This window comes from Gilbertella persicaria, assembly GCF_025201335.1.
Source record: "Gilbertella persicaria strain CBS 190.32 chromosome Unknown B0P05scaffold_56, whole genome shotgun sequence".
Classification (NCBI taxonomy): domain Eukaryota; kingdom Fungi; phylum Mucoromycota; class Mucoromycetes; order Mucorales; family Choanephoraceae; genus Gilbertella; species Gilbertella persicaria.
The window spans coordinates 1-102,788 of record NW_026252017.1 but is presented as its reverse complement, the minus strand read 5'-3'; the positions used below and the strand labels follow the sequence as shown (position 1 = coordinate 102,788).

At 36.2% G+C, this 102,788-nt stretch overlaps 48 protein-coding genes across 48 annotated transcripts; 25 read left to right on the top strand and 23 right to left on the bottom strand.

The window, feature by feature from the left end:
• Positions 1 to 6,090: 6,090 nt before the first annotated feature.
• B0P05DRAFT_560082 (uncharacterized protein) lies at positions 6,091 to 7,366 on the top strand. Its single transcript, XM_051580337.1, has 2 exons — positions 6,091 to 7,010; positions 7,058 to 7,366. Exons 1-2 carry the CDS (start codon positions 6,142 to 6,144, stop codon positions 7,314 to 7,316), a joined length of 1,128 nt encoding a protein of 375 aa, XP_051430570.1. The 5' UTR covers positions 6,091 to 6,141; the 3' UTR covers positions 7,317 to 7,366.
• On the bottom strand, positions 7,367 to 8,505 carry B0P05DRAFT_560079 (uncharacterized protein). The gene is made up of 4 exons (XM_051580336.1): positions 8,217 to 8,505; positions 8,079 to 8,172; positions 7,987 to 8,018; positions 7,367 to 7,934 (listed from the first exon to the last, which is right to left on the bottom strand). The coding sequence occupies exons 1-4, from the start codon at positions 8,479 to 8,481 to the stop codon at positions 7,399 to 7,401; spliced, it is 927 nt and encodes a 308-aa protein (XP_051430569.1). The 5' UTR covers positions 8,482 to 8,505; the 3' UTR covers positions 7,367 to 7,398.
• Position 8,506: 1 nt separating this feature from the next.
• On the bottom strand, positions 8,507 to 11,912 carry B0P05DRAFT_606130 (rab-GTPase-TBC domain-containing protein). The gene is made up of 4 exons (XM_051583355.1): positions 11,619 to 11,912; positions 10,962 to 11,570; positions 10,868 to 10,902; positions 8,507 to 10,812 (listed from the first exon to the last, which is right to left on the bottom strand). Exons 1-4 carry the CDS (start codon positions 11,877 to 11,879, stop codon positions 8,709 to 8,711), a joined length of 3,009 nt encoding a protein of 1,002 aa, XP_051430568.1. The 5' UTR covers positions 11,880 to 11,912; the 3' UTR covers positions 8,507 to 8,708.
• Positions 11,913 to 11,922: 10 nt separating this feature from the next.
• Positions 11,923 to 13,536, bottom strand: B0P05DRAFT_560072 (velvet factor-domain-containing protein). Its single transcript, XM_051580335.1, has 6 exons — positions 13,382 to 13,536; positions 13,166 to 13,292; positions 12,992 to 13,113; positions 12,719 to 12,923; positions 12,576 to 12,667; positions 11,923 to 12,531 (listed from the first exon to the last, which is right to left on the bottom strand). The coding sequence occupies exons 1-6, from the start codon at positions 13,449 to 13,451 to the stop codon at positions 12,173 to 12,175; spliced, it is 975 nt and encodes a 324-aa protein (XP_051430567.1). The 5' UTR covers positions 13,452 to 13,536; the 3' UTR covers positions 11,923 to 12,172.
• A 1,921-nt stretch (positions 13,537 to 15,457) lies between these two features.
• B0P05DRAFT_560058 (uncharacterized protein) lies at positions 15,458 to 18,223 on the bottom strand. Its single transcript, XM_051580334.1, has 9 exons — positions 18,024 to 18,223; positions 17,884 to 17,965; positions 17,488 to 17,836; positions 17,180 to 17,444; positions 16,987 to 17,133; positions 16,840 to 16,938; positions 16,466 to 16,795; positions 16,278 to 16,415; positions 15,458 to 16,228 (listed from the first exon to the last, which is right to left on the bottom strand). Exons 1-9 carry the CDS (start codon positions 18,120 to 18,122, stop codon positions 15,584 to 15,586), a joined length of 2,154 nt encoding a protein of 717 aa, XP_051430566.1. The 5' UTR covers positions 18,123 to 18,223; the 3' UTR covers positions 15,458 to 15,583.
• Positions 18,224 to 18,883: 660 nt separating this feature from the next.
• B0P05DRAFT_560056 (uncharacterized protein) lies at positions 18,884 to 19,278 on the bottom strand. The gene has a single exon (XM_051580333.1). It carries the CDS (start codon positions 19,167 to 19,169, stop codon positions 19,002 to 19,004), a length of 168 nt encoding a protein of 55 aa, XP_051430565.1. The 5' UTR covers positions 19,170 to 19,278; the 3' UTR covers positions 18,884 to 19,001.
• A 775-nt stretch (positions 19,279 to 20,053) lies between these two features.
• Positions 20,054 to 20,884, bottom strand: B0P05DRAFT_581646 (uncharacterized protein; the record flags this gene model as incomplete). Its single annotated transcript, XM_051582121.1, has 2 exons — positions 20,054 to 20,505; positions 20,554 to 20,884. 2 exons carry the CDS (start codon positions 20,882 to 20,884, stop codon positions 20,054 to 20,056), a joined length of 783 nt encoding a protein of 260 aa, XP_051430564.1.
• Positions 20,885 to 21,339: 455 nt separating this feature from the next.
• Positions 21,340 to 22,715, bottom strand: B0P05DRAFT_478989 (uncharacterized protein; the record flags this gene model as incomplete). Its single annotated transcript, XM_051575044.1, has 3 exons — positions 21,340 to 22,018; positions 22,063 to 22,131; positions 22,180 to 22,715. 3 exons carry the CDS (start codon positions 22,713 to 22,715, stop codon positions 21,340 to 21,342), a joined length of 1,284 nt encoding a protein of 427 aa, XP_051430563.1.
• Positions 22,716 to 23,103: 388 nt separating this feature from the next.
• On the bottom strand, positions 23,104 to 25,138 carry B0P05DRAFT_560050 (PIN domain-like protein). Its single transcript, XM_051580332.1, has 4 exons — positions 24,859 to 25,138; positions 24,693 to 24,812; positions 24,525 to 24,648; positions 23,104 to 24,471 (listed from the first exon to the last, which is right to left on the bottom strand). The coding sequence occupies exons 1-4, from the start codon at positions 25,017 to 25,019 to the stop codon at positions 23,473 to 23,475; spliced, it is 1,404 nt and encodes a 467-aa protein (XP_051430562.1). The 5' UTR covers positions 25,020 to 25,138; the 3' UTR covers positions 23,104 to 23,472.
• Positions 25,139 to 25,792: 654 nt separating this feature from the next.
• B0P05DRAFT_560031 (Sodium/hydrogen exchanger family-domain-containing protein) lies at positions 25,793 to 28,638 on the top strand. The gene is made up of 7 exons (XM_051580331.1): positions 25,793 to 25,934; positions 25,977 to 26,302; positions 26,350 to 26,453; positions 26,498 to 26,846; positions 26,890 to 27,136; positions 27,178 to 28,447; positions 28,496 to 28,638. Exons 2-6 carry the CDS (start codon positions 26,009 to 26,011, stop codon positions 28,278 to 28,280), a joined length of 2,097 nt encoding a protein of 698 aa, XP_051430561.1. The 5' UTR covers positions 25,793 to 25,934; positions 25,977 to 26,008; the 3' UTR covers positions 28,281 to 28,447; positions 28,496 to 28,638.
• Positions 28,639 to 28,799: 161 nt separating this feature from the next.
• Positions 28,800 to 29,614, top strand: B0P05DRAFT_591322 (uncharacterized protein; the record flags this gene model as incomplete). Its single annotated transcript, XM_051582898.1, has 3 exons — positions 28,800 to 29,435; positions 29,483 to 29,536; positions 29,585 to 29,614. The coding sequence occupies 3 exons, from the start codon at positions 28,800 to 28,802 to the stop codon at positions 29,612 to 29,614; spliced, it is 720 nt and encodes a 239-aa protein (XP_051430560.1).
• A 201-nt stretch (positions 29,615 to 29,815) lies between these two features.
• B0P05DRAFT_479074 (nuclear transcription factor Y subunit B-3) lies at positions 29,816 to 30,225 on the bottom strand (the record flags this gene model as incomplete). The annotated part of the gene is made up of 3 exons (XM_051575050.1): positions 29,816 to 29,955; positions 29,999 to 30,111; positions 30,155 to 30,225. 3 exons carry the CDS (start codon positions 30,223 to 30,225, stop codon positions 29,816 to 29,818), a joined length of 324 nt encoding a protein of 107 aa, XP_051430559.1.
• Positions 30,226 to 30,290: 65 nt separating this feature from the next.
• Positions 30,291 to 31,101, top strand: B0P05DRAFT_560021 (uncharacterized protein). Its single transcript, XM_051580330.1, has 3 exons — positions 30,291 to 30,493; positions 30,537 to 30,631; positions 30,678 to 31,101. Exons 1-3 carry the CDS (start codon positions 30,298 to 30,300, stop codon positions 30,792 to 30,794), a joined length of 408 nt encoding a protein of 135 aa, XP_051430558.1. The 5' UTR covers positions 30,291 to 30,297; the 3' UTR covers positions 30,795 to 31,101.
• Positions 31,102 to 31,539: 438 nt separating this feature from the next.
• Positions 31,540 to 32,707, top strand: B0P05DRAFT_591319 (transcription factor IIA, alpha/beta subunit; the record flags this gene model as incomplete). The annotated part of the gene is made up of 4 exons (XM_051582897.1): positions 31,540 to 31,557; positions 31,606 to 31,707; positions 31,755 to 32,225; positions 32,273 to 32,707. 4 exons carry the CDS (start codon positions 31,540 to 31,542, stop codon positions 32,705 to 32,707), a joined length of 1,026 nt encoding a protein of 341 aa, XP_051430557.1.
• A 36-nt stretch (positions 32,708 to 32,743) lies between these two features.
• Positions 32,744 to 33,912, bottom strand: B0P05DRAFT_591318 (uncharacterized protein; the record flags this gene model as incomplete). Its single annotated transcript, XM_051582896.1, has 5 exons — positions 32,744 to 32,784; positions 32,836 to 33,617; positions 33,653 to 33,714; positions 33,756 to 33,816; positions 33,869 to 33,912. The coding sequence occupies 5 exons, from the start codon at positions 33,910 to 33,912 to the stop codon at positions 32,744 to 32,746; spliced, it is 990 nt and encodes a 329-aa protein (XP_051430556.1).
• A 1,161-nt stretch (positions 33,913 to 35,073) lies between these two features.
• On the top strand, positions 35,074 to 35,598 carry B0P05DRAFT_581639 (acyl-CoA N-acyltransferase; the record flags this gene model as incomplete). The annotated part of the gene is made up of 2 exons (XM_051582120.1): positions 35,074 to 35,198; positions 35,244 to 35,598. The coding sequence occupies 2 exons, from the start codon at positions 35,074 to 35,076 to the stop codon at positions 35,596 to 35,598; spliced, it is 480 nt and encodes a 159-aa protein (XP_051430555.1).
• A 2,257-nt stretch (positions 35,599 to 37,855) lies between these two features.
• B0P05DRAFT_478996 (armadillo-type protein) lies at positions 37,856 to 40,694 on the top strand (the record flags this gene model as incomplete). Its single annotated transcript, XM_051575045.1, has 12 exons — positions 37,856 to 38,061; positions 38,103 to 38,506; positions 38,556 to 38,621; positions 38,668 to 38,836; positions 38,890 to 39,104; positions 39,148 to 39,281; positions 39,330 to 39,396; positions 39,444 to 39,837; positions 39,964 to 40,094; positions 40,171 to 40,310; positions 40,355 to 40,475; positions 40,522 to 40,694. 12 exons carry the CDS (start codon positions 37,856 to 37,858, stop codon positions 40,692 to 40,694), a joined length of 2,220 nt encoding a protein of 739 aa, XP_051430554.1.
• Positions 40,695 to 40,713: 19 nt separating this feature from the next.
• On the top strand, positions 40,714 to 42,300 carry B0P05DRAFT_559995 (RAI1 like PD-XK nuclease-domain-containing protein). The gene is made up of 6 exons (XM_051580329.1): positions 40,714 to 40,934; positions 40,988 to 41,134; positions 41,179 to 41,265; positions 41,308 to 41,575; positions 41,617 to 41,867; positions 41,919 to 42,300. The coding sequence occupies exons 1-6, from the start codon at positions 40,746 to 40,748 to the stop codon at positions 42,141 to 42,143; spliced, it is 1,167 nt and encodes a 388-aa protein (XP_051430553.1). The 5' UTR covers positions 40,714 to 40,745; the 3' UTR covers positions 42,144 to 42,300.
• A 92-nt stretch (positions 42,301 to 42,392) lies between these two features.
• B0P05DRAFT_559992 (uncharacterized protein) lies at positions 42,393 to 43,964 on the top strand. The gene is made up of 4 exons (XM_051580328.1): positions 42,393 to 42,673; positions 42,744 to 42,779; positions 42,832 to 43,395; positions 43,450 to 43,964. Exons 1-4 carry the CDS (start codon positions 42,461 to 42,463, stop codon positions 43,666 to 43,668), a joined length of 1,032 nt encoding a protein of 343 aa, XP_051430552.1. The 5' UTR covers positions 42,393 to 42,460; the 3' UTR covers positions 43,669 to 43,964.
• Positions 43,965 to 44,558: 594 nt separating this feature from the next.
• Positions 44,559 to 45,739, top strand: B0P05DRAFT_559985 (ribosomal protein S5 domain 2-type protein). Its single transcript, XM_051580327.1, has one exon. The coding sequence runs from the start codon at positions 44,659 to 44,661 to the stop codon at positions 45,655 to 45,657; it is 999 nt and encodes a 332-aa protein (XP_051430551.1). The 5' UTR covers positions 44,559 to 44,658; the 3' UTR covers positions 45,658 to 45,739.
• A 94-nt stretch (positions 45,740 to 45,833) lies between these two features.
• Positions 45,834 to 46,103, top strand: B0P05DRAFT_479049 (uncharacterized protein; the record flags this gene model as incomplete). The annotated part of the gene is made up of 1 exon (XM_051575048.1): positions 45,834 to 46,103. The coding sequence occupies one exon, from the start codon at positions 45,834 to 45,836 to the stop codon at positions 46,101 to 46,103; it is 270 nt and encodes an 89-aa protein (XP_051430550.1).
• Positions 46,096 to 48,032, bottom strand: B0P05DRAFT_575202 (T-complex protein 11-domain-containing protein; the record flags this gene model as incomplete). The annotated part of the gene is made up of 3 exons (XM_051581633.1): positions 46,096 to 46,724; positions 46,777 to 46,966; positions 47,013 to 48,032. The coding sequence occupies 3 exons, from the start codon at positions 48,030 to 48,032 to the stop codon at positions 46,096 to 46,098; spliced, it is 1,839 nt and encodes a 612-aa protein (XP_051430549.1).
• Positions 48,033 to 48,950: 918 nt separating this feature from the next.
• On the bottom strand, positions 48,951 to 49,511 carry B0P05DRAFT_591311 (uncharacterized protein; the record flags this gene model as incomplete). The annotated part of the gene is made up of 2 exons (XM_051582895.1): positions 48,951 to 49,331; positions 49,380 to 49,511. The coding sequence occupies 2 exons, from the start codon at positions 49,509 to 49,511 to the stop codon at positions 48,951 to 48,953; spliced, it is 513 nt and encodes a 170-aa protein (XP_051430548.1).
• A 683-nt stretch (positions 49,512 to 50,194) lies between these two features.
• On the top strand, positions 50,195 to 51,634 carry B0P05DRAFT_575200 (major facilitator superfamily domain-containing protein; the record flags this gene model as incomplete). Its single annotated transcript, XM_051581632.1, has 1 exon — positions 50,195 to 51,634. One exon carries the CDS (start codon positions 50,195 to 50,197, stop codon positions 51,632 to 51,634), a length of 1,440 nt encoding a protein of 479 aa, XP_051430547.1.
• Positions 51,635 to 51,796: 162 nt separating this feature from the next.
• Positions 51,797 to 53,463, top strand: B0P05DRAFT_479050 (uncharacterized protein; the record flags this gene model as incomplete). The annotated part of the gene is made up of 2 exons (XM_051575049.1): positions 51,797 to 53,186; positions 53,234 to 53,463. 2 exons carry the CDS (start codon positions 51,797 to 51,799, stop codon positions 53,461 to 53,463), a joined length of 1,620 nt encoding a protein of 539 aa, XP_051430546.1.
• Position 53,464: 1 nt separating this feature from the next.
• Positions 53,465 to 55,147, bottom strand: B0P05DRAFT_479002 (uncharacterized protein; the record flags this gene model as incomplete). Its single annotated transcript, XM_051575047.1, has 1 exon — positions 53,465 to 55,147. The coding sequence occupies one exon, from the start codon at positions 55,145 to 55,147 to the stop codon at positions 53,465 to 53,467; it is 1,683 nt and encodes a 560-aa protein (XP_051430545.1).
• A 2,119-nt stretch (positions 55,148 to 57,266) lies between these two features.
• Positions 57,267 to 58,310, bottom strand: B0P05DRAFT_517661 (uncharacterized protein; the record flags this gene model as incomplete). Its single annotated transcript, XM_051575715.1, has 3 exons — positions 58,012 to 58,310; positions 57,827 to 57,943; positions 57,267 to 57,766 (listed from the first exon to the last, which is right to left on the bottom strand). The coding sequence occupies exons 1-3, from the start codon at positions 58,025 to 58,027 to the stop codon at positions 57,267 to 57,269; spliced, it is 633 nt and encodes a 210-aa protein (XP_051430544.1). The 5' UTR covers positions 58,028 to 58,310.
• A 211-nt stretch (positions 58,311 to 58,521) lies between these two features.
• B0P05DRAFT_559973 (uncharacterized protein) lies at positions 58,522 to 60,090 on the top strand. Its single transcript, XM_051580326.1, has 5 exons — positions 58,522 to 58,831; positions 58,887 to 58,908; positions 58,981 to 59,251; positions 59,294 to 59,521; positions 59,609 to 60,090. Exons 1-5 carry the CDS (start codon positions 58,701 to 58,703, stop codon positions 60,001 to 60,003), a joined length of 1,047 nt encoding a protein of 348 aa, XP_051430543.1. The 5' UTR covers positions 58,522 to 58,700; the 3' UTR covers positions 60,004 to 60,090.
• A 210-nt stretch (positions 60,091 to 60,300) lies between these two features.
• On the bottom strand, positions 60,301 to 60,585 carry B0P05DRAFT_458403 (uncharacterized protein; the record flags this gene model as incomplete). Its single annotated transcript, XM_051573972.1, has 1 exon — positions 60,301 to 60,585. A coding segment is annotated over one exon (285 nt), but the record flags the coding sequence as incomplete, so codon positions are not given.
• A 627-nt stretch (positions 60,586 to 61,212) lies between these two features.
• B0P05DRAFT_559965 (WD40-repeat-containing domain protein) lies at positions 61,213 to 63,381 on the top strand. Its single transcript, XM_051580325.1, has 6 exons — positions 61,213 to 61,753; positions 61,792 to 61,812; positions 61,860 to 61,939; positions 62,002 to 62,125; positions 62,179 to 63,155; positions 63,200 to 63,381. The coding sequence occupies exons 1-6, from the start codon at positions 61,264 to 61,266 to the stop codon at positions 63,329 to 63,331; spliced, it is 1,824 nt and encodes a 607-aa protein (XP_051430541.1). The 5' UTR covers positions 61,213 to 61,263; the 3' UTR covers positions 63,332 to 63,381.
• Positions 63,382 to 63,613: 232 nt separating this feature from the next.
• Positions 63,614 to 64,950, top strand: B0P05DRAFT_641118 (uncharacterized protein). The gene is made up of 2 exons (XM_051583760.1): positions 63,614 to 64,056; positions 64,092 to 64,950. The coding sequence occupies exons 1-2, from the start codon at positions 63,663 to 63,665 to the stop codon at positions 64,532 to 64,534; spliced, it is 837 nt and encodes a 278-aa protein (XP_051430540.1). The 5' UTR covers positions 63,614 to 63,662; the 3' UTR covers positions 64,535 to 64,950.
• Positions 64,951 to 67,421: 2,471 nt separating this feature from the next.
• Positions 67,422 to 68,097, top strand: B0P05DRAFT_478998 (HotDog domain-containing protein; the record flags this gene model as incomplete). The annotated part of the gene is made up of 3 exons (XM_051575046.1): positions 67,422 to 67,607; positions 67,654 to 67,821; positions 67,873 to 68,097. The coding sequence occupies 3 exons, from the start codon at positions 67,422 to 67,424 to the stop codon at positions 68,095 to 68,097; spliced, it is 579 nt and encodes a 192-aa protein (XP_051430539.1).
• An 867-nt stretch (positions 68,098 to 68,964) lies between these two features.
• B0P05DRAFT_559960 (glycosyl transferase family group 2-domain-containing protein) lies at positions 68,965 to 71,051 on the top strand. The gene is made up of 3 exons (XM_051580324.1): positions 68,965 to 69,425; positions 69,482 to 70,893; positions 70,951 to 71,051. Exons 1-2 carry the CDS (start codon positions 68,983 to 68,985, stop codon positions 70,725 to 70,727), a joined length of 1,689 nt encoding a protein of 562 aa, XP_051430538.1. The 5' UTR covers positions 68,965 to 68,982; the 3' UTR covers positions 70,728 to 70,893; positions 70,951 to 71,051.
• Positions 71,052 to 74,093: 3,042 nt separating this feature from the next.
• B0P05DRAFT_591300 (uncharacterized protein) lies at positions 74,094 to 75,643 on the bottom strand (the record flags this gene model as incomplete). The annotated part of the gene is made up of 2 exons (XM_051582894.1): positions 74,094 to 74,755; positions 75,634 to 75,643. The coding sequence occupies 2 exons, from the start codon at positions 75,641 to 75,643 to the stop codon at positions 74,094 to 74,096; spliced, it is 672 nt and encodes a 223-aa protein (XP_051430537.1).
• Positions 75,644 to 75,846: 203 nt separating this feature from the next.
• B0P05DRAFT_559954 (uncharacterized protein) lies at positions 75,847 to 76,353 on the top strand. The gene has a single exon (XM_051580323.1). The coding sequence runs from the start codon at positions 75,917 to 75,919 to the stop codon at positions 76,295 to 76,297; it is 381 nt and encodes a 126-aa protein (XP_051430536.1). The 5' UTR covers positions 75,847 to 75,916; the 3' UTR covers positions 76,298 to 76,353.
• Positions 76,310 to 77,465, top strand: B0P05DRAFT_581631 (uncharacterized protein; the record flags this gene model as incomplete). The annotated part of the gene is made up of 5 exons (XM_051582119.1): positions 76,310 to 76,342; positions 76,367 to 76,753; positions 76,859 to 77,151; positions 77,206 to 77,308; positions 77,418 to 77,465. The coding sequence occupies 5 exons, from the start codon at positions 76,310 to 76,312 to the stop codon at positions 77,463 to 77,465; spliced, it is 864 nt and encodes a 287-aa protein (XP_051430535.1).
• Positions 77,466 to 78,060: 595 nt separating this feature from the next.
• B0P05DRAFT_575191 (uncharacterized protein) lies at positions 78,061 to 79,632 on the top strand (the record flags this gene model as incomplete). The annotated part of the gene is made up of 1 exon (XM_051581631.1): positions 78,061 to 79,632. The coding sequence occupies one exon, from the start codon at positions 78,061 to 78,063 to the stop codon at positions 79,630 to 79,632; it is 1,572 nt and encodes a 523-aa protein (XP_051430534.1).
• Positions 79,633 to 81,035: 1,403 nt separating this feature from the next.
• Positions 81,036 to 83,164, top strand: B0P05DRAFT_600058 (uncharacterized protein). Its single transcript, XM_051583218.1, has 3 exons — positions 81,036 to 81,557; positions 81,615 to 81,749; positions 81,810 to 83,164. Exons 1-3 carry the CDS (start codon positions 81,137 to 81,139, stop codon positions 83,009 to 83,011), a joined length of 1,758 nt encoding a protein of 585 aa, XP_051430533.1. The 5' UTR covers positions 81,036 to 81,136; the 3' UTR covers positions 83,012 to 83,164.
• A 798-nt stretch (positions 83,165 to 83,962) lies between these two features.
• Positions 83,963 to 85,393, top strand: B0P05DRAFT_283509 (protein-tyrosine phosphatase-like protein). The gene is made up of 7 exons (XM_051573438.1): positions 83,963 to 84,132; positions 84,187 to 84,271; positions 84,321 to 84,365; positions 84,413 to 84,737; positions 84,800 to 85,012; positions 85,068 to 85,157; positions 85,205 to 85,393. The coding sequence occupies exons 1-7, from the start codon at positions 84,054 to 84,056 to the stop codon at positions 85,382 to 85,384; spliced, it is 1,017 nt and encodes a 338-aa protein (XP_051430532.1). The 5' UTR covers positions 83,963 to 84,053; the 3' UTR covers positions 85,385 to 85,393.
• A 9-nt stretch (positions 85,394 to 85,402) lies between these two features.
• Positions 85,403 to 88,532, bottom strand: B0P05DRAFT_591296 (vacuolar protein sorting-associated protein 35; the record flags this gene model as incomplete). Its single annotated transcript, XM_051582893.1, has 6 exons — positions 85,403 to 85,651; positions 85,703 to 86,395; positions 86,439 to 87,861; positions 87,914 to 88,220; positions 88,275 to 88,371; positions 88,425 to 88,532. 6 exons carry the CDS (start codon positions 88,530 to 88,532, stop codon positions 85,403 to 85,405), a joined length of 2,877 nt encoding a protein of 958 aa, XP_051430531.1.
• Positions 88,533 to 88,588: 56 nt separating this feature from the next.
• B0P05DRAFT_559928 (uncharacterized protein) lies at positions 88,589 to 89,921 on the bottom strand. Its single transcript, XM_051580322.1, has 4 exons — positions 89,839 to 89,921; positions 89,506 to 89,764; positions 89,083 to 89,460; positions 88,589 to 89,040 (listed from the first exon to the last, which is right to left on the bottom strand). Exons 1-4 carry the CDS (start codon positions 89,862 to 89,864, stop codon positions 88,651 to 88,653), a joined length of 1,053 nt encoding a protein of 350 aa, XP_051430530.1. The 5' UTR covers positions 89,865 to 89,921; the 3' UTR covers positions 88,589 to 88,650.
• A 2,715-nt stretch (positions 89,922 to 92,636) lies between these two features.
• B0P05DRAFT_581625 (RmlC-like cupin domain-containing protein) lies at positions 92,637 to 93,490 on the bottom strand (the record flags this gene model as incomplete). The annotated part of the gene is made up of 4 exons (XM_051582118.1): positions 92,637 to 92,806; positions 92,861 to 93,081; positions 93,133 to 93,173; positions 93,224 to 93,490. 4 exons carry the CDS (start codon positions 93,488 to 93,490, stop codon positions 92,637 to 92,639), a joined length of 699 nt encoding a protein of 232 aa, XP_051430529.1.
• Positions 93,491 to 93,868: 378 nt separating this feature from the next.
• Positions 93,869 to 96,096, bottom strand: B0P05DRAFT_591294 (uncharacterized protein; the record flags this gene model as incomplete). The annotated part of the gene is made up of 10 exons (XM_051582892.1): positions 93,869 to 93,988; positions 94,031 to 94,210; positions 94,259 to 94,401; positions 94,580 to 94,592; positions 94,638 to 94,924; positions 94,972 to 95,517; positions 95,568 to 95,651; positions 95,712 to 95,779; positions 95,824 to 95,932; positions 96,003 to 96,096. 10 exons carry the CDS (start codon positions 96,094 to 96,096, stop codon positions 93,869 to 93,871), a joined length of 1,644 nt encoding a protein of 547 aa, XP_051430528.1.
• A 787-nt stretch (positions 96,097 to 96,883) lies between these two features.
• Positions 96,884 to 97,168, bottom strand: B0P05DRAFT_459236 (uncharacterized protein; the record flags this gene model as incomplete). Its single annotated transcript, XM_051573984.1, has 1 exon — positions 96,884 to 97,168. A coding segment is annotated over one exon (285 nt), but the record flags the coding sequence as incomplete, so codon positions are not given.
• Positions 97,169 to 97,460: 292 nt separating this feature from the next.
• On the top strand, positions 97,461 to 99,102 carry B0P05DRAFT_559891 (uncharacterized protein; the record flags this gene model as incomplete). Its single annotated transcript, XM_051580321.1, has 2 exons — positions 97,461 to 98,057; positions 98,110 to 99,102. The coding sequence occupies 2 exons, from the start codon at positions 97,461 to 97,463 to the stop codon at positions 99,070 to 99,072; spliced, it is 1,560 nt and encodes a 519-aa protein (XP_051430526.1). The 3' UTR covers positions 99,073 to 99,102.
• A 254-nt stretch (positions 99,103 to 99,356) lies between these two features.
• On the top strand, positions 99,357 to 100,471 carry B0P05DRAFT_559890 (domain found in IF2B/IF5-domain-containing protein). The gene is made up of 4 exons (XM_051580320.1): positions 99,357 to 99,426; positions 99,489 to 99,603; positions 99,645 to 99,724; positions 99,769 to 100,471. Exons 1-4 carry the CDS (start codon positions 99,376 to 99,378, stop codon positions 100,435 to 100,437), a joined length of 915 nt encoding a protein of 304 aa, XP_051430525.1. The 5' UTR covers positions 99,357 to 99,375; the 3' UTR covers positions 100,438 to 100,471.
• B0P05DRAFT_591291 (uncharacterized protein) lies at positions 100,463 to 101,049 on the bottom strand (the record flags this gene model as incomplete). Its single annotated transcript, XM_051582891.1, has 3 exons — positions 100,463 to 100,786; positions 100,838 to 100,928; positions 100,979 to 101,049. 3 exons carry the CDS (start codon positions 101,047 to 101,049, stop codon positions 100,463 to 100,465), a joined length of 486 nt encoding a protein of 161 aa, XP_051430524.1.
• A 238-nt stretch (positions 101,050 to 101,287) lies between these two features.
• B0P05DRAFT_591290 (tRNA intron endonuclease) lies at positions 101,288 to 102,231 on the bottom strand (the record flags this gene model as incomplete). The annotated part of the gene is made up of 3 exons (XM_051582890.1): positions 101,288 to 101,544; positions 101,587 to 101,725; positions 101,776 to 102,231. The coding sequence occupies 3 exons, from the start codon at positions 102,229 to 102,231 to the stop codon at positions 101,288 to 101,290; spliced, it is 852 nt and encodes a 283-aa protein (XP_051430523.1).
• Positions 102,232 to 102,788: the final 557 nt, after the last annotated feature.

Genomic DNA, 102,788 nt, shown 5'->3' with positions numbered 1-102,788 from the left:
ACGTTGAAGTAAATATACACTTACTTTTTAATGCAATTGTCGAGCAAATGAGCAACATATAAAGATTTTTATTGAGAGAGTACAACATTTTTAAATATTCTATTTGATAGTTTCTTATTAGTCCTATAGTAAATAGGTCAGTCTGTAAAGATCTGTGCTTTAGAATCACTCCCCATTTCAATCATTTCTTGCTATGTCAAATAAAGAGCTTGACTAAATCGAACTACTTATGAGATGGATTCAAATCAATGTATTTGCCTAAATAAAAGCTATGAAACAGTGCTATCCCACGTACAATTACCTTGTATTTATAACCTTAACCCGCTTTTGATATTTGCAGCGATTTAGAGGTACTTAACTTACACAACCGAGGATCTTACATTTTTTCTGGGAGTTAGAAAACAATCCTTCCTGAGTTTTTTTTTTTTTTTCAACTCTATACGACCATACAAATCGTTCAATCAACATGAAAATATGTTTACTGTATATTACACTTTATTGAAAAAAATCGTGTGGAAAAAAATAAAATATTAAATAAGAAAAAATTAAATTCTAAAAGTTAAGCAGAGAATAAGATACATAAGTAATATTTACATTAGATTATAAGAAAGAGCAGAGAATAGAAGGGATATATTAGCTAGCTATGTAAGATACTTATACGGATACGAGAAGGTAGTTAAATACCTCCCCTAGAGTTATGCATCATGCTAGACTAGGAAACATTAATGTGTCTGTATCAATAGGCATAATGCTATTGGTATGGTTGTGCAAAGTCATCCATCAAGAATCAAGTTTGGCCAGCTCTTGTTTTGAGGAATAACAAAGAATAATAATCAAGGATTAGATTGTTAGTTTGTTTTTCTTTGTGTCATGCTATCTTCCCATTGTATTCACACTACTATACAATATGACCAACCAATATCAAGCTGTGATTGATGCCGAAAGCTGTATCACCAAGTACTGATTTTTTTCTACTTACATTATCTTGAAATAAACATCTCAACAGATTACACACAAGAAACTGAGTGCGTTTAAGTATCATCTCGGCATATTAAAGGACTCTTGGATTATGATACCTTTGTTGTTGAGCTCGAATGATAAAAGGACTGGGCTAATTTTTATTTCGGGTCAGTATATAACAAAATCATCCATAGATACTTTTGAATGGATAATAACTAAACTGGCTACTAAATACTAAGGTGTAAGCGATGGAAGATTTTGACCAAATCTTCACACAAAGAGAGAGAATTTTTTCTAGCGACGGAGGAAAAATACTGTATTACAATAAAACCTTTTTACATCTGCTTAATGCAGCTAAGCAAAATGTTGTCAGTCATCAGTACGATAGTTAAGTAAAAAAGAAAAAGAAAAAAAAACCTTCTTTAGCAGCTATTTTTAATATACAAATGAGCAAATCATACGGTTTTCATGTGTTTGATACTATCCGAGTATTGGATAACGTCTCTAGAGTACAATGGCTATGATAAACTTCAGTCATCGTTTGCGTCTAACAGGATCTATTGCTTGACTTACAAACAATTCATGACAAGCCTTGGATAGCTTCTAACCCTAAGACTTTGTATTTAACTTTAGTTACTCTGATTTGAACATCCCATGACCTGAAATCGAAATTAGATAAGAGTGTAGTGGTTTTACTCGAAAGGTATTCAAAAGTTTGCAACATTCTCCAGCTTCATTTAATTGATTCTATCCAATTAGCAGATTACTTGTTGGGTTCTATGAGCTCCTCTTATGATCTTTTTCTCTTCAGTGTATTTGAAGCCGCCTTTCAACAACTTCACAATATCCAAGATTTTTTTTTTTTTTGCGACTGTCTTCATTTATTTAAACAAAAAGGTATATTCTCTTCAATAAGAATTAAGAAAGTAAAGTTCTTTACTTATCCATGATTCAAGTGCATAATCTAATGGCGAAGATGATTGAAAATATTTTTTTAGTTCAAAGAATACTATTTCATTAATATTATTATGTTTGGACTCAGGAAAACCCCCGCATTGCATTATGCATCCTCAGAATCAAAGACTACTATAAGAATGGCCCTCGAATGTTTGGTGTTCTCTGAATGAATAATCGGATGCTGAGACAGCGTAAAGAGTACAAAAATACTCAAATTGCCTTACCAAGTACTGAAAATAACGCAGTTTGATTGTAAAGATAATCTATTTGCTAAAAAAAAATGGAGGGACAGAGGGAAAAGCTATAGAGGTAAACATTATCGGGACTGTTGTTAGTTACGAGAGGTATAGAATTAAAAGCATATAAAAGGATTGTTGTGGAATCTATTGGGATTGATTGAAGAGAAGGACAAGCTTGTGTTTGTTAGAATTAGCACAGGATAATTGCAATGAGCCTATATCCGCTACTAAAATACGCTTATTTCAAAAGAAACGATAGACGGGTAGTGGACAGACATAAAATGAACAATGAATCGAAATTCACGGAAGGAAAACATGTCAACAGGTAAAAGATAGACCTGAAAATGTGTTGACTTGCAGCATATAAGTTGATTTTTTACAGAAGGTATTTTGCTCCCAACTGCTTCAATTGAACAGAAAAGAATTGCAGTATAACTAGATTATGTTCCTTAGTAGACCAAAAAATAGCAAGGATTAGCACAGATGAACAAGTATAGACAAGGATCACAAAATATGCATTGATTTATTTAGATAAATTTTAGCAAAATCTAATCAAGCAAGCGGTAGTTAAAACCCTATCTGTAAAACAACTCTCAGTCGTCGACAATGTCTTTACTTCTCAAATGACAACTCCATTAATTCGAGCTCCTTTTTGAATGCCCTTGATCATCAGTTCTTCCACCAGATTCCCTTGCAACAGAGTGATTGTGTCAACCATAGCAACTGCAGTGCATATAGCAACCATAGCAACCACACATCACAGGGCCAGCGATTGCATTTTTCTTCCATCGCTTACGCTGTAGCGCTAAATCTACAGAAAAGGTAGCTAGAGCGATAGAGAAAACCATGGAAAGGTTTGTACACCTCAGACCTTCATGATTAGTGTAATGGACTTGCAAAAAAAAAAAAAAAAGTGTTTCCAAAATTAATAGAAATGTTAACAGGTATGCCGAAATTACATGTATGCCATTTGCGTACTCAAAAAAATATTTTTTGAAAAAAAATAGAAACTGCTTTTTTAAACCGAAAAATTAGAGAAATTTAATTTTCTGTTTTAAATTTTTTTTCAAAAAAAAGCTAATTTTTCAATTTTTCTGTTTTAAGATAAAGAACGAATCTGCCAGGCAGCAGTCTCTTCTCTAAACTAAAACAGTGAGATTATTATCTGGTATACTCGTTTATTTATTTAAAACAGAAAAATTGAAAAATTAGCTTTTTTTTGAAAAAAAATTTAAAACAGAAAATTAAATTTCTCTAATTTTTCGGTTTAAAAAAGCAGTTTCTATTTTTTTTCAAAAAATATTTTTTTGAGTACGCAAATGGCATACATGTAATTTCGGCATACCTGTTAACATTTCTATTAATTTTGGAAACACTTTTTTTTTTTTTTTTGCAAGTCCATTACACTAATCATGAAGGTCTGAGGTGTACAAACCTTTCCATGGTTTTCTCTATCGCTCTAGCTACCTTTTCTGTAGATTTAGCGCTACAGCGTAAGCGATGGAAGAAAAATGCAATCGCTGGCCCTGTGATGTGTGGTTGCTATGGTTGCTATATGCACTGCAGTTGCTATGGTTGACACAATCACTCTGTTGCAAGGGAATCTGGTGGAAGAACTGATGATCAAGGGCATTCAAAAAGGAGCTCGAATTAATGGAGTTGTCATTTGAGAAGTAAAGACATTGTCGACGACTGAGAGTTGTTTTACAGATAGGGTTTTAACTACCGCTTGCTTGATTAGATTTTGCTAAAATTTATCTAAATAAATCAATGCATATTTTGTGATCCTTGTCTATACTTGTTCATCTGTGCTAATCCTTGCTATTTTTTGGTCTACTAAGGAACATAATCTAGTTATACTGCAATTCTTTTCTGTTCAATTGAAGCAGTTGGGAGCAAAATACCTTCTGTAAAAAATCAACTTATATGCTGCAAGTCAACACATTTTCAGGTCTATCTTTTACCTGTTGACATGTTTTCCTTCCGTGAATTTCGATTCATTGTTCATTTTATGTCTGTCCACTACCCGTCTATCGTTTCTTTTGAAATAAGCGTATTTTAGTAGCGGATATAGGCTCATTGCAATTATCCTGTGCTAATTCTAACAAACACAAGCTTGTCCTTCTCTTCAATCAATCCCAATAGATTCCACAACAATCCTTTTATATGCTTTTAATTCTATACCTCTCGTAACTAACAACAGTCCCGATAATGTTTACCTCTATAGCTTTTCCCTCTGTCCCTCCATTTTTTTTTAGCAAATAGATTATCTTTACAATCAAACTGCGTTATTTTCAGTACTTGGTAAGGCAATTTGAGTATTTTTGTACTCTTTACGCTGTCTCAGCATCCGATTATTCATTCAGAGAACACCAAACATTCGAGGGCCATTCTTATAGTAGTCTTTGATTCTGAGGATGCATAATGCAATGCGGGGGTTTTCCTGAGTCCAAACATAATAATATTAATGAAATAGTATTCTTTGAACTAAAAAAATATTTTCAATCATCTTCGCCATTAGATTATGCACTTGAATCATGGATAAGTAAAGAACTTTACTTTCTTAATTCTTATTGAAGAGAATATACCTTTTTGTTTAAATAAATGAAGACAGTCGCAAAAAAAAAAAAAAATCTTGGATATTGTGAAGTTGTTGAAAGGCGGCTTCAAATACACTGAAGAGAAAAAGATCATAAGAGGAGCTCATAGAACCCAACAAGTAATCTGCTAATTGGATAGAATCAATTAAATGAAGCTGGAGAATGTTGCAAACTTTTGAATACCTTTCGAGTAAAACCACTACACTCTTCTCTAATTTCGATTTGCAACAAGCACGAACGTAGAGAAAGTCATAGAAGCTAAGTTTCAAAAGTTAATAGACTATCAGCTCCTTTCTCTGACCTTTTGTGATAGTAGTCTTTTGAATTCTTTTCTGATGCATAAGTAATCATTTAACCAAATAAAAATGCCACAGTAAGTTCAAAAGTCTCCAAGCTAAAATATACGTATCTCTTAATGGCATTGTTTTTAGTATCTGTTTTAGTTAGGTTTTCTATTCCTTACAGATGAAACTTCGCCTCAAGCAATGTAGGACGATAAACATAGAATTCCAAGCGCTTGATCAGTCTGATTTAGCTGTCTAAACCATCTAGTTGAGTGACTGAGTTAGAATCAAGGCTGCATAAATCAAAATGACCAAACGTTTTGTAGATCTATTCTTTTTCGATTAAAAGCATGCGTTGAAATAAGAACCAATACTAAAAGGAAGAAGAAAGTGTACAAGCCTATATATATATATATATAAGAAAGACGCTGAGGCAGTAAACAAACAGCTTTCATGCGGTATCATGTAATTTTACACATAAATATGTACAAACACCCTTTCTCTGATCTCAATCTTATTTTGAAACAGAACAAGGGCATAAGCCCTCCCTTAAACAAATGGTTTGAAGCCCTTTTAAGTATCTGCAAGAAAAGAACTCGGTTCATGAACAAGTCCGCAGTTAAAACAATTAGACGCTCCATTTCCAACCAATCATTAAAGTGTGACAAAGATGAAATTCAATTTGATCAGATTATTCTACGCCGCATCGTTAGAAAAAAAAAACGTCAAATATTTTTTATCTGTTGAATTTAGCCGGCTAAATTCAGTGCGTGTAACTTTTAAATGTTTACCCAGCTCCCCCCCCCGTCCTATGGCATTGCTATGGAAGCAATGTCTAGAATACCTCAATATGACCATTGGAATAAGTGCATGGCTTAAATCCAACTTGGCCTATGCTGTTCCTTATTGGATAAACTTATACCTGACATGTGTTCGGGTAAATCAATTGATGCGAAATAATCAATCAATTTTGATCCGCCACACACTGTCTCAGCCAAGTTTTTTTTTTCTATATAAGAATCGAAATCATAGCTCATTCCTTTTTCTTTTTTTCTTTTCTCTTTTACTATACCCTCTTTTTTTTGTATATACATATCTATTATGAGCATTTCACCTTATGAATTTGAAAACCATCATCTCATTAGAAAAGAACGCCTTCCATCTATCAAACGCATTTTTGATTCAATTCAAGACTCGGTGCCCAGCCAAGCACCATCTCCTCCCGATTTGCTACATGATTCTGATGAAGATGATGGCGATTCACTCTGTACTCCTTCTGTATCATCTTCTCCTCATGCATATCATGATCCATGTAATCGCAAAAAGACAATACCTTACAAATCACCTTCTGTAGCCTATGATACAACGCGTCAAGCTTTTGATAATAGTGTCGTCTTTCAATTAAACCTTGTTCCCTCCCATGCACATGCTAATGTTTCAAATATGACAAATCAAGGCAAACTTATTGAGGAGACATGTGACTTTAAATGTACTTCACACATTGTATGCGGTCAATCAATACTCTCGGCGCTACGCAGAAGAGTGGCACATGCTCGTAGCCATCTGCATCAAACACAACCTCGGCTTAGTCATAAACGTACTCGCTACGGTAGTATGGTTCAAATACCTAAACCAAAATATCGCCGTATCGATACTGATAGTGAAGAAAACGATGTGATGAGTAATGATTCCATAACTTCAGATCTGGAACACAAGTTTCGGACTGTTGAAAATCAGTATCATAATCCTCATTCCATGGATCAGATCAGCACTAAACATGAGCCTACTAAGCGCACAAAGAATCCAGCACCCACAGGTCGTCCTACAAGGGTCAAAGGTCCTTGTCAAGCATGCCAAGAAGCTTCTGATGGTTGTATGCGTAAAGCATTCAATTGGCCATTCTCTACAAACCAAACATTTAGTGATAAGGGAAAACCATTTGTTTATCTTTGCAACAAATGTGGTCTTCGGTAAGCACCTTTGTTTGTTATCTATTTTTACTGATGACCTTTATTAGTTATAACAAAAGTAATGGTTGTGTTTGCCGACATTGTCGTTGGGTATTTTGTAAAGAAGAAAAGAGAAAAGCATTACAACATATTGAAGCCATGCGTCGTTCCCGCCCTGATGGTCGAGTCGATCCTAATGAAAATATCGAGAACTTTGTCTGTAGTCCCAAATATTGGACTTGTGGAAAGCCATGGAAAGTTGGATGGGTCTTGAATAGTTTAAATGAAGATGACGATGAAGACGCTCTCTTTTCTTTTACATCTTAACCACACTTGTAAATTGTGTTTCATCTTGTATATAATAAATTCTTTTTTATCACATCATGTCGTCTTTGTGATATCAGTTTTTTTATTTCTTTGTAATCACTACCTGAATATGATGGCCCTGTACATTTTTTAAAATAAGGCGATAGTTTTCATGCTCATCTTGCTCTTGATTAATATCAGCTTGCCCATGCATCATTAGCGTCTGAATGCCTTCAGGATACATACGACAAGAGCATAAAATTTCGATTTGATTATCATCACCTGTGGTTTCCAAATCAAGGCTATACTTTTTGGCATCATGGTCAAACTCTTCTCCGAGAAATACGATTTTCCCCATCAGTTTGGTGGTGGTAGGTGGAAACCCATGCTGAGTGAGGTAATTTCGGACTTTACCAGCACACAGTGCACTCTGGATAAGCATCTTTTTGATAAACGACCAGGGCAAGGAACCGGCTAAATCCACTTGATTTACATAGGTGATACTAATGTTCCCGTCATCTTCTTGACATATTTTCCAGCCAGAAATATAAAGTTCGCCTCGAACTGAGCCAGAAGTATCCGGAATGGCTTCATCTTTGACAGAGGTAATGGAACAATACACCTGGGAGGGTGTCACATCTGTATCAAACAAAACATAAGCCATTTATTTATTTATCTATTTTTTTTTTACCTCGTATTGAAGTTGCTGCAAAATCGCGAGGACTAGAAATGAAATCAGAACATACTTTATATTCATTTCCTTTTTTTTTTTTTTTTTTTTACCTGATAGGCCATGGAGCTTTAAGTTTTACCCAAAACAAGGATTCATAGCGTGTATAATACTCTTTTATTTCTGACCGATCATATTTATCGTCCCCTAATGTTTTGTCAATGATTTCATTTTCTTTTAGTTGTACTTACATATCTTTCGGCACCCGGGCAACGTAGCCACAGTAGCAACTGTCAAAGGAGTACAACCAGGCGGCAAATCTGATAAGACAGTATCGCCACGCACCAAAAGAGGCGTATTCGTATTCTTTTGTTGCGTGTACAGCTTGACGTTTTCTTGTTCTTGATTTAAATCCCAGTCATCCAGAGAAGACGTCAGTTTCTTCAAATAGGCTAATTTCTCTCTTGTCTGTTTAGCGTGTTTGTTCTCAGAAGGAATGATAGATGTAATCGACATATGTTTATTTATTTTTTATAGAAAAGAAAGAAAAAGACAATAATAAATATATAAAAACATACGATAAAAAGTAATGCACACATACACATGACTTTAGTGTGTGCGTATAGATATATAGCCATAAAATAGTTAATAATGATAATAATAATAGTAACAATAATAGTAATAATAATAATAAAAAAATAGACTCATTGTATAGGGTATGAATACATTGAAAAAGTATATATTTAGCTTCTTGGTTCTTCAATAATTTCTGGGACTGACCCATTGCCCAAAACATTCAAGAATCTAGAATACATACTGGCTCTTTTTTGTTGATAACTTGAAGTTGAAGTCGTTGATCGAAGGCTTTCGATGGATTCTCTAGACTCTAAAAAGGTAGGCGATTGAGGGCCTATGCTGACATTGCTACTAGTATTTGTCATGACGGTAAATGAAGAGCTTCGTTTGGAATAGAGAGCAGAGTTGGGCCGTTTGTTCTGCTGCAACGAGCCACGCGGGGTCGCTAAACTGTTTGTATTTGCTAATGATGTTTCGCATTCAACAAGTTTGACTTTAGTTTCTGCCAACAACTTTTCAAGTTCTCGGCAACGTAAATCGCTTTCCATGTATTTCTTTTGATAGTGATCATCGTCTGAGAGTAGCTGGACAGTGTGTCTTCGACTCATAGGTGGTGCTTCAAGTCGAGAACCGAACAAGGTTTGATGAGCAGCAAACACTTCTTCTGTAAAAGAACCTCGAGGCATCAAGTATTCACGGCGTTGATCTTCTAACTCTTGTACTCGATTCTGGAGCTGTTGGCGTTCGTCATCTAAAGCTGTCTTTTCAAGTTGTAGATCAGAGCATGTCTTTTTGGTAGCCAATGATGCTTGGGTCAATGCTTCGTTCTCTTTTATCAAACTATCTCTTTCTTGCATTAATTTTTCTTTATCAATTTGAAGTGATTCAATGGTTGTTTGGAGTTTCATGATCTTTTCGAGAAGTGCTGCTTGTCCCTCGGTTGTTGTCTTGAGCGTCTTGTTGAGCCGTTCATGCTTTTCACATAAATCTTGATATTTCTGGCCCATTTCAAAATTAGCCAGCTTGATAGCCACCAGTTCAGATGTCACCTCGTCCATACCACCATGATGAGCGGCGGCCGTCTTGAGGACCTCGTTTCGCTCTCTTTGTTGCTGTGTAGAATCATGAAAGACTTGTCTTGCATCTTCAGAAACTGGTTTTGATGTTGTCAATGCACCAGCAATCAATGATCCAAAATCACCACTCAACTTTAATGATTCAACAAAGTCAACAAATTCAGCCTCTTTTTGCAACATCTGAATCTTCTTTTCTTCACCAGGCTTAATGATACTATCTAAAGATTCAACAGGGCTTGGCTGTCCTTCGCCTGAGGCCATAGGGTTATATTTTTTCCAGAGTTGTTTTTCTAAAAGACGGTTCTTTTGGGTCAGTTGATCACGTTCTTTGATCAAGTCCATCTCTCTCATTTGTGTTGTCATCAAATCTTCTGATATTTGACAGTTTTCCTTTTGTAACTGAGATAATGCTTTGACAAGATCTTCAATCTGTTCATGTAAAAGTGGGATGGTGCGGTCTTGAGGAATCTCAGTTTGGCTTGAAGTTAAAGAGGAAGGTGGTGTAAGCTCTTGAGGGACTTCTTCCTGACTTGTGGTCAAAGAAGAAGGTGGGGTGATTGAATCTTTAGTGACAAGCTCCGTGTTTGCTCCCCATGAAAACCAAGAATCACGCTTATTGTTGGAGGGTCGTTTAGGCGTTGTAGGGGAAGAAGGCGATTTGTTCAAAAGCCCCCAACCACCAAAACGAATAGCTAGTGCTTGTTGCGTGCGTGTCTTCTCTTGTTCCATTTCACGATAATAAGACTCAGATATACTGTCCATTTTTTGCTTTGTGATAACAGAACTCAAGGCCATGGCATCATGAATGACAGCCTCAGGATCAGAGTTGTATGCAACTTGATAGAGTTTACGAGAGCTGAGATACATCATCAATTGTTCAAATTCAGTGATCTCAATCAAGGCATCTTCGTTCTTTTGCATAATAGCAATCGCTACTCTTGTGATAGTCTCAACAGCACCTTCTGCAAACACTAAATCGTAAATACGTAGTACAAGCGAAATAGGAAAGGAGTAGGCGAACAATGTCAAATACCACTGAGATGCATACATGGCTGTGTGAATTTGATGTTGTTGCAAATGAGCGTCCAAACGAGGACAAAGCTGAGCAAGCAAAATGCCAAATTGGTGCAGGCGAAGATGTAAACCTTCCATATTTAGTGTAAACATGGTTCTCATGTCGTATGTCTCCATGAGTCTATAGAGACAATAAGTACATTGACAACATGAGCATGTAACACACAAACACTCACCTGACAAATACACAAAAAGCTTGTTGTTCAGGCATCTAACTCTGTTTAGTACACATAATAAACCTAATGCATTATTTTTTTTTTTTTTGTTTACCGTCATCAATAAAGGTCCCACTAAAAATGCAAGGCCTTGACAATAGCCAACATGAGCATCATAAAGACTATAAGCTTTTAAAAGACGGCCCATGGCTAACTGGCCTTCGCCACCATCGTCTTTAAACATATCTAATTGAGGGAAAGTGCGAGACAAATCACGCTGAATCACTCTTTCATAAGAAGATGTTTCGCTTTCTTCAGATAAGCGATGATAAAGGCTTTCTAAATTAAGAGAGCTCGATTGAGCCATAGCCTGCCAGATCACACCTCGAATACGATGAGGAATACCTCCATTCTGAAGTTTAGCAGCCAACAAATGAGGAAATTTAGCTACTGCAGTAGGAAAATCCTTGACGACTTGCTGCCAAAAATCCCATTCATCGTCGTTTTGAATGGTGTTTTCTTTCAGGGGTACTTTAGCTAACATAGCCTGAATGGTTTCTTCATAATCTTCTCTTACAGGAGAAAATGTGGCATCACTGACTAAGTTACGAATGGTGGTAAAATCAGCTTGAAGTCGGTTTGATTCAATCGAAACTGATTTTGGATCGGCGTTTAGAAGGGCGTTCTGTCTTTCCAAATGGGCCAACATGTATTCTTCGGAGTCCTAGCTTACAATTAATATCTAATTAAAACAATAAAAGGATATTTTTACTTGTGCAGGCAATTTTGCATTTTCTTGTTCTAATCGTTTTAATACGTGAGTATCTCGTTCAATTGGATTGCTTAACGTGAGTTTTTCGGGATGCTTTCTGCGTTCTGCCAGAGTGGTGCTTTTTTCTTTTTGAGATGAGGTAGTCAAGTGGTTCAGGTTGGCAGCAAACAATATTTCGTCTACAGAAATAGGCCTGTCTTGTTCTTGAAGTGTCTTTAGTCTATCAAGTACTTCAGGTGCTAAAGGAGCAACTGTTGTCATTTTAAAGTAAACAAAGAAAGGATAAAAAAAAGGAAAAAAGAAAGGTACAGCAATTTATTATCCTTGTGTACGACTTTCTCGCTGTCTGCATGTGTAACAAGCCTATGCCAATACTTTCTTGTTTTCTTGCTGCACAAGTAGCCTAAATAGGTAAAAGCCATAAGATGCAAGAAGGCTTTTTTTTTGAAAAAAGAACAACTTCTTTATACATTTACAAAAAAGGTAATAGCTAAGAAGATGTATTTTTTTTTCTCGGGTTATATACAAAACGAAAATAAAAAAGGAAGAATGTATCAAGGTGGCGATAGAAAAGTAGAGATATGGATACGTCTATAGGTGGGTTTACTGGAAGATCCTTGTTCTTGTTGTTGTTGTTGTTGTTCTTGTTGTTGTTGTTGTTGCTCTTCTTCCTCATTGTTATTCGTAGAAGGAGGTGCATGATTGCTGTCAATAGTACGATTGCTATTGTTAGGCGTAGTTTTAGACGAAGATGGTGTATTATCATAATCAGTATCCTTCAAGGTGCGATGGTGATCAACTAAGGTATTGTTGTTGTAAGAAGTTCGATCAACTACTCGACGTATCCTCCTACCTTTTCTTATCGAGATTTTTATGCTTTGTTGTGAAAAGCATTGTGAAAGTGGAGTAGAGTCTGGAAATAAAAAGGTAAGTATTGAAAAACAAGTTAGTTCTTACCTGTCATTCCTGGAAAATTTTTGGCTGAATAAACAGTAAATGGATCAGAGAAGACTGAATCAGATATTTGTGTGCTCATGGTGAGTGGGTCACTATAAGAAGAGATATAAGTGAACAGAGAAGAGTCAATAAATGCTATTTACCCAGCCGAAAGGTTAATAAACATAAACTTCAAACTGAATCGACCTTCGACTCGTACAGAAAGATCTTGAAATATAAAAAAGATACCTGGCTGATTATGATGGTCTGTTAGCTGGTAAGCATTGGAGACAACAGCACCCATAAGCGAACGAGTAGGCGCTGGATCTTGAAAAGATAGTAATGTCCCTGTTGTCGGTATTGGCTTTTCTGGAAAATGGAATGACGATGCAACTATGATTTAATAAAAATATTTCGGTTTCAAGATGATTTCATACCAAATGTACCATTCGGTGAGGTTGTTGAAGAAGGATTATAGACATGCCCGCGTTGTTCTTTTCCATCTTCAGAGTAAAGATCGCATTGAACGACGAATAAAGAGATATTACAATCATCATCGCTATACAAAATAAGATTTTTTTTAAAAAAAATAACGCTTGGTTGATATTTACTTTGCATTTTGTAATGTACCATCTGGTTTTTCAATAAACAATTGTAAAACAGGTGGAGGATCTATAGGTCTTCTATCTTTCTCTCCAAATCCACAACATCTGGCCCTAATTGGATGTTGAATTACAACTATCAAAAGAAAAAAAAATAACAAAGAAAAAAAAAAGAGGGCTTTATTTAATTCTTGTTCTATTTTTATATATGTATATTTTTCTTACTTAATTTATATTTTTTGCTTTTTTGACTTGGACGACCTAATCCAAGTGGTGGTGGAATTAAAACAGACATCAGCTTCTATATTTGATTATCTTTTTTCTTTTTATTACTAAAAGGGGGAAAATAAAGAAGAAAGTAATAAAAAAAAAAAAAAAAAGAAAGAAAAAAGAGAGAGAAAAAAGAAGAAAAAAAATATTCTTTTTTACTCTAGAATAAATAGTGGATTGGAAAAGAAAAGCGAAGAATGGATCATAATAACTTTTTTGTATGTATGTATTTTCCACTGAAATTGGTAAAATGTATTTCAAACTCAATAAGTGAATCATTCGCTTATTTTCTATAGTAGAATTGTATAGAAACTTTGATTAAAATAGCTTAATATTATAGAGTCTAAACTAGTTGATCATGGATCGAACAAGGTTTCTGTTTTAGGAAAAAAAAGTCTTGCTTGTAGTTTGCTCAAATGAAAACTGTCACTGTAAGCCACTTCTTTTTATTATCGATCGTTTTTTTTTCTCTTCACGCTACACACAAATAAGCATCAAACATAGATTTCTCTATTCTTTGGTAGTATACTATCCGATTTAAGCGATGTATTTGCTCACGATACTAATTAATGATAAAATAAAGGATTGGCTCTAATCAATCAGTCGTTAAACTTTTTATAATTTCTTTTTTCTGGTGACACAAAACCTTAAGAGGAGGCACCCATCATTTCAAAGTCAAATAACTTTATCCTTGTTTAAATAGTCTTTAGTAAGAAAAGATAAGCATGATTCACACCCCACTTGTAAGCGGCCTAGTTCATCTAAAGGCCTCTTTTTTTTTTGTTATTGATGTGTTTATCAATAACTTGATTTGTTTTTAAAAAGCACAAGCATATTCACTATTGTTCCGTCAATAGCTCATCTTTAGGGAGAAAGGGGGTGTTTCCGATCAATTTAGTCGCAGCGTCGATAAAAGAAGTATTCAAAACACAACAATCTCTTCGTCTTCATAACGCATTTCTCATAGCATATTGCTCCATTAATCTTGACACTACATTTCTCAAAACCAGCGGAATGTTGACTATTTAAAAAAAAAATCGATCCCCCTTTTTTTTTTTTTTTTTTTTTTTTTATCACAGCCCATGCTTGCATAACGCAAGTACTCTATTCGCCGAGTCTGTGGAAAAAAAGTAGAACTACAATGAATAAGCTGAAAAAACGTTTCCCTATTTAATCAACGTTTTCACGTTTGGTAGCCGGTCATCCTTGTTAGCGTATAATTGCATTACTATCATTATCACTACTTGCTTGACTGTCCAAAAAAAAAAGAAAAGAAAAGAGTAACAAGCATAAGTTTATAATATGTTTCGATAACCTCCATCGTCATCACAAGCAATTATATTCGATAGGTTTACAAACACAGAATATCTATAAAATCCAAGAGAGCCAACATCATTCGTTTTCGTCTGTTGAAATCACAGATGAACCTTGTTATTGTTAACAAAATAATGAAACCAATAGACGGAGTCAAAAAAAAAAAAAAAAAAAAAAAAACTAAGCACATATGTCTTGAATCAAACTCTAATTGCCCTATAATGATTCGTTTTCCATCCATATCATGGGGTGATTTGACACAAAGTATGAGTATCTGAAACAATTTGTGTTAATTACTTGTCACACTCGTCTTTTGTAAGGAAAATAAGCTAGGGTCAAGCGAACATAGTCCTGTCAACAAATACCATGCACAATCAAAAAAGCTATTAAAGAAAAAGGAAGCTCAAATCTCAATATTCACTTTCCATAAAGAGAAGAAGAAATCATTGCTCTTGTATCAAACAACGTATTGTTTACATAGTTAAAAAGAAAACGAATTTTTTTTTGGAAGTGTATAGCATCAATGATATAACCCGTGTAACCTTGTCCAGAAAGTTGGATAAAATATTGTTCCAGTGTGTAATAAACACAACTTCAAAATCAGCTTCAAAATCAGCTCCAAACTAAAAGAACTACAGGGCCATAAGGGTTGATTAAATAATGTATTTTTTGATGTACTCACTTACCTTCAAGAAGGCTTCCCTTTTTTGTATTACTGAGCAATCTGGAAAAAGCTTGGATCAAAATATTTACTCAATGCTAACTTGATAAAAGTAGAAAGCCTGGTTTGCTACAAGGATCTTATTTTTAGGCATTAAACTTTATTTTTACAATGTTATTAATTTAAAGCTTATTCTCCAAACTTCTGGTTTCCTTCAAGCTTTGAATGCTTGCAACAACTTGTTCCAAGGGGACAGTTTGGCCCTTGACCTTAGTACCAACATCATCTCTGTTACGGACATTGACGGAACGAGTGTTTTGTTCAACTTCACCAACGACAAAGATAAAGTTGTATTGAGCAAGTTCGGCATTTCTGATCTTCTTATTGAGTGTGTTGTCACCTAAATCAGCATCAGCATGAACGCCAAGCTTGACCAATTGATCGACGATTTCTTGAGCATATTCATTGAAGGCAGCAGCAACAGGAACCACTTGAACTTGACGAGGAGACAACCAGAAAGGAAACTTACCAGCAAAGTGTTCAATCACAATACCCATCATACGTTCAACAGAACCAAGAATGGCACGGTGAATAATGACAGGACGAGCCATAGCATTTTCAGTACCGCTACCATCAGTACGGTATTCCAACTTGAAACGTTCGGGCAATTGGAAATCAAGTTGGATAGTAGCACATTGATGCTTACGACGAAGAGCATCAGAAATAACAATATCAATCTTGGGACCATAGAAAGCACCATCTCCAGGATCGACTTCCCAAGTGGTACCCTTTTGAGCAGTGAAACGATCCAAAGAATCAGCCAACATCTATAAAAATAGAGAATGAATACCTTGATACAAATAATGCTGTTCTTACCTTTTCAGCCTTGTTCCAAACTTCAAGTTCACCAATGTAGTTTTCAGGTCGGGTAGAAAGCTTCAAGTGGAAATCAAAACCAAAGATACCATAGACCTTATCCAAGAAATCGAAACAACCAGCCATTTCTTGTTCAATCTACACTTTGCTTAATCAACGTATTCCTTCATGTATCTATTAATCCTTACTTGATCAATACGACAGAAAATATGAGCATCATCTTGTTGGAAACGACGGACACGAGTCAAACCAGAAAGAGCACCAGAGAATTCGTTACGGTGAAGCACACCGAAATCGGCAAAACGAACAGGAAGATCACGGTAACTTCTTTCCTTGTGACCAAACATCAAACAGTGACCAGGACAGTTCATGGGCTTCAAAGCAAATTCTTCCTTATCAACTTCAAGACAGAACATGTTTTCCTTGTATTTTTGGGCGTGACCAGATTGGTTCCAGAGCTTCAAGTTGAACATGTTGGGAGTAATGACTTCAGTGAAACCTCTCACTTGGTATTCATCCTATTGGATAGTCAATCCATTGACTTCTAGTTTGTATACTATACCTTGATCAAAGCCATAAGGGCATTGTAAACACGAGCACCGTGAGGAAGCATGAAAGCAGAACCGGGAGATAATTCGTGGAAGAAGAAGAGTTCTTGTTCCTGCATGACATGTTATTGCATGTTCGTATAACATATATACTTGCTTACCTTGCCGATCTTACGATGGTCACGCTTAGCAGCTTCTTCAATGAATTTCTTGTATTCAGTCATCAACTTCTTGTCGGGGAAAGAGATACCGTAGATACGTTGAAGAGAGTCATTCTTTGCATCACCCAAGAAATAAGAAGCAGAGTTCTATCATTCTCTGTCAGCTTCGTTTGTAATTTCTATCAACATATACCTTGGTAACAGTGAAAGCCTTAACACGACCAGTGTGAGGAACATGAGGACCTCTACACAAATCGATCAAAGGGCCACAACGATAGACAGTGGTAGAAGTACCATCGGGAATCTTGTCATTAATGATGTGAACCTTGTAAGGATTGTGCTTGAACATTTCCAGAATGTCTTCCTTTGAAATGACAAGACGCTCAAATTGTTGCTTTTCCTTTGCAACTTTGCTGACCAATTCTTCAAGGCTGGGGTAATCTTGTTGGCTCACAACACTGTCATTCGTCAGTACATGTATTATAGATGAATCAATATTACCGTTCTTGCAAACCCATTTCATAATAGAAACCACCTTCCTTCAATGGAGGACCAATACACAAGTTACAACCGTAATGGCGTTCACAAGCTTCACCCAACATGTGGGCAGAAGAGTGCCAAAAGACCATCTTACCTTCCTCATTTTCAAAATCAAGTAATTCCAATTTACAAGACTTTTCAAGAGGACGACCCAAATCCCAAAGCTCACCATCGACCTTAGAGATAATGGTACGTTCAGCAAGAGATTTGGCAATGCCAGCAGCAATTGACATGGGAGTAGTTTCCCATGAAGTGCCTTCCTTGGTAGTACCATCAGGCAAAGTAATAGTGATAGGTTCACGAGGCTTGCCTAATAAAATCTAAATATTCATGCAAGAAAAAAAATCGTGTATTTACTAGCAATTTCGGCATCGGCAGCAGCCTTTAATCTATCAAACATGTCGATACGGTGTTGAAGGTATTCAGGAGCAGGAGTCATCTAAATAAGGTATCAATAATCATACATTTTCCAAATATCGCTCAAGAAAAAAAAATACCTCAAGAGGATAAGTGCTGGCATTAACATCCTTATTCTTGTTCTTGGGAGCCTTGGGCTTCTTTTCAACCTTGGGTTGAGTCTCTGCAGGAGCTGACATTGTCGTGTTTAAAGAAGAAGAGAAAAAAAAGTGGAGTATCAAAAAAATTGTTTTTAATAGAAAAATGTTTTAATAAGCCACAACTATCCAATGGACATAATTAAGGTTTTAGTGATCGTAAGTGAATAAACATAATCAGTTCGCTTCCCCTTCTTTTTTTTGTTTTTTATTTAGTGAGTAATATGGAGTCATTATGAGAGCACTTATGTTGATTAAATGGGATCATGACTGTTATGAATTGACATGCTGCGGCCTTGTTTGACACATCCTTGCCTATAAATTACATGAGCATATGATGTATGAGTCATGTCTTGTACCTGTCATTCCAAGAAATCTTAACAAGGGGAGTCACCATATGCCTGCATGAATAAATAGACCTTGTTGAATAAATACATGCTCGAGTTATTGTCTTTTACTTAGAAATCAAAACTATTACGTTGTTTCACCTCATGTTGATCCTAGAATCCTTACATTAGGTATCTACTGAAAAGTTGAGAGCTAAAAGACTGATACCTGTTGATATGAGTTGCCCATTTAGAATTAGAGTTCTTTTGCATAATGAAGGAAATGTAATATCCTATTTGTATTCAAAGATAAGCATAAAATGGTCTCTCTTTCTCTTTCTTTGTTCAACGTCATACAATTGACAAGTTCTTTTAATGAATTGATCAACTTTTTTTGTGTTACAATTTCTTCAACTCTCTTCTTGAAAATTCCATATTGAATTTTTTTTTTCTTCTTTCCGCTAACCGTCTTATCATCTTGTTTAAAAGACGCTTTTATTTACCAAAGTAATAGAAAAAAAAACTCGTTGGTGCTTTAAGAACACGCAAATCGAACAGCCATTAGACGCAAAACTGTCTAGAGGTATATGCATGTTTATGTGTCTTTATTTATTAGAATTCCGAACATTTTCTTAAAATTCATTTTGAGGATCAAAATGAAATCTTTGAATTTTTCGAACACAAAACCGTCTAAGAGTGTGCAAAAACAAAAAGCTATTAAAAAGTTGTGATAACAAGAGTTGTAGATATTGACAAGGCTCATCGAATGGTGTAGAGAAAACGGTATTGTTACGGTCCGGATATTGTAAAATTTTTGAAAACCAACTATTTCAGTTTTTGAATCCTAGCGTCCATTTTTTATAAGGCTTTTGCAAATCCAACACTTTCAGCATATTTTACAACCTCAGACAAGCCTTTCGTACTAGAATATACTGTACTTCCAATGGCTCTATCGCTCACAAATTGCAATTTTGTGAAAACCGAAAAAATTGTCGAGGTATAGTAAGCACTTTTTTACAAAAACATGACATTTTCAAAATTCGTCATGTTTTTGCATAAAAATACTCTAGAATGCGTAATTTAATAGGGGGAACTCAAAAGAAGTAAATCTGAGGCAATTTTGGGGCTAAAGAATTCGCTTTACTTGAGGCTTTTTTCGCTGTATAATTCAAAATAAACACAGCGTGATTGTACTGGGTGCTGAGAATCTAAATTGTGCAATTTTTTATCTGGATCTAATAATACAGTTTAGATCCGACCGACTCTCAGGTACGGGTCTGAAGCATTTTACGCAGACAAATAAAGCAATTGATGGCTTATCCTTCAATCTACACAAACAAACAAGAGTTCAAGCATAAAGCGTATTGCTCTATTAATTTGCTCAGATAACATTCAAGTACTTTATCCCATGGGAACTGGATAACGAGTAAGTTGATCAGACAAATGCATCTTCTTTCTATCTGTGGTTCGTTTGAAAATATCACACTTTATAAAGTATTCAAAACTCAACGCCATTTACACCTCTCTCTCTCTTTTTGTTTTTTAAGATTTGTTTATTTACATAGTAATGGGCATAATGCAATTCTTTTGTCTATTGCAAAGCTATGAGAAGCATTGAAAGTTCGGATGTCTATACGATCATGAAAATTATAAAGAACTGCGCTTTTCTTCAAATTCGGCCAAATATCTTTCAGCATCAAGAGCGGCCATACAACCAGAGCCAGCAGATGTGATGGCTTGACGATAAATCTTATCCTGCACATCACCACAGGCGAAAAGAGCTTCCACATTGGTCAATGAAGAGCCGGGAACTGTCTTAATATAACCTTCGCTATCGAGATCCACTCGATCCTTGACCAAACTGGTGGCAGGAACGTGACCAATAGCATAAAACAGACCGGAAGCTTCAATCTTACCTGTCTCACCAGTGACATTGTTTTTGGTGGCAACAGCAGTCAATAAGTTGCCATCACCGATGGCTTCAGTGGGAGAGGTGTTGAAGTGGACCTTGACCTTGGGGTGGTTCAAGAGACGTTTGGCCATGACCTTGGAAGCTCTCAATTCGTCACGACGCACAAGGACATGAACAATAGAACCATCTAAAAATTCAAGTTTAGTTCAACGCAACATCAATTTTGAGTACTTACACTTGGTGAGATAGATAGCTTCTTCAGCAGCAGAATCACCACCACCAATCACTACCAAAGGCTTGTTTCTAAAGATGGGAACAGCACCATCACACACAGCACAGGCAGAGATACCGTTTTGCCAGTACTTTTCTTCACCAGGCAAGTTCATACGCTTGGCAGAAGCACCGGTGGCAATGATGACAGCATCAGCAGTATCGGTAGGTTCTTCTTGATCTTCATAGCCTTCACGCCAGATCTTGAAAGGTCGAGAAGAAGTATCGAGCTTAGTAATGGTTTCAGTTTCGATAGTAGTACCACAGTTGATGGATTGAGCACGCATTAAGTCCATCAACTCACCACCCAAGACACCCTTAGGGAAACCAGGGAAATTTTCAACATCAGTTGTTGTGGTAAGTTGACCTCCGGGAGCGAAACCGTTGGCCATCATACCTTCAAACATGATAGGGTTCAAGTTGGCACGAGCAAGATAAATAGCAGCAGTGTGGCCTTGAAAGAGTTAGATACGTTTGCTATTCACTGAAAACTTACCGGCAGGACCAGAACCAATAATAGCAACTTGACGGTGTTGAGGGCCATGCTAAAGATAGAAGAAGAAAAGTGTCTACGAGTGAAAGAAAGACGTGAAAAGAAGAAACGAGAAGAAAACATTTAATAGCTAATTTAAAAAAAAAGAGATTATAAAGTAACAGGAGTACTAAATTCGTGACTGGGCTTACTAATGCTCATTGCAGACCAATCAAAGTATACGGATGACAAAGCAATCAAGTAGCCAATAAAATTTTATTACATGATAATACAGTCGTCTTGAGAGCCATTCTTCTTTTTTGATTTCTGTTCGACACCTTTCCCTTGTAGACGTTGGATAGCTCGCTTATCACCATGCTCAGCTGCTTTTTTGTACCATTCCATGGCTTCATTGGGGTTCTTGGGTACACCAATACCGACTTCGGTAAAATAACCCACAGCGTATTCAGCTTTAGGCAGTTCCTTCTCAGCAGCACGCTTAGCCCACAAATAAGCATCTTCATCCGACTGAGGTAGCACTTGAGGAGATCCCACAAGGTACCAAGCTGTCAATGCAAAACAGGCTTCTCGGTGACCTTGCTGAGCTGCTATTGTATAAAAGTGGATTGACATGGCTGGGTCAGGATTACATTCTAATTTGCCGTATTCATAACATTCACCTAAACGAAAAGCAGAAGGCGCATACCCAAGTTCAGCAGCTTGAGCATATAACGAGACGGCATAAGAAAGATCGACAAACACAACATTAGGAATACCTCTCTCATGCAGTAAGGCGAGTTCGTGAATAGCATGTGGGTATTCGGGAGTAGCTGCTTCTGCCGATCGTTTCAGCCATTTGACACCGTCTCTGGGGTTTTTTGAGATGCCTAATTCGCCATTAACTTCAGCCACTCCGAGTCTATACATGGAACCGGGATGATTTAAAGTAGCAGCTTTTCTATATATAGCATGAATCATCTATTGGACAAATAAATAAATTACCTATAGAACTGAACTGCTTTAGCATAATCTCTTCTACAACCTAGACCATCTTCATAACATTTAGCAGCACTAAAAATAAATAATGAGTCATATGCATGGCGAAAGCACAGTACGTACCGATAAGCAGCATCAGCATGATGATGTTTTGTTGCTTGTACAAATAACGGAAACGCTTTATCAAATTCGTTTTTGCCTTTTTTGCTTAATAGACCAGAAGCATACAAATTACCTAGATAGTACTGTGATTCAGCATGGCCACGAGCAGCCAATTGTTTCAGTAGTTTCTCTGCCTCTGCCAAGTATTCCCAACGAGTGGTATCATCGTCTTGAATTGGCTTAGCAGCTTCCACCATAAAAATAGCAAAATCACATTGAATATCAGGACTATTTGTCTTTTTTGCGTTCTCTCTGTACATGTTGATGGTCTGATTATACGATAATAATGAAGCTTTTGCGCCGGGTTTCAAATGAGAATGGTCTAATAATTGGTCACTGTTCAAAGATAAGTTGGTGACTGAACTGGTTCGAGTACCAGGTGGTGTCTTGGAAGTTTCGTGAGGCAAAGGACTCGACTGTCTACTGATAGGCAATGAAGGTGCAGAGCTGTTTGTTGCAGAATATTGAAAGTGAGGACGAGGAGTCAGATTGTTCATACTTAAATTGTTACTTAAATTGTAGTTGGTGGGATTCGTGTTGTAATGAGTAGGTACAGGTGAAGGAACGCCTTCCAAATGCTTTGGCGGTAGTGGTGGAGTTGCTCCAGTCTTGTTATATTGTACTTGTGCTTGAGACATATACAATTGATTTCTATGTATTAAAAAAAAAAAAAAAAGTGAATGGAAATACATTTAACCATCCTGTCTTACCTCACTGAATGAATGAAGAAAAAAAGAAAGAAGAAGAAAAAAGAGAGAGAGAGATAAAATGCTATTAAACCAAGTTTAGTAGGGGTGAAGAAGGGGTGAAAGGGGAAGAGGAGGAGAATAAAAGAGGAGAAATAATATGAACAAAATAAGGGTGCTACAACGAGATTGATTTCTAGTGCCTTGTTTGGTTTACCCAAAAATAGTTGCAGATTTATTTTTGTTAGCGAATAAACGCGTTTGAGATGATGATTATTTTTTTTTTCTGTCTATTGTGTTTGTATTTACATTTTATTTACATTCATGTTGAGCGAATAGACTATGGCATGTATTTACGACGAGGATGTTGATTTGAGGATTGAGTGCGGCGTGAGGCTACTTCAGTAACCCAATCATCAACAGCTGCCATGAAATCAGGACGGTTTTCTTTAGATCCTAATGGAGAAGCCGCCTTTTTTGATTTATTTGGCAATACTTTTATTTTGTGGTGTATTTTGATAGGATTTGGCTATACAAACCTAGCAATGAACACATTGGCCATGTATTTCTATTTGCTTACCTGAATATTTTCCTTGTTTTCATCACAGTATTTTATCATTTCATTAATAATAGAATGGCTCTTGCTAGGATAGGGTTTGTTGACACGTTGGCGAACATGACTTGTGTATGAAGGTGCTGCCTTGAGTGTAGGTTGACGATGGGATTTACTGTTGAATATCCATGATGTATATGTAGTAGACGATTTATCTGTTTCTGCTGGTTTTTCAAGTGTATAGATACTCGCACTTAAATAGTCTTCTGATACATCTGATGACTGAAGGTGTCTTGCAAAATACAGTTTTGTCAGTTCTTGTTCTTGATCAATCGTATGGACTGTGATGTTCTCTCTATTATCGACAGACAGAGTGATTACTGCTGTCTTGTGAGAAGGCATATTTGTTTGTTGGTGATTGGCTGCATCTTGCATGTTGGGAATGATCTTGTTGACTCGTAAAATGCTCAGTTGCTTCACAGAAGGTTTTGGACCCAATAGTTCAATCGCTTCTGATTCCAAGTGGTCAGGTAAAGGATTTATACGTACATAGTCCTTTTTATCAGCATCATAGACCCATTGATACAAGAAGCCCATTTCTGCATGGTAAAATTCTTTTTTATATTCATTGTATCGTTCACCTGAGCCAAAAGTGGTCCGTAACGCCGTGTCTACAGAGAAGTCATGCTTGAATTTCTTAAGAGCTGTTCTTAGACCCATACCCCCTAATGAAGGCAAGTAATCACAGCCAGAAAGCATACACATCTGTCTAAACAGATCAGGTGTGAATTGATCTAGTCTTTCTTCTTGAAGGGTAAAAATGTCTTGGTATTTGATCTCTTCACCATTCCCTTCTCGGGTCAGTTTGTAAATCACTTTAGAGCAACCAAACACAAGTAGATCAGAGTCTTCAGAGACAACAGCAGACACTTTGTTTGTCTTGAGAAGATAGGTCAATTGAGCATCAGATTCATAAGGAGCCACAATGACTTGTACTTTTTGCTTTTGAAGTTCCTGTCCAAACTAAAGTTATGACAAGCACATTGGTTAAAAAAAAAAATGCCTACCAGAATGACTGCTCGGATCATGTCTTGATGGATAGAAATGGATTGTTGGAAACATTTTTCGGCTAAAGCATGATTGCCTTGAATTTGATGTCGCATGCCCTCAGCTAATTTAGCATCTCGCTTACTGTTCTCTATGAGCTACATGAAATATACAGACTATTGACTTACGAATGACGGTCATCATTAGTGACCTTTTTCAAAGGTAAAGGTAAACCATCAAACACAACAAGGGGAGTCACACCAAAGTGACGAAATAGGCCGATATAGAACATGAAATATTGAACATATCTATCACTCTCTCTATCAACATGGCTATAAAACTTAATGGACTTACCTATCTGTAGTGAGGTTATTAGCCAGTTTAGAAGCAACACCAAAAGCACCACGATGAAGAAGGACATGGCCATCAATAGCTACTGTTTGACCAGCATATTCTTTAATATGAATTTTGCGTGTAATTGGCTTAAGTAAGTGTAAAAGACCAGAAATACCCATATGTCAATATAAAAATATCAGTTACTGTAGCAAGAGAAAGAGAGACAGAGAGATAAAGAGGCAGAGATAAAGAGCAGCCTGTTGAATTCTCAAAGGGAAAAAAAAAAGAGTTTTTTTTTGTTGAATTGAAATTCAGAATTGGGTTCTCTCCTTAGACAATCAGCATTATCACTTTTAAGCTTTATGTCTTTGCTATGCCATTCAATGTGTGCTGGTTCCAATAGTATTAAAAGAGCGATTTCATTGTTCTGCGACCATTGGTTTTCATGTGAATCAATGCGAGTTTGTATCATTTCATGACTCATTGAGGAGACATGATCTTTTGTGAAGAAGCAAGTCTTGATAGCACCTGATAAAGAATCCAGCGAAACTTATTTTGACATGTCAAAACTATCTTTTTGTATAGTTTTCCTTTTAAACTATATTAACGTATACTGGAGAAGCTGAAAAAAAAAAGAATCGGATACCATGCTTCAATTCCCTTTTTCTAAAAAAAAAACAAGGAATCTCTTTTCCACTTGCCAGTTGGATACCAAGAGCATAAAAAAAAGCGACTTTTGCTTCTCTTCGAATTTTCGTCTTTTAATGAAAAAAAAAAAAAGAGCTGTACTTATTGGTTCGTGTGTGACATAAATTGCTTATTTTTTCCATTCTTCTGCCCATTTTTTTATTTATTTATTTATTTATTTATTCATGTCAAGCAATCAATCTGCCTCACCACAAGCAGGCGTATTTGCAGGATTAAACCCTGCAGAATACAACCCATCAGATCCTATTGTCTTATTTATCATTCAAGTAGGATCGCTATCACTCTACGTTGTATTTATTTCAAATAGGCAACCATTATTCTAGTGTTTTGTAGACTTATTGCGATTCCTTTAGGTTTTATCAGACAACCTCGAGTGATATCAGAAGGTAACAGATTGAATTGAATAAGCTCTTCTAATCACAATATAGTGATTGCTGGTATCATTCTAGGCCCTACTGTGATGGGAAGAATACCAGGATTCAAAGAAACGATCTTTCCTGACCCTTCCCTTCCCTTTCTTAACTTGATAGCTACATTAGGACTTGTGTTTTTTCTATTTCAGGTTGGACTTGAGGTAGATATGCAAGTCATTAAACGAGACTGGCATAAAAGCCTCGGTATTGCTGTGGCTGGTATGGCATTACCATTTGGTCTAGGTGCAGCTGTGAGTGTAGGTCTCTATCAATTACAGAACGAACCTTCTATTTCTTTTGGCAGTTTTCTCTTGTTTTTAGGTGTCGCCATGTCCATCACAGTAAGAAAGACCTGGTTTGGTTTTGATATTCATAGATGTGTCTATAGGCATTTCCTGTCTTGGCTCGTATTTTAGCAGAACTCAAACTCTTACGGACCAAAGTAGGCGCCATCACCATGGCCGCTGGCCTGATCAATGATTGCACAGCATGGTAAACATTGTACTACTTGTCCCTTTATCTTACGTAAACATCAGGGTGTTGTTGGCTTTAGTGGTTGCCTTGTTGAACTCGTCAGGCGGAATTGAAGCACTCTATGTGTTCTTGACAGCCATTGGGTTCTCCATGTTTGTGATATTTATCATAGGTCCTCTGTATAGAAAATTGTGCCTGTACACCCATTCATTTGAAAACGGACCTTCGCCTCTGTTGATGACGGTCACTCTGTTGATTGTGTTGATCTCTGCTTTTGTCACCAACATCATTGGTATTCATGCTATTTTTGGTGGGTTTCTTGCAGGTGTCATCATTCCTCACGAACATGACTTGGCCATCAAAATCACAGAAAAAATTGAAGATATGGTCAATATTGTGTTTTTACCTTTGGTAAATGAGTCTGATAAAAAGGACGTATCTCTTATCCATATAGTACTTTACTTTGTCTGGACTCAAGACACAGATTGGCTTGTTAGACACAGGGCCTGTATGGGGCTATGTCATTCTGGTGATCTTTCTTGCTTGTTTTGGTAAGATCGTAGGCTGTACAGTAGCAGCAAGACTATCAGGCATGACCACCCGAGAATCATTCACCGTGGGTTTCTTGATGAACTGCAAGGGACTGGTGGAACTGATTGTGCTGAACATTGGTCATGATGCAGGTGTCTTGAACGATCAAAGTAAGTGGATAACTACCAAACCTCGTTTAATCATATATTAGTCTTTGTGATTATGGTGGTCATGGCATTGATTACAACCTTTATGACGACCCCTATGGTGATCTATCTCTACCCTGAATGGTATCAGAAACAAAGAGCAGAAAACGACACAAACCAAGTCGATCTGTACGACTCTGAAAAGACCAGTGTACATCACACCACCACCACCACCACCACCACCTTAGGCTTTGATCCTTATTGTTTCCTGGCTTTGTTAAATCGAATTGAGTCTGTGCCTTCCATGATGGCCTTCATGCAACTCCTAAAGCATGATAAACTACCTGCTTCTGTTGACATGCACGCTCTTCGCCTGTTGGAATTAACAGAACGTGCCTCGGCTGTCATGAAATTCAAAGATCTACGCGAAACACAACGCCAAGACCCTGTATTGAACGTATTGCGTACGTTTGCTACGCTAATTGGCATTCAGTCGCTGCAGACACATGTGGATTTCTGCCCGCCTTCAGAATACATCAAGACCCTATCCAATTATGGTATTCGTGTCAATGCAGACATGATTTTACTGCCCTGGACACACCATCAGCAGCAAGATGCCATAGATCACCATGACATGGAATTTGTGCAAGCAGCTTTCCGTATTCAGCACTGTGATATGGGTCTGTTTATTGATCGAGGATTTGGACATAGACAAGATGGAGACCTTGACATGCGACCCCAGATTGTGGTGGTCTATCGAGGGGACAGAGACGATGAAGCAGCCTTGTTATTTGGACTTCGATTGCAAGTGTATCGTCAACTGGACTTGACCGTCTTTTGTGAAGGCACTGGGAATGAAGTGACCTATGCTTCTCATGATACCATGCGTTCCTACATGCAGCAGCCATCCTTCAGTAGGCTATTCACAAGCAAGACAGTGTCCAATGTTGCTTGTCGCCAACTCGCTGAATTGACAGGACCTAATATCGTCAAGACAATACTCCTGAATAAGCATGATATGTTGATTCTAGGTCGATCTTTTCAATCAGAAGATCACCTCCCTTCTTCTCTTGATGAAGAGAAAGTGCTAGGTTCTTTTGTATATACTATGCTTAAGCATGTCAAGACGAGTATGCTTGTCATTCAATCTACCCAGTATCAGGAATAATGGATGTATCCCCTTTTTGTGTTATTTTCTCGTGCATAATCTATTTTCAATCTATCTATATTAAATTTCCCTTGTACTCAACCTGACAATTGTTCGGATTCCAATGCCAGCCTTTTAAATGTGTGTATGGCTCATCCTTATTTATCCTAAAATGTCTATGTAGGACACTTCTTTCTAAAGATGAGTCTAATCAAAATGTACACACAAATACACACCTAATAAAGAAAAAGGATAGGAGGTATGAATCACAAACATGTCAAAATAACAAAGGTTACACGCAATATTTCTGTATAAATAGTAAGTCGTTGCCTATCATCCGCTAAACAAAAAAAAATTTTTTTTCTCTCTCTCTTTCTTTTTCCCTTTGCCAGAGACAATCTTAAAAAAAAAGGAGGGGGGGGCGAGGAGGGGAAGAAAGAAATTTCCCTTATAAAGAATAGAAGCGGGTATTTAAACATGATAAAAATAAAGCAAGTCTGAAATAAATTGCATTTTTCTCTCTTTTCTATTTTTATTAGCATGAGATTTTCTCTTGTTGTTTGTTTGTTTGCTATTACTACCATCGTGTTTGCACAGATTAATACAGACGATACTTCTTTATTTCGAGAAGTAGAGAATGCGGTTGATGAGAGTACAGAAGAAGATGCATACCGAATATTGAAGGGTTTACAAGATATGAGTGATGAAAGCAGAGAGAATGAAGGTATAGAAGATATCATAGACAATGATGATGAAGAAGAAGAAGAAGAAGAGGAAGAAGAGGATGATGATTTTTCTTCTAATTTTCCAGAATTCCAGAATAAAGAAACATCAGAATTTTTTGAACATTTACCTCAACCACCCACAGATAATCAGAACAATGAAATGAAGCAACAAGAAGATGAAGAAGAACACATTGAAGAAGATGAAGAAGAAGACGAGGGAGAAGAAGGCGAAGAAGAAGAAGAAGAGCCTAAAGAACAACCCAATCCCTTTCAAAATGATCAATTTATACCCTGGAAAAGACCTGAAACGATGATTAAATCTGATAATACATTCTATCAAGACATTAATTTCAGAGAAACAACAATCACAAAACCATCCTTATTTAAAACTTGGCATATTCTTGTTGTATTCCTAGTAGCCATAGGCCTTTATTACAGACAATCTCGCAAGGTAAATATCTCATTAGACAGATAAAGTAGCTTATTGTGTCTTGTTAGTCTCATTCAGCTGAATCCACATCATGGAATAATAACGAAAAAGATTATTTGCCCGTAAGTGAATTCATTCTATAGAACAACTTACTCACTTTCGATTGCTAGTTACACAATAACAGTAGTAAGCTACTTTAATAAAAATTTCCCTTTTTATTATGTTACATGCTTCCATTATAATAACCAGTCATGGATTGTTGCTGTTCATTGTATAATTGTGGTTGTTGTTGTTGTACTTGTAATGGCTGATCTGTTGTCTCTTCTTTGTCTTTATTTGTAGCACTTGTTCTTTCAATCTTTGTTGTCTATGACATATTTAATCTATGTATCTAGATGCATTCAAACACTTACTTCACGGTATTTGCCAAGGTAGATTTTTAGTGCTTCCGTATAGTTTTCAAATCCTAGTGATTGCATAGCCCATAAAATATCTTCACCATTGATTGTTTTTCGCTTTTCTTGTTGACAACGATCACTGGCTATAGAATAGATAAGTATGAAGCAAACGGTATTTTATTTTACCTTCACTCGTAATGAATGAAATAAATTCAGAGACACACTCTTGAACACATTCCTTAGCTTCTTTAGCAATCTTTGCATTTTCAGGAAGTGCTTTCTTCATTATACGGGCGACACTATACCCTCATTAGTTTATCATTCTCTATGCTTATGGCTTACTTTGCTATAGGAAGAAAACGATCTTGTTCTTTGATATCAATATCAAGTTCATCTGCAGAGTGTGCTGACATGATGAAAATACGCGAAGAAAAAAAAATATTAATGAAAAAAAAATCGCCAATCAAATGAGACATCTATGCAAGATGATGATGTCATCTTGTAGGACCAAAGAGAGACAGAGGGAGAGGGGGTCTCAAAGTTCACTATTTCTCTCACTTTATCCATTACAGATGGCATCTCGTTTGCTTCAAAAGACTCTTTCAAAAACACCTGTTCGTCAAGCTATTCGTGGCTATGCTTCTGAATCCAAGCAAGCTACTCACCACTTTCCTCAAGAATGTAAAGTATCGAATACCATGACCGCATGCTCATCTTTCCATAGCCTTCAGTGGTAGTGCCTGGAGAAACGGTGTAATTGCTGTTGTTGCTGGCCTTGTTTGGTACAGAGTCGATCAACACATTACTCATTCTGGCGATGTAAGTTGAGTATACCCAATGAATCGTATTAACAACAACACTATAGGACAAGCACCCTTTCACTCGTTGGATTGAATATCGTATGATGACTACTGCTGAAGATAACGACAAGATCAACCAAACCAACTTGGCTGGTGCTGAAGCTGCTGCTGAATACAAGTAATGGACAAGAGAGGATAAATAGAACATACTGACATATGTTGGATAGATTGCTTTATCAAGATGCTCAACGTTCACCCATCTATCGTATGAGATACCCAGAGTAAGTGATTAGTAGACAAGCGTATGTACTAACTCAGTACTAGGTCATTTGAACGCGCTAGTCCTCGTTGCATCACTGCTGGTTCTCAAGTTGATTTGTCTGATCTTAAGATTAGATCTGATTAGAAACAATAAAGAAAAAAAAGAGAAGGGCTTTTATTTTCTTTGAGTATATTAAAGTATGTTCATATTGTTATCATGAATCCCCCATTCTTTAGAGTTGAAAGTCCAGAGCTCCTTGTTTCTTTAAAATCAGTTTGAAAAGTAACGTAGAAAGCATTGTTGCCATATAAAATCTACATTTCATAAGCGTAGTGTTAAAAAAAAAAAAAAGTTGACGTCGCTTAATAAGAATGAGACTTTCTTTTCCTAATTTGGATTCATTATAAATAGGATTTTTACTCTTTTTTTCTTTTCTTCTTTATATTAGGCGTTTTCCTTTTTTTTTTTTACATAAAGAGAAAGAAAAAGAAAACATATTATCAAAGGTAAACTATTCGTACATAGAATATAGCGCTAAACACGAAAAAACTAAAATACAGTATTGAAGCCTCTTTTTTTTTTCTTCTTTTCTTTCTTTCAGTATAGACGTACTTACACATATATACAGTAGCATAATAGAGTAATATACAATCTTGTTCACAGTAATGTCCAACGCTATTGTGGTAGATATGAAGAAAGCAAAAAAGAAGTGAACGCTAACAACCTTGTAGTCAAATGTATATCGATATGTGATTGACGATGTCATCAACCAAGTACGTGGCGACTTTGAAGATATGGGTATTGATGACTCCATTCTACAAGAATTACAAAGAGTAAGTGTATTCTTCATAAGAAGCTCTGACTAAACAATCTTGCCTAGTCCTGGGAATCGAAAGTAGCTCGATCTCGTGTTGCCAACTTTGGTTTTAAAGACAATGGTTATTATGAAGATGACAATGGAGCTGCTGGTGGAGGAGGTGTTGGTGGCAGTAGTGAAGGACCCAATAACACCCATGTGGGTCCTAGCAATGATTCGCCTGCTTTACAGTATCCAACAGAATATGGTCATGCTATGAATAACAATACACCTTCTGCAGCCAGTTTAGCTAATTTGGCAGCCACAGCGACTGCTGTTGCTCAAGGAAACAGACCCATGCCACAAGCGTATGGTTTGCCACCACCCAACACAAGCACGAATGTGAATCGCATGATTCCTGATCCTAGTACACTTGTGAATCAGTACCAAATGATGCCTCATAATCAAAACAAGCCCAACACGCTACCAGATTTACCATTACCAAGACCTCATCTTCCACAAAATGATGGTGGCAATGACTTACTGTCAACAGAGGTATAGACATTTCCTTTCTTATGGCCTAACTAACTTGCATGCAATAGGAAATTGATCAAAAGATTCATGACATGATTCAACAGAGTCAAGAAGAAGAAGAGGGCGATATCAGTATCTCATTCACGGCCTCTTCTTCAATAACAGGTGAACCACTTGCTTTAGATTCTTTACCTGACAGTGTTAAAGAACTCATAAGAGAAGCAAGACAGAAGCACAAGCGTACTGCGATTAGTCAGTTAGATGGTGAAGGGGATACACCACAAGCACCTAGTGAAGACGACATCAACTCTGATTTGGATGATTCAGATGATGACGATGAGGAAGGAGAAGGTGGTGAAGAAATTGAGCATATCATCTTGTGCTTGTACGATAAAGTGACAAGAACAAAAAACAAGTGGAAGTGTATATTAAAAGATGGTATTATGCTAGTCAATGGCAGAGATTACTTGTTCCATCGAGCCAATGGTGATTTTGAATGGTAAAGATGTATTCTTTAAAAGAAAGAAAAAAATAAACAATTATTTGTTAAATAATGGGTCTAAATCACTAAACACATTGTCTATGGCTGTGATAAGTATATTACGTAGGAAAGATAGTATTGACTACTTACTTGCTGGGTCTTTTTTAGAAGGTCCCATCGATAAATCACGCAATGCTTCGTAAGGATCAATGTCTATGGATGTATTCTTTGTTGGCTTGGGTTGTGTAGGCGAATTGGGCTGTAGAATACCACCTGCATAAGCCTGTGTAGGTGAATTAGGCTGTAGAATACCACCTGCATAAGCCTGTGTAGGTGAATTAGGCTGTAGAATACCACCTGCATAAGCCTGTGTAGGTGAATTAGGCTGTAGAATACTACCAGAATGAGTAGGTGTAGATTGATTTAAAGCTGTCAATTCAGAAAAGATGTCGTTCTTAACAGGCGCCTTATTCTGAGCAAATGTAGGTGATTTAGGCGACAACATCATATCTTGATTCAATAACAAATCATTCATGGCATTCACATTATTCTTTACAGTCGATATCAATCCAATAGGTATGTTATCATCTACCCAAGACTGCGTAGGCACAATCTTAGGTCTTGTTGTATCTAAACTCTGTCTTTTGGACTGCTTACGTGTCCCATCTTCTTTAAACATGTCTGTAATAATACATTTCACTTTCTCTGCATGGTCTATACCCTTTTGACGATCCAACCATTTTTGTTCATAGTACTTTTGTCTCATAAACAATCGAACATCACCATCAGTCTCTGGTTCAGGAAGATTGTTATTGTAGGTACTGAGCCAGATAGTACGAGCTACTTGATTGCCACCGTACTCAAGTGCGACTATTTCAGGACCTGAAAATTTACTTGCTGATATCGACTTGACTCGATGACCTACTTCACGGCTGAAGGGATTAGATAGCTTATCTAATGTACTTACACAAGGCCAGAGCAACGAGTACAGACAAAGGTTTGTATGCTCACATTGACAAAAAAGGGACTCTAATTCAACTTGAGTTGATTGAATCTACATCATGCTATACCTTGGTTGGACAATCAAAACACTTCTTGTTCTCTGGAAGACGTAAGAGTTCTTTAAGCTTTCTATACAGACAAAAAATAAACAAATGACTTATTTCTTTTTCTTTTCTCTTACTGTTGATTCCACTCTTCTTCCTTTTTAGCTAATAAAGCTGCCATATGAACTGAGAAGGAAAAATAAAAAATAAAAAAATAGAATAGTGTAACCTGTACAAGAGAGAAAACAATAGGATGACAGTGGCTTATGATATCTTCATTTGTAAGATGAGGAAGAGTGAAGAGGGGATAGACACTCTTCTTTTCATTGCTGCTTTCTGACATTCCTGACTTTAGCTTCTTGGTTACATAAAATAAATTTTGCTTGTCGCATTTCTAAATTTTATTTGTTTTTTTTTTCTGACTGTTGCAACACTACCAAACTCTACAGCAAACTTCCTACTTACCAATGTTTATACCAAACCAAGCGACGTCTTAACACAATCCACTTTGTATGCCAAGCTCCATTTGATATTTACTGCATTTTATCATATACTGCTCCATCAAATACTCAATCGTATGCACCACCTTCTCTTTTTCTTAAGGACCACTTGCCTACCGGACATGTTCAAACCGAGCTTTGCAGAGTACCGAATAAAGAGGGGGATGATTCATATAACTGTGGCTAGAGAAGGAATAGTCCCAAAAAGATATAAAGTACATAAATGTATGTTTATTAATGACGAACACTCTAAAAAGAAGCATTCTGACAATATAGCTGCTATCAGCTTTATAGTGATTTATTTCATTTTATCATGTCATATTTTTTTTAACTTTTGATTTGATAAATTATTGGTTTCTTTATGTTTGATAAACAATCAATATCTGATGTAGCCACTATTTGCATCAATCGCAACTTAGTGTTGGTCGGTAAAGCATGTAGTCGTATGAATGTAATTATACGATCGACAAAATTATTCATGTCTGTATAGGTATTTTACATACACTGGTTCATATCCCTTCTATTCTTTGTTCCTTATAATCTAATGTAAATGTTATTTGTGCTCTGTTTAATTTCTAGAATTTAATATTCTACTATTGCTGTATTATTGCAAGATATTAAAAAAGAGGACAAGCTAAATTTAGGTTCACGACAAGACAATCTCAATTTGCTACTCTCCGTTGTCATAATTAGACCGAAGAACGGATAACTTCTTTAAACATCGTTCTAATTAAGGACAGGATTGTCATTTTTAGTCATGGTCGTGACTGGCTATAAAAAAAACTTTTGCTCTCTCTCTCTCTCTCTCTCTCTTTTGTTTTGCTTGTTCTTTTCTTTCTATTATGTCTACTTACTCCAATGTGATGATCAAGCAACTTGCTCCTGGAAAGATACAGGATGCTTTAAAAGTGCGTATTGCTGTCTTTGTGGAAGAACAGAAATATGCTATGGAAGACGAAATCGATGAGTAAGATCAAGATAAAGAGATATCAGGACTCATGATTCTATATAGTCAAGATAATATCTCGCTTCATTGGGTTGCTTATGCCGATAAACAGAACCCAGATGGGACAATGGAGCATGATGTTCCTGTAGGTACCATTCGCTTGATTCCTAAGCCCGATCAACTTGCCAAATTGGGTCGATTAGCAGTGTTATCGGATGCTCGCGGTCTTTACATTGGCCAAAAGCTTGTTGCGCATTTCATTCAACACTGTCAAGAAAATCAATTTAAAGATATTGTGCTGCATGCACAATATCCTCGTCGTGGATTCTATCAAAAGCTTGGATTTGTGATTGATGAAGGATCAGAAACATTTTTGGAAGATGGTACACCGCATATCTGTATGCATATGCGTAACATTTAGAATAAAGATAGACCTAGTAGAATACTCGTAGTCGATCACGTGATATTTTACGTAATTTATATCATCTGAAAGTGAAATCCAATCAAAAATGTATGAAATGGTGAGATGCTATCATGGTGTACTAACAAAGTTTATAGATATTTGAAAGGCGCATCGAGTGGAGCAAAAAAAACACACAACAAGCTTACTATAAGTACAGTGTGTCCACTCTCAATTGAACTTTTTTTTTTTGAAATGAAAGTCCTTACGAGAGTTTTCTCGACCTAGAATGAGAATAAATCTCCGATGACGCTCGTTTAAAACGGATTTTTTTTTGTTGTTGGCACCTTATGAGATGAGACTTGGCCGATAAAAAGGCGACACATTTGCATCCACTATTGAAGGACTTAGAAAGGCAGAATATGCAAAGTCCAAGCGACTGAGATGAGACTTGGGAGCTATCCTTGCACCGACGAAAAGCTATCAGTTGTGTGGTAACATTCGCGTCGTTGCCTTCCCATGACTGTCCATCCAGTCGGTATTGCCATCTACTTTCAAACGGGACAAAGAATAACGAATTCAATCGTAAACTAATTAACTATTTATTAACTACTTTTTTAAGAATGCTGAACTTACACCCGGCAAAAGTCTTATATCATGCTGGCTTCTCAGTTGGGATATTTCTGTCGCTTACCGGTGTGTCAAACTCATACTTTTCTCCTTGTATCCGCACGAATTACACTGTAAACTCATGTGGTGGACGAGGGCTACTCTTATAGTCTTGAATAAATCAAGTTTTGTATTTTCAAGCATATAATGCTCTTTTGAGTTATAATAAAAACCAAGCTGTCTCTCTTAAGAATATTAGCCTACATTATACACTGATCCAAAATAAAAATTAGCCCAGTTTTTTGTCATTCGAACTTAGTAACAAAGGCATTATGATCCAAGAGTCCCTTTAATTTAAGTAACAATATAAATATTATTTATGTATCTTATGCTCTGCTTAATTTCTAAATTTAATCTTCTGATTTCCACCGCCACCAAATAGCTATCAAGTATGCATATGACTTTGATGTCACTCAGGATATTCAAAAACCACATAGACAGCAAGTAAGGCTACTATAAATACTTGCAAAGTATACAATGTTTTTTTATACAATGATGCTTTAATGTAGATCTGCTAAGAAAATGCCGAGCAAAGGCTTTAAGAAGGTTGTATGATAACATTCATTTTACTTGCTTCGTTCTTGTATGATGGACATGATCGAATCCAAAATAAAGGCTGGTCTACTTTTCATAAAAGACACCATGAAGTATTATTTTGAAAAGACAGGCAACATGACTATTCAAACTCCATACTGACACGTCCCTTTCAAGACGCGAAACAAAAACTTGAGATAAAGCTTTCTCCTCTTTAACTATATAGAATGAAACGAGCCTTTCTAGAAGAGAGTTCGGTTCAGACCCACTCTTTAATCAACACAGATTCATCCATGTAAGATGATTGGTTCATTACTATCTTTTTCTCTGACAGTGTAGTCTTTCACATGTTGCTTCTGATAAACCTATTCAAAACCATACAGCTACTGGAGCCAATTGGTCTAATGTAAACAGACTGTGTTTATGGCAGTAGACTTACATGCTTTTTAGTTGAAACTTGATCAGTTGAATTCAAATCGAGTTGATGAGCGTGTTCAGGTAATGACAACACCATGCTTCGAGATGTTGATCCCTTGATTAGTGTTTGCTTCTCATTGCTAGACATATACCCTTATTTACTATAGAACAACAAAAGGACATCATTCACATCCTCATTCCTCAACTTGAAAAAGAAAAAGATCATGATGCTCAAGTAAGCAAGGAAGGACCATTGGATAAACACTGATCATGATAGGCTATGCTTATCCTGCTGATCGAGAAATGTTCTCGAAGTCCAAATATCAATGCATGCGTGATATTAAAGTGTTTGTTAGATCAAGTAAGTCTCTAAATCGATGATTGCCTGTGCTCAATGTTTATAGATGGCGTCTGAATCCACCAAAGTCAAATGGCATACTTATAGTTGTATTTATCACATACTTAAGGTACATTCAATGCTGTCTACATACATACTGAATTTTATTAGCATCGACATATCTATCAAGAACCAGACAGTATTCAGCTTTTCAAGTCTTTATTAGATCGACTCATGCTAGACCTATCCAACACACACCATAAAGTCAGAGCCATGAGTATTTCTTTGCTTTGCCTTTTACCCTTTGTGTCTAAGCAGAAAATGAGCCTGACTCAGATGGAAATACAGAAAATCATCAGCAATTATGCAAGGGACAGTGATCCCCGAGTGCGGAAAAGTGCATTAGATGCTTTATTTCAAATGCATATCAGAGGGTGTCCATTAGACTTGACCATTTATAGTCTATCGGTCGCTTCACTCAGAGACGATTATGAAGAAGTGCGTATGGGTGGATTGAATCTGATGGGGTAAGGCGAACACACGGCTTTCGTATGTTAACGTATCCTAGTGTGCTTAGTTCTTTATACCCTGACCATCATATGAAATTAGCTCATGAAGAAGTAGAAGAGACAACACGTCTTATTGACGATGCATTCAACAAAGTATGCGACCTTGTGAATGATTCAGCCATTACCATTCGAACAAAAGCCTGTGTGATGATGGCATCGTATCAGCATGTTGGTTCAGACATGTTGAACCAAACATTCAGTAAACAGATCATGTCTCATTTGAAGCGTAAAGTACCTAAATACAAACTGCAACAAAAGAAATATGCCAATGGAGCTATTCCTGTGGCTGAAGGTGATATTGATGTTGAATCCAATGAATTTCACTTGTTGGATTCAGGTGCTTGTGGTTCATTTATTCACGGTTTGGAAGACGAATATCAAGAAGTGAGAAATGCTTCTATAGGTAAGCATAGACTCAAACACACAAAAGGAAACAGGGACTCATTCAATAGACTCTATTTGTGAATTATGCATGTATAATGAACAACTGACAAAAAGGGCCACCGAATTCCTTGTTGGTAACTATGCTCAGTGCATGGAGGCGAGTTGATTTAGTCTTTATAGATATGTTTAATGACGATATTGACAAGATTCGCTTAAATGCTATTCAGAGTTTAAGAAAGATTGGTACAAGGTCTCCTATCGAATTTGATGAAGAACAACTTGAGATTGCTGTAGGTGCATTAGAAGACAGTGATCCTATTGCTAGACAGGCTACACATGATTTATTTACGTAAGCATACAGACAAAAAAAAACGCGCACAATGTATATTGAGAGATGTGTAGGGTTGTACGTATGACAGTTCAGATATCCTTAACTACTTTATTGGATGCACTTGAAGCCAACATGAAAAGATATCCTATGGACATCTTATCTATTTATCGTTGTTTAGCGGATGTTGGCAAAAAACATGAAGATTATGTTGAAGTACTTGTGCCTAATCTATTGAAACTCGACAAACGATATCTTGCTAGAGAAGCCAATACAGAAGACAATATGTGTAAGTAAACGATTATGGCTGTATGCACTTATTCATGATATAGACACTGCTTATGTGATTTTGATTGTCAATGCTTGTGTTTCGAATGTCAAGATACTAAATCAATTGCCAAAGTATGTATTTAGACATTTTGCTTATTTCAAGAGCAAATATCCAGACTGTGTACCTGATTTAAGAGTAAGTCCAATTCAAGAAGCAATCCAAAGTATTGATTGATAGATTTAGAGACTATACAAAGCAGCTGGTATCAAACTGGAAGGCGATGTGGATTGTTTACCAATGACATTTAGCGGTAAAGAACAATCTGTCGATTAAAATGATGCTTATAGAATTCCATAGCTTCAGCCAACAAGCTTGTTGCATCGGACGCAGAAAGCTACATGGTAGCCACTATTGATATGCTCCAGGTCATTAAATCACAAGTCGAACACAACGAGTTAACCACAGCACTGTTGACCATTGAAGTAGCCACCCGAAATTTCAAATATATTTCTAGTTTAAAGCCTTCCTTGGTAGGTAAATCTGAACTAGCACAACTTTATCTAGGCTGTTATGAAACAGTGATTAAGATAAGACAAAGTCATTCTTCACCTACGTATGCATCGACAGCGCAAATGGTAGCCGCTTTTCTTTTGCGTCACTCTTATACGATACAACATACCTTCTTGGGACTGTCTAAAAAGACATTGCAGGCTGCCATGTATTTTCGTATTTTGGCCAACATGGTTTGGATGTTTGGTACCTTAAAACAAATGCCCATGTAAGCCATATTAAACACAATATTGTTTTTGCTGACATTGATTAGTTCAAAAAATACTTCTTTCAGTATCAAACATATGCTTTTGTCATCCCATGAAAGGGTCAAACTGATTCAGGATGATATGGATGAACAAGACGATACACTGATAGAGTTAAAAGCTAATTTACTGTCAGCCAGTGAAAATCCAACCGCGCTAAGAATGATTAAACTTCATTCGTTTATTCCAGTAAGTGAGTTGTGTATCGTCTATAACGTACTTACATGTATAGTCATTTTTACCATTAGATATATGTCTTGACAATCCAGTGAAGCGAATGACTGCTGAAATTACCCAGCCTTTACCAAATCCCGATAAGCCTTACAAATTCACATCCCAGTTTCCTGTCAAGATACATATTGAAGCCGACATTTTCAATGCATTTGATACAAACTCGCTTGCTGTTGAGGTAATGTCTTGTATTTCAAAGCATGTCATATTTAGCCTATGTAGTTTATCTTGCCAGATCAAACTTCTTTTATTTTTTGGCCGGCTCCAGGGCATTTTAAACAAACAACCCCTTATTGTTTTAAACTTGGTACAGATGTTGAACTAAAATTGTCTCCCTGGACAGGTAAAGAGAGAAGAGCATGTTTTCTTATGTTCACTTTATTCCATAGAACCCGGTGTAGTCATTGTTCGCATCGTTCAATCTTTTGAACCTGATTTACCTGGCCTTGACGAGTACATTATGCAATATCCCAACTATGCTTGCTCCACTCATACTTCAAGATCATCTTCTGTCATTAGTGAACATTTAAAATATCGATTGTGTCCAATGCATGTCAATTAAATTCAATATCCGAATTGCTTTTTCTTTTTTCCTTTTTTTTAACTTTTCGTTATGACTACACGGCCTCGAGAAGACAACTATTCAAGGGATACGAAAAGACAAAGAACAAACCAAAACATATTTCGAATAAAATCAAACGAATTTTATGAAGGAACATTTCCAGTCTATAAACAACCTCAAGAGTTCACTTCCTATAGTATTGATCGCCAAAGACGCGTTTGGTTTGATAATAGAGAAATGGTAAATAGGGCAATACATGGGTTTATGCTGATAAAACAAAAAACAAAAAAAAGAAATATTATTACCCGCCTACAAGTGAGAAAAAAGATTTAAATGGAGGCTATGAAGATAGAATACAGAGAGATGAAAGTATTCCCGAGCATATTGATACATTGTTGGATGCGATTACTCATGCTAAGGAGGATCTGTCGGTCGATATCGTAAGTAAACACGCTTTCTAGTGAAGCTTACAAAAAAAGGAAAGGTTACATGGCGAGGTATTCTGACAAAGATTCTGTGTACACCTTATTCAAGAAAGGAACCTTGGGAATTCCGTGCGACACGATACAAAGTAAGCTCACTCCTTATTCATCATCTATATTAATCGTACAAGGATACGATTTATATAGAAGAACAAGTAACTGAAGAGAAAAAGAGACAAGAAAGTCAGGCTACAGATAGGCAAAAACGCATGAGCTATTGGGGATATCGATTTGAGACATTATGTACAGTGCCTAAGCCACCTCATTTAGTCCTAAAAAGTGACCTTGAGAAAAGAATGACCGAGACTGTGAATACAAATATTCAGTACTGTATTGTGGTCAAGACCAAATTGGGTAATAATTCAATTATGATGGGTGCCGAAGTAGATTGCTGTCGAGGTAACATTTTACAAATAGACACATTGCTCATTTTTTTTTAGATGTCAAACCAGAGGATCCATTAAAGCAACCCAATAATTATATTGAATTAAAGACATCAAGGATAATAGAGACAGATAGACAACAATTTTCGTTTGAAAGATATAAACTATTGAAATTCTGGGCACAGTCTTTTTTAGTAGGTGTGCCTCGTATTATTTGTGGCTTTCGAAATGATGAAGGTCATGTTCTTGATATTCAACAATTCAAGACAATGGAAATACCTCGCTTAGTCAGAGATAAAAACACTTGGGTAACTTATCAGCGTAAAAAAAAAAAAGAAACTAAAAAAAAAAAAAATTAGAACCCATCTGTTTGTTTGAATTTTGCAGACAAAGTATTAAATTGGATCAAGTCAAGTATTACAAAAAGTGATGCAACTGTCACTTATTCAATACAATACAATTATCCATTTGAAGAAATTAAATTAGAGTGCACAGGCCATGCACATGTATTTTTAACACAAAGGTTTTTAGATGGTACAATTCAACACGAAATTGGAGGTCCACGGGCAAACGGACTTTTATGATCTAAATGGCCATGTTTCATGATGCCTAGAAGTAGTGGCTTATAAAGTAAAGACACACATTTCTTTACTTTGTTTAAACACATGGTTTCTTTATTTATCAATAAAAACAACATGGCAACAAAGAAAAAGAAAAACGCGTCGTGTTGATGCAGTAAACATCTAAAAATAACCTTTATGTTAAAAAAAGCAAAAGTTTTCCTATCTCGGTGTTTTCTTTAAAAAAAGTGTAAATTTAGATTTTCTTCTCCTTTTTTTTATCTTTCTTTCTTTTTTATTTATCTATTTTCTTATTTATAGTAGTCAAGATATTTTAAGCTATGGGACGTAAAAAGATCCAAATTCAGCCTATCAAAGATGACCGCAATCGACAAGTGACATTCTTGAAACGAAAGCATGGTCTTATGAAGAAAGCCTATGAACTTAGTGTACTATGTAACTGTGAAGTAGCACTTGTTATTTTTCCTCCAAATAACAAGTTGATTCAATATTCCAGTTCAGATATGGATAAACTTTTGAATGAGTACAAAGAGGTAAATAAATAAATAAATATATATATATATATATATATATATATTAGGTTGTCAACTCATTTTACAATAGAATGATTTGCCTAAAGAGATCAAGACAAATCAAGATGTAAATAAAAAAAAGAGAGAAAGTTTTGATTTTGATGGCTAATGTTCTGTAGTTTATTGAAAGTAATGATGGAAAACATGATGATGATCAATCTTCTCAAGTATATTCAGACAATGATTCAATGGACAAAACAGAAAAGCCTATTGCAATGACACAACCTGTTCAACAATTACTTCCTCAACCATTGATTTATCCTTCACAACAAATGGTCCCGACTCAAATGAGTATGCCATTATCCTATGGAACAAGTTACACAATGTACCAACAGCCACCTGTCGTACATCAACAGCAACAGCAACAACAACAACAACAACAACAACAAATGAACACTTCGCCTTTGTCGACTCATTCAACTTATGATTCACATATGTACCAGCAAAATCAATTTTATTTAACTCAACAACCATTGACCAATGCAATAGTCTATCAACAACAGCAACAACATATGCCTTCTTTGTATCATTCACCTGATAGTTCTCCTGCAACAGTGCAACAAGAATTTTCTCCAAACCAATCGCCAAGATCCGAGCCTGGAACACCTGAAAAAAGAACAAAGCTAAGAGTGACTATCCCTGTTAACAATGAAGGTGGTACAGTCGACAAGAATCAAATTAACGTAAGATTTTTTAATTTTTTTTTTACTCCTTTCTGAATCTCCTTCTTTGTATAGTATCCTTCAACAGGTTTAGCACCACCTTCTGCTTTGCCTTCTCAATTTGTCACTAATTTACCTTCACCTTCAACTTTTTATCCCGAGTTCTATCAACCCAATTTTATTATGAGCCCGATCCAACATGCTAACTCAGCAAACCCTTTTATCATACCGACATCTCCTTCATTGAATGGTGGCGGGACTATGAAATCAAACAATGAAAATCCAGCATGGTAACTCGTATCTTAGCTTGTCTATTTGAAACTAACTCGATCTTGTCTAGTTCACAAAAAAGGTCTATCATTCCTTATGATATCAATCAAGCACAACCAAGCAAAAAAGTCAAGATAGAGTCTTGAGCTTTTACTACTTTTATATATGTATATCTTTCATTCTCTTGTAAATTCTATTCTTATATCATATATGCCCTTTTATACGCTTTATATGTCTTAAGTCTCTTTTTTTTTCTAATATAGCTCATGTATGTAAGATAATAATAATAAAAAAATATTTTCAATTGTCCATAATAGAAAGTGTCGGATATTCAAATAGGGCATGTCAATGTTTAGAATTCTTTCTCCTTGAAGTTTTGAGTAACTCTCTGTCGTGCTTCGTGACGACAAATGCCGCGCTTTTGTTTCCTTAAATAACTTTGCTTCTGCTATTTAAGCTCAGAAATAAAACTTTTAAAAGATCTTCTTTCTGCTGACAGATCTTTGAAGATACCATATTTGACATCTTCATTTGAACATCAAAGTCAATACATTCCATTGAGCAATTTTAAACATTATTGAATTGCATATTGGAAGCACTTTGTAGAGAATTGTTTGACTATTCTTCTTAGTAAACATTCGAATGTATGATCTCTCTCTCTCTCTCTCTCTCTCTCTCTCTCTTTTTTTTACAGGAATCTCAAATATTATTTTGAAACATTGTAAACAAAAAGACCACTAAAAAAAGAGTTTCTCTTTAATGCTTGTTACACGGATTGTTCTTCACTTGAATACGCCAAGAGAGTTACACATGACTAATGCTTAGAGGAACAAAAGAGGGAGAAGCTTTACACTACCAGTTTTAGAGATATAAGTATGTAAAAAAAAAACAGCATTTAGAATAATGCTTGAGCATGCAGTTTGACTGGAAGAAAGTATTATTTTTTTTTTTCAAAAAAAAAAATTCGCAGTAACAAAATGCAGGGCTGGACAAAGTTTAAACAGTCTTCTTGTAATGAACAAGCAAGAAGAATCAGATAATAGAGATCTTCAAAACGAAGAACTCGAGGCTATTGAGGCCATCTATCCTGACACGTTTAAAAAAGATCCTACTTCACCTGATGCTTACATTTATACCCTCAATCTCGATGAAGATGAAGTTGACATGAAATCACCTAGAAAACTTGTGGTTCGCTTCTTTCTACCACCCAGCTATCCAAGTCAGGATATGCCCATATTTGAAGTATCCTCTATTTATTGTGGCACAAAAAAAATTGATAATGACATGCTGGACGCTATTGATACAGGTTTCCAATCACTTTATCAACCAAATCAAGTGGTTTTGTTTGAATGGATGAGTTGGTTACGTGAATATCTTGAAGACAATGTTAAGAAACCAATAGATCATGAAGAAGAAGAAGAAGGCTTGAGTAAATCAATGTCAATACTACATGTTGAAGAACAACAAGAGGAATCTGACTATCATCCTGAAAACGATGACATATCAGACGAAAAAGAAGAAGACAAAACGCATGATCGACCTACAGTACGCTCATTGATGGGAAGCAATGTCTATCATACAGAAAAACCTCCTACTATCTTCTCAAGTGAACCTTTACTGGACCGTAAATCCACTTTTGTAGCCCATGTAGCTCAAGTGCATAGTGTTCATGACGTCAAAGTGGTAGTAGCTCATTTGCTTCAAAACAAGAAAATTGCAAAAGCAACACATAATATTTTAGCCTATCGCATTACAATGCCTGATGGAAAAGTGCTTCAAGACAATGATGACGACGGTGAATCAGCAGCAGGAGGGCGTCTCTCTCACTTGATGCAGATTCTGGAAGTCGAAAATGTTGTAGTTGTCGTAACAAGGTGGTTTGGTGGTATTCATTTAGGACCTGATAGATTTAAAGATATCAACAATGTATCCCGTAATGCTTTAGAGACATTTGGTTTCATAAAAAGTAAAAGCAATACTAAAGGAAACAGTAAAAAGAGCAATAAAAAATAGAGAGTATAAAGTTTTTGATCCAACATGTAATGAGACGAATCTGATTCAAATCCCGTTGAGAGACACTGCCTGAGAAGAAAACGGTCCTTTTTACACTGAAGATGGCAGATCAACCACATCAACCCCATGTTGAAATAGAAGCAACTGGCCTTACAGGAGATATTATCAAGTCTATTATGACACCAGGGTATACTGCTAATGGTGTGATTAACATCATGTTTTATGCATTCTACGCATTGTTTGCTACTCTCTTGTTCATGCTCTTCATTACAAAAGGCAATCCTCATGTGATTACATTCTTGTTACTAGCGATATGTCTCTTTGTGTCTATCAAATGGTATAGCATAGCCTTTTCTATTTCTCTTTTGACACTTTGTATAGGTTTATTGCAGAATTCGAACGCTCAAAAAAACTGGAAACAAAGGCACAATAAACATGTTAAATGACTTTGTGACGAATACTTGGTAGTAAATATGTATACAAAGAACCAAATGTACGTAAATTATAGTCTGCTATTAAAGATAGTTTCTCGCTTAACTTGCCAATTTCTTGCTCTAAACCTATGGTAGCATGTTGCTGTTGTATATCTTGTTCAACAAAAGATCCCTGTGTCATAGCATGCAGTATAATTGAACGAACACGATAGTACATGACTTGATAGACGGGTGATGTGTTTCTTAGATTTTGATTCATCCAATTAGACCAATACCTTGCTTGCTCAATCACATCATTGTGTTTCATGGGTTGATTTTGCTGTTGTTTGACCATGTTGCAAGCATGTAGTGCTAAATGGAAGCAAGAGACACGGCCACTGGTAATGGAAGCATCCTTAAGAAGCTTTGAATAGGTTGATTTGAGTTGATAGAGTTCTGTCTGCTTTGCTTTTTTACCGGCCATAAGACGATAAGGCATCAATAATAAGCCAATAACAATAATATTCTGAAATTCATGGCGCATTTGATGTTTGAGTCTCTTTTCATCATAGGAGAAGGTAATTGGGAAGCTACAGGTAGATAACTGCAAAGCCTTGATTGTGTCATTATCGTCTGTGACTAAATCAATGATGCCTAGGCAAAGCATATAAGTAAATATGAACAGCCCTAACTTGATCAAATTTACCTGAGCGAAAAAAATGAATGAATTTGGCACTAGATCCAAGCCTGTTCCATGAGCATGTCATCCAGTCTGAGACAGAAGATATGTTTATTTCTCCATTATCCAATTGCTTGAGGAATACATTCCATTCTATGCTTGTACCAGTCTCGAGTAAATTAGAACGATAATAATGTAGTGCTTTATTGGCGCAATCCTAAGTGTTTGGGGTTAGAAATCTATTGTTTTATAGCAAAATATACCAATTTGATAGTCTCTAGTGTCAAAAAACACGATTCAAGTGCTTTAGCATATTCATCTCGTTCAACTAATTTTTGAATCTTCTCTGCTTGTTCAGGACACAATGGGCTTAAAATAGAATGCAAAAAGTCAAACTTGAAATGAATATTTAAACAACCTTGCATAAGTTGTTGTTGAACAACATCAGGATCAAAAACAGCGATGATAGAGTTTTCTGTGATATAAGATGGCCAATTCCATACAAAGGATGTAGTTATGTGTGTCGGAAAGGGCGAAATAAGTGATACCAAAATAAGTGACAACTCACTCAACAGATTGCGAACAAGGATAATAAGCTGGTAGTGATTATCGTTGTTCTCATCCACAAAATTCTTACAAGAGCACAATTGAATCAGTTGATCCAGACGGCGCCAATAATGCTGGGATTCTTGTGCTTTTTCAAGTGTCAAGTTGGGTCGAAACGTCAAGTGTGGATCAATCAGCAAGTCGTGTCGAATCTGTAAGCTCTGGAACAAATGTGGAATGGAAAGCTCGGAAAGAGCTTCGGCTGTAATAGGAGGGAAATCGAATTTGTTTTTGCTAATGCCTATATCACCATTTTTGGATCCTTGACTCGAAACTGTTTCTTGACTTGTGGTGCTTGCACTTCTTTTTCTATGCAGTTTGTAATGTTTCTTAGGAGCATATTGGGTTTTCTTCTTCTTTTTGATTTGAAGTAACCAAGCTGTCTTGACAGCATTGATAAATGCCAATCTGTTTTGCGGTGGAGACAAAATACTTACAGAAGAAAATGCTTTTTTTAGACGGCGTTTTATTAAGTGAGTTGTTGTGGCATGGTATGATGCGTGCTTAACATTTTTTTTTGACACAAGTACAATGGTTGGCTTTGGTGACTGTGGGAAATCAAACTCTTCATTATTACTGCTGGGTTGATTTGATGCAAGTTGAGGCATTAAAACTGGATCAGATGAAGACTCTTGGTTGCTACTATTGTGAGTCTGGACAGAATCATTGTTTAGCATAATTTAGATATAATAGAAAAAAAAAGAAACAAAAAATAAAGAAAAAGAAAAAGACAAGACTAAATAAATAAAAATAGAGAGAGGTGATATACAGCATTGTGTCAAAAATTACGCGAAACAAATGTTCAAACCCTGAGCGGAAAAAGTAGAATGCAAATGATTGACATGCCAAAAAAAGAAAAATTCCTTTGGACATTGAGTAAATCTTTTTTGATTTTCTTGTGTTTGTTGTCTTGGGTATGTGTGTTTGATCTGTAATTAAAAATGGTCTATGACGTACAAACTTGCTATGGCTGCCATTAATGCAGTAAGGACTAGTCCATACCATTGATGTACACGATGATGTACATTATTTTCTTTTCAGTCTTGATCGAGAACAATAGTGATGCTATACTCGCATTCAAAGACTGGTTATAAATTTCTAGACATGTTACAGAAAAAGAGAAAATTAGCCGAAGACAAACATCTAATTGTTGAATCCACCGAGTTGGGTCTGTAAAAAAGTGACGCTATTTTACCGCGATTTGCTGTTAAAGAGACTATCATAAAACAGTGTACATTTAAACAATAACTTTATTTTAGATCGAGGTTATGGCCGAATTTTATTGATTTTTGAGCCATTACTGGTAGGAGATTATTTGTTTGATATTCCTATATAAACTTGTCTGTACTTTTTTGTGACAACTTTATTCTCATTTTCTTACATTCTAAGTTTGTAAAAACACACACACACACACACACACACACACACACACTTCCGAAACTAGGATTCTTATAATTGTATACAGAATAATTAACGACAAAACTTAACATTGATGTATGATTTTATTGCAAGATCAGACATACATTGTATTTTAAGAACATTCAAGTTTTTATAATAGATAACAACAAATAAATAAATCGAGGAATAAGAATGAATCAAAGTGCCAAATAACCGACACTAGCGAGTAAAACAGCAACACCAACACTGCTAAAGTGCGACACGCTCATAGATGCGCCGGAAGTAGCATTGGAATTAGAGACAGACGATGATGACGACGATGAGGATGTAGAAGAGGTATTGGTAGAAGCAATGACACATGTATCGTTCTTGTGTTCAGTATACCAAGCACAAGCACCAGCAAATTCGGTATTGAAAAGAGTAGGATCATCAGGGCAATTCACCATACATATGCCAGCTTTAGTCATAAAAGCAAGGTATTCAGAAGTACCTTTATTGCACATGATAGAGAGGGATTGAATAAACAATGGCGAATCGGGATCCATTGTCCAGCCAGAAACATAAGCGCTTCCCGCTTGCTATGAACAAATAAATGTCTATTGTTTAATAGAATGAGGTTTACTTACGACATTGCAATTGGTAAAACATGTACCCGAGCTTGTTACGTTGTAAGAAGGATTACAGCCATTAACAGAGGCAGAAACTGTTGTAACAGCAGCAGCGACAGTAGCAAGGGTCAAGACGATGGTAGAATGCATTTAAAATATAGCAAAGAGAAAGAAAGAAAGAAGATTAGGATTGAATACGATTTTATTTCCTTCCCCTGTTTTTTCTTTTCTACGTTACGGACTCTATTTAAGATTTCTTTTTCAGAAAACAGGAACTGATCTGATAACACGCGACGAAAAAATTGACCGCGCCTTCTTGTTCACAAGCATAAATTAGTCTCTATAAAAAACAACCCGGTCTATAATTGATCCAATATTATATATTTGCAAAAAAACTTTGTATTACAATGGATTTATCAGATTTTCTCAAGGAAACACAAGAATTTTTTGACAATATTTTTGTATGGCAATTGCAGAAAATTTCATCAACAAACGCCGTAAACGTGTATAGTTTATAGTAGTTAAAGCATTCGAGAGTATGATATTGTTTAGTATCATTAAGGAATGTCTTTTATGCTTTTGACTCGAAACAATAGCGTTGTACAAAAGGAGCTTAAAATCTAACTCTCATGTGCAAATTACAGAAACAGAAATTTTTTTTGATCTTTCTGTGTCTTCCATCTGATAAGAAGCCTTCGTTTAATTCTCTTTTGTGGGGAGCGTTAAAAATGATCAGGAAAATGGAATGCTCAAAGCTACCTTTTTTTTTTCTTGGCAAAATATTCTTATATCCCGTTTGATCTTAAAATTCAATCATCTTCCTTTTCTCGAAAATGAATCAAATGTCAGGATACTCAATTAAAGAAAAAACTGAAGTGATTTCATCACATCTGAACGTGGATGACTTCTCAATTTCTTCTTTACAGCAGATTAACGAAAAGCCTTCTCGAAAGTTTTTATGGATAATCCCATTGAATGCCAGTTGCCACCCTCTCCAATTCTTTGCTTTTATCGTCTCGGTGTTTGTCTCGCTCAGTTTGATTGTGTATATCTCGGGTACACAAAGCCAAATATTAACAGGTGTACTTTCCATTACAACGAATACAGGTGATATCACAGGATCGCTTACTCTCTATGGTGAAATTGTTGCTTTAGTGGCAGTCATTGTCTGGTCTATGCTTTCTGATATCATTGAACGTCGTGGTGTCATGAGCTTGTCAATTCTCCTCATGGGCATGGTTATTGTTTGTTATCCTCATGTCAACTGTCTCTATCCTAGCATGTTAATTCTCAAGTTAATTTTTGCTATTGGTTCAGCTGGTTCAACCGCCATGATGGTAGCGCTTGTCATGGAGGTATCCCACGGCAAGGGCGGTCTTGTGTCTGGTTGCATTGGCCTTGCCTCAGGTCTTGGTGCTATCTTGGCTGCTTTGGTCTTTTTTATGGTTCCAGCTTCACTTAGTGTTAAATACCCTGGACCCAATCACGGCATTATCTACTCGCATAGTGCTATCGGAGGCACTGCAATGATTACTGCCATCATTCTATATTTCTGTCTTCCCAAAGATGCGTACAAACGTCCTTCTGTCAATCATTTTAAGGCCTGGTTTGAAAAATTGTATTATGGTGTAAAGGCCGGTAAAGAAACTCGTATCGCTCTTGGTTATGTCTCAAGTTTCTTTGCCCGTGCTGATGAAGTAATAATTTCAAATTTTATCTCTCTCTGGATCACACAGTACTATGTTGATAATGGCAGATGCAAAGCTGGCGAAACATGTCTCTATTCACTTGCTTCTTCATCTTCTTTGACTGGTTATGCTCAATTAGTCGCTCTCTGTTCCACAGGATTCTTTGGCCCTGCCAGTGAATATATGCCCAAAGAACTAGCTGTCTTCATTGCTGGTGTGGTCGGTGCCTGTGGCTGCTTACCATTCTCATTTTCTCCTGATCCAACCACGAAATTGGCTCTTGGCTTTGTTATTTTATTGTCTTGTGGCCAATATGGTATGATTATTTCTGGTATGGCCATGTGTGCTGGTGATTATGTAGACCAAAAACACAATGCGGCCATTTCTGCTACCTACTCGTTCATTGGTGCTATCGGTATCATTGTTCTCTCCAAAGTAGGTGGCGTTTTGTTCGATGTGTGGATGAAAGGTACTCCATTCTTACTTTTAGGTATTGGCCATTGTCTTATAGCCATCATGTCTGTTCTTGTCTATGCTCATCGTCTGTATATTGCTTGGAGAGAGAGAAAAAATCTGGTAGTATGAACTACTACAGATGCTAATTTATTTATTATTTATTGTTTATTATACATACAATAAACATGATATGACTCATTATTGACTTTTGCTATAAAACACTTGTATGCAAGCAACAATGATTCAGACATCCCTCTTTTTCTTGTAGACTTGTTCTCATAACCAAATTCAATGCTCAGTGTGTATGAAGAGTATGCTACAGTCTGGCTTCAAATGAGTACAGTCGTACTATTGACCATAATTACAAATCTGTTTTATATGATGAACCAGATTTCCATCAGTATGGAAGGCCCCAAGCTAAAGATAGCCAATGCGTGTGACATGATGAGTACAACATCTGCGCAGGTATACAATATACCACATGTTTTATTGCAATCTACTATTCAAAACATTTACACAACAAAAGAGAATACACGCCGGACCTTTATTATGGCTGTCAATGTGGTCGAGAATTGTATTGTTTGGGTTATCGGGTCATACAGGTCCATGTACCGATGTCTTCTGGGTGTAACACTGCATGCAGTATTCGAACTGATCAAACAAATTGTCGGACCTGTTGACAAGATTACAGCAGGCATTACTTCATTTCTTCATCTGGATGATATGACTTCCAATAGTATTCAATGGACTCAGACTTTGAATGATACACAAGCCAAAATCGATGCCTTCTTTGAAAATGATGATACCCTGATACGCCAAATCATCGATAAACCATTTGGTTTATTGCAAACTCAGATAAACACCACTTTTAGTGCCTGGAATCCACCCAATTTCCGTCTCAACTCAGTCTCAAAGAACGTATCCACCTTGGATTTATTACAGCAGCCCTGTTCTACCAATAGCTTAGGTGAGTCGTTGGAGAATATCGAATACCAGTTGACCCGGTATGTTTATATTTTGATTGGTGTGCTTTTTGGACTCTTGCTTGTTTGTGTCCTGGTTCATTTGTCGGCTATTCGTTTCCAGCAGCAGCAAGTTGCACAAGCGCGTACAACTTTCCTTCATCTTATTCGAGAACGTCACCAAAAAGACCACAACAAATTACTTGAAGAATATACTTGGTATGCGACTACTCCTTTTGCTTATTTGATACCATGGAAAAAGTTTAAAAGGCCCCTGAATCGATTGTTGATGTTTATGAATCATCCTGTTTCTGTTTATTGTCTTTTGGTGGGACTTTGTGGGCTGATCATGACTTGGCTCTTGGCATGGTTACTCACAAGTAAAAGCCAGCAGGCTTATTTAGAGTTTCAAGACCAAGTACAACAATGGACACTCAATACGACATCACGATGGTCTACTGAAACACAGCAACAGATTGACAGCATGAATACCTGGATTAACCAAACAGAACACAATCTAAACAACGATGCTTTTGGAGTTATAAGATACTCGGCCATTGCCTTAAATGGCACATTAAGCAACGTGGTAAATCAAATTCAAGGTATTATTCATACTGTGTTAGGTGGTACAATTCTTGAAGCCTCTGCGCAACAACTAGCCCACTGTTTATTAATAAACAAGATTGAACATGTAGAACAGGGACTGACATGGATTGTAAGTTAGTTGAATTATTGGCTGTAGAGGCTAACCTCTTTGGAAAGATAGAAAACACCTATATTCACTTGACAAGAGTTGATTTTTCAGGCACATCTTCTCTTAGCGACAAGTTACTCGAGAGCTCAAATAATTACTTTACGCTTGGAGAGACTCATTCATTTGGGATGGTCGACCAACTTCATAACTTGACAAGGTTTTATTACATGTTGATCATTCTGTGGTGTATTCATTTATCTATTGGCTTATGCTTTCAAATCAAGTACTACTTTTTTCAATAAATTACTTTAACTTTTGTTCTCTTAAAAAAATCCATTCTAATTCTAATGTTTCCCTCCATAATCGACTGTGCTTTCCAAATGCAACAGCCACTGTTTCTTTTGAAGACATGATCCATCTTCGAACGCCTCTTTCATAGACTTGTTCTAGACGCATATTGTCATTAATCAGCTCTGATTGAATGATTGAATTCCAGCATGCCTTTGCAAGCATTAAGAAATGTTGTGCCAGCATGGGATGGTAGGGAGGATAGATCAAACAGTATTGAATCAGGATATACATGCCTAACTTGACTGCATTTCTCCAATGTCCTTCAGCCATCTCATCATAAAATAAGCGAGTACAGATCGAGAGTGTTGTCAAGCGATAAGGAATGATAGTTGCACTGTTTGTTGGATGAGAAAGCATCTTTTCTATGGCTGTCTTCAGAATTTCGTTATAAGTAGATGGCACCAAGGGTCTTGCTTGTGTTGGTAATGGATCATCAAAGTCTGTTAGACATGTCTTTTGTGTGAGTTCAGATTTTTGTTGATGCAATTCAGGTTGATTCCAAGTCAGTAAATATGGCGCAAAAAATTGAATAAAGTAATGCGTATAATGTTCAATGTTTAAGGGCTTTGTAATATCAGGACAACCGTCGCTCTTTCTGTCATATATTTTGCACATCTGTAACAAATCCCATTCTTCAATTTGCTTCAGTACTCGGCCACGCTTGTCTAAACTCCCTTTGCCATTTTGTGATTCGATCAATTCTTGTGCTCTATCCCAATCTGACTCTTCTTCTCCAAGTAGTGTATCAATCAAACTTAACCAAGGTCGTTCACCACTCACACAACGCTCACATTGACAGTTGAAAAAGTACTTCTCACGCAATGCTTTTTGTCGGTAAGATCGAGAATGAGCTGCATCTACATAAGCAATTGTGATCTCGATATTTGGCTCAATATCTTCGATCGCATGAATAGAGGCAAGCGCGCCGTCAAACATAACCACAGCATTCGGGCGACACGAGTGGTTGAATAAAGAAGCAATAGGATAAGTGCCCTCACCAATAGCAAACATATCCGCATCGTCAATAGCAAAGTTGTTTGACTTGAATATGTTGAGATAGTGTACAAGTTCTTTTTGTGTCAGTCCAGTTTGTTGAATAAATATCTTCTTTAATGCCTCTGTAGCTAATGCATTGTGCTTTTCGATAGCATAGCGTCGTTGAATTGAATCATGACCTGTCAAACTGAAAAATGCCTCCATCGTCACATCCACACTTTCTTCCATACCACCATCAGACTTTTGACCTTTAACACGCTTCTTGTATCTTGCAACATTCAAAGCAACACGTTCTAGCATTTCTAGATCCATATCATCTTCTGCATCCATAGTAGTTGTCGACTGTGATTTGCATACATATTGATGATAGCATAACCAAGCATTTTTAAAGCAAGCTATATCGCAGAAATAGGCTTTTTTACATTGAGAACATCGTTGGAGAGAGGTAGAAGATTGTTTTCGGAAACAATAGTTGCAATATTCGTTTCGAGTTTGAGGCATGGATACGGTACCTAATGGTTGTGAGCTAATGATGATTGTACCCTTTTTGATAGGTGTCTTTGCTTGAATGTAACGCCCTCTTATCATGTCCTTAGAATCATACAGGGCAATATGATGACATGAAAGATATTCTTCCATTTTTATAAATAATATATGTACACAAAGAAGAGAGAAAAAAGCGAATAGAGTCTTGACCAATAAAGTGAATATATGTATGGGCGTGTACAACTTTCCCAGCATCCCCCGCCTAAGCGATTGTATACCAGATTTTATTTCTCAGGCACATAATATGGAATCCTTATTGGTCCTTTCTTAGTCTCTATTTATGAAGTATAGTTGTTTAGCTGCATTACTAATAGAGAGATATGGTTCATGTTATTCTTCTACTAGCATACTTCTTCCAAGCACATATTATCCGCCCTTCAAGTTTCAGAAGTTAAATCTTCGGTTCCCTTTTTGTTTTTTCTCGAAGAACAAGATAAAGCACTGAAAGACTTCAGAGATTTAAGTTACGACCCAGAAAGGGAATGACTGGTCGAAAATTGAGTATAACATGATATAGTATAAGAGATCAAGTAAGGGGCTCATCGTTTTTTTAAAAAAAGACTAGAGCTATAATTCTGTAAGGTAGAGGATTCTTAACACATTTATAGAGAGCTTTTCTAAGAAAAGCTGTGTTAAGCAACTCTGTATCTGTAGAAGAGCAAAGCTCTATTAGTGCTAAAACTGACTATTATAACTCTGACCCACTCTAGGTTTTCTTTATTGCAGTAGTGATATAAACGATATGACGAATGAGATACTGACCGAACTGCTTCGCTTAAACAAGAGTAATCAATAAAAAAGCGATGTCTATAAGGTTCTAAACATATTGAAATGCATGTAAGTCAAAAGACCTACTCTATATTGACATATTTATCATTTAATAGGATCGAAAACATCAAAAACACTTCTGAAGCAGCCAGCAAAATGACCTCATACCACGATTGAGCGAAAGTCCTAGATTACCTTTTTAGTAGAGCATGACTAAAACACTTGAAGCAATTAGAAGTTTGGTGATTACAATATCCATCAATTAAATTTATCAAAATCTCAGTGGTGAATCAGACCGCTAGTCTGTCAAGAAAGAAACAACTTCAACCCATTCTTTGTACCCTGATTCCGTCAATAATGTGATCACTTTATTGATGTGCAGTATTAAAGAAATTGATGCAATCATAACGGCAGAAGTAAAGAAGAACAATGTCGAATCGTCCAATAACGAATGAAAAAATTAAGAATAACTTCAACGACAAGTTCCCTGAATTGAGAAACTTCTACGTATAGACAATGTACTCATTCGTGCCTCAGAGGATATTGCGAGACTTATTGAGGTCAGAGGTTATACAGTTGCCGCCATATTCTCTTGATCTTGATCATATTGGAAACTTCTGGTCAGTGGCCAAAAATTCAGTCAAGTAAAGTACGTTTCAAGAAAATAAAGATTTGAAAACTAGAACTAGCGAGGCTAGTGAAAGCTTTAATAGAAGGACTTAGCATTCTGTGAATTACTTTCAAAAATGATTTGATTAGCCATCAATAACTTTAACTTTCAATAAATTACGAATATCGGCCAATAAAAACCGAATTTAGGAAAAGCATACTTCAGACGGAGACCAAAACAAATTTAGGTCTGACAAAAACGAATTTTGGGGATGGAGCCGCTGTCCCTAACAAAAAAATAAAAGTCACTTTCCAAGAAATTAATGGCACTAAGCCGAAAATGATTGTCTCTTTATGTCTAAAAGTTGCTTGTAATTAAATGCAAAATGCTCATATTCTAAAGCAGATTTTGAAAAAGGAAAGATGTGCTGAGGATTCATTAATATATATTTTGATATTAATAAACACCTATCTATCACATTCTCATAACAAATTTTCTAGCATGTTCTTGCTCACTTTAGACTAATCATTTTGAGCGAAAGAAACGGTGACGGCGACGATAGTAAGGAAACGGTGACAGTGACATATACGGCGACGTATAAACTTTTTGGTCATTTCCCTCCTCTTCTTCTCATTGTAGTATGTCCACTCAAAATTGTAAATAAACAAATTAATGTCTTCGATTGTATAAAAAACTTGACTAACTAAGAAGCTCATTCAATTAGTGAAAGATAAAGAAGATCTCATCCTGCCTTTGAAGTGGAAGCCTGGTGAAGATCGCATAAGTAAATTATTACTGGGTGATCCAAAAATCATAAATCTGGTTGTTCACTCTTTAGTTGGTAATGTATTTTATTACTTGTATAAAGATATGGTATGTATTTAACACAAATTGTCTATAGATGCAAGTATTCCTGCCAATAGCTATATTCCAGCCCAAGCTGAATGGACTGATACCCAAGGTGTATATACCTTGTATGCTTCGCGAGAAAAGAATGATGACAGATTTGCTCCAGTACTTGTTGCTGTTGCAGCTTGCTTCGAGTAGAAGTCCATTTCTACTGATGGTAAATTCTCTTTGGAAGTCGGCACTTGAGAGAGATTTGGTTACAATTACAAGAATAATTGGCAGTACTTTGTAGCGTTTATAAGTATGAGATGCATATGTTATAAGCCTTAGCATAAAATCTTGATCAACCTGATATTGAAGTTCAATTAATATTGGTGGCAGTGATTCTGTTGTCTTAATTGGCGACGCATAAACTACATCCAACCTGCTACCATCAGTCCATTCAGCTTGGGCTGGAATATAGCTATTGGCAGGAATACTTGCATCTATAGACAATTTGTGTTAAATACATACCATATCTTTATACAAGTAATAAAATACATTACCAACTAAAGAGTGAACAACCAGATTTATGATTTTTGGATCACCCAGTAATAATTTACTTATGCGATCTTCACCAGGCTTCCACTTCAAAGGCAGGATGAGATCTTCTTTATCTTTCACTAATTGAATGAGCTTCTTAGTTAGTCAAGTTTTTTATACAATCGAAGACATTAATTTGTTTATTTACAATTTTGAGTGGACATACTACAATGAGAAGAAGAGGAGGGAAATGACCAAAAAGTTTATACGTCGCCGTATATGTCACTGTCACCGTTTCCTTACTATCGTCGCCGTCACCGTTTCTTTCGCTCAAAATGATTAGTCTAAAGTGAGCAAGAACATGCTAGAAAATTTGTTATGAGAATGTGATAGATAGGTGTTTATTAATATCAAAATATATATTAATGAATCCTCAGCACATCTTTCCTTTTTCAAAATCTGCTTTAGAATATGAGCATTTTGCATTTAATTACAAGCAACTTTTAGACATAAAGAGACAATCATTTTCGGCTTAGTGCCATTAATTTCTTGGAAAGTGACTTTTATTTTTTTGTTAGGGACATTTAATTTTCTCAAAGTGACAAAATTTACCGTTCTCACTGTACATTATTTTTATCACTAAGGATTCTTTCCCTTTTTCTTTCTTTTCTCTTATTCGCCTTCTTCCCCCCCCTTTTTTTTTCTTTCTTTTTTTCTTTCTTTCTTTCTTTCTTTCTTTATTTTCATAGATGATTTTTCTTTTATACTTTCTATTATTCAACATCGCTACTGCCATATTACATAACAATAACTTTAACAATGAAAATATAATTGCTTTAAATAAAAGACAAGGTAGATATACAATGAAACTATAATTAAATATGTCAATAATTCTTTATGACCGAAATATTTTTAGCCATAGCGTCTAGAGCGTGTGGTGGTCAGAATAACACAGTAGCTATTTGTTCTCCTAGTTCGGATTCTATATGGACAAATGATACAGACCAAGAAATTACATGGAAATATAAGTATGTGTATACATATATATCTAGCTTCTCTTTTACTAACATAAAAAACAAACAGTAATCCAGTTTTTACTGAATACGTACGTACGTCTTTATAGTAACACACAGAAATTCGAATTCAACAAAAATCAAAACTTTCTATTTAAAAATAGGATACACTCGATTTGTATTTACTATATCAGCCAAATGACAGTGCTTGGGAAGCTGTCTTGGAATGGACAGGCTTAGACAAAACAAAAGGTGTCATGATAACACACGTCAACGATAGTTGGTACCCAGCACCCATAGCCAACAATGCGCCAAATGTAACATGGACTATGTATTTATATCTTGTTGGCTCAGGCTATGATTATCAGTCTGATCTGGCATTGATTTCATCAAGGCACAACTTCTTTCCAGTACCCCAGTCATTTACTCTCATTCGTAAGTGTAATCTGTGATGCCTAGAATACTCACATCTATTAGAAACATCCATTAACACAACCAGTACCAACACAACCGCCACTCCTTCCAACACCACGACTACAAATCCCACAAGCGAAGCATCAACAACACCTTCTGTTAAAAAAAGTAGCAGCAAGTTAGCTGGATGGGCTATTGCAGTGATTTGTATTGCAGCACTTTTTTTTATTGCAGCAGTAGCAGCTCTTATCTGGGCTTACAGACGGTATAAACAAAGAAAGAATCGCAAAAGTATGATTGCAGTTGACTTGGTGAATGGGAGAGGAGACGAAGAGAAAATACCTGTATTGACGCCTACTAAAAACGAATCTAATGTAGCTCCCCTTTCTAACAATACTGCTGCTGCTCTTGGTGCTGCTAGTGCTGGTTTTCTAGCTGCCAATGGATCCATGCATTCATCAACTCAGCATTTGGTCTCGTCTCGATCACCCCGCCAACAAGACGAAGTATCTTCATTTGCTACCACATCTGAAAAGCCTCCTCTTGGACTTCATAGCGAAGCTCATCACTCAAGTAGTATTCTCTCTTCTACAGATGCACTCATGATTGCAGACACTTTTAGACAGTTTATGAGAAAGCCAGAATGGAATGAAGAAATGGAATTAAATGCACAACGACAACAGATCGAAGAAAAAGGAGAATCAGGAGAAGAAGAACGTAAAGGATCAGGAGATGCTTCTGTTGAAAAAGGAAGGAATACACGTATTCAATAATAAACTGATCATTTAGAAATTCAATGTTTGATAAAGACGTCATGTAAAAAAGAATTTGTTTGTTTTGAATAGAGTTGTACAGGAAAGAAAGGTTGAATGTTAATAAATACTCAAAAAATAACCGCAGTCACTCAGAGAGTACCACCAACTATAAGACCGTTAGAGAGGTTTGGATTTAGAGACCTGTTACCACTTACCATCCATATTGATAGTAGCAGAACTATCATCAATCTTATGCACTCTTCGGTTTAGGAATTGTTTGAAATGGGAAAATGCGGGAAACGTTCTACCGAACAATATTGCCAGAGCTGACAATCGGTCACGAAACATAGTTGCCTTTCTGTTCCTTACAGAAATACAGTCCTTATTCAAGCCATAGAAAGTACCTTTCACTGTCCTTGTTGCCTTCTCGGTTCTGTTAACTGGGTGGACTGATTTCTGGAAAGAAAAGACACAGGTCTGGGACGTATTATACTTGTTTGTGATGCATGCAATACTTGTGCTCCCGAGTAGTTTCTGCTTCCATTTTCCTCCATATCGTCTATGCCCTTTTATCTTTGAGCCTTGATCTCCAACAAATAAACAAGCCTTTGACTTTTTAGGACCCATTCAAAATGACACAATTAATACCAATCACACGCTATCATGAGTAGTTATTACCTTTTTTTGTACGAACTTCTTCTCTTGACTACATATCTTTTTAGGCGGACACAGGTATTCTGCAGTTCATTCCCTCTGATAGTATTGACTCTTTTAATAGAAGCATAAAAATCACGTAATTCTTTTTTCTATGGCTTAAATGAACTTTATATCTTTGTTTGAACTTGACAGGACATTGCAAGCTATTTTCAGAGAATATAACAGCTAATTTATTTAGAAATTCATTGCTGTTCTAGATATCTCACATTTTGCATTAATAAACATTGTTATAGCAAGGAGTGTGAAAAGATATTCGTTCATATTGATTGTTATTAGCATAGGGATGTCCCTATAAGTAACTATACTTGTAAACTCAAATATCAATATTGGTTTGAAATTTACAGTACCACAAAAAAAAAATAGACGGATAACTCTTCAATATCGAAAAAGACACTTGGATAACTTTTGCTGGCAGTGGCTACTATTTTTTTTTTTTTTTTTTTTTTTGGGTTCACTTCGGAGACACAAATCAATATTTCCCATTCCTTCTTGTCAAGATGACGCTTGTCTATAATTTTTTCTCCAGTTTTCGTGTTTTCATTTTAGGGGGAAGAAAAAATTATGCCAGTAGATACCAAATCTTCGCTCGTCAATAAAAAAACGACAGAAACTACTAGTGTTGTAAAGAATAACTACACGGCTGCCACTCAAGCAGCTTTTATTGCTGCTAAAGAAAAAGCAACAAGTGTAGTTCACTCTGCTCGAGAGTGGATCACACCTTCAGGAGAATGGTCTTCTTTAACACAACTTGAATCACTGTCAACTGTCATGTTCAGTCCTCTTGCAGCACACCCTGTCTATCGCTCTGAATCTATGGTTAAGGCAATACAGTTGATGCAACAACAACAACACAGACAGCAAACAACAGGTTCTTCTACTTCATTAATCTCTCCACGGCGCGATCTTGTATTACACGGTAAATCCTATGCCTGGCCAAGTAGTATTGCACTCCTAGAGGCAGATATACCCGAAACAAACAATCCTGTCTCTTTATTTCAAGGATTTGCTACTGCTTATCCTTCACTTGCAAAATCATCTCGATCACCTAAACGTACTAGACAAAAAAAAAGAAGCAACAGACAAATGCAGATGAAAAGCAACCTTCCAGAGGTATATCGCCCTATTTTCTTATTCTATTCGCTTATACATGATGATAGATACACCCAAATCACTTACTCAAATCATTGCAGAAAGAGAAAGAAGAGTACGGGAATGTGACAAGATTAGTATGCAAAAGGTACATTTGAGTGTAGTGATGTGTTGTTTATTTCTCTTTCTTTTTTTTTTCACTTGATCTAGTCTTCTACTGCCAATGGAATTGAGCAAATCAATTTGCAGATCAATGAACTACTAAGCAAAAGACAAGCATTAGAACAAAAATGGGAAAAGCTTGAGCAAAGAGATATTGAATTACAATTGATAAGTAAAGTAGCATGGCTTGGTTTTGGCCTTGAATTAATGACTTTTTTGAATTAGTTGATGATTTAAATGAAGCCGTGATGGATATTGAAGAAGGTGGAAGTAATGTCACTAGTAGCAGACAATTGCGATCTGAAAGAGAGCGAGACTTCTCTGATGATGAAGAATACGAATCTGGAACTTGCTTCAAAACATTAGAAGGTCATACAGACGATATCCTCTGTATTGACTTTAATCATCCTAAAGGCATGCTTATTTCTTCATCTCTGGATGGCACAGTTCGAGCATGGGACCTATACCGCAATCGTTGCCTTGGAAATTTGGAAGGCCATAACGGCAATGTACGATGTATGCAACTAAAAGAGGCTCGCCTTTTGACAGGTTCAGATGACAGCACAATCAAGCAGTGGGACCTGTCATTGATTCGACCACTCACTTCTTCTAGCAGCTCTGTCTTTTCATCTGAACCCAGCTCTCCCAGTTTGACAGCGGTTGATGGTGGTATTGTAACAGAAACATTTACACTTGAGGGTCATTCAAGCGAAATCACTGCGCTTGATGCGAACTTGCACTCTGCTGTATCTGGATCAAATGATAAGACAATCAGACAATGGGATTTAGAAACACAACAATGTATTTTAACACTTGATGTGATGTGGGCTAGCAAATCCTCAAATAGGCTAGAGTCTTGGATTGACACTGCTTTAAATTATGGTTATGCAGCCCATGATTTTGTAGGTGCTTTGCAGTTTTGGGATTTCGCTTTGGCGAGTGGTACTTCAGATGGTAAGATAAGAATGTGGGATCTGAGAACAGGTCAAGCCCATCGTACATTGCCTGGTCATAGCGCTCCTATCACTTGTCTACAGTTTGATGAAGTGCACCTTGTGAGTGGTAGTTTAGACAAGACAATCAAAATCTGGGATTTACGTACAGGCTCTGTATTTGACACATTGACTTATCCGGCCCCTGTTTCCAGCTTACAGTTTGATTCAAGTAAAATTATTAGTTCAGGCACTAGCAACACTATTGATGTGAGTATAATAGAAAATGTCATGCTTCTGACCTCTATCGATAGGTATATAATCGTACCTCTTTCCAACATACTACATTTTCTGGGCATAAAAGCCGTATCAATTCTATTCAATTTCATCATGATGTTCTTGCAAGTGCAGGAAGTGATAAAGTTATTAAATTATGGTCCATTTAGTTTGCATATCTTCTTTGAAAATAAAATAGACATTATTTATTTTATCTAAAGCTAAATGATGCATTTCTTGAGCATTTATCGCTGATTTGCAATTTCACATCTAAAGTAAAGAGCGCAATCAATAAAGCCAAGTGAGAACGATATGTTTCATACACTTTATCTGAAGAAAAAATTATATAATTTCATGTTCTGGACTTCTTATATTGAAATATCTTGGCACTAGAGCACTATTTAAGTACATAATCGAATATGGCAGCAATTCCTTTGTATGTTCCAATATCCCTTTTTGGTCACGTGATCTTGATTGTAGTATATGTTTTGATGTCGAGGTATGGCTCTTTTGCTTAATTATCAGAATAACCGTAGGGCCTCCTTACAAGGCGATTCAACGTTGGATTCTTATCATAATCCAGCCAATCAATTGTTCTCTAATCAGTCCTTTAAAGACGTTCTTAAAGCTCAAAAACAACATATCTTTGAAGTGTCACCGAATGTTGAGAATGGTAGTTTTAAACCTCTCAACGCCTATTCAGCTTTTGTGGAAGCTACAGAACGGAGCTCCATTGTAATCGACTGTGCTCAATTTTTGGGCATGGAATTTAAAGACAAATCTTTACTCAAAATATTACACGAACAATTTCCTAAATGCCTTGGCCTCAAACCTAAAATAATTGGCAAGAACAAAAGAAAGGCTATGGAGCTTGGCTTCTCGACTGAAAACACATGTAGAGACGCTCTCCTTAAAGAATTTAATTTGTAGTGAATGGAAAGAAAATTGAACTGAACAAGACCCTTGACAATTCTGCAATGGTAATCAACATTGGTATTTCTGAAATTCTCCTCATGGAAGAAGAAGTATTGAAGCCAGCATTGATCAATACCTTTGAACGCTTTGGCGATATTTTGAACATTAGTATCTCCAAGTACGCTGACTCCGATTGGTTCACTGGTCGCAGTTTTGCTACACTTAATAGGGATAAATTAAAAGAAACAACGTATGCAGCCGAGCTCACTCCCCAAGTGAGACTTGTAGGTTTTCCAGGAGTATTACTGAACATCGTTTGGTCTCAAATGAAGCCTATTTGCACTGACTGTCATACGGACGAACATACCAAATTTGACGGTCCCAAAAGAGCCAGAAAGCTATGTTTCCGGTGCAAGAGGCCTAAACACTTGCAAGCCAAATGCCCTACGGCACCTTAGAATCGTGACCCCAAAACAAACAAAACAGGAAAGTCTGGACCTGAAGAGGAGTCAGATATGACAGCTGGCTTTAAAAGTAACAATGCTACAGGAATTAGATGAGAAATCAATTTGCTCGAACTACTCAAGAATGATCCAGAGCCACAGGGAGTAGAAATAAAAATGACTGTTATGAAAGAAGCAGTATATCTGGAGAACAGAAGCGTATTGATGAGTAGATGTACCAGCAAATCAAGCCAGCCTATGAAGGAAGCTGTTCCCATCAAGTCAGTTTCTACACTAAGAAGCTCCAGAAATCAACAGACCAAAAAGCTAGATGATATTATCACTCGCATACACTCATTCTGCTCGACTAGTAAAGAGAAAACTAAAATAAACAGGACAATTACAAAGCGTAACTTGGAAGACGCTCTCTTTCCTGAAACAAGATAATCTTTGACTCCAAATACAAAAAGACTCAGCAAAAACATTAAAAGTGAAATCGTTACTCAAATGTCTTCTCCTTTTCCTGACAATGATGGGGAGAAAATGAATGAGCTGGACTAAAAGCTTAAAAAAGATGAATGCATACAAACACTTACACATTAAATTAGGTTCTGCCAACTGCAGAAACACTAACCAACAAACCACAGACGATTTTATTGCTTTACTGAAGACCAAGAAATTGAATGTGCTACTATGTCAACAAAAAAACATACCAACTCTCACCTCTGAAGAAGCCATAAACAACATGAAATTCAAGTTCAACTATCATCAAGCAATTTGGACAAAACATTGCTCAATAATTAGCTTCAACAATGCTTTAAATCTAGAAGAAATCAAAGTATCTAAAAATGGAAGAATTATCCTAGTTAAGCTAACAACCATTGACAACTCTATCCCGTCTGTATATATCATAAACCTATATGCACAATCAGGTATAAAAACTGAGCAGGTGACCGAGAGAAGCAATTTTTTTAAAACAATAGTCAATCTACTACTCAAGACACCAGAGATGATTCCTGACCTAATCATGACCGGTGATTTTAATTTTAATTTTAATAACGCAAGCAAGCACTCTACAAGAACAAAAGCTAAGCCTCAACAACTGATTGAACTCATCAAGGGTCCTATGAAAGACTGCATAAATCAACAAGGCGAGCAATACAACTATACTTGACAAATATATACAACACAAGTGAGACCCGGTAATGTCAGCACAAGACAAATGGAACTCAATCAAAAACATGGTTAAAAAAGTAACAGCCAATTTCTGCCGTCACCATAACCAGTGGAGAGAATAGAAATTGAAAGAGCTGAATGGAAAACGAAACAAGTTGCTACGACTCTATGGTCAAGACCCTGTATGTTTGAATGCACTACTACCTCCAGTCCAGAGCCAAATCACCAAATTACAGGAAGAGAAAAGCAATACAGATAAACTCAGTGTTGTGAGATGAAGAGAGAATAGATATTAAATAAGAGAAAAGGTAAGAACACAGAGAAAGTCCGTTAGAGCTTGTATAGGTTTTTATTTCTCCAAGAAAAAAAATGTTATCTTTCAATTGCTATAAAATGTCGAGGTATTTATACTTTTTCTTCTCGGTCAAATATTGTTCTGGGGTTAGCTTCTTGACTACGGATTGATTTGTTAGATCAGGAGCAATTAAGAGAAATGCCTTTAGAGGAAGTTGTCAGCTCAGCCAATAGTACATGATCTGACCTGAACTTGAATAAACTATTACATATTTGTCAAATGCCAATGCTAATGTATTTGTCAGCTCTAACTGTCACTTTATGAGGGCCATTGATAATAACAGAGTTACTAGGTTCATATCTCTGACTATGAAGGCGATGTAGTACTTCTAGTAGAAGGAGTGAATGTCAGTGACTATAGATCTATTGCAATTGCCATAGATGTGATCTGGTCTTTTCCCATGATCATCATTTATTGATCTATGTCTGTGAATTCGCAAAGTATTTATTATTGAAAAAGCCAATACTCTTATCTCATCTAATATAACCTTCAGATCATCAAGTCCTATTTCAGGTTACATCTAAGGACATAATCCAAATCATATATAAACCTAGAATATAAAAAATCTCTCTCGAACTTTTACCTTAATAAACATTTATAAACGGCCCCAAAATACTTCCTACACGTCTCTTTATTTTTTTATAATTTCTATATTCAATCTTTTTATTTAAAAAGTCCCAAAACACCACAATAACCAATCATTTTGATATTGCTTCTCTAAATATAAGCTCTCATTCATCCAAAAAGCTAATTCTTCTTCTGTCTAATTTCCATTTTTATTTCGTCCAAAATAGGTAAGAAGAGCATCTGGAAATTAATTTTGATTCGTCCAGAAAAAAACTAACATCGTCTGAATTTGAAGTGTAAATACAGCATTAGATTAAAATGGTATCATTTTGGCATAAAACAAAGTATAATCGGTTAACTGGGAGACATAATATTCTGTATATAGAAATGGGCTTATTTCTCACACATCCCCAAAAACCTGTGACAATTTTTACTCTACCCCTATTTTCAAACTCCAGGTACATCGGTCTCAGTACGCCAGTCTACCTTTGCTTCAGTACATAGGTTTTATTTGCTCTTTTTCAGTATACTGGTTTTATCTGTCCTCGTTTCAGTACACCTGTTTTATCAGTCTTCGGCAAATCCTAATCGGAATTTGATGTTTTTGGCTTACCAATACGAAAAAGAGTTAGTCTCTTAGCCAATGAATGCTATGATCAATGTAAAAATGTATAAAACAAAAAAATGTTATTTTGCAATTCCTTGTTCAACATGATTCCATTTATCTCTCAACATCTATTTAAATCTCCATCTCTTAATTCTTTCTCCTCCTCTTCTTCCGTTTTAAACAGAAAATTTGCTACTATGAGTCCCACTGCAGAAGAACAGCCCTACCAAGAAATTCTTGTTGAAGAACAAGTTCGCTTGGCCGAGATTGAAAAAGACAATCTCGAGATTGTTAAGCAGTGCCGTGCTGATCCTGACTTGATCGAGCATGATCCTTACTTCTTTGCTTCCGAAAGCCAAAAGGAACGCTCTTTAACTGCTGGTGTATGTATTGGCAAATTCAGAAACATGGTTACTTATTTACTTATAGACACTGAGAGGTGCAGGAAAGATTATTGTTACTCCTGTCATGTTCTACAACAAGACATATACTGAAGCTACCGCTGTTGTTCATCTTGGTGCTAAAATTTGCGGTCATGATGGTATTGTTCATGGTGGTTTAGCTGCTACACTTCTTGATGAAGGTTTAGCTTGTGTTGTAAGTGAAGATCAATGAATGTATTCAAAGACTAATTTTCGTCCTAATTAGGCCCTTCCTTCTTTACCCAACAAATTCGGCTTTACTGCCAATTTAAATATCAATTATAGAAAGCCTATTTTCTCTAATCAATGGGTTGTTATGAAATCCAAATTAGATAAGCTCGAAGACCGTAAAGCCTTCGTTTCTGCTTTTCTTCAAAGTTTAGATGGTGAGACTATTTTCACTGAAGCCACCTCTCTTTATGTTTCCCCCAAAGTCAAGCCTCAGCAATAACATGCACTATATATTAAAAACATACAAACTTTGTGACTACTGAATAACTTTTGGCACACTATACACTTAACATGCTTTTAATCCTCACTTTATGCATCAGATTTGTTATTTGATCTTAAATCATAACCCAGTTTTTCTTAATAAACCTTAAACGTAAACTATAATTCCTTCTTGAATAATTTTGGCAAGGAACATATTAGCATGATAGCACCAGGGAAGGATTGGCAGTCCACTGCAGGTGTAAGCGTCTATCAAAGCCAACCAAACCAAACCATAGCTGAATGCCCAAAAAAGTTTACCAAATCTCGCGTAAGTCTAGTTTTTTTTCTTTTTTTTTTTTTAGCGCAGGCACCGTTTTGGCTTGGTAAAACACTCGCATAATCTATTTGCACAAATCAAATGCGTGCTTATATAATAAAAGTCAGGGCATAGAACAGGACTGCTGTCTTTGTATATTATGTCATGGGAAATCTTATCTAGGGCTTATTTTGGTTACATAAATCGTCATGACGGATCAGCGAACAAAGGAATTGAACTTGTTTGTAAGCAAATACAACTCTCCTTTAGTTTAATGAAGAGGATCTATGCATGCTTGGTAAGTGTGTAGTTGCTACTTTACATGATATGACTGACTTACGATTATAAAGTAGTTCACCGGAAAAAGGAAAAAAAGTGATGATTTCACCGAGGGATGTGTTGCAAAAAAAAAAAAAAAAAAAAAAAAAAAAGATATGAACGTGCATGTAGTATGCGTTTCTGTTTTGGTTAGACAGCTTCGTTGTATGAAGTAAAGTGTGTGAATCCATGCATTTAGACACAATTTTTTTTCTTTGCTTTCCTTTTTTCTTTTCTTTTCTTTTTTTTTTTTTTTTTTTTATCAATACAATGTCCCGCCTTTATTCACCTTCAGAATGGGTAGCACCTTTAGTGCCTATTGCTTCTTTAGCTATACTTCCTTTAGGTCCACTCTTCTTTCCCCGTTTCTATCTTGTTGTCTTGTGTATTTATTTTACAGTCTTTCTTTATACACAAGTAAACCATGTCTGCAAGTTCTTTCTAACCTCGCGTAAAATACGAATGACAATCCGCAAATGGAATAAACGCCTCGACAAACAAATACTTACCAATAGTGGAAATAAAAAACAGGACACAGAAATCATAAAGGAACAAATCGCATCTATAGACAGCGAAGACGAGACATTAGACGATATTGAAGAAAAGCTACAGTACTATGAAGATACTCATTACTTTCATGCTTTCATTGTTCCCAATTATTGTGAACCCGAAGGTCTATTAAAAGATACGATTCAACGCCTTGCAAGCCACAGGTAATAAACACACGCACACATGCACAAACAACTTATCTACTCATGCTATTTTTCAGTACTGCGTCAACACATTATGGACTTATTTTAGCCATGGAACAATCAGAACCTGGTTGGGAAGAGAAAGCACATCGTCTTCAAAGTTTTTTCAGTGATCAGTTTGCACAAATCATCATTACGGGACATCCTTCCGATATTCCAGGTGAAAGTAGAGGAAAAGGATCAAATGTTGCTTATGCAGCACGTCATGGATGTAGAGAACTTGTTGAGAAATATCGCATTGATGCTAGTCTTATTATAATCACCGTGTCTGATTCAGACTCTGCTATTCCTGAATTATACGTGCGAGAAGTAGAGGAAGCCCTAAATCGATCCGAAGATCCGTATCATTTGTTGTGTGCACCGCCCATCTTTTTTTCTCGTAATTGCTTTGACGTTCCTGCAGCTGTTCGAATCACTGACATTACTTGGTCTGCTATGGTCATGTCGAACCTAAGTAACAGTCGAGGCATGTGTATTCCTTGCAGTAATTATTCGCTTTCAATGGAACTGGCTGACAAAGTTGACTATTGGGATACAGATGCGGATGCAGTAGGGGAAGATATGCACATGTGGCTTAAATGCTTTTGGAAAACACAAGGACAAGTGCGTACGGCACCTATCTATGTGCCTATCAATCTAACCAACGTCCAGACAGAAGGTTATCTATCAAATGTCAGTGCTCGTTATGTTCAAGCAAAACGCCACTACAATGGCGTAGCCGATGTGGCGTATACACTTAAAAATGCCTTCCAATCATCGTCATCTTCTATCAGTTTATTTGAAAGACTCCAAGTGTGCTTTATCATTTTGGAAGCGCATATGGTACCTGCTACTTCTGGATGGCTTATGTTTGCCGCTATACCCCTGATGCAGTTTATTCTGTTTCCGCCTTTTGCTTCTTTGGCATTAATTTCGCCTTCTGACAATCCAATCTTGACAAGCGAATTCTTTGGCCATCTATGGAGCTTTATTAAGATGATCACATTATGCTTACCATTGCCATTATTTGGTACCTTGGCCGTGTACGAGCAACTACACCGTGCTATTGACCGCGAATTCTTAAACAAATCAAAACAAGAAACCCGAACGTGGTCGAATTTAATTGATTACATTAATTTACCAGTGGCTGCTTGGCTGTTCATGACATTGCCTTCTACTTTGGCTTGTGTTAAGCGCTTGTTGAATCGAAAAGAAAAATATATTACATCTGAAAAGCTATTTCGAGATAATAACGGTTTAGCTTTGGAGCCATTATCAGCATAGGCTCCTCTTTTTATGTAATAAATATCTTAAGCAATTATGGCCTACCTGAAATTTTGGGTTCAACGTCATTGGTACCAAGATCATTAACATCGTGTTAGGGTCCGGCATAAATTTCGAGGTGACGAGTGAGATCATTAGTAAGAAAAGAGCAAGGATGAACTTTAAGGTATTTGACCTTGAATTCTTGATCAACGCGCTGAAATTTAGATTCAATGATTTCAAGGAGAAATACATTTTTAGGTCTGGGTAATGTATAGAGTCTTGATTGTACCTTGTTTAATAAAGATAAATTTTTCGGTTGAGGTTCATTAATGTCCTTATGCATTATGGATAATCGAATCTTCGCAGCTGCCACTTAACTAAATGATTTGCAATTTTTTAAGTTTGGAAACTGTTTCAGGCTCTGCTATCTAAGAAAAGCATTAAGAATTAGAAAGGCTTATGATCTCTGAAGAAAACCCAATGGATCAAATGACAAATCTAATACAACAACTGAATCAATTGTACCATTCAATTTTTTGATTCAAAAGAAAACGGACTGTTCTGATAATATAGTTGTCGAGCAATGACGCATCAAATATTGGCTTGTTTGAGCAGTGCTCTGAGCATTTTTGCTCTCGATGCCATATAAAATATGTTATCCACGAATCTCTAAAAGACGCTTTATTATATTTGTAGTACCAAAAAACATGGAAGAGTAGAAATATAAGCACTTTATAATGAGAATGTGAGGTAAAGGAACAAAAAACTTGCTTAATGTCTATTCTTCGGAGATTGAAATCGGAAGGCAACTCCCGCTGTACCCAAAATCGAGCTTTTACTGAAGACGCAGTTATTTGGCTTTGGTGCAGTGACAAAAGTTGTAGATCTTTGATTTTTGAGTATTTTGGTATAAAGAAATACGCAGAAATGCTTACGAGGTTCTTCGTTTCTATCATACTATTTTCATAATACAATTAGCAAGTAAAGACTATCATTGAAGACTATAGTATTTGGCGCACATTTTGAGTATTTAATCTTGTCTATAGCTTTATTTTTTGTCTTGCAGCGTCAAAAAGAAGCTCAACGAGTTGTCAGCTTGGCGTTTTTGATGAGTAGTACCCTTTAGTTTTGAGAGATTTTTGGTCATTTTCTATTAGTTGCTTTTTTTGGTCCAAATAAACTCCAAAAGCACCGTGTATGTTAGTAAACATGGTCTGTAGGTGCCTGGAGCACCTATGCGCGTGCAAGCAAGTTTTGGCAATACCTTTACACGTATAAAAAAGAAGACGATATGTTTGAATTATGTACGCTCTTTATAAGTATAGTAAAACAATGATTCTTTCATTTGCTTCCAAATTGTTTTCAGAGCTTCTAAGAACTATTCACTTAATCATCTTTTAAGTATGTGCTCTACATAACAAGCAAAGATGTTTTGCTGATCTGAATAAGCCACATAACTGTAAAAAAGGAAAAGTCTGATATAGAAGTAACTATCATAAAAGCCTTCAGTCCATAAAACATAACTTGCCAAACCCACTTTCTCAAAGACAGCAACAAACCTTGTAAAAAAAAAAAAAAAAAAAAAAAAAAAAAAAAAAAAAAAAAAAAAAAAAACTAAAAGCCATATTTAAAATAATGTAAATATCCTTCGTGAACTTGAAACTGTTTTGATTGCATTCTTCTAATGATCAAATCTTTGTATATAGTCGTTGTAAACCATGCAACGAAAGCTATGCTTTCGCTGAAGATGTTGAGTCTTTCATTTTCGACAAATCAACAGTTTCAACACAGTCAATCGCATAACTGCTCAAAAATTTATATATCATCAGCCACCGTATTAAAGACATCCATAATAATTTGAAATGCCAAACACTAGTTATAAAGAAATGGACAATACTACGTGTAGTACTTTTCAACTGCATAAAAGCCATAGTGTTTCAGATGAAAAAAAAAAGAGAGAAAAAAAATGAAACCTTCTGCTTTAAAGAGCTTTTCTCATCATCAATATTAAATGAGATTCATATAAAACATGGATAACTGATTCATCACAAAAGAGATAGAAAGATCAAAAGAGACTATTTTTATGCACGTCTCGTTGAGAGATTGACAGCTAGTGCATGAGATCAACTGTAGAAATGTATGTTTGACAAGCTGTTATATTTTGGGCCATGACTTGTCCAAAATCAGAACAAATTTATCTCAAATACAAAGCATTAGAACCAAAAAGTATTGAAAACTTGGTATGCATTATTAGATTGTCATTCGTTAGAAAATTCTATTGAAAATTACAATGCAATAGACACATGAGATAGCTAATACGTAACATGGCTCATGACATTGCTCTAAATGGATTCCAATAGACATGGTACAATAAATAGTTCTATTTACTGCGAGAAGCTCACAAAATACAATGATTACATGTTCAGGGCGGTACATGCAACTATTGAGATGTCAAATACTCTTTGAAGATTATTAGCTTATGTACAACGACGGGGAGTCTTCTCCATTTCCAATGGTGTCGAACCAAGGTTCAAAAGACCTTGCTGGCAAAGCATACCATACATCACTCTGTTTTTACAAGTATAGTGCTGGTTCAGCTTCAATTCACTGGCTACTTAATTGAGTTCCTAGCGAAGAATGATTAGTGCTCTATAGCTAATCTTGCCGAGCAAATGCTGCAATCTGGGCTCATGGCCCACCAACACATCCACTGTGTTTCTCTCTTTGTTTTAATACGCCATGACCACTTTCTGCGCGTTGAGTTGTAGTGCATCCCATATGCTGAAGTCTTGAAACATAGTAGCCAGCCCATTTGTGCATAGTTACCTGCCATTCTTCTCCAAAATATTCTTTAAAATCAATTCTTTGATCTTCATTAGAAATTTAGACTTGTCGAACAAAAAATCATCAGTCTGTTTTAAAATAGACATATGTTCAACATATTTGGTGCAGTTCATCAAACCAAAAACAAGCTACTTAGAATTATCCCGAGCTCCGATATCCTTAAACAATGTGAGCTTGCATCGGTCATCAAGGTTGTTTGATAAATGCCAACGATAAAGAATTTTACTGTTTTTTTTTTTTTTTTTTTTTTTTTTTTTTCAAACACTATGTCCAATTAATTCGTCAATGCCTGGCATTTGTCAGTGACAAAAACAGAATTTTCGAGAACTCCACTGAAAACATCATTCAAAGCCTGCAAGAACCATTAATACTTTGGCTTTTTCTCATCACTAACCCATGCATAGGCAATTGGAAAGGTTGCAAGTCTTATGCCGCCTAAGTTGCTTACTCCATATGCACTGATGAGAGGCATCTTTAGATTGTTGGTTCCGTAGGTGGCATCGATGATTACAACTTCTGGGGACTGCTTCATTCTCTTGATCATTGCTTTGTTGGTAAGTAGATACCGTTCAAAAACTTAACTGCATTAAATTGATAGGCAACAAAGTTTTTGCTCTCCATTGCCTCAACCAATCTGGTTGCTTCTGTTTCAGAAGCTTTGGATACGGCTTCTGGCTTTTTGGCGAAATATTTGAGGTTGTTTACATAGTGGACAGTTACTTTGTTGTATTTATTCCCAATACTAATTGACTTTTGGATATCACGAGTTTTGGAATTTTGACCGATTCCAATGCTAATAGTTCTAGTCTCTTCAACTTCTAAGTTACTGTGGCGACCTTTATGTGTACTCAGCAAATTGGCTTCATCCAAGGGATGGTTGTGCAAAGTTTCCTCTTCACTTCTGGCAGGACGAAGTTCAAATCCTTCATTTTTGAGATTAGAGAGTCTCAGAAGGTAGGGATATTCATTTCGGCCAGTGAAAGCAAGTTTCTGTCGCTCTAAATCAACCAGTTTTCGGCTATCCTTATATTTGTTTCCTTTAATACACTTGAAATGCAATCTATTCTTGCCAGCTTTGTTGATGACAATAGTGAAATTATTGTTGGTTACGAATTGCTCGAGAATTGCTTTGACTGTCTTCTTTTCAGCTTTTTCCGAGATTTTAGGAAGATTATTTGATACTTTATACAGCTTATTGTGATCTATAGGATCATTTATGTTATTTTGGTAGTGATAAAAATATAGTCTTATTAAGAAGCGAATTTTTTCTTCAGGCCACCGTTTTTTTTTGGGAGGGGAGAAGGATATAACTGTCGGGGCTCTAAAACAGTGGCCCGTAAGAAAATTGACCAATTTTTTATACAGTATTTTCACTTTAAATTCAGACAATGTTAGTTTTTTCTAGACGAATCAAAATTAGCCTTTAGACTTTTAGCTTACCTTTTTTGGACAAAACAAAAAAGGAAATTAAATAACGATGCAGGATGATTATAAGCAGAGAGGTGAACACAAAAATTTGGATACACGTCAAATCATACTTTTAGTTGCTCAGGCTTTTTTTTTTTTTTTTTTTTTTTTTTTTTTTTGCTGAGCAAAGTATGTCTGTATTTTTCAGGTACTGGACAAAAGCCAGAGTTATTTTCAATTATTATAAAATACGCACAATTAAATAGACATGTATCTGTAGGGCCTCAAATAAAGATAAAGATAATACATCAGTGATTGAAACTCTAAACAAAAAGATAAAAAGCTGTCAGCTGTACTCTTTCTTCTTTTTTTCCCTTATGTAATCTCCTCTAAAGATAACTACAGTTAAAAGTCCTATTACTGGCATTGAGTGAAAAACAAGATACATTCCAAGTCTCAAATCTCTTGTACTTAAAGTACATACTCTCGTAACACATATTTATGCACTTTTGAAGTATATCTTTACGCAAGAACTTAAAAACAACATGGATTCTGCTTTACAGGACCTTGCCAATGTTAATTTCTTCAGAGAAATCTTTATTTCACTACTTGATAGCTATAAACCGGATAAAGCAAAACGAAAAGAAAAAGCAAGAAGTTACAAGGAACTTACCAATAAGCATCGAGATACCTATTGCCGACTCGCCTCTTATGTTCCAATCAAACTGAAATATGCGCAACAAATAGGAAGCTATGAAGCTACGAAAATCCACACTGCATACATGAATGGCGTCGCTCTTCGTTTCGGGAATAGATTGCGTATGTTTTTGAACCTACTGTTAAAGAAGCAGGAAAGAATTGGCGCTTTGAAAAGTGAAATGAAAAAGAAAAATTGCACAGAAAGCGAAATCTCTGCTGCGGTCAAAACCATAGCAAGCCAGTGCACCAAAGTGAAAATGAACATCTCTTTGAGGAACATCACTGAATTGCCAGCGCATCTTTTTAACTCACAAGAAGTCGGCATCCTTCAACAGTTTCTTGATTGCTACCCTTCTGACACTCACTTCAAGAAGAATTCTATTTATTATGATTGTAAAGCGGACCCATCGAAGCATTTGAAGGCATTTTATTATCTGACGCGATGTTCTGAATCTCTCTACAATAAGTCGTTCAACTGCTTTCCTCTGAGAAGAACATTCATAACTAGTTATATGACTATAGATACATATATTGTAAACACTCAGATTTTAAGAAACTCTGTCATTAGCCACTTAGACAAAGAAGTAATCTGGGGAGTTGTACTGAACATGAAATCCAAAGCTATGAAACCTCAATGAGACAATAAACAAATGAAGTTTAGAGGTACTATTTACACAGATGGTGTTGCCGTATCTATTTTGAAGCAGACCTATGACAGTAAGAAGAAAGGTTCTGGAGGCGGCATGCGAAATGATAAGAAGATAGAAGAAGACATTGCTTACATAGAAAGTCTGTCGCAAGAAAAACTTCGAGAAAGAACTTACAAAGATAATTGTGTTTTGATTGACCCCGGACGGCGTGATATGTTGTTCTGTATGCACGAAAGCAGTACCGTTGAAAAGAAAAGAACTTACCGTTATATGAGAAATCAAAGGAACATGGAAACAAAAACAAGAAAATTCATGAAACTTTGTGAAAGACTGAAACCAGAGGCCGTAAGCAATGCAGAAGCAATTCTTTCACGTTTAAAGTCATCCACAGTCATAAAAGATCAATACGTAGAATATATAAGACAGAAAGCTACCGTGACTCAAGTTCTTCAGGAATACTACTCGAATGAAGACTTGCCTTTAGAAGAACGTAATACTAATATTTTACCATTTCGAAAGCTAAAACTATCAAGCTACATTAATTGACAGCAATCTGACAAACGTCTTTGTAAGAGTATCAAAAAACATTTTAGCAACGATGCTGTTATTGTTATTGGTAACTGGTCTGCGGGAAATGTCAAGTTCCATGAACCGATTAGAGGAGTTGGCATGAGAAGAATGCTTCAAAAAGAAGGTTTTCTGGTACACCTGATTGATGAATTCAAAACGTTCAGTATATGCTCGGTATGTAAAGGTGATGTAGAAACTTTCAAAGAAGTCGTGAATCCAAGGCCCTTTAGAAGGGAAAAATATCCAACCGTAAAACGTCATGGTCTTTTAAGGTATGAAACTTTTAATTATGCTTAGTTTATTGATAACATTTGTATGTTGTCTAGGTGTAAAAATGAACAATGCTTGAAGGAAGGTCGTCGTCTTTGGAACAGGGACTTACTCGCCACCCTCAACTTTTGCGAGATTCTCTTTAGTTTACGTGCCACGGTGCAAGACCGATTTATTTTCAAAGATCAGCCAAGCAAACACCAAAAAACAACAAAAGAGACAATAACAAATCCGAAGTAGTTATCGCTGCTTTCAATCCATGATACAGGGTGAGTTCATTATTTTAATTTTATTTTTTACTTCATCTGAAAACTAATTTCCATCTTGTCTAATTTCCTTTTTCGTTTTGTCCAAAAAAGGTAAGCTAAAAGTCTAAAGGCTAATTTTGATTCGTCTAGAAAAAACTAACATTGTCTGAATTTAAAATGAAAATACTGTATTCAGCATGTACATTCATATCATTTATCTGGTATATTTGTCACTATATCGTAATCATTCTTTATTATACATGTATACTTGGTTTTCTAAATCTCTCTTATGTTACTCGTACTTTTACTTTTTCTCTAAAAAATAACGCTGTTTCTGATAATATGTACAGCATGCTAAGTCAAAGCTAAATAAAATGCGCCTTAAAATACTGCTTTCCTTTAACAGAATTGCTCATATCAAATCCCTAGCTTCAACGAAAACAATGTGGATGGCCAACATTCTTTTTCCGCTAATTGACAAAATCCATGGGCCTGATTCCTTTCAACTATGGCTAAGCTACAGTTGTTAGATTTGCAAATCTATTGTATCTGTCGCATGAAAAAATCTGTGTGACAATGACATAATACGTGTATGTTTTGCCAAGGCATTTCTACTCTCTTTTCTTTATTTATTTATTTTTTTTACTTTAAATTATACTCTGTATGCTCAGACTAAATAGCTTCTTCTCAAAAAGAGGCTTGCTTTGGCTAGCAATTCTCTCTCTGTTTTATTGGCTTCTTCGAGACTACCCAAACTGGAGAGCAAAACGTCAAAATAATGCTCCTCAAAATAACACTACGACAAAAGACCAAGACAAACCATCATCTAAAGATAAAGTGTCCTTAGTGCATTACATTTTAGTATCGCCCTTTGCAGCATTTTACATCATTGTTAGAATCATGCTGGATACAATACGCTATAGCTTGTATTATTTCTTATGGTCATGTGAAAAATCAATTCCTTACATAGACGATTGGCTATATGATTTCTGTACTAAGATTTTACCATACAAATACAGTCAAACAAAAGCATGGTGGATGACGGTTGGCAAGCCAAAATACATTCAATATAAGCAATATACACGAGGTCATCTTGTGCCGGCTACAATTCATGGTTTGGAAGTGTCTTTTATCACCTTGTATAAAGCTGGTTGCATATTAAAAACAGAATGGATGGGTTTTGTGGGGGCTTGGCATCGATTTATTCAACGCTATGATTGGCATCAGTTGGTTTTAGATTTGAGCAATATTGGATATAGGACATGTTGGGTGCCATTCACTTGGATAGTTTCTCGATCCTATCGTTTGTGTTTCGTTATTTATACAGGACTTCATTCTACGGCTACATCTATTATTCAAGAAATTCAATGGGTCCTTACAGTTGCCCTACCTTCTATGTATCATTATATGGCCTCCACACGGTTGGCCAAAGTGATCTCCGTTGCTTTTATCCTTATAAAACAATACGTCCAGTGGACATGTTTCAGCATAAGCCAGTATGTGTTGAAGCCTACTATTGGGCGATGCTTAGTTTGGACAGTCAAGGTCATTGACAAGATTATATCATTATTGCAACAAAACACAATTCAAGAAAAACTCACAAAATACTACCGTTTGTTGGCTCCTAGTATGGTTTGGGTCTTGAATGATTTAAGTAGTCTTATCAAAGATATCATCTCAGCAGCACTAGTTTTGTATAGTCAACTCGTTCTTCCAGCTTATCGATTGTTTATAAAGCATATCATACCTCGTTTATCCATTGCCTACAAATCAATGACTCACCGCCTATACCAATGGCTTGAATCTTATTTATACCCTGTCTGGTCTCAGTTAAGTCCTTATTTGAACAAGCCCTTGTATTGGATATATCTGTCTGCCCACACTGTCTTGAGTGTTTTGCAAAAACATCTGACTCAGCAGTTGGTCAACCAAATATGGACACTATGTTCAAGGTTGTTTGGTTTGGTATCCATCTATACCCTTAGATCCTACGAGATTACGCAACCATGGCTCATTGAGCAAGCTCCTCGCTTGGCCAACTTGATCCAACAATTGTTGATATCTATCAAGTCAATGTGTGATTGGCAATCATTAAGCAAGGATTTGACTACTTTGATCAATATACTTTATGATTGGATTGCAGAACAGTCTAATTTGATATATTTGTCATTGGAAAGGTCTTTGACAAACTGGGCCAAAGAACAGCATGAGATCAGAGAGCAGAAATTAGCTTAATTTGATTTTAGCGCCTATATTGCAAAATACAGTTTATTAGACCCATTTTTAAATTGAAACATGTCCGTTTGACGAATATAAAATAGAACAATTTTGCAAATAGCCCAACAACAAAAGCCTTGAATAAAAATAAATAAACTTGGTTATAAGCGACGGTTTTGCAATGAGTCAATCAGAGTATTTCTACACTTGTAGAATTGTCTTTTAAGCAACCATTGAAGCTATAGAGGATTCTACTAAGCTGATAAAATATACTACAAGGGAATAATGTCTTGCTTGATCAACTCAATTGATGAAGGAATTGTCAGCCTCAAAACAGACACATGAAAGTCTAAAACTACAATTGCTGATTGACCTTATCTTTATGTGAAATATACGTGTTTTTACAGCCATATAAAGATGAAATACCGTAAACAGAGACAAAAGAATTGCATTCAGGAGAGCCAAAGATTCTTCATAAAACGAATGCTAAATCGCCATAGCAAACATGACTCACCTTTTATGCATTTTATAGCACAGGTAAAATATCATTTTATTCATAAAACGAACTGTCATATCATCTAATTGGTTTACCAAGTTCCTTTCAATTCCAAGTAGTACAACTCTGAGATTTTCTGTAATGTATAAAAAAATTTTTCATATAGACTATACTAGTTTGGTTTTCTATACATTTTAGCATGTTTCCTTCTTTTCTTGCAAGCTTATGCAGAATACACTAATGCACATAGCAAGAAGAAATAAAGAGTGTGTTGCCAAACACTAAACTTTTTTTTTCCCACTCCTCGTACCATATTTTTTTAACTAATCAAAATCGTGTATTCAATAAATTATGAAACCCGATTTTACTACTTGGGCCTTAAAGAAGTTATACAGGCTAATGGTACGATTTTATGATTTGTTTGAGGCACAATAACTGTAACACAAGGTACACGTAGAAGTATAAATAATAATGAGTCTATTGAAATGGCATTAATTTTGCTCTATTTTATGAATTGAGATATAATCTAGTGCTGCCTAAAGCCAATAAACCAGTGTTGAAGAAGAAAATAGCTTGTATTTGCCTTATATAAGTCTATCCGACAATATCCCATTATGGTAATTTTATTGAAATATAAAAAAGAGCCTTCCTGTAATGATGTGATTGGAACAAATTGGAAAAATTTAGCATTGGTGATATCTTAAAAAGGAGAAGAATTCAGTCTAATTCTCAAACACATATGTAATTCAATATGGCGTAAAAAGGGATAAGGCAGGAGCAAAAGAGGAAATGAGCTACTCTTGGTGGAATTCCACTAGCCCAAGTCTTACCCTTTTTAAGTAATCGTATTCTAGACCCTAATTACACTTACAAAAATATTTTTCAACTCTTTTCTCATATTAACCCCCTCTCTCTCTCTCTCTCTCTCTCTCTCTCTCTTTCTCTCTCTTTCTCTTTTCTTTACCTCTCTTTTTTTCTTTTACTTTCTTTTTATTGTTCACTTCTTTCATTCTATATGAACAATCTATGCACATCATAATGTCAAACTACAAAAATTGGCAGTCAAATTCGACTTGTATGCTACTGTCTTTACCAAAAGAACTTTTATTAGAAATTATCACCTGCGTCGCTTTGGAATCGACTCATCATCATCAATTGTTCCCAACGTCATTATTAGAACTCTCTCAATGTTGTAAATATTTATATCACCTTGTACATAAAGACCCTTGGAAGTCACACACCCTATGGCCTCGCGCATTTCAACACCGTTTTGATACAACTGCCATTTATCGCCGTAGATTGAATCATACACTTAACTGGAAAGCTGTGCTTCAAAAGCGATCTATAGCTCTTTATCAATGTCGCTCATTTGCTCTCCAGCCGAAAAAAATCGAACTGTTAGACAAGATTGATTGGGAAATCATATGGGACATATTAACTGAACATGGTAAGTAGCATGTTTTGGTATGTATTAATATTTACACCTTTTTTTTTTTTTTGATAGATCAATACAACATTCCCCATCTTTTAGACTATCGAGTTGAATATGCTGCTGGTACTCTATTTCAATTGGGTCTCTACCGCGATCGAGAAGTTTATCCTGTGGTGTTACCTATTCTGTCTTTGCTTGTCAATTATGGCAAGTATCCTACATTTAAAGAAAAGTTCACCAATCAAAACTAACCCACTTTTGTAATAGACTTTTCAATCACTCGATTCTTTTGTTCAAAAGATGTCATTGTATCAAACGAACTAAGTCAATTTGCCTATAATTTTGAAGCAGACGCCCTTATTACACAACATACGCCTCTCAGATATTTCCATTCTTGGACTTCTCCGGTTGATCAGCAGCAACCACAACCACAACCACAACAACAACAACAACAACAACAACAGCAAACATTAGTTAATACTTCATTTTATCCTGCCCAAGACCCATTAGCCTCTGTATTCCACCTTTTCTTCACCACTATTTTTGCCAACCATCCCAATATTTATCAAGCTATTCCTGGTTGCATTCCTATTCCTCTTTTCCCTTTACACTCTGAATTATTTGATGTTGAATTCTTACGGCGTTATGAAAGAAACTTGTTTTTTGCTAGTTTACAAGAATCCCGACAAGGCTGGGAAGATAAACAAAAACGCTCCATTGAATCTCGTCCTACTATCTTGAGCAACATCTATGCTGACTCTGGTTTTGCTTCTGCTAGCTATTTTGTGAGTGAAGCCCATCTGATTGAAGGTGAGTGGATGGGCTACTATACTTTTCAAGACTCCGATGACTCAGAAGACAACAACAATGGTAACAGTAGCAACAGTAGCACTTTAAATCATGCCGCAACCGATTCAAATGCCGCTGAAGACTGGTTTGATGGTCCTATGCGTATTACTATTAAAATCGTTCCTCTTGAAGACGCCTCTGGTGAACCTATTCATCAATCCTCTTGGCTATCTCGATGGCTCAATGATGAAGAGGACGACAAGATCCAGGAGCCCAATGTAGAAGAAGGCGAGCCACGAAAGAAACGAAAGCTAAACAACAACAGTATTGCCACTTCTATCAATTTCTCTTCATTGCCCTCTTGCTCTACTCAATCAAGAGACCAATTTCCCTCTAAACATCTCAAGACATGCCCCTTAACTCGATTTGAAGGCACTGGTGTTGATAACCTCGGTAATTTTACTGTCACTGGGCTAGTAGATGATACTGAAGAAGGCCAAGTGACATGGGAAAAAACCTATATAGACTCTGGCGAAACATGGGAATATTCTGGCCGTTTTGCTTGGCCAATGGGTCTTTTTGGCCGATGGGGTGACGAAGAATATGGAGGTCCTTGGTGGATGTGGAAGGTTTCTGATAATGAAGCTAATCTACCTACTATTTCTACTGCAACTAAATAATAATCATCATACCCTCTTGTAATATTAACTAATCATACTCTACACTTTCTTCTATAATAATTACATAAGCTATTTCTTTTCTGAATTTACCTGACTTGCGGAATAAATAATTATGCACTAAAATTATCTAATGTAATAAAACTTAACTATTGGTTTATTTCAAGTTGATAAGGAGGGGGGGGGAGAGAGAGAGCAAAGAACAGGGGCTAAATGTGTCTATCCTTTTTAGACCATTGAGATAATATGATAAAAGAAACAATTGTTTCAATCTATGATTATCAGAGAAATGGATACTCTTGAAGATGTTCTTTTTTTCAGAGAGACAAAGTCTTTTCCCTTGTGGCCCCTGATTTTAGCATTTCAATTTCATCTTTGCTTACTAACTTGCAGAACGCGCGCGCTCTTTTTGTATGTAGCACAAGTGGATATAATTAGCAAGGTAACTTTTTGTAACCACGCAGCTCAGCTGCATTCGGTCACATGAAGCAGCTTAAATGAATGCATCCTTGCTCATCAATACAACTTACTTTATTCTTCTTGATGATACAACGTTACATGAATGAAGTACTAAAAAAGAAGGAATTATGCATTGTATATTACATATAGTGGAACTTTTACTTTTATAGGCATGGAACACTATCTAAAATTGACAGGTTTTATACAAGCACATCATCTATACTTTCTTGAGGATTTATCTATCCTAGAAGCAAGCCTTTGTTTTCATGGGAAATATACGTAATGGAATTCCAGTTTTCTGGTTTATCAAACACAAACCCTGAGTAGCTTGTATGTACTATTCTGATGCTGTGTAGTATATCAAATGTAACCACAGTGCCACACCACAAATTAAAGGCCAGCATAAACAAGTCAGAAAGATAAAGAGACCAATATCAGGCCATTGTTGATCTTGAACAAAATCTAGAAAGAAAATATGTAGCCTGATACAAACACACGAGGCGAAGCATTTCTATATACTTCTTTAAATACATATACGTTTTCATCTCTTTTTTTTTCCTTCTTTAAGAAAAAAAAAATAATAATTATGATTAGTTCAATACGCTCTCTTGTTTCTGAAAATAGGAAACGATATATTGATAGAGATGTTAACCTTGATTTAAGCTGTATGCCTTGTATTACAACCTTATTGTTTTTGCTGATCAACTTTTTTGTTTTAGACATCACGGACAGGATCATTGCAATGTCATACCCTTCTGGTGGATTAGAAGGTTTGTACCGAAACTCACTTGCTCAAGTCAAAAGGTAAGAAAGCATTGTCTTTTTGGCTGTTATTTACATGAATTCAAAATAGGTTTCTTGATACTAGACATTCAGGGCATTATAAAGTGTATAACTTGTAAGGCTATGTTGTATAAAAACATATCTAACACAGGGTCTACATAGGCGGCGTGAAAAGCAATATGATTTATCAAGATTTGAAAATGGTATAGAGATCTATAAACCATACAATTACTCATATGCCTTTATAGCTGCCAATTACCCCTTTCTAGATCATCAAGCACCTCCATTTCATGTTCTAGTTGAATTCTGTTCAGATGCAGCAGCATGGCTGCAAAGTGATCCAGATAATATTGCGGCCATTCATTGTAAAGCAGGCAAAGGAAGAACAGGCACAGTCATTGCTGCCTTAATGCTCCATACTGGACTAGCAAAAGATGCGACAGAAGCCATTCAAATCTATGGTGAAAAAAGAACACATAATATGAAGGTAATATCATTGACCAACTTATTCTATTGACTCTTTTTTTTTTTTTTTTTTGTTATCAACAGGGAATCACAATTCCAAGTCAGATTCGTTATGTTGAATATTATGACTTTATGTTAAAGCACGCAACTCTTTATGAATCAAATAAAGACAAGTCTATTCGCCTTGCTCAAGTTGTAGTGCATGATCTGCCAGAAAGCCTAAAGAACAATAAAGAATTTGTGCTACGTGTCCATCAAGAAGATGGGGTTTGTATCCATTATGAGAAATCAACCGAGGTATTAAATCATAGAAAAAAAAAAATGGCATGATAATTTAATTTTTAATTTCTAGAGCGAAATTGATCGAACACTTGATACGATTTTGATAAACACAATGTCAAATCAATGTTTCACAGGTGATTTTCAAGTTGCTTTTTTAAATGTAAGTGATAAAAAAATGCTTCATTATTTACTGACTGATATTATCAGACAAAGGGAAAGATTCTGTTTAGTTTCTGGTTAAATGCGACTTTTGTATATATCATGTCAAACAATGTAGTCTATCTAAAGAAAGAGGATATAGACATTGCTTACCATGACGAAGCATGTAAAGAGTTTAGGAGAGACTTTTCAGTAAATCTCACGTTTTCCAGAGAAGATTTGATGTAAATAATAAACCTATTTTTATTAAATATCACCAAGATCTAATTCATCATATTTGGGTCCTTGAGATTCAGTGCGTGCAGATTGTTCTTTTCTGTTCTGCAAGTGTAAGAGAGTAGCGCGGAAATGACGGCGAACATAGCCAGAAATAGGTCCTTCATGTTCTATAAGAGCAGAGGAAGTAGCAGTGGGAGGATGTTGATCAGGATTGTCCATATTGCCAAAGTTAGTGTTGATTAAATCAATCAAACCATTCAAATACTTGACAGTAACCTAATAGAAAGTCAATAACACAACAGCAACAAAAAGATATGTATCACTTACTGCATCATTGCCCTTTTCAAAATAATAGACATATCGATTAAGGATTTCAACAAACAACTCTACATTTGTAACAGGGTCCATACAGCTGTCAGCAATCTTCAATGCCTTTTGCAGACATTCAAGTGCACGTTTGCCATCTCTAAAAAGACCCTTTTCATTCTCAGGTACATCAGCTTCAACACGGTCAGTAGCCCACCAAAGATGAGAAGAAAGATAGACACCACGGCATTGATCAGGCTTCTTGAGCAACTTGGAACTGTGAAGTGCAGCCTTAGTGATCAATGTATCATAATTATCGACTGAGAACACACGAGTTTGTTGAAGTGCACCAATGATACAAGTAATGGCCTGGAATTGAGCGCGAGATTCAGAAATGGCTTCTTCATAAATAGTAAATGCTTCCACAAAAAACTCATAAGCAATTTCCTCAAATCCGCATTCATCTGCACTTTGACCTGCTAACAAAAACAAGTGAAGACAGTTGTCAGCTACTTCACATTTGTGATACAAAGTAGAAATGACTTGGTGAATGAAACGGAAGAGGGTAGATGTCTTCTTTTCCCATATTTCATCTTGTTCTTCAATGTATCTATAGCGTCGAGCGAGTTTAACAGCAGACACAATCAAAGGAGGGAAAGTATAACGAATACGATCACCACCATCACCGAATTGCTTTCTAGCGGCAGATAGTAGCTAATAGACGATGAATATTCAACCATGAGTCCATACAACTTACTAAGAATTGTGTATCTTCACTATTAGATCTAAACAAATGAATCATTCTAGCAAGTAAACCTTGCTTTTCGGCAAATTCTTCTTGTTCATAACTCAATGAGCCAGCTCTTTGTCTACCACCGTATGAGTTTTGAGAAGCAGCTGAAGCAGGCACAGGGGAATCCTTTTGGTCACGCAACAAGACATCACAGAGATCCAAAATACCATGTACATCTTCAGGGATATCGATCATAGTAGCATTCTTTAATACACTGTTGACAACGGCATAAGCAGTAGCTTGGCGTGTACCATAAGGTTGAAGAGCTAACAAGGGTTGATAGTTTGCCAAGGCCAATAGATACAAGACGGAGCTATAGTGTTGAATAGGGGCTAAAAGCAAGGCTAACAAGTTAGCCTCTGTAGCCTTGGAATGAAGATCAGGAGAATCAGAGTACTCAAGCACCTTGTCTTTAGCATAAGCAAGGATTTGATCAACATAGTCTAATTTTTCAGGGTAACAAGACAATGAAAGGTTGATCAAGGAGACAAGAAGGGCAGTCAAGTCTTGAATTGTTAAATCAGGACGAGCCTTGACAAGCTCAACAATTTGACCCCAAAAGACAATAAAGAGTTCAACATCTTGAGGAATACCACGGACTTTCTTAACATCTTCCTTTTCTTCTTCTTGTTCAGCAATATCACCTGTTTGAATGTCTTGCTTGTCTTCCAATTCAACTTCTTGTAATTTGTCTTCAATCTTTTCTTCGGCTTGTTCTTCTTGTTCAAGGATCGCACTGGTTTCATTCTCTTCCTCTTCTTTTTCTTCTTCTTCCTCTTCTTTCTTCTCTTCCTTTTCTTCGTCCTCTTCTTCTTCTTCTTTTGCCTTCTGTTCTTCTACCTCTTCCTGTTCTTCTTCTTCAGGTTGAAGTCCTTGAAGTTTTCTCTTCCTTTGATTAGCAATACGACGAATATTAGCTTCTCTTTGTTTCTTGGCTTCATTAGGCTCTTCTCCTTCTGCTTCACGAGTAGCAAAGGCAGCCAGACGATCAATCAAAGAAATAATAATTTGCTTCACATTTACTTTGGGATGTAATTGAGCAGTAGCAGACAAGAAGGGTTGAAGTGTACGAAGATGGAATTCATCAGGAAACACTTGAGTAATCACTTCCATCAAGTATTCTTGAGCAATCACATCACGACAACTAACAACTTGGTCCAAAATACCAGGAAGAATGTCTCTTTGGTATACTTTAAGATCAATATCATCCAATTGACTAAGACGAACAAGATTTGTGCCAACCAAGATACGCAATTCTTTACGTTCTGCTTCACGCTTCTCTCTATCACGAGAATGACCTTGATGTTGTAAGCGAACCCATAGTTTGTTCATTTCAGTGAAATTGGTCAAAATAAAGTTAATGGATTCAAATACATTGCCTTCAGGTCTATGTCACTTTAAGTCAATCTTTTTTTTTTTTTTTTTTTTAGTCTTCTTACCCATCTCCTTCACCTACAGGCAAATAATCACGCGTCATACTACTGAGATAGTACCGAAGAAATAAACCACGCACTGGGTGTTGAACACCTCGAGTCATTTCCATCATATCTCTCATAATTTCACGTACAGGTGCATCAGGCATACTCATATAAGCAGAACCCACTGTAATCATAAGATAAAGACGAGGTACAATGTTGCCGGCATATTGTACCAACTCATACAAATCAGCCAAATGATGACGACCAGCAGTATGAGCCTCGGTAAGGAAGGCAGTCAAGTGTCGCATAGCATCAAAGATAGACATATCTTTTTTTTTTTTTTCTTTATCAGCATCTGTATAAATAACTTGTGTTTACTTACAGAGTTCATAGTAGTTCTTGGGAGTCAAGGCAGACGTACGTAATTCAGCAAGCATGTTGGAACAATGCTTTAAACCGTCCATTAACTTGTTGTTTTCCTATAGATAACATTAGACTTTTCTTTTTCCCGGGAAAAAAGAAACACGCTTACCAAACATTTTTTCATAAGATGAGCTTGTACTTTGACTACATTTAATACTTCATCAAGAAGTTTAGCTTGATCCTCTATAGGAGCAGGACTCATTAGCGAGCTACTCATTATTACCAAAAAAAAAAAAGAAAGAGATAAAGAGAAAGCTGGAAATTAAATAATCATTTGATTGGATAGTGTAACACAATTGTGTCATAGACTTTATTCTCTTTTTTTATTTTTTTATTTATTTCTCTTCATGCTTGTCCTTCTTTTCCATGTCTTCCAATGCCTTTTGAATACGCTCATCATTCTTATCAACACCTGGTAAAGAACCCAAGACAGCAGACATCATTTCTTCATCTTCTTGATTATCATTCATAGACATGGCTAGTGCTCTTTGAAGTGCATCATCTTCATTTAAATCTTCCATATTCTCATCATCTTCTTCTTTTTGTGGGGCATCATTCATAGACATGGCTAAAGCTGCTTGAAGTTCAGCATCTTCTTCATTTGCGTGTGAGTCAACTGCCATGGAAGAAGAAGATTCAGCTTCTTTTGTATTACTACTGCCTGCATTTTTTGCTGCTTCTGCTTCTTGACGTGCTTTTTCTTCTTCAAGAGAGATACGCAAAGCCTGGATTGGGTTAAATCAATCAAATCAGGCTTGTATACTTACCAATGCAAGTTCAGGATCAAGACTAGGATCAATACCAAATTCAAAATCACCACCACTACTACCACCAAAGTTACCAGCAGCACCATCTTCGCCTGCAATAATAGGTGTAGAAATAAGCATATCGCTCAAAAGATGAGGTCCAGGTGGAATAGTGACAAGATGACTGTTATCACTGTTGTTGACATTGTTGATAAAGGCTTCCAATCGAGATGTGTTCTCGGTTTCTTGACCAAAATTGATCACATCAACGGCAACGTTGTTCTTTTTGAGCTTTTTAGCAAGTTTGACTAATGTCTTTTCATCAGCTTCAATAGGACTAGCTACAAACACAATGATTCTTTGACGTTGATTTCTGTTTTGTCTATGCTTTAAAGCGAGCTACAAATAAATGAATATAAACAAGCTCATAAGATAATGACATACTTGTGCAATTTGAACACTTGTCAAAAAGTTAGGCTTACCACCTGCTTTGACGGCATGCAAAGCACTGAGGATTTTGCCAACATCAGTAGTCAAAGTGACCAAGACTTCAGGTCCCTTTCCAGCTGCTGTCATGAGACCTACTGTATTTTCTGGATTGGATTGTGTTTTAGAGGAAAAGATAAGATTGACGGCTTCATTTTGAGCAACAAGACGTGTTGGTGAGTAATCACCATTACGCATCCACTCAGAATTATCAACACTATGTAAATGTAAGTACATTTTATACACAAATCTATGTGTATATATATATATATATTGAAGTTGAGTAATTACACAATCATTGAGGCTTCCATCACCATATTGCAAAAAGAAAAGAAAAGAAATAGAGTTGTATGTGTAAGAGAGAAAAGTAAAAAGGAATTTATTTGTACGCACACGCGTACAGCTTAGACTGCGTCATTTTCGGAGTTACAATATGAGAAAGAAGATGGAATGGTGTTAAAGCGTTGTTGGCTAACTTCCGCGAACGTCTACTCCTGACAGACAAAGTACCAAAAGAGGGAAACGCGCATCAGCATTGTCTTGAAGGGACGCACAGTAGACCTTTAGGGATTATTGGTAAAGGATTTCACAAACATTACCTGTGTTTCTCTTTGCCAACACTGATAGGTTTGTTGTGAGGAAAGAGCCAACAGAACTAAGCTTTAGCAATGAGGCTTATCCTCTGAATTCTACTACAAGGTTACTGATTTGATATGACTAGTACTATACACAAATCTGCTGTCTACTGTCTACTCCAAGGTGTCTGCTACAAAAGGTCTACTACAAAAAGTTTACTATTTACTGAGCAATGCTTGCTCTTTACTATTTAAAAACTCAATTAATACCACAAAACTACTGCCATTGCTTTACTGAAACAAAACTTTTTATGCATATACACATAGTTATGACACAGTAAATAAAAGTTGGCCCTCGTCTACAACAAACTAAAAGACTTTATCACTATTTAAACCATATTAAAAAGACTTGCCTTATCACAAAAAAAAAAGTTGCCAACTGTTTGAGTATAGTCATATATGTTATTATCCTTTAAGTCTCTGCTTCACTTGTTGAGAGCGATAGTATGCTTCCTTGCTTTACAGTTAGGACTCGGCTTTGACTAAATTTTATAATGATATTTTCAATATGTTACAACATTGCACTTTACTTTTTTAAATTAATGTCTGATTGCCAGTTTCTTTTCTTTTCTATCTTTTCTTCTTCTTTCTATAAGCTCGATAAAAACGCAATTGTTGGTATAGAGAAACTTTCAAGCTTAATATGCAAGAAATTTAATTCAAGCTCCGGGTCTTTTTGCATATAGTGCTCATCGTTTATGCTTTAGGGGACTTATGAAAATCATGCAATGTATATAAAAAGGCATGAAAGTGAGATCTATGTGGCTGTATGTATTGACAGATACCTCTATAATTGGTCTTTCAAATACAGTGTTGATGATACTGGCATGTCTTCAATAGGGGTAAAAAAAAACACTGTAGACTAGCGCAGATAAATTATTTCTACAGCTAAAATACTATCATTTCACATTTCTGGCAGGCCTGATGACATTTGAACATTGAACTATGTATCTAGAATGCAATAGCTATCGAAAAATTACTTTTGTAATGTTTTTTTGCGTTTGGAGGTACTTGAGGTCTCTCTGGACCTGCATTTTGATCAAACGTCAAGAAAATATCTGAAGATGCATCAAGATGAACTCTGGTCAACTTGGTGTCCCAAGTAAAGTGGTTTTTATTTTAATGCGTAAAACGCAGACATGTAGCAAAAACGCGCTAGTGACTAAGACTAGTTTTGAGATAACGCGTAAAATAGTATATATTGTTTTACACGCGTCGTGTACGTTTTTTATATGGCTTTTTTAAATCTAACATTCGGGGTATATTTGTCTAAGCTAGATAAGCATTTCTCACTATAGGTCGTTATAGAAAAAGTTGCTTGTGTGATGAGCTACAAGCCATTTTCTGTTTTTGATGTAAAAGTGTAAGGGTGTCATAAGGCATGTTGAGTCAAAAATGGCTTTCATGTTTGAATGATTCAAAATTACCTCTTGGTGGTTATTGATGCTAGAAAACATATCTTGTAGATTAGTAAAAGCTTGATCCGTTCTAAAACGAGCATGAATGTCTGTTTTTACTAGTAAAATAGAGCAATGTTCCTTTTCTTCATCCTCTTTTTTAGGTTTATTTAGCTGGTGATTGATATCTTTTGATTTGTCTTATAACTCTCCTAACCCTAAGCTAATTCATTTTCGATTGATTGTATCTGATTTTAGGGCATACAATGCATAAGCTATCTCTTATGTCTGTTGCCCTGAATTTCAGTAGGATTGACCTATAAATAGCCATTCAAATATTCATGCCAGCTCTTTGTTGGTTTGTAACTCTAAGATTTTGTATTTGAGGTGAACTGACTCTAATTTTGGGCATTCTACAGCTCAAAATACATTAGTTTGACATTGTTAAGCCTTTTTTCTTCTAGTTCTCAAAGCCGGCTTGCGATGTCTAATTAAAAACAACTCATTTTATGGAAATTAGCATTTTGGAAGCTTTACTATTGAATGCATCCCTATAAAAGATGTATTTCGAGGATAACAAATAAAATGCTTACGAAACAAAATTGTAACTGCAGAAAAGAAGCAAATAAAAGTCCAATGTGTTAATTAGTTGATTTTGGTTTAATATTCACCGAAACAGCACTGTTACTGAAGTATTGGATATATCTTAAGGTATACGAGGATTCTTTGATTTATCAGATAAAGAATGTGGTAATACTTTCTCCCGCCTCATCACTGAATTCTTTTTGGCAAAGGGACTTTAAAAAAAGTACGAGCAATTGTGTAACGAAACACTCTATCCAATGAAATAAAAGAATGATCTCGCCATCTTCCTGATAGCTAAGTGGGTAGCAAAATGAAGCTATTGCAACTCCAAAAGAAAAAGGCAAAAGATATCTTCTTTTTCTCTCTTTCTTTTATTTCTCTTTCACACCTTCACCTTCTTACTTTTTTTTTTATAACATACATGCTTTATTGAAGATATATAAAAAAAAGGAGAGGAGGGGGGATAAATAGATTAAACACGATTTCCCCCGATAGAGTAGAATGAACAGACACCGCTGCTTCTAGCCCTACCAGTTTTTTCCTCAAATGTCTTACACATTTGATAAGGTGGTGTATACAAATGAAGAGAGACTGCTCCCTTTTCTTTGCTTGGATTAGAGATACGATGTAAACCTATTTTGTCTTGATGTTATGTTAGTGACTGATATTTTTATTTTTTTATTTTTAGTTTCTTACCATGTACATAAGTTACTTGATTTGGCTGGTAAATTGTATCTCTTGCGATGGCCAATGGTTGTCCATTGAGCTCATTTGTGTCATCAAGACTATTGGCTGTGATGTCTTGTTGAGGACATTCTTCGCTATCACCTGATTCTGGCCAACCAAACAGAGTTTCCTGTAATTCTCCGTCAAGTATTTTCATTACACAATGGGAGCCAGCATGGTCATGAATTGGACTATAGAGTTGAAACAAGATTTAGAACAAAACACACAAGAAAAATTCTCACCTTTTTTGGCCTCTGCTCCAAGCTAAGATCATCAAATTAAACTAGCAAAAAGTTAATATGACAACAATAACAATAACAACAACGAACGTACTTTGCCATTGCCATCATCAATCAGATTTCTTGTATAGGCTCTTGAATGGTCAAATAACGTATATTTACTCCAGTCAGCAGCATTTGAACTGTATTTCTCCATCAGTCGAATAATTTCATTCGCATCAATGCACTCAGAGTCAAGCCCATCATCACCTAGTACACGATGAATAGATTGGACAAGTGTATCCAATGTCATTTCTTTATTATCAACATTGGATTGAACAGCATAAGATTCAAGCAAAAGAGGTTCTTGAGGAGGAGACATTGAGAAAAGAAGATATTGAAAAGAGAAAAGAAAAAGAAAAAGAGGGTGTGGATGAACGGATTTATATAGACAACTTGTTGAATCAAATGCCGCTTTCACCGGAAACTACTCTATCTCTTTAGGAAGACGGGGGCTTAACATACACTCAGAAGAGGGGGGGGGCAGAGAGAGAGAGTATATCCCCCAAAAGATAGTGCGATTTTTCCCACCCTTATTTCTGCAACAAGAGACTTCTTTGTTTATTTGTGAGAAAATAAGCCTTATTTTAACAAACTAGAAGGATCCGTTATTTGTGAAATAATGTCCAATGTCAAACAAGAAAGCCTAAAATAAGGAGAAAATCAGATAAAGTGAAAAAGATAGCATTGTTTTTTTCTTTTACCATTCAATTTGGTCTGGTTGAATCATAGACTTAGCAGCCAGTTTAATTTCATCAAACCGTTGTTCAATTCTTTGTTTATAGCTAATAAACGGAACACCTTGTCGATTAATGCATTGCTAATTTAGTCAGTACAGATAAAATACATCCTATATACATACATAGAGTAAAGCTAATTGATAAGCAAGGTAATCATGTTGAGTTAAACTCAAACTATGATAGAGTCGAGAGGCAGTCACATACAGTTGGTCAAGATAAGCAAGTGCATCATGTTTTGTGCGTTCCTGAGATATATCAAGCTGTATTCCTGCTTGCAATTTCATAGCAGTTTCTTGGAGTTGCTGTTTTACGTGTTTAAATCCTAGGCAAGCAACTTATTTTATTCTTACTTTGATCATAGTCTCTTGTCCTTTTCCTTTCATTTTCCAGTATTCTATCTTGGCCAATACCAACTGAAGATCATTTTGCAGCCTAAGTTTATCCTGTTCCTCTTGTTTCTTTAAAATAAATGGCTCATTTAAGCGTATTTGCACTAGTGAACAATAAGATAATGTCATGAAAACAAAGGAATACCTGGAATAATAACAGGCTTTGTTATTGTTCTTATAGGTGTAGTATTCATGTATATATATAAAAGAAAAAGAGAATATATCACATGATGGTTTATTTTCTTCTTTTGTCTCTATTTACATTAGATACGCCAGCATTACTTCCAGATCGTTTCTATTCAGTCTATAAATACAACATGTCAACTATATAATTACTTACTCTTGCAGTGGGTGTACCATCTCTTCCTTTCTGTATCTTCACTTTATGTTCAGCTTCTGTCTTGTCAACCACTTTTTTCAATTCAAGTAGATTCAAGATTGAATTCTGTAGGTTTTCAAACTTTTGACATATCTGACTTGTGGGCATAATAGGACGAGGACCAATGCCTAATTCTTCCAAGATTTTAATGACCTTGGGTTGCATTGTTGGCTTCACAATAGGCAATTTCTGACTTCGGACATAAACACCAGGCGTAAGTTTTTCTTTCTTAGGTTCATGAACTTCGGCTAAGGACATACTGGGTAAGAAACAAATAGTAGTATGGTTCACATACCTGTCTTTTTCTTTTTCTTTAAATCACTTGATCCACCTGCTGTTCCTCCTGTGATGCCAATACCACCAGGAGAAGAACTCAAAATACCACCAGGACTAGCATTTAAAGGTGTATTAGGTGTAGAGGGCATTTGTTGAATTTGTTCTAATTGCAGCGAGTTTAACAGACTCTCTCTTTCACGTGATAATCTTGCTTCATTCAAGGCAATGCGCTTTGCTTCAACAAACAGAGCCTCTTCTTCTTCTACTTGTTCTTTGGTACGGTTGAACAGCATGATCAATGCATTCTTTCTCTCTACTTCTTTTAATTTATCAAATGCGTATTGTTGAGCCAATGTTTGTCTATCAGATACATAATCGCCTGAAATAGGTCCTTTGCCTTGAAGAATCAATTTTCGGTAGACAGAGTAATATCGATCTTTCAAGTCTTCCATTGTTCTTGGTTTAGATTCAAATTGATAACGATCCTCGATAACTGGGAATCGTAGGTCATATTTACGGCATAAATCAAACAAGTAATCTGTTTCTTCTTTACTCCAGTCTGTGTCTATGTACTTGTGTTAATTTTCTACTATGGCGAGTCATAAATACTCAAACCTGTAAGGTACTTTTCATAGTCTTCGTCTGAGTATTCAAGTATATCAATCACTTTATTAAACTTGGCAAAAGGATAATCTGTAGCTAGAGATAAATCACTTGTTTCATGCTTTGTTGCTTACTTGCCTTGATTATCTGCTTCACTTGCTTTAACCCAATGCGTTAATACAAGATCATCTACTCTTGCAGGGTTTATAAACGGTTGCTGTTTCCTAGCGTGATATCAATATAATCATGGGTATTCATGAGGTCATACCATGGTGTTGCTTTCTTTTTAGTCTGGTATTTTGCTTTGAATGTTGGCTTAACAAATGCTACAGGTGGTGTGCCTCCAATAAGCGAGTATAGTTCCCTACTGATGCCATCTGTAATACATTAATATATATATATATATATACACATATACAACGTATTGGTTATTCATTCATGTCTCACCTGGTCTCTTTTCAGCAACAGGTTTTGCTTTTTTAGGGGCTGGTTCTGTAGGCTGGTTGATCTGTAAAATGTCGCGAATATCTGAACTGCTCATGAGTGTATCTTAAAGCGGAAAGAAAGAGAGGCAAAAAGAGAAAGAGAAAATGAAAAGAGTAGTCACGCTTGTGATCCAACAATAGCCTTACTATACAACAAGGAGTCCATTCCATTGAGCTTGATTGATAATAAACTTGGCTTTGGTAAAACAGTGTTTCGATACTTGTCATAGAAAATTACAATCTCTCACAGAAAAAGAAATATAGTTTGCCCTTACACTATGCCTTTTTCCATTTGACCCCTTCTTGATAAACTAGATACTCAAATTTAGCCTGAATAATCTAGTTGCTTATTTCCAAGCTTTTTTAATTTAGTTTCAGGAGCAGTTGATATTAGAACTGATATGTGATTTTGAACTCAATGAAAACGAGATATTGTTTAGACTGCCTATAGCCTTGAAAGCATGATAGGATAGGAGAAAGAGGATTCTAAATACCGAATAAAGCAATGACGGGTGACAATAAATCAATACGAATGACTATCTTTTCATACTCCTTGCTATAAACAATGCTTATCAATGCAAAATGTGAGATGTTTAGAACAGCAATGAATTTCTAAATAAATTAGCTGTTATATTCTCTGAAAATAGCCTGCAATGTTCTGTCAAGTTCAAACAAAGATACAAAGTTCATTTAAGCCATAGAAAAAAGAACTACGTGATTCTTAGAGACATGTTGTCACTTACCATCCATATTGATAGTAGCAGAACTGTCATCAATCTTATGCACTCTTCGGTTTAGGAATTGTTTGAAATGGGAAAATGCGGGAAACGTTCTACCGAACAATATTGCCAGAGCTGACAATCGGTCACGAAACATAGTTGCCTTCTTGTTCCTTACAGAAATACAGTCCTTATTCAAGCCATAGAAAGTACATTCCACTGTTCTTGTTGCCTTCTCGGTTCTGTTAACTGGGTGGACTGATTTCTGGAAAGAAAAGACACAGGTCTGGGACGTATTATACTTGTTTGTGATGCATGCAATACTTGTGCTCCCGAGTAGTTTCTGCTTCCATTTTCCTCCATATCGTCTATGCCCTTTTATCTTTGAGCCTTGATCTCCAACAAATAAACAAGCCTTTGACTTTTTAGGACCTATTCAAAATGACACAATTAATACCAATCACACGCTATCATGAATAGTTATTACCTTTTTTTGTACGAACTTCTTCTCTTGACTACATATCTTTTTAGGTGGACACGGGTATTCTGCAGTTTATTCCCTCTGATAGCATTGGCTCTTTTAATAGAAGCATAAATCCAACCCTCTCTTATTGTTGGTGATACCCTCTGAGTGACTGCGGTTATTTTTTGTGTATTTATTGACATTCAACAATGCTGCTTTCTCTTTTTCGTCTTCTTCTATGACAAATACACGAACCTTAAAAAAAGATACATGCCATAAATATAATAATATACCCTCTGAAATTATACTGAGTATATTATCTCAGTTGGATTCGAGTCAAGACTTACTTTGTTGTGCTCAAGTGTGCAAGTTATGGAGTTATTTTGCTGTAGAACTACTTTGGTATAAACCGAACTTGGATAGTCGAAAAGACCCTTCTACTTGGAATTCATTCTTTAGTATTCTTCAAGCGGGAACAACTACTTTTCCTTATGCTTCATTTATTCGACGCATCAATCTATCTCCTCTTTCGTCCATGATAGAAGATTTGCATGTCATGGCACTGCGGTATTGCAAAAGATTAGAAAGACTCACACTAGCAGGCTGCTCTAAACTCACGGATATTGGACTATGCACACTCATAGATGAAATTGGTACCATGTTGATCTCGATTGATTTTAGCGATGTAAATCAAATCACGGACAAGACGATATTCAAGACAGCTTCTTGTTGTCCTAATCTACAAGGAATCAACTTGAGTATGTCTAGGCCGCAGACAGGCATTACAGACTCAAGTATGACAGCCTTAGCTCGTCAATGCGTCCATCTAAAAAGGGTATGTGCATACATAAATACATTGTGTCAATCTAGCTCAATCAATAGCATAGGTCAAACTAAGCAAATGCATCAATATCACCAGTGAATCAGTCACATCACTCTCGCAGTATTGTTCTCGGCTGTTTGAGATTGATTTGACCAACTGCAATATAGATGATTTGGTCTTGATCTCCCTTTTCGACTCTAGTCAAGAGTTGCGAGAATTGCGACTAGGACAACCAGAGATAGCAGAAACAAAAATCACAGAAAGAGCCTTTATGGAGGCTAATATCACCCAGGAAAACTGCTATCAACAATTACGATTTGTGGATTTGACGAATATTTCAAGCATCAATGATCAATTTATCAGCACACTTGTAAATGCTGCACCTAGAATACGCAGCCTTGTGCTGAATAAATGCCCTCGAATCACGGATGAAGGTGCCTTGTCTATAGCCAAACTGGGTCGATTTCTTCGTTTTCTTCATCTAGGCCATTGTTCTCGTTTGACAGATAGATCAATTGCATCATTGGCCATGGAATGCAATCGAATTCGATACCTTGATTTGGCTTGCTGTACTCAAGTGACAGATGCATCCATTATTCAGATTGCTAAAAACCTATCTAAATTGAAGCGTATTGGACTTGTCAAATGTGGAAATCTGACCGATCTTTCTTTAGAGGCTTTGGTGCATTATCATGCAGCTAATTATAACTGTTTAGAGCGTGTCCATTTAAGTTACTGCATCCAATTAAGCACAAAAGGAGTGGCTAAACTATTAAATGTCTGTCACCAATTAAATCACCTTAGTTTGACCAATGTACCTGCATTTCTTAGAGAAGATTTGCAAGCCTATTGTCGCACACCCCCTAAAGCATTGACCGACACTCAAAGACGTGTCTTTTGTGTCTATAGTGGCAAGAATATACAAGATTTGAGTAGCCATCTTAATTTATTGTATTCACATGATATGACAGTGTTATTTCCTCTTCAATATCCATTAGAAATAATGCAAGAAGAAAGTATTACATAATAAAGGAATTTGTTTTTTTTTAGTCCCAAACCATTTGGGTGGCTTGTCACATCGGATGTCTATCCATTCTCTTAAGCTAAAATAAGTCCTGCTCTTGGACACTAGGTCATAAGCGGGTTCTAGTACCTACCCTAGTAGTCATAGTTGCCATGGCAACCAGACAGACCGAATGCATTCTATACAATGGCTTTTATTTTTCAAACATGTCTTCCAAAAAAGGAACAATGTGACGTAGACTTCAAGCTGGTTTAAATTTTTTCTTCTCAATTTTTTTTTCCATTTCTTCTCGCTCCTTTTGCACTCATGTCCGATAACGAGAAAGAACCTGTTCAAGACCAATTCGATGATGAAGAAGTAATTGATAACTTTTTTTTTGTTAGAAATCAGTGGTTGACTGTTTTTTCTTCTTTCTATAGGTCGACTTTTCCAAGTTGAAAAAGAAGAAGAAGTCCAAGAAGAAGGTCGACTTTGAAGCTGAAGCCGAACCTGTTGAAGCAGCTACTGAAGAACCCGCTGAAGCCGAACAAAAAGGTAAAGCAACTTACGTAGAGACGCGTTTGACGCTTTTATAGATGAAGCTGAAGAGGATCCTGAAGCCATGTTTGCTGATTTGAAAAAGAAAAAGAAGAAGAAGTCTAAGCCAGTTGAAGAGGTATTGATATCTCGGCTCTATCTATACTCATATTGCTATCATAGAATGCCCCTGAAGGTGAGGCTGCAGCTGGTAATGATGAAGATTTAGACTTTGGTGCACTTAAGAAAAAGAAGAAGAAGAAGTCTATGGCACAATTTGAAGCTGATTTAGCAGATGAAAATGACGAACAAGATGAAGCTGCTGAAGCCACCAATAAAGAAGGCGGCGAAGAAGCATGGCTCAAGAGTGACAGAGATTACGCCTATGATGAACTCCTTGACCGTGTATTCAACATTTTGAGACAAAACAACCCTGAATTGGCAGGTGAAAAGAAGAAATACACAATTGTTCCTCCTTCCATTCATCGTGAAGGTAACAAGAAGACCATTTTTGCCAATGTGTCTGAAATCAGTAAACGTCTTCATCGTCCTGCTGATCATGTCATCCAATTCTTATTTGCTGAATTGGGTACTACTGGTTCCATTGACGGTGCTCAACGTTTGATTATCAAGGGTCGTTTCCAACAAAAGCAAATTGAAAACGTGTTACGTCGCTACATTGTTGAATATGTGACATGTAAGACTTGTAAGTCTCCCAACACTATTATGACCAAAGACAACAGATTGTACTTTGTTACTTGTGAACACTGTGGATCTACACGTTCTGTTTCTGCCATCAAGACTGGTTTCAAGGCACAAACCAAAGAAGATAGACGTGCGCTCAGAGCATAAATGGATCATAATAAAACAGAAAAATTTATTGACAAAGATCCTTTTGACTTAGAGACCTTTTGGGAACCCATTGACTTGTGTCTCCATCGTCATCCAAAAGAACCTGTCTAGCTTTGGTCTTTTTCTTTTTTTTGGGTATACTGGGAGTAGGAGATAAGGTCTTGGCTGCAATAGACATGTCTTTTTCTTGCTCAATTTTACGTATACTGTCTACTTGAGATAGGTATTCTAGTTTGAGTGATTTGAGTTTGTTGGCTCTTTCCTGAAGTTGCTTTGATCTGCCTGAAAGCATAGACATATTTGCTTTTAATGAGAGTAGCTTAGTATGATAAAGACCTACTTTATCCATCTATTCAAGGTTTAGTCTTTTTTTTTTTATTAGTATTATGGTTCACCTTACATTGGCTTTCATGCCTCCTAATTCTGCCTCTGTCAATTTTGAGCTTGATTCAGCTTTTGTTATTGTCTCAAGTAACTCTTGTTGTGCTCGACTAAGAAACAAAGGAGTAAATAAACGTACTTCTGCTCACTTGCCACCTACCTTAACTCTAACAGTTGAGACTGTAATTGAGTAATGGTTGAGTTGATGCCTTGAACATAGATGTCTGCCATAAGAAAAAATAATAGGAGAGAGAGAGAGAGAAAAAGGAAGTAAAAAAAAAAAAAAAAACAGTCCATAAAAATCGCTTTCTTTCATGTACAAACAATCTGGTCCAAGTCTATCAAACTGGCCTATAAAGCCGGAAAAGAATAACAAGCCTACCGATGCAAAGAACCCGAATGTCAAATGCACTCTCTCACAAGACAAAAAAGAAAACGAGAAAGAAACAAAAGAACAATAAACTGTATTTTATTCTCTATTCCTTTGTGGCGACCAACGTTCATAAGTCACTTGCTTGATGCTGTACTCATTCAGCTGTAAATGACTTGTAATTGTAGTTGGGATAGTAACATGACATAGTACCAGCGTCTTTTTGACTTGATTACTGACACGATTAAGGCGAAGTAGCCATTGCCAACTTTTTTGTTCTTCTTTGTCTGTATAAACAGGCATGATCACTACTGCATAGTCTGCATGTCTAAAGGATGGTCCTCTCTGATATAAAACTAGATGTTGTTAATCTCTTGTCCAAAGCCTATCAGTCTTACCAAAATCAACTCCAAATTTTGAGCCATTCTTGGGCACCCAACCAAGACTTCGATAGTAATGATAGGCTGCATATTTGAAATGAAAGGATGAGTCTGCCTTACAAAATGTGTGCCAACAGTCTTGGATAGATAAGGGTGTCTACAAAAAGTATAAATAAAACGGTATTATGTTGTCTTCCTTTAATTTACCTGTTTACTATCTTGGATGGTCAGTGCATTGAGCCCATACACAAGAAAAAAGGCTTCATATAAATCAAGCTGAAATTTCTCTACATCTTGATGTAACGTAAAATCAAGCAATTTGAGAACAGAAGATGTACTATGGTCTATGTTATGTTGTTGGCGTCTTTTCTTTCGTCTCTCGGTCGTTATATCTTCTAAGCTATTCGAGTTTTGCTTTAGGGTACGTGTAAACCATGTAGCTTGACTTCTAGAGAGACTTCCTTTACCAAATGATCCAGCATGGTATAATTGTGTGATGGAGGTTTGATCATGGATCCATACAAATCTCCCAAATCCCATAAAAGTACCTTTGTGTATTGGTGGAGCAGTCTTTATACTGTAGTAAATATGAAGAATATAGCTCAAAAAACGCTTATAAAGTGTATCAGCACAATAGACTTGGACAGGCAGTGTTTGACTCATTAAAAAAAAGAAAATATAAATTCAGTAGTCTCAATGGATCGTCCTCCTTTAACCCCTCTCCCCTTTTTTTCAAATCAAAAAAGCGGCAAAATGCATTATGTTCAGCTACATAAGAAACAAACAAATATTATAAAATAGGAGACACACTTTTATGATGTAAATTAAAAGGGTAATGACTACTCTCTAATGATCGAGTACTACTCCTTCAAAATTTAAAAGGAAGAAAATAAATAATAAATAATAAAAAAAAGACAGCACTATCTAAAGTATAAATCAAATTAAACAAAACTATGGCTTGAACATGTTGAAAAAAAAAAAGAGAAAACAAAACTATACTTCACTCATAAAAAGGTATGTATTCAATGTCAGAACGCTTGTTCTCTGACGTTTCATTTGCATGAAAAAGGGTGGCGAATCGCTAGGGGAAGGAACAAAATAAATATCTTTCTTTTTTTAGGAGTCTTCTAAATCGACAGAAGCAAGCCACGATATGTCCTTATAAGACATCGTCTTATGGAAAAAAAAATGACTAAAAAGACTAATGTGCTCCTAAACTT

What these genes read in the sequence shown, in the direction of transcription:
- B0P05DRAFT_560082 (XM_051580337.1), top strand. Translation starts at nt 6,142, where the DNA reads ATGAGCATTTCACCTTATGAATTTGAAAACCATCATCTCATTAGAAAA. An exon ending in TGCAACAAATGTGGTCTTCG is followed by an intron (nt 7,011 to 7,057) that starts GTAAGCACCTTT and finishes GACCTTTATTAG; the next exon opens with TTATAACAAAAGTAATGGTT.
- B0P05DRAFT_560079 (XM_051580336.1), bottom strand. Translation starts at nt 8,481, where the DNA reads ATGTCGATTACATCTATCATTCCTTCTGAGAACAAACACGCTAAACAG. An exon ending in GCCCGGGTGCCGAAAGATAT is followed by an intron (nt 8,173 to 8,216) that starts GTAAGTACAACT and finishes ACAAAACATTAG; the next exon opens with GGGACGATAAATATGATCGG. An exon ending in AAAGCTCCATGGCCTATCAG is followed by an intron (nt 8,019 to 8,078) that starts GTAAAAAAAAAA and finishes TTTCATTTCTAG; the next exon opens with TCCTCGCGATTTTGCAGCAA.
- B0P05DRAFT_606130 (XM_051583355.1), bottom strand. Translation starts at nt 11,879, where the DNA reads ATGACAACAGTTGCTCCTTTAGCACCTGAAGTACTTGATAGACTAAAG. An exon ending in TGGGACCTTTATTGATGACG is followed by an intron (nt 10,903 to 10,961) that starts GTAAACAAAAAA and finishes AAACAGAGTTAG; the next exon opens with ATGCCTGAACAACAAGCTTT. An exon ending in GCTTTTTGTGTATTTGTCAG is followed by an intron (nt 10,813 to 10,867) that starts GTGAGTGTTTGT and finishes TTGTCTCTATAG; the next exon opens with ACTCATGGAGACATACGACA.
- B0P05DRAFT_560072 (XM_051580335.1), bottom strand. Translation starts at nt 13,451, where the DNA reads ATGTCTGTTTTAATTCCACCACCACTTGGATTAGGTCGTCCAAGTCAA. An exon ending in CTCACCGAATGGTACATTTG is followed by an intron (nt 12,924 to 12,991) that starts GTATGAAATCAT and finishes TCCATTTTCCAG; the next exon opens with AAAAGCCAATACCGACAACA. An exon ending in AAATTTTCCAGGAATGACAG is followed by an intron (nt 12,532 to 12,575) that starts GTAAGAACTAAC and finishes TTTTATTTCCAG; the next exon opens with ACTCTACTCCACTTTCACAA.
- B0P05DRAFT_560058 (XM_051580334.1), bottom strand. Translation starts at nt 18,122, where the DNA reads ATGTCAGCTCCTGCAGAGACTCAACCCAAGGTTGAAAAGAAGCCCAAG. An exon ending in TGCCGATGCCGAAATTGCTA is followed by an intron (nt 17,837 to 17,883) that starts GTAAATACACGA and finishes AGATTTTATTAG; the next exon opens with GCAAGCCTCGTGAACCTATC. An exon ending in TTTTCTGTCGTATTGATCAA is followed by an intron (nt 16,416 to 16,465) that starts GTAAGGATTAAT and finishes AGCAAAGTGTAG; the next exon opens with ATTGAACAAGAAATGGCTGG.
- B0P05DRAFT_560056 (XM_051580333.1), bottom strand. Translation starts at nt 19,169, where the DNA reads ATGAGCCTTGTCAATATCTACAACTCTTGTTATCACAACTTTTTAATA.
- B0P05DRAFT_560050 (XM_051580332.1), bottom strand. Translation starts at nt 25,019, where the DNA reads ATGGGTATTTCTGGTCTTTTACACTTACTTAAGCCAATTACACGCAAA. An exon ending in ACTAATGATGACCGTCATTC is followed by an intron (nt 24,649 to 24,692) that starts GTAAGTCAATAG and finishes CATAGAGAACAG; the next exon opens with TAAGCGAGATGCTAAATTAG. An exon ending in TGATCCGAGCAGTCATTCTG is followed by an intron (nt 24,472 to 24,524) that starts GTAGGCATTTTT and finishes TAGTTTGGACAG; the next exon opens with GAACTTCAAAAGCAAAAAGT.
- B0P05DRAFT_560031 (XM_051580331.1), top strand. Translation starts at nt 26,009, where the DNA reads ATGGGAAGAATACCAGGATTCAAAGAAACGATCTTTCCTGACCCTTCC. An exon ending in GTGTCGCCATGTCCATCACA is followed by an intron (nt 26,303 to 26,349) that starts GTAAGAAAGACC and finishes ATGTGTCTATAG; the next exon opens with GCATTTCCTGTCTTGGCTCG. An exon ending in ATATTGTGTTTTTACCTTTG is followed by an intron (nt 26,847 to 26,889) that starts GTAAATGAGTCT and finishes TTATCCATATAG; the next exon opens with TACTTTACTTTGTCTGGACT.
- B0P05DRAFT_560021 (XM_051580330.1), top strand. Translation starts at nt 30,298, where the DNA reads ATGATGATGTCATCTTGTAGGACCAAAGAGAGACAGAGGGAGAGGGGG. An exon ending in TCACCACTTTCCTCAAGAAT is followed by an intron (nt 30,494 to 30,536) that starts GTAAAGTATCGA and finishes ATCTTTCCATAG; the next exon opens with CCTTCAGTGGTAGTGCCTGG. An exon ending in ACATTACTCATTCTGGCGAT is followed by an intron (nt 30,632 to 30,677) that starts GTAAGTTGAGTA and finishes ACAACACTATAG; the next exon opens with GACAAGCACCCTTTCACTCG.
- B0P05DRAFT_559995 (XM_051580329.1), top strand. Translation starts at nt 40,746, where the DNA reads ATGACTACACGGCCTCGAGAAGACAACTATTCAAGGGATACGAAAAGA. An exon ending in GGTTTGATAATAGAGAAATG is followed by an intron (nt 40,935 to 40,987) that starts GTAAATAGGGCA and finishes AACAAAAAAAAG; the next exon opens with AAATATTATTACCCGCCTAC. An exon ending in CGAAGTAGATTGCTGTCGAG is followed by an intron (nt 41,576 to 41,616) that starts GTAACATTTTAC and finishes ATTTTTTTTTAG; the next exon opens with ATGTCAAACCAGAGGATCCA.
- B0P05DRAFT_559992 (XM_051580328.1), top strand. Translation starts at nt 42,461, where the DNA reads ATGGGACGTAAAAAGATCCAAATTCAGCCTATCAAAGATGACCGCAAT. An exon ending in TTTTGAATGAGTACAAAGAG is followed by an intron (nt 42,674 to 42,743) that starts GTAAATAAATAA and finishes ATTTTACAATAG; the next exon opens with AATGATTTGCCTAAAGAGAT. An exon ending in AGATCAAGACAAATCAAGAT is followed by an intron (nt 42,780 to 42,831) that starts GTAAATAAAAAA and finishes AATGTTCTGTAG; the next exon opens with TTTATTGAAAGTAATGATGG.
- B0P05DRAFT_559985 (XM_051580327.1), top strand. Translation starts at nt 44,659, where the DNA reads ATGAACAAGCAAGAAGAATCAGATAATAGAGATCTTCAAAACGAAGAA.
- B0P05DRAFT_559973 (XM_051580326.1), top strand. Translation starts at nt 58,701, where the DNA reads ATGACCGAAATATTTTTAGCCATAGCGTCTAGAGCGTGTGGTGGTCAG. An exon ending in GAAATTACATGGAAATATAA is followed by an intron (nt 58,832 to 58,886) that starts GTATGTGTATAC and finishes AAAAACAAACAG; the next exon opens with TAATCCAGTTTTTACTGAAT. An exon ending in ATCCAGTTTTTACTGAATAC is followed by an intron (nt 58,909 to 58,980) that starts GTACGTACGTCT and finishes ATTTAAAAATAG; the next exon opens with GATACACTCGATTTGTATTT.
- B0P05DRAFT_559965 (XM_051580325.1), top strand. Translation starts at nt 61,264, where the DNA reads ATGCCAGTAGATACCAAATCTTCGCTCGTCAATAAAAAAACGACAGAA. An exon ending in TGAAAAGCAACCTTCCAGAG is followed by an intron (nt 61,813 to 61,859) that starts GTATATCGCCCT and finishes ACATGATGATAG; the next exon opens with ATACACCCAAATCACTTACT. An exon ending in ACAAGATTAGTATGCAAAAG is followed by an intron (nt 61,940 to 62,001) that starts GTACATTTGAGT and finishes CACTTGATCTAG; the next exon opens with TCTTCTACTGCCAATGGAAT.
- B0P05DRAFT_641118 (XM_051583760.1), top strand. Translation starts at nt 63,663, where the DNA reads ATGGCTCTTTTGCTTAATTATCAGAATAACCGTAGGGCCTCCTTACAA. An exon ending in CTTCTCGACTGAAAACACAT is followed by an intron (nt 64,057 to 64,091) that starts GTAGAGACGCTC and finishes TTTAATTTGTAG; the next exon opens with TGAATGGAAAGAAAATTGAA.
- B0P05DRAFT_559960 (XM_051580324.1), top strand. Translation starts at nt 68,983, where the DNA reads ATGTCCCGCCTTTATTCACCTTCAGAATGGGTAGCACCTTTAGTGCCT. An exon ending in CAACGCCTTGCAAGCCACAG is followed by an intron (nt 69,426 to 69,481) that starts GTAATAAACACA and finishes GCTATTTTTCAG; the next exon opens with TACTGCGTCAACACATTATG.
- B0P05DRAFT_559954 (XM_051580323.1), top strand. Translation starts at nt 75,917, where the DNA reads ATGAACATCTCTTTGAGGAACATCACTGAATTGCCAGCGCATCTTTTT.
- B0P05DRAFT_600058 (XM_051583218.1), top strand. Translation starts at nt 81,137, where the DNA reads ATGCACATCATAATGTCAAACTACAAAAATTGGCAGTCAAATTCGACT. An exon ending in GGACATATTAACTGAACATG is followed by an intron (nt 81,558 to 81,614) that starts GTAAGTAGCATG and finishes TTTTTTTGATAG; the next exon opens with ATCAATACAACATTCCCCAT. An exon ending in GTCTTTGCTTGTCAATTATG is followed by an intron (nt 81,750 to 81,809) that starts GCAAGTATCCTA and finishes CTTTTGTAATAG; the next exon opens with ACTTTTCAATCACTCGATTC.
- B0P05DRAFT_283509 (XM_051573438.1), top strand. Translation starts at nt 84,054, where the DNA reads ATGATTAGTTCAATACGCTCTCTTGTTTCTGAAAATAGGAAACGATAT. An exon ending in TGTTAACCTTGATTTAAGCT is followed by an intron (nt 84,133 to 84,186) that starts GTATGCCTTGTA and finishes TTTTTGTTTTAG; the next exon opens with ACATCACGGACAGGATCATT. An exon ending in CATTATAAAGTGTATAACTT is followed by an intron (nt 84,366 to 84,412) that starts GTAAGGCTATGT and finishes GGGTCTACATAG; the next exon opens with GCGGCGTGAAAAGCAATATG.
- B0P05DRAFT_559928 (XM_051580322.1), bottom strand. Translation starts at nt 89,864, where the DNA reads ATGGTGATGGAAGCCTCAATGATTGT. An exon ending in CAAGTGTTCAAATTGCACAA is followed by an intron (nt 89,461 to 89,505) that starts GTATGTCATTAT and finishes ATTTATTTGTAG; the next exon opens with CTCGCTTTAAAGCATAGACA. An exon ending in TTGATCCTGAACTTGCATTG is followed by an intron (nt 89,041 to 89,082) that starts GTAAGTATACAA and finishes AACCCAATCCAG; the next exon opens with GCTTTGCGTATCTCTCTTGA.
- B0P05DRAFT_559890 (XM_051580320.1), top strand. Translation starts at nt 99,376, where the DNA reads ATGTCCGATAACGAGAAAGAACCTGTTCAAGACCAATTCGATGATGAA. An exon ending in ACCAATTCGATGATGAAGAA is followed by an intron (nt 99,427 to 99,488) that starts GTAATTGATAAC and finishes TTCTTTCTATAG; the next exon opens with GTCGACTTTTCCAAGTTGAA. An exon ending in CGCTGAAGCCGAACAAAAAG is followed by an intron (nt 99,604 to 99,644) that starts GTAAAGCAACTT and finishes ACGCTTTTATAG; the next exon opens with ATGAAGCTGAAGAGGATCCT.